Genomic DNA, 108,703 nt, shown 5'->3' on the forward strand with positions numbered 1-108,703 from the left:
CAGCTACTGAAAAGGCAAATTCTATTTTGGAAAGCAACTGCTCCATTGTATTCTCCCTTGATCAGGGCCACTTTAAACACTTTGTTGAGTTCTGGGCACTTAATCTTTTAAAAGTGACAGATTAGAGCAGGTTAAGAGAGAGAACATTTATCAAGTTAGGTGAACTAGAAATCAACATAAAGAGCAGTTAAAAGTTTGGTTTGGCAGAAACAACATTCAGAAGCTTCAAGGATTGTCATGTAATAGACTGGGAGTGGATTTATTCTCTGTTTCCTTAGCAATGGGTTGAAATACAGGGAGGCAGCTTCAGTTTCAATAGTAGGCATCTGTTATTGGTAAGATCTGTTAACCAATGGAATAGATTACATTATGAAGCAGTCTGGGCCTTCAAAAACAGCTATCTAAATGTTTTAGCGCAGCCTAAGGGAGGACAGAGAGATTAGATGACCTCTGATGAGCCTTCCACCTCTATGATTCAATTACAGGAAATCAAAAAGGACACATCCATAAGGTTAAACTTGTGCATCACCAAGAATGAATATAAATTGCTCAAGAGTTATAGAGATGATAATAGGAAAATTTAAGGACAGAAGCTGGGATTAATGCAAACAATAATATAAAACAGGAGTGTTAAACTCAATTTCATTGAGGGCCACATCAGGGTTCTGTTTGACCTCGGGGGGCCGGGGTGGGCCATGGCCAGCTTGACATCACTCATGTCAGGGGCACCTGTGGTGGCCCAAGCACTCTGCCAACAAAAACGGGCTCCCAATCTCTGTTTTTGGCTGGGACAGCCTCCTGCAACCCTCTGCTAGTGAAAATGGAGCTCAGGAGGGCTGGTCCATTTTCGCTGGCACAGACACCTCGGACCAGTTCTTTGCTGTTTCCAGGGCGGCCCTTCGGGCCAGATCTAAACACCCTACAAGCCAGATTTCAGCACCCCACAGGCCAGATTTGGCCCGCAGGCCTTGAGTTTGATACCCCTGATAGCAATAGCAATAGCACTTAGACTTACAGTATATGCCACTTCATAGTGCTTTACAGCGCTTTACAGAGTCAACATATTGCCCCCAGCAATCTGGGTCCGATATAAAAGGCTTCTTTGGTTGTGTTTAAAATAAAAGAAGCTGCTCAATGTAAATGGCAAAATATTAGGTTATCCTTGGCTTTTAGTTTGGAACAATCTTCCACAAAAGGCATGTGCTAAACTAAACAGTTTTAAGGAATTGAAGAGATAAAGAATTTGTATCTACCAAATTCCACAGTAGAGAACTGGATAAATTTCAAGTTAAGCTACTAAAGGAACTTCTCAGTGGTCTAGCTCAGTGGTCCCCAACCCCCGGTCCGCGGACCGGTGCCGGGCCGTGGAGTACCTGGCACCGGGCCGCGCAGCGGCCGGGGGACATGAACGCTGCAGCGCAAAGGCTCCTGGGCCGTGCGCAAAAGCTCATGGGCCGTGCGCAATGGGCCGTGCGCAAAAGCTCCTGGGCCGTGCCCCCACCCCTGCGCGCGCTCAGCGGGCCGCGGCGATAAAAAGGTTGGGGACCACTGGTCTAGCTGAATCTATCCAGTTTGTGAAACTGGAAAACTGGACAAGGGAAGATGTAAGTCGTATAAGTAAAGCAAGGATTTGAACAAATATAAACTACTCAGACAGAATGAATTGGAAATTGATTAGGTTTGAGAGAAGATTGTACTAGCACTTTCACAAATATCTGAAAATCATACAGAAAAGGTCAAGATTCTCTTTTTCCAAAATGTAGGACAAGGAATAGTAGCTTTTTTATAGGTTTAGAAAAGCAGAAACGAAAACAATTATTTAGATGGAAGATGGGCTCACCCTCACTAGCTGTTACATGAAGAAGTGAAGATTGCTTTAATTTGGATTCCTACAGGAAGCAGAGGTTACAAATTCTAGGAAATAATTACAGTTGACTAGAAGTGAAAGAGAAGTTGGATGGACATTTTGTATGAGAGCATTTAACGTATTCACATTTATCTTTACACTTGAAAATTAAGAATTTTAGAGCTGACTTTTTTAAAGGTATCTGCAGTACCTCCCCAAATTCAAAATAAGGAGAGGGGTAGATAGGCAAGAGACAACATGAAAATGAAAATACATTAAAAACAGAAATGTCTCTGTGCTTGTTCCACATCTCAAAAGCTTTTCTAACCCTTCTGCCTTTCGCTAATGATGCCTTGAGGAATTGCTATGCAATGAATTGCAGGCCAGCTGATCTCTGTGGGCTGATGGGGAGCCACCTCCTCACAGGACAGCCTTTGTTCCCACTACACAAAGAACTTGGTTCTTTTCTGTACCTCAATCAAGCTGTTTTCTGCCATGCTTCAAGGATACCGTTTAGAAGAATAGGTCAGTTAGGGATCAGATGACTTGTCCTCATGCTCCACACCACCTTCCCTCACAAAGCCAATACACATTTGGCTGTGCATGGAGCTGGCAGTCCCTGATGCTAGGACTGACCTCAGTGGAACACAAAGCCAAGGTCTCCCTGTTCTTGTTGGAGCTGAGAAGGCCACTCCCAAGTCTCCAAGCACATACAGTGGTAGCCCAGGCAAAGGAAATACTTTTATTTTGGTGCTGGATTTCTTCCTAATCTCAGCAGGTAGATCTGCAGAGTTTTGGAATGAATGGAGTGAACAAGTGATTTCCTCAGACTTGCAAGTCCTTACAATATATGTGCAAGGCTTCTAGGCTAATTTTCACAGAAGTTAGGTTTATAGGGGCATTACAGAATTCCTAGGATCAAGAATGGCTTTTAAAGCAAAAATGAGACCCTTGGAAAAAAATCCATCTATAGGCACAAGAGTACAATTATGGAAAGTTAGTCCTTAACAGAAGGAGAATCCAACATGTAAGAATTAGAAGGAATTTGATAGTTCATCTATTCCAGTCCCCTGCAGAAATCCACTAACTCATTCCAAATAGGATGCCATCCAGCTTCAATTGAAAAGTTCCAGTAAGGGAATTCCAGTGCTTTACTAGTTTTATAGGTAGGAAGATCAGACTTAATCTCCTTTTTAAAAATTTCAATCTATCGTATTGCCTTTCGTTCAAAGAGAGAACAGGTCCTTGTCCTCCACTTTGCAAGCGTTAGCCTCTGTGACACCTGTAGACTGCTATCATATGCCCCCTCATTTTTTTCTTTTCCAAGCTACATGCTCTGCTATTTTAATGGTTCTCCTTAGGATTTGTAGGCGTGATGACCTGGGATGAAGCATGGAAGCAACCACAGCCAGAGAACAGTTCTAACCCCCCTTTATTGCTCCAACTTTTCCCCAAACTACTGCAAGTCCTGGAGCAAAGATCTCACATGCATCTCCAACAGCCTTTGTCTAAGAGTAATCCAGCAAGCAAAATTAGCAGGGCAGCAACCAAGGCAAGAAGTCCAGCAAGCAAAGTTAGCAAGGCAGCAAACAAGGCAAGGCACACAAGATAAAACACAACAACATCCAGATATCGGCAACTGCACTCGAGGCTCCATGGGTTCAATGCTTCTTCCCAACAAACACCCCTCCCAATAGCATCTCCTTAAGTTTCAGTCCCCAAGTGAGCCTTGTGAAGAAGGGTGGGGCACTCTCCTCCCAAGTCATCGGGTTGGCCTGCACTGCTCCCGCCTCCTCTCCACTCTCCTTGCTCAGGGATCAGGAGGGGATGGTCCTTGCTCATCGCCGGAGCTCCGTCGCTCCTCTGCTCCACTGCCTGCCTTCTCTTCCACCCTCTCTTGGTTGGCCTGTGCCCTTTCTTCCTTGCTGGCAATTCTTTCCAAGCCTGAGAGACCTATGGCTGCCTCATTCTGTTCCTCCGGTTGTTCCTTTGGAGTCAACGAGGCCGCACCCTCTTCCTCCATCAGCCCCAGCTCTGGCTCCTCCTCCACAGATTCAGGCTCCGATGGGGCCATGACAGTAGGTCACATATTATTCTGGCAGTTCTCCTGTCATTCCTCTACATAGATAATTCTTTTAGATTGTCCATCTCTGTTTTAAAGATCTGCGATCAGTAAAGAGCTCCAAATGTGGTTGCATTGCTACAGAGTACAAGAGAACTACAGTATTACCTCTCCCAAGCTGCCTTAGCCTGCACATAATTCGGTTTCCTTTGCACCTCCCCTCTATTCTTCAAAGAAATGCCATCTTCTATTTATACAAGCTGCCCACAAACATATCAAGAAAAACCCTGTCAAACTGAGATCAGGTTATGCTAGGTTATTCAACCACAGTCTTCATTGGCCCATCAAACTAATCACTCAATCATAAAAAGTGATCATATTAATCTGACAATCTTATTCTTGAGGAACTCCTGTCAGTTTTTGGTAAAGATGGCTTTCTTTTCTAAGTGATTTTTTAAATTTCATCAGTGAAACCACAGGACAGGAAATCTGCAATAGAGTTCATTCAGGTCTCGTTGCCAAATGACATGCTGTCCCGTCATTCAAATGGCTCATCAGGTCTAAAAAGGCTAGGAGCGAGTCCAGATAGAGTACTTCTAGCACTTCAAAATTGGAGGTATTGTGCAACCTTCCTCCTTCTTTATCTATGGGAGTTGTTCTCTGTTTTTTTTAAAAAGTAGTCAGAATATAGGACACTTGAATATGAAGAAGTAGTCTCTGTTCTACCCATAACACTCAGTATATGAGGCAGAATATTTAGAGTCATCCATTAATTTCTACAGCAACAGAAACATTTTTACAGCAATTAATTGCAGTAAGGACCCAGATCTGCTGTTTGTCAACCAAATTCTTGCAACTCCTATTTGGTAATTCTAGTACAGTCACACTCCTGGGTTGATGATCTGCCCAAAATGAGAGCCTCACAAACTAAAAGTTCATTGAGAAAAGAAAGAGTTTGTGTGTTCACTGAATATTTTTTATAATTTCTGAACTTCACATTTCATGGAATGTTTAGATAATATCATAGAGCAGACATGTCAAACTCAAGACCCATGGGCCAGATCCAGCCCACGATGTGGTTAGATCAGGCCCGTGGGGCCACCCTAGAGACAGTACCTGCACAGGAGGCAGTGAGCATGCAGGGACTGGAGTCCTGGGTGAAAGGGAAGTGCTCAGAACACAGAAAGTCTGCAAGGCAAGATGGTCACCCCAGTGGTGAAATCCAATTTTTTTTCCTACCGGTTATGTGGGTGTGGCTTGGTGGGCAGGGTGTGGCTTGGTGGGTGTGGCAGGAGAAGGATACTGCAAAATCTTCATTTCCACCCCATTCCTGGGGGAAGGATATTGCAAAATCTCGATTTCCACCCCACTCTGGGGCCAGCCAGAGGTGGTATTTGCCGGTTCTCTGAACTGCTCAAAATTTCCACTACCGGTTCTCCAGAACCTGTCAGAAACTGCTGGATTTCACCCCTGGGTCACCCAAGACATCAGCCCCAGTGTGCTTGCCACCTCCTGTGTGCGTGCAAGGGGAGCGCCCAGCTTGACAGATCTCTGGAAAGGAGGAGGGGGTGGGGGGGAGCTGCATGAGGGAAGGCTGCCCGAAGAAGCCAGCATCCTTACCACATACAATTGGAAACAGGGATTCCCTTTTGAGAAATGGGCCAGCCTCGCTCACGCAAGACTGGGGATTGCTGCTCCCCTCCTCTTACTCTCCAGAGATTTCTCAAGACAGAAGTTGGAAACTGCTTCCTGCAAACGTTCTCCTCCACATTTCCACATGCGGCAGTGTTGTTGTCCTCCACCTCCTGCTTTGCTGGGAGGGGGCACCGGATAGGGAAACACCAATGATGTCTGGGATTGGGAGAAGAATGCCTCTTTTGGTGTGCTGTGGACAACACACACAGACACACACACCCACACACCCACACACACACCATTCCAAGCTTGGAGACTTTATCCACATCTGAGCTTCCAAACTGCCAATCATGCCTGCCTAAGTTTGGATAAAAGTCCCCAAATTTAGAATGCAGTGTATGTGCACACACATGCATTTGGCTGCCAGCAGTTTGGGGTGAGGAGCTTGTGTGGCACTGAATTGTCCCCATGTCAAGTTAGTCAGTGCAACTTGTTCCGTCCCAACCCAGCTGTCCCGAATCTGCCGCGCCCAGGGAGTGGCATCAAACCAGCCATACCCACTTAGTTGCAGCGACTCGGATGTGACCACCCAGCCATGCATACATGCAACTGGCTCTTTGAGGGCAACTATAATGCTGATGTGGCCCTCAATGAAATTGAGTTTGACACCCCTGAGTGCGGCAATTCAATATGTGGTTATGCAACATGAATAACAGTTATCTAATTAAGCTTCCAAAGGTATTGTGTGGGTTCCCAGGGTACTCTGAATTATAATTATATATGGCTAATTTTGACATAGCATATTGTGCAAATCTATATCCTGTGGTGCGTAAATGCTTTAATGTGTAATGCAAAGCCAGTTAATTATGGCTTATACAATAAGACATATTTCAACATATCATAATTTGAAATGACATTTGAACTTGAGGATGCCATCAAAGAGAAGGAAGACTCTTGTTTCTAAAACCAATAACTGGGGGGGGATTATACCCTTGCATTAATTATATATTTTCATTGCCATTGGAATGAAAAATAAATTAATAGAATCACTGAGAGATTTCCCCAAAGATGCTTTTTCAGGAGGCAACTTGACTTTTTTGTTTTTCTTTGAGGATGTTTTACTTCTCATCCAAGAAGCTTCTTCAGCTCTGCCTGGATGGTAGGAAATGGAAGGATTTATATTCCTTGTAGACAGCTGGTCATTTGCATCCTTTTTTTCCTTTTTATTAGTTTATAATATGAATTACAAAAATACAAAAGCAAATAATAAGAAAAGTAGGGGAGGGAAAGGGGAAGAGCAAAGTGTAGAGAAGAAGAGAAAAAGAAAGAAAAGGCATTGATTTCCGACTCCCTTTGGTCCAATAGAACAGGGGTGTCAAACTCAAGGCCTGGGGGCTGGATTTGGCCCATGAGGAGCTAGGACCTGGCCCGCAGGGCCACCCTGGAAACAGCGAAGTACCAGCCTGTGGTGCCTCTGCCAGCGACAATGGAGCTCAGGGAGGCTGCGCACCTCTGGGCTCCATTTTTGCTGTGATCTGAGGGCTCAGAGGGCGGGGCCACAACATGCTGGCAGAGGGCTGCAGAACGCTGTCGCAGCTGAAAACAGAGCCTTGATGAGTGATATTGAGCTGCTACGCCCACCCTGACCATACCATCCTGTCTACGACACACACACAGCCCGGCCCCCCATTGTCAAACACAACCCTGATGCGGCCCTCAATGAAATCGAGTTTGACACCCCTGCAATAGAATAAGAAGTAACATCAAACTTACATAATAGTATAAATTAGCCATTTCTGACAGAACTATCTAATCAGTAAAACCCAAAATCAAAGTTTCATTTTTTCCCCACTTCAAACACAAAGTCAGAAGCAGTTTCCAAGTAGAAACAAAACTACTTGTGTTTTTTTCTTTTAACAAAGCATTCAATTTAGCTATTTCTGCTAACTTCACCAGCTTTTGTAATCATTTGTCCATTGTGGGAATCAAAATGTCCTTCCATTTTTGTGCATAAAGTAATGTTACTGCCATCAACATACTGTACTTTTTGGAGTATAAGACACACTCCCCCTCCCCCCAAAAGAAGGTGGAAATGTTGGTGCATCTTATACACTGAATACAGCCATTTTTGGCCTCCAGAAACCCCGCCGCGCACTTCCCGTTTTCGCCAAAAACAGGTCTGTTTTTTGCAAAAATGGGATATGCAGAGGGTTTGGGAGGCCTGCAGAGTGCTCCTGGGGGCTGGGGAGGGCAACAACACGATGCATGGGGGGGTTGGGAGGCCAAAAATGGGCCCATTTTTAACAAAAAATGGGGCATGCAGGGGGTTTGGGAGGTCTGCAGAGTGCTCCTGGAGGCTGGGAAGGGCAAAAATGCAGTGCTTAGGAGGGTTTCGGGAGGCCAAAAATGGGCCCATTTTTTGCAAAAATAGGAGCATTTTTGCCCTCCCCAGCCCCCAGGAGCACTTTGCAAACCTCCCAAACCCTCTGTGCGCCCTGTTTTTGTGAAAAACGGGCCCATTTTCATGAAAAATGACCCGTTTTTGGCCTCCCAAACCCCCATGTGTTATATTTTTGCCCTCCACAGCCCCCAGGAGCACTCTGTAGGCCTCCCAAACCCTCTGCACATCCCGTTTTTGCAAAAAACAGGATGCACAGAGGGTTTGGGAGGGCTGCAGAGTGCTCCTGGGAGCTGGTGAGGACAAAAACGGTTTTTTTTTTTCTTGTTTACCTCTTCAAAGTCTTGGTGCATCTTATACTCCGGTGCGTCTTATAGTCCAAAAAATACGGTAATAACATAAAAATTCAAAAAAAAATATTTCATGTCTTTTTCCATTAAACCCAAGAGAAAATTTTCTGGTTTTATCTTTATATTCACTTTGAGAATCTTCTGTATTAGAATATAAATATACTCCAATATATCTTTAGTTTATCACATGTCCAACATAAATGATAAAAAGTCTTTTACATTTTCATTGCCAACATTCATTTGAAATACCTTTATACATTCTTGATAACTTATCTGGTGTTAAATACCAACGATATATATAAATTATCTTATAAATTTTTTTAAAAAATTTTAATGTAAATTTTAAATCTTTCATCCATATATTTTCCCATTGTTCAAGCTTTACATTATATCCAAAGTTCCTTGCCCACTGAATCATACAATGCTTTACGTATTCACTTTCCAAATTCAAATTCAATAACATTTTGTAGACCTTTGCAATAATACGTTCATCACTACCACACAGTAGGATATCAAATTCAGTTTTAATAGAGTCAGACCTATAGCTCTTTTTGTGAAATTTAAATCTTTCTTTCAGTTGTAAATATGTAAACTAGTGGCAAACATGTCCTTCTGATTCTAGGTCTTCCTTAGGCTTGAGGATAGGATCAGCAAAATTAAAAGATACGATTTTACCATAAGTCCATCAGTCCAGCTTTGCCACAATTTCTTTCTAAAAAAATAAAAGTAACTTAGGTATAAATTGGGGGTTTTCTGGAAATCCATTCATGCTCTTGCACCATTCGAAAGGTATTTATCTCAAAGTGCATAGCTAAATGTCTATGGAAATGCTCAGTCATCCAGGTCATGGATGAGAATCTTCATAGACACTTAGCTATGCAGTTTGGGATGAACACTCTTTGAATGGTGCGGGAGTATGAACGGATTTCCAGAAAACATTGCAGACAACAGGAACCATTTGCGCTTCAATTTGGGATGCAGACAACACAAACTCATCCCCAACAGCCTGCGTCTGTGTTCAACAGTGAAGGGATACAGGACAGAAAACATCCTGTAAAAAGCATAGTTCCACAACACAATCCTTTCAACATTTCCAAGAAGGCTCCACACCCACTAAGGTGACCCTTAGGACACAGACAGATCTCCAAGTGGACTCAATGACTCTCTAAAAGGCAACAATGTACCCAAAACTTTATTTTCAGATTATCCATTACTATAAAAATGGGTTTAACTAAAATCTGACTGTTTTGGATGTAGATTTAAAATTGACAGGATACAAGAATAATATAACCAAAGTCACACAAATAATACATTAGAAGAGTAACTTGCATGTTGTATTTCATCTTGGAAGAGCAAATTTTCTATTTTGGACTTACAAAAGATTCTAGTCAACTAAAGTTCCTGTAAAAAGATAAAGACAGAATGAAAAGAAATCAGCTTCTGGGACGCTATTTAAAAGGAATAAATATCATGACTTCTAAAAGTAAAAAGATTTATAAAGTTGACTTCTCTGACCAAGGTTAACATGTATATGATTTGATTTTTCTAGCAGCTTTTGATGGTTTTTCTTGTTCATGGTTAAGTATGACGCCTTAAAACTTTGTTTGTACATAACATATGGGAATAATAAATTCATGATAAATTTATTTCTACATTTTTAGAGAAATCGGTAAGCTATGGCCTGGCTCAGAGCCAGGTTATCTTCGAGACCGCCTTCTACCACATAGCTCCCAGCGACCGGTAAGATCCCACAGAGTTTATTTATTTATTTATTTATTTATTAGATTTCTATACCGCCCTACTCCCGAAGGACTCAGGGCGGTGCACAGCCAGACAATAAAAACACATACAATACAAAATTTAAAAAATAGAATAAAATCAAATTAAATAATTTTGGCCCCGACAAATTTAAAACCCCAAACTTTTAAAACCAATTTAAAATTGAATATATAAATACTAAAAGATATTTAAAATTTTAAAAATCTTTTATAAAAGAGGGGGAAAATTAGGCCAGGCCGGCCTGGTGAAATAGTAAGGTCTTTAAGGCGCGGCGGAAGGTGCGCAGATCCGGGATCCTCCGTATCTCTGGGGGGAGCTCGTTCCAGATAGTAGGTGCCCCCACAGAGAAGGTCTCCTCCGGGTCCTGTCAGCTAAACAATGCCGGCTGGCGGACCCGTGGGGGAGGTCCTTCTCTGTGGCTGCCCCAGCTCTCTGCAATCAGTTACCTCCTGAGGTCCGGACCACCCCCACCCTATTGGCCTTCTGAAAAGCGGTGAAGACCTGGCTTTTTCGGCAAGCCTGGGGCCGTTGATCTCGCTGTTGCGATCTTGTGAGATCTGGCCATGAATGATGTGAATGGGTTTTAATGTTTTAATTTTTAAATGTTTTTATAATGTTTTTTTAAATGCATTGTAAGCTGCCCTGAGTCTTCGGAGAAAGGCGGCATATAAATTGAACTAATAAATAAATAAATAAATAAAATGAAGCTTAGAGTTATCACGTTGCCACAAATGGTCTAAATCAGGGGTGAGTTCTACTTACCTTTACTACTGGTTTGCAATGGGATCGATTTCACCCCATTCAAAGTTGCTTCTGGTCAGGATTTCGCCCCCATACCAGAACTGCCTCACAAGGAGCCTCTGATTCCCTCCTTTAGAGGAGTGGGTTGAATAATTGCAATGTACTTGGCCAGTCACACGTAAAGCATTGGACGAGGCACATCAAGCCCATAAGAAGCATATCAAAATTGTACTTTGCTTGCTGAAGGGAGAAGTCATATCCCTTTTTTCTCTCTGCAGTTTTTTCTTTTTTGTATTTTTCTTACTTTGTATCATGTTTCCCCCAAAATAAGACCCTGTTTTATATTTTTTTAAACCCTGAAATAAGCACAGCCTTATTTTCGGGGAGGTCTTATTATTTGGGGGCACATGGAGCAAGACGGGCTTCTCTTGCAATCTTATCTCCAGCGCTGTCTCCCTAATCCTAACCAGAGGAAATGGTGGGGACCGGCTGCGCATGCTTTTAAATATTTTTGGGGAGAGCTTATTTTCGGGGGGGGGGGCTTATTTTAGCACATGTGCTCAAAAGCCTAATTGGGCTTATTATCAGGGGATGTCTTATTTTCAGGGAAACAGGGTATTAATTTTTTATCTTTGTATTTTAAAACTTCAATAAAAGTTATTATTAAATGTTATTAAAAAGTATTCTGTAGGATTATAAAGAATCACAACATACATTTTCTGATACTTTTTCACAGGCTGATTCAAGCTGCTGTTGCTGACATCAAAGTGACAGTCTTGAGGGCCTTCTTTCAACTCTGTTATATATCCTCCTGCCTTATAAGAGCAAAATTCTGCTCTGATAGCAAGAAAAGTCAGCAGAAAACAAGGTTGGCAGCTCTCCAAGATGTAGCACAAGCCCAACACTCACTCTCCTTATCTGTCATGTGTGCTGTAAAAAGATATTTGGGCTTCATCCATTCATCATTCATTTAATTTGTATCTACCCAGTCAATTCTTGGCAGAGTATAAACATTCAATGATAAATCCTCCCTGCCCATGGCCTCTACCTGGCTCTGCAGCTATATTTCTGGCCTGCTCTCTTGAGGTAGTACTGTTCCCCTGACAATACCTAAACTGTCAGAGGACCCTGATAAACAGATACTGGTGGTATTGCAGGCCGTCAAGTGATGTAAAAAAAAAAAAAGGAACCAGAATCAGGCCCAGCTCCTATCAAGAGCAACTCATACTGTCTCAATACTGTCTCTGACCATTGTCTCAATAAACAACGCTTTTAGATCTTGGGAGGCCTCCATTGTTATGTGGGGGCTGGGGGGGGCTAGAGATAACTGCCCCTGTTTCCCCCCAATGCTTCTCTACCAAGACTATGCCCATCTTGGATTGTCGGCTAGCTCACTGACTCACCTGACGCCAAGTTTATTCTCATCTGAACTTTCCCTAACTGTGGGGAGGACTATTTAAATCTGAATGGGGGCTGGTACATGGCTCCATCCCATCAGCTGAGAGGGCTGGGCTCAGTTAAGCCACCGTGAGAGGGTGGCTCTGATGTCGGGGCCCCTGGGGGCTGAACTGGGATGATATTGAATTTCTTGCATCTGCCAGCAGAGGGGACCTGATCATCGGACCAACCGCCGTGAGAGGGCGGTTTTTTGGACCTGAGCCCCGGATGCTGTGCTGTCTGCATTGGTTCATCGCTGCCATCTCACCACAAGAGGGGGTCAAATGGTTGATCGGACCTCCGTGAGAGGGTGGTTGGGTCTTCCCCCTTCCCTCCCTTGGACTGTGGTCGACCTGGAACTTGACTTCGTCCTCTGTTGTGAGGGGACAGTGGACCGGTCCTGTTGAAAATGTTCTTGAGACTCCCATTCCATGTCTCTCCCCTGGACCTTCTATATGGACCCCTAGGATATGGTTGCTCCCATCCTCTGTGGTCAAGATGTATTCCGTAGCGGAGCTTCTTGGTCTGCGAGACTCCCCCCTCTCGCAGGCTTGGCCCTCCACTCTATCGAGGGCCTACCTCGATGACGGGCTTTGGAACCCCGAGAGGTGGCATGCCGCAAAGAGGGGGTTGTGGGGTTTTTTAAAATTGTCTTTTTGTAATCTTTTAAGGGGCTTAGGGCGGGGGGTGGGGAGGGAGGGGCATAGGTCAGGCCCGTTACAGGGGCATGGAATGGAAGGCGGGGAGCGGGGTGTGGAGGAGCTCAGTGTGGATAGGGTGGAGGGCAGTTCTATCAGGACCGTGGTTGGGAGGGGCAGATATGGCGGGAGTAGGGGGCCACATCAGGTGGTGGGGGCACACACCTGCTATCTTCAAGTGGTGGCATGCCTCGGCCCCCATGACTCTTCTCGTCTCCCCGGCTGTCCAGAGTCTCAGAGCCCAGGCCTTAGACTGATGTTGTGCAACGCCAGGTCCGTGGTTAATAAGGCCCCCCTCATTTGTGAGCTAATACAGGAGGGGGGTGCGGACCTGGCAGGTATTACAGAGACCTGGTTGGGCCAAGAGGGGGGGGTCCCCCTCGTAGAGATGTGCCCACCAGGTTTCCACGCATTCCATCAGCCAAGGGCCCAGGGCAGGGGTGGGGGGGGTGGCGGTCGTTATAAAGGAAGGTCTTGATCCGAGGGAGGCCACTGTACCTCAGATAGCCGGATGTGAGTCTCTCCTGGTGAAGTGGGGCCATGGGATGCAGGTGGGCCTGCTGATCGCGTACCTGGCTCCCTGCCACGTGACAGCGGCCCTGCCCGAGCTTCTCAACGTTATTGCCGGGGTGGCGGTTGATACCCCCAGACTTTTGGTCATGGGGGATTTCAACCTGCCATCTACCGGTGGGGCGTCTGGGATGGCTCAGGAGTTTATGGCTTCCATGACAGCCACGGACCTGACACAATTAATTCATGGCCCCACTCACGTGGGAGGACACACTCTGGACTTGGTTTTTATCTCTGGTCAGTGGCGGAGTGGACTGGATATAGGGGATATAGTTATTGAACCCCTGTCATGGTCGGACCATTCTCTCCTGAGACTGGACCTTTTGACCGCTGCACCCCACTGCAGGGAGGCGGAACCGACCAGGTGGTTCCGCCCCAGGCGCCTGATGGATCCTGATAGGTTCCAGAGGGAGCTTGGGCCAGTTCCTGAAACTCTGGCTCACGACTCGGCTGAAGATCTGGTGGCTGCCTGGGATAGGACAGCCGCCGGTGCTCTGGACCGAGTCGTGCCTTTGCGGCCTCTGACCCGACGCCGAACCTGCCCGGCCCCTTGGTTTTCCGAGGAGCTGAGGGAGATGAAGCGCCGGAAAAGACGCCTAGAGAGTGGTTGGAGGGCTAGTCGCTCCGAATCCGACCGAACACTAGTTAGGTCTCATATTAAGACCTATCTAGTGGCGATAAAAGCGGCAAAGCGTAACCACTTTTCCGCTCTTATTGCATCGGCAGATAACCGCCCAGCCGCCTTGTTTAGGGTGACCCGCTCCCTCCTATATCAGGGAGCGCGGGAAGACCCCTTGCAAGGGCAGGCTGAGGATTTTGCACAGTATCTGCACGATAAAATCGCTCAGATTCGAGAAGGCTTGGACTCTGACTGGGTAGATCCCGGCGGGGTGACTGAGGCTGGTCTTGAGAATGTTACCTGGGATGAGTTCGACCCTGTGACTCCTGAGGACGTGGACAGGATCCTGGGGAGGTTAAACGCAACCACATGTTTATTGGACCCGTGCCCCTCCTGGCTGGTACTGGCCACCCGGGAGGTAACACGAGGCTGGCTCCAGAGGATCATAAATGCTTCTCTGAGAGAGGGTTTCTTGCCTCCCGCCTTGAAAGAGGCGGTGGTGAGGCCCCTCCTCAAGAAGCCTTCTCTGGACCCGGCCGTTTTGGCAAACTATCGTCCGGTCTCCAACCTTCGCTTTGTTGCGAAGATTGTGGAGAGTGTGGTTGCGCGACAGCTCCCACAGTTCCTGGATGAAACCGTCTATCTAGATCCGTGCCAGTCCGGCTTCAGGCCTGGGTACAGCACGGAGACGGCATTGGTCGCATTGGTGGATGATCTCTGGAGGGCTCGGGACAGGGGTTGTTCCTCTGTTCTGGTCCTGTTAGACCTCTCAGCGGCTTTTGATACCATCGACCATGGTATCATGCTGCGCCGGCTGGAGGGACTGGGGGTGGGAGGCACCGTGTTGCGGTGGTTCTCCTCCTATCTCTCTGACCGGTCGCAGTCTGTGTTGGCAGGGGGGCAGAGGTCGACCTCGAGGCGCCTTGCTTGCGGGGTGCCGCAAGGGTCGGTCCTCTCGCCACTCCTGTTCAACATTTATGTGAAGCCGCTGGGTGAGATCATCCGTGGTTTTGGGGTGCGATGCCATCTGTACGCTGATGACACTCAGCTGTACATTTCCACCCCAGACCACCCCAATGATGCCCTCGAAGTGATGTCCCAGTGTCTGGAGGCCGTGCGGGTCTGGATGGGGAGGAACAGGCTTCGGCTCAACCCTTCCAAGACCGAGTGGCTGTGGATGCCGGCGTCCCGGTATAGCCAGCTGGTGCCATCGCTGGCTATTGGGGGCGAGTCATTGACCCCCACAGAGGGGGCTCGCAACTTGGGCGTCCTCCTGGACACACGGCTGTCTTTAGAAGAGCATATGACGGCCGTGGCCAGGGGGGCTTTTTATCAGGTTCGCCTGATACGCCAGTTGCGCCCCTTTCTGGATCGGGACTCCTTGTGCACAGTCACTCATGCCTTGGTTATGTCACGCCTGGACTACTGTAACGCTCTCTACAAGGGGCTCCCCCTGAGGAGCACCCGGAGGCTCCAGCTGGTGCAGAATGTGGCCGCGCGGGTGATTATGGGAGCGACGTGGCGCTCCTACGTAACACCTCTCCTGCGCGAGCTGCATTGGCTCCCGGTGGTCTTCCGGGTGCGCTTTAAGGTGTTGGTTCTCATCTTTAAAGCGCTCCATGGCTTAGGGCCAGGGTATTTGCGAGACCACCTGCTGCCACCGATAACCTCCCACCGGCCAATACGCTCTCACAGACAGGGCCTCCTAGGGGTGCCGTCGGTCAGGCAATGTCGGCTGGCGGCCCCCAGGGGGTGAGCCTTCTCTGTGGGGGCACCCGCCCTGTGGAATGAGCTGCCTCCTGGAATACGATTGATCCCGGACCTCCGGACCTTCCGTAAAGCCCTGAAGACGTTTTTATTTCATCAAGCCGGCCTAGCCTAAATGGTTTTTTAATTGGGATTTTAAATTTTATGGATTTGGGGTTTTAAATTTGGGTAGCCAATGATTTAATTCTTTTAATTATCTTAACTTTTGCATTTGTATGTTTTTTAATTTTGGCTGTTCACCGCCCTGAGTCCCTTCTGGGAGAAGGGCAGTATACAAATTAAATTAATAAATAAATAAATAAATAAACCCCCACCCCCCAAAGAAAAGGTTAGAGATAGGTAATGGCTGACAATTAGATCTCCTCAGGTGTGAGCATAGCCTCCTCCAAAGATTATGTGAACAACATTTTTGTTACTGATCACTAGAGGGTAATTCAGAGGGTAATTTTGTTCTGTAAAATATTATCAGATAGCTGCAAAAATGCAGGATCTGGCAATGTCCAGTGAGACCATGATGTCAACATTACTTTATAGCCATATAATTGCACAATATCTCATAAAGAACAAGTTATGTCTAGTAAGTCAGAAGATTTGAGCAATCTTAGTGAGCAAAGCTAGGTAGTCATTTGTTACATCAGCTGCCATTACTTAGGCAGAGAATGAGAAGCAAGGATGGCAAAGCATTTGCTATTCAAACTACAAGTAGGTTTTAGCTACTTAACAGCAATCTCACACTTATGTGAAAGTTTTGTTAAATATCAACTTTAAAAAGGTAGTGTGGTTTAGTAATTAAGAATTTTGGACTCCGCCCAAGGAGACCCAGGTTCAAATCGACTCAGCCATGAAGCTTAATGGTTGACCTTTGTCATCCACACTATCTTTCAGCCTAACAACTACACACAGTTCTTTTAATAAAAAATGGAATAATTATGTATGTTTTATTTAAAAAAACTTAGTTCATCTCCATGTGAGCTGTAACAATTAGCAAGGCAAAGGAATGTGTGTTAGAAGGAACGATTGACACCCATGCCTTTCCTGTGCATTGCACTAAAGTTCAAATGATGTGTTATCTATATAGCAACCAAAGGAGGGGGGTTCAAAAAAGTAGAAACAGTGGCTAGGACAATTTGATTCATGCCATGCCCATTTAGATACAAGTGAAAAGATTAGGGTTTCATATAATTTTAATTTTAATTTTAAAGATCCTTATTTTTCTTTTGGATGGTTAGGGAATTGTGAAATATGCACCTTGAAATGGCATACCTTGAAGTCCCATCTTTTTTTCCTGACTTTAACATTTGTTCCACATCAATATTTATCCATTCAATTTAGTTTTAATGCAGTAAGATTGTTTAAACTTTAAAATCAATCACTCTCAGCTATTTTAGAACTTTGATATCGAAATGTAATAAAATGAAGTTATAATGTTTCTCTAGTTGATTTTAAACTTTCAGTACATTCAGTGGAATTAAAAGTTTTAATTCCTTTCTATACAGAAATTTTCTCACCTCTCAACCTTGTTATTCTTGCAAATTTGTACAGCTATACAAGGCATAAGATATTAATGGGCCAAATTAGGAGGCAAGGAGAGGGGAGGAGTATACTGTAAGTTAGCTTTGGAAAGACAACTTTGGCCCTTGTTCCACATAAACATTCAATAATGTACCTTATGATAAGAAAATTGCTATCTACTCAGAATCGTATTCATTTTATTTCCCCATTCATTGCTTTTATGGGTGTCTAATCTGATTAATCGTGCCAAAGTAGTGGCAAAGTACAAGTTGTCCTTAGCAAAGTAACACTGAGTAGACCAAATATGGATTCTTCTTTTGCCTCCAGAAAAGTCACTACCCTCACCTGGGGCCAGCAGAAGGCAATAAATACTTTCCCTGAGCAGATGAATAGGACTTTGGAGAATGAGATTAAGAAGGATGCTTTCTTTTTTCTTTTTTGTGATCATGGACAGAATGAATTAATGAACATTTTATTACAATCCAAGACCCTCAGTTGAAACTAGAACAGATCAAATTAAAACAACCAAATATAATTTTAAAATACAAAAAAATCTCATTAGTTAAGTCAGTCGCCTGTTTATTTTATGGCTTGGGCTCACAATTTAGCTATTGGCTAAATGATTTCAGGATGCTTAACTTTTAGGAAAAATTGTAGCTGCTTTGATCTAAAAGGCCAGGCAGTTTATTTTTTAATTTGGAGTTATGAATTAGTTGGGATGGAATTCTTTATAAAATTTACAACTCAGGAAGTCATCTTTTAAGAACTCAATTTCATCAGAGACATAGGGGTGTGAGAAGTTTTATATCCAAATATATTTTATTCTTTATACTTTTTCCATCTTCCCTTAAAATATTAACAGAATCCACAATGGTCTGAGAATCAATGTCTCCACTAGATAACTGACAGTGAAGGTGAAATTAAATTAATCAACTAAAAATAACAAACAGAGGAAAATCCTTTCATCAAATTTCCTCAAACCTCCAAATAAGTTACTCAGACCTGATTCACATATCGAATGGGCCTGATTTAAGCACCCCACAGGCCAGATCCGGCTCGTGGGCCTTGAGTTTGACACCCCTGGATTAGATAGATAGGAGAGAGGGAGGGAGGGAGGGAGGGAGGGAGGGAGGGAGGGAGGAGAGAGAGAGAGAGAGAGAGAGAGAGAGAGAGAGAGAGAGAGAGACTGAATACTTTTCTCATTGCATCCTTTCATTTGTAAAGTTGCATTTAGAAATAAAATAAAAAATAAAGCTATTTTTTCCTCCATGGATTTGCTCTAATATTAATTGGTGATTTTGATTCATTCTGGAGTAAAAATGGAGTTTGTGTTGAAAATATCTACCTGCTGCCCTTGATAAAGGATATGCTACCCCATTTAACCAAAGAGAGGATTTTCACCAAGCTGAACTTACAAGAGGCATATTATAGGGTTAGGATCAATTGGGTTAGAAGGCAATGAGTGGAAAACGGCTTTTAATTACTCTGTGGGCTCCTAACCCAGGGGCACTACTGAGAAAGGAGGAATAGCCCTTTTGAATTGTGGACTGAACATAAAAATTTAGAAGCCCTGAACACACACGCACCCCAGACATTGTCTTTCAAATAAATTTGTTGAGCTCAATACTTTAACCAATTCAATTTCACGCTGTGATATTTCCCAGGGGATGAAGAATTTCCTAGCAGATGCCTTATCCAGACTGCCACAATATAATAGCTCAAAGCTGGAGATAATTACACCAGTTATCCTATCCAGGCAATTGGCAGCTCCAGTCACCACCACAGCACAAACTAAAATGAAAACCCAAGTAACTGAGGATTTGAGGGGCACCGTGAAAGCGGCATTGGAGAAGGAGAAGTGGTTCCAAACCCATAAGGGTGAATATATGATGCGGGATGGTTTAGCTTGGATGGGAGCCAAATTGTACATCTTGGAAAGCCAATGACTGATGGTTTTACAAAAAAACCATGATTCAAAAGTAGCATGACATGTTGGCTTTGTCAAGATCTTGCATTTAATTAAGCACCAGTTTTGGTGGCTGTTGCTAAAGAAAGGCATAGAGAGCTATGTGGCTAGCTGCACTATCTGTGCCTCTGATAAAAAGTGACAAGGGAAAACACCAGGACTCCTCCATCCTGTAGCAGAGCCTAAAGCCAAATGGAAAGAGATTTCGATGGACTTTATTGCAGAACTGTCCAAAAGCTCAGGAAACATGGTGATTTAGGTGATAACTGACTTATTTTCCAAATAAGTGCACTTTGTGTCCTGTCAAAAAATCCCCTCAACTCACTCTTTAGCCAAGTTGTTTGTGCAGCCCTTTTACAGGCTGCATGAAGCCCCGGAGAGAATAATCTCAGTTCAGAGAGTTCAATTAACTTTGTGGTATTGGCAAGAGTTTTTAAAACTTTTAGGGACCACTCAGGAGCTTAGCTCCTCACATCATTCAGAAATGAATGGAGGCTATGAATGTATGACTGGGGTCTTGGAGCAGTATCTCAGTTGTTACATTAATTATCAAGACAATTCTTCCTTTTGCTGAGATTGCTTACAACAACTCAGTGCACAGTAGTGCTGGCCTCACCCCTTTTAAAGTGGCCACTAGGCATGACTTTGTATCTATTCCTGAATTGCTCCAGGTTACCCCATTGACCACCTCCTTAAAGGAATGGGTCACCCAACTACAAAATACTTGGCCAGTAGTAAGGAAACTTTGGAGGAGGCAGGGGAAATGTATAAAAACAAGCTGACAAAAGGCGCATGAAGCCAAAAGATTTTAGAGTTGGAGATAAGATCTATCTGTCTACCAAGTACTTACAATCTAAATAACTTTCCAAAAAATTGGGCCCCAAGTATGTTGGTCTTTTTCCCATAAAAAGAGTTATTAACACAGTGACTATTGAACTTGAATTACCAAAGACCCTTAGACACATGCATCCAGTATTTCATTGTAGCCTCCTAAAAACAGAAATCACATGTCCCCTATCCCCAGAATCACAAACATCTCCTGATCCCATCATGATTGAGAGGGATCAGCATTTTGAAGTTAAGGACATATTAGACTCTCACACACATCAAGGGAAAACCCAGTATTTAGTGGTGTGGAAAGACATCCCTCCCTCAGAAACTGAATGATTCCAAACATGTTAAAGTGTGCAGACTGCTTAAAAAGTTCCACCAACAATATAAAGATAAACCTTGATGACCATGCAACTAATGGTACCTTATATGTGTGTCTCTTGTCTTCTCTACAGGATTAATGTCTCTGTTGAGGGGAGCAGAATGTCAGGTCTGCCATCTTCAACTTGCTGCCTCACTAGCATCCTGCCATCAAAGGCTAAGAGGAAGGAGGAACATGGAAAGGACAAATGGGCAATAAACTTGAATGTGTATGTGATGGGAAATGGGGAGGGAAGGATGAAGCTCGATGAAGACAGGGAAGCTTGGAACCAGTTTGTGCCAGCACTCCAGGCCATGCATCCTGAGAAAGAATGTGGTTTACCCCAAACATCTCAACATTCTCAAAATACTTAGGTGAATCCTTATTGACTGAACACAAACTGGCCATCGGGGAGTGGGGGGCTGGGGGGTTGGGATGAGGGGAAACATTTTGTATCTTTTCACATGGAAAAGTTAGTTCTAGCTTGACATTATCACTTCAAAAAAATTGAGTCAAGGGTCTTTCTTTCCTAAGGGATCTATCTGGGTAGGTCTGACAATAAAGGAATTAAATCTGGGCAGATTGCCTAAATCTCCTAAACTGTCACTGTTAGATGTAAATAGTTGGCTACTGTACTAGCATAAGTGTTAGCTTACTGATATATTTAATGGTAAATTACAGTTGGGCTTTAGTATTGGGCTCAGGATAAACATTTCTATTGATATTAGAGTTAAATTAGAATTAGGATTAGCACTGAGAAATATGCACAGATGCAACTATTCAGACAGTACTTCAAGGGGGGTTTTCTGCTCCCATCTGCTATTATGTGATAAGACCTACAGAATGTATAGATTCACCAGCTACCTAATTAACCATGACATTGTCTAGCACTCTTGGCATGGCTACGAGGCAATGGCTCCTACATAAGCTGTCTTTTGCTTCTAGGCATGATCTAGATCTATCTCAGTCCTTTAAATTGTTCTCTAGTTTCATTATCATCTCTTGTGACTGCTGCACCAATTCTGATCACTACAAGTCTACAAGTAATTAGATTTAAAGCAAGGATTAGGGTTAAAGATACCATTTGAGATAGTTATTATGTATAGTGTTATTCTTAATGTTAAGTTGGGTGAATGAGGATGCAGCAAGCCAGGCAGTGAGTGACAACAGCTCTTTATTGTTTGGTGAGAACCCAGCAACTAACCTAGGGAAACAGCTCCCTTTATATACCTTGCAGCTGTAGTGGTCAGCCAATCATCTGAGGGTCAGTTAGTTCAAACTTCCTGCCAAGAAAACCTATTTACATAACACTCCTCCCCTCCCAGAAGTCACTTTGGGTTTTATTTACATACAAAGTCTCTCAGGTGACTAAGGCGTGTGCGTATCCTAGTCGACCTGCACAGTTCAGTTGGAGGGGCGGCATCGAGCAGGTCGGAGGGACTCCCTGTCTCTCCCTGCTCCGCCAATGGAACCTCTGAGATCTCTTTGTGGGCAGCGACTTCTCCGGCTGGTGGAAATTCTTCGCTGGGGCGGCTCCGGATGCCAGGATCATCAGATAAGTCCTCCGCTGCACTCGGGCTTGACGTAGTTTGTAGTTCTGGCTGATAGTCAGGGAGCGGTTCGTTGAAGTTTTCCTCGGCGTCTGTGGTGATTCGCCGTCTCAGTTGATCTATGTGCTTGCGCCAAACTCTCCCGTCCCCCATGTCTACTCTGTATGATTTGGGCCCCGTGATTTCTGTGATTGTTCCTGCTTCCCAGAGTGGGCCCTTCCCGTATTCCTAGCGTGGACTGGAGTCCCTATGGTGAACTCCCTGAGTTTCCTCTCCCCCCCCTTGAAAACCTCGGGGGAATAGTTGGGATTTAGCCTATCCAGTACCCCTCGGAGCTTCCTCCCCATTAATAACTCGGCCGGGCTTTGGCCTGTGATTGTACAAGGTGTGGAATGCTGGGCTGTGAGAAAATGGTCTACTCTTCCCTGCCAGTCCCCAGGGCCTAGGCATGAGAGGGCCTCCTTGGCCGTTCTTACAAATCTCTCAGCCTGACCATTACTAGCCAGATGGAATGGGGCCGAGAGGACGTGTCTGACCCCCAAATCTGCTAAATACCCCTCGAACTGTGTGGCCGTGAATTGGGGCCCATTGTCTGACACTAGGATGTCCGGTAACCCATGGGTTGTGAATAACTGCCTCAATTCCCTAATAACCGCATCGGTGGTAATGGCCCTCATGAGCTTAATCCCAAGCCACTTTGAAGGTCTGCCCGTGAAACGGGCCAGCGAAATCTATGTGGATCCTGGACCAGGGCCCCTTGGGTCTTTCCCACTCCCTCACCAGTGCTGTCGGTGGATCTGGCCTAGACTCTTGGCAGGGCTGGCATCTCCCCACCCACTCGGTAATGTCTGCATCCATGTTGGGCCACCAGACGTAGCTCCTGGCTAGTCCCTTCATCCATACAATCCCAGGCTGCCCCTCATGCAACAGCGTTAAGACTTTTTCCCTTAGGCACAAGGGAACAATAACCCGTTCGCCCCATAGCAAACACCCCCCTTGCATGGTTAGTTCATCCCGTTTGCTCGCGTACTGTTTGAATTCCCCACTCCCAGTCTTTTCTGGCCACCCCCTCATCACCCAACTTGTGACCGTCCGGATCATGTGGTCTTTGGTTGAGGCTTTTGCTATTTCTGCTGATGTGATGGGCCCGGAGTCCAAAACGTATATCAGCAGGATGGGGATGCTGGGTGTGGGGTCTTCCAGCTTGTCTGGTAGTGGGCAGCGGCTGAGTGCATCGGCGTTGCCCATGTCAGCCCCTGGTCGATGTACCAGGCTATACGAGTATGCTTCGAGGAAGATGGCCTAGCGTGTCATCCTGGGCGATAGGGCTGCCGGTGTTGGTCGGTCTCCTGCGATGAGACCCAGGAGCGGGCGATGGTCAGTGATTAGGTCAAAGTCCCTCCCAAACAGGTACTCGTGGAACTTTTTTACTCCCAAAATGGCGGCGAGGGCCTCTTTGTCAAACTGACTGTAATTCCTCTCGGCGCTTGACAGAGTTCGGGAGTAGTAGGCGATGGGTGCCTCTAGGCCATTCAGGAGTCTATGGCTCAGGACGGCTCCCACGCCGAAAGGAGATGCATCACAGGCTAACACAAGGGGAAGCGTTGAGTTGTATTGAATCAAGAAACTCTCGGCTGACAGCAATTTTTTAATGTTTGCAAATGCATTGTCCTTGGCCTTCCCCCATTTCCATGTGGACTTCTTGGCTAACAGTCTGTGAAGGGGTTCAGCCACTGTTGCCTTGTCCTTTAAGAAAATTGCGTAAAAATTAAGCAGGCCCAGGAACGCCTGTAGTTCTGCCTTGTCTTTAGGGGTGGGGGCCTCTTGGATTGCCCTGATTTTACTCTCAGTGGGGTGTATGCCAGTGCCGTCTACTCGGTACCCCAGGAACTCTACGGAGGGGACTGCGATCATGCATTTTTGCGTTTGACCCGAAGTCCTGCATTTCTGAATTTTTCTAAAACCATTCTCAGCTTCCCCCCCAGTTGTTGTTCATCTTCCGCTGTGATGAGTACATCATCGAAATAGGGGACCACCCCGGGGATCCCTTGCAGCAGCCGCTCCATGGTACTTTGAAACAGTCCGGGGGCTATGCTAACTACAAACTGTAGGCGGGTGCATTTGAAGGCCCCTCTATGAGTTACGATGGTCTGTGCTTCCGCAGTAGCGCCATCTACCGGCAACTGTTGATATGCCTGCGCAAGATCAAGTTTGGCGAAGATCTTGCCAGGGCCTAGGGAATGCAGCAGATGGAGTACAATTGGGACCGGATAAGCGCTCTGTTGCAGGGCCTTATTAATTGTGCATTTATAATCGGCGCATATGCGCACTGACCTGTCCGATTTCACAGGTGTCACAATTGGGGTCTCCCATTTGGCGTGGTCGATTGGCACAAGCACCCCTTGCTTTATTAATTTGTCCAGCTCGACGTCTATCTTGTATTTCAGGGCGAATGGTACCCTCCTAGGCTTTAAACGGATTGGGGCAATGTTGGGGTCGAGGTTGAACGAGATAGGGGTCCCCACATACTTGCCAAGCCTTTCGTCGAACATGTCCTGGAACTCCTGCATCAGGTCGTCTCTCAGGGTGCTCTGAATGTTCCTCACTCCGGTGAATCCCATGCCCAGGGCTCAAAACCAATTTTCGCGCCCTTCCGGCTTCCACCATCTTTATTGGGCCTCCGGCGTGGTGCCGTCTCGGATTGGCTGGCTTGGCCTTGTGTTCTGTGGCCTTGTGCTTGCTTGGCTCTGGAGACTCTTTTTCTCGCAGAACTGCCAGATCGCATCCCGGAACTTACAGTTGTGTCGGGGGTGGGGGCCTCCGCAGCTGGTGCAGTTGTCTCTGGGTCTTCATCTGTCCGGCCTAGACTGCTCTGTGCGGTAGACTTCTTCCTCGGACTCCCCTTCGCTCTCGGTGCTTACGGCTTCACGGTGCACGGTTGCCAACCTCTACACTGTCCAGCCATGGATGGTCCCTTGCAGTCTCTCGGCGGCCTTTATGGACGACTCTTGTGCTCTTGCTTCATCTAAGGCGATGTGCAGGGTCAGGTTCGATCTCGCAAGTAGTCTCCGTTGTGGCCGGCCGTCCTTCACTCCGCAGATTAGTTGCTCTAGGAGCATCTCATCTCGGTCTCGGTACTCGCACTGGTTCACGGCCTTATGCAGGGCAGCGACGTACTCGCTGATCAATTCGCCATCCTGCTGCAGCCTTTGCCGGAATTCATATCGCTGGATGTATTTGGAAGGCGTTGGGGCATAGTGGTCTCTCAGCAGGGTCTGCAGCGTTGACCATGGAATGGTGTGGACCGAATTCGGCTCCAACAAGGCTTCGGCTGTGTCGAACACCCGTGGTCCGCAGTGGTTCAGGAACAGGGCCTTCTTCCGCACGTCCGGTAGCCCTTGCAGGTCATTGGCCACATGAAGCACCAGGACATGTAGGATCCCCACTTCTCCTCCTTGGGGTTGAAAGGCGCTGGCGGGGATGTAGGCAGACATCGTTTGTGATTCTCCAGTGCTCCGCTCGCTCGCCTGGCTGGATTCTGGCTTCGGGCGTTCCGCTTCTCTCTCGGAACGTGGTTTCAGCTCTTTCCTTGGCTTCTGGACTCAAAATCCCATCCTCGTCACCAATGTTAAGTTGGGTGAATGAGGACGCAGCAAGCCAGGCAGTGAGTGACAACAGCTCTTTATTGTATGGTGAGAACCCAGCAACTGACCTAGGGAAACAGCTCCCTTTATATACCTTGCAGCTGTGGTGGTCAGCCAATCAGCTGAGGGTCAGTTAGTTCAAACTTCCCGCCAAGAAAACCTATTTACATAACACTTAATAAATTACAGTTTCTATTTAGTTTTTAAGTTAGAGTTAATTTATTACATCAGTTTTGGGTTTGTTTCACTATAGGTTACTATATGATTGTACATTATAATTGGCACATAAACAACCAATCAATGAACATTCAGTTAAAATTAGGGTTTTAGTGTTGTGGTTAAGGTTGAGATTCATGTTTGTACTGCTATTAGAATAAAGTCAGAAATAGTGTTAAATTGGGACAAAGTTGGGGTGATTTTAGGGCTTGTAGCTACCATTGTTGTTAATTTTTATGATTACTCTGGTACTAAATAATGATTCACATTTAATGTTGAGTTTAGGTTTAATATTTTATTAATGTTAAACTTAGTTTAAGGGTTACAGTTTTATTTGGGTCGATGTAAGAACTAGATGTAGGGTAACATTATGGTAGCTTTCATAATATTAGTGCTAACTTTATAGTTGGAATTTAAAGTTGTTGAGTTAACATTAAGGAGTAAGTCTATATTGGGGTAGAGCTGAAACTTCCATTTTAATATAGTTCCAATATTTTTAAATCATGCCATATTTTTTATTAAGATATTTTTTATTAAAGACTTCACCGCCAGTATATTTTAACATGCCATTATGACAGAGGCTGTAAATTCAACTGTTCTGTCAAACTCCATTCTGTCCATCCCAAAACATGTAAGAATGTCACTGCTCTAACCTGTATTTGTTACTATTATTGACATAGTGTAATCTAGAAAGAGCTTTAATTTTTAAGAAAGATTTGAGCAGTTTGTCAAATAACTTATGCTACAGACGGTAAAATAACTAATCCAGACTGATCAGATCTTTCTGACCTACACTTCTTTACTTGTTAAGGAAAACTTGCACTCACCTGAAAATACAACATTAAGCCACTAGACCAAAGATATGTCCTTTCTAGCTTTCTGCTAAGTATTAAAAGCTGCCAAGAAATAATGCAATATGGTACTTTTAAAACACCTGAATAAAAGAAAAGTACACCAGAGTGACAGCTTGGCACAAATGTAAATATGCATAGCTTTTCCTGAAATCACTGATACTATGGAATGCTGCACTTCCTGTTCCTTCATTATATACTTTGACCTTTTAACTTAGACTTCTGACTCAGTGTCAAAATGAGCCAATCCATTCAGAGGGAGGGTTGTGAATAATTATCCATGGAACTATTTTCATTTTTTGATGGCAAGAGTTCATTTCACATGAGAAAGCAGAATACTTTACTGTACATTTTGTTTCTTGTCATACTCATCAGATGGGTAAATATTTAACAGTTGGAAGAACATTACTTTTCAAGACAAAACCTGTAACATTAATTTCTTTCCAGAGTACATTAAAATCACAGATACTACACAAGCCTTAGGCTGCGTTTAGCTGCTCTCTCCCTGTTGCTGAAGGAGGAAAATTAATACATTTATTGATTATATTAAGCCAATGTTGACTCTTAGTGATTTTTCTCCAGGATGATTTGTCCATAAGCTGGCTCTTCAGTTCTCCCAAAAATCCACATATCACTATAGTAAATGTCTATGGAGATTCTCAGTCATCCAGATCATGGTTGTCCCAAAGGTGCTTTTTTAAGAGGCAACTGGACTTTCTGATTTTTCTTTGAAGATGTTTTGCTTCTCATCCAAGAAGCTTCTTCAGCTCTGACTGGATGGTGGGGAATGGAAAGATTTATACTCCTTGCAGACAGCTGGTCATTTGTATTCTTTTAGCAAGTCATTAAGGTCACCTGGAGATTTATCCGTATCATCAGGGTCACCTGAGTGGTGCAAATGGATGTGGAGCCTTCTTGGAACTGTTGAAAGGACTGTGTTGTAGATTGAAGATAGATGGCGTTGTATCCCCCCCCCCTCTGTTGAGAGAGGGCTCTTCAATTTTGACATAGATGGCCTCTTTGACCCCTCTTTCAAACCAGTGGTCCTCTTTGTCCAAAATGTGGACTTTGCTGTCTTCAAAAGATTGGCCTGTGTCTTTTAAATGCAGATGGATTGCTGAATCTAGTCCTGATGGGTTTGATGTCAATCTTTCTAGCTAGCCAAGAAGCCTTGCTGAAGGTCACTCATCTTGGTTCCTTGTCATTAAAAGCTTCTTTCCGGCAGCTCTGCTTCATTATTCAATTATTTCTTCAAAGTGTTGATCATTGACTTAGGATCTGGTTACTTACGGGACTGCCTTCTGCCACCAGTAGCCCCTCACTGGCCAGTACACTCACATAGAGAGGGGCTCCTCAGGGTGCCATCGGCCAAACAGAGTCGACTGGCGGCCCCCAGGGGGAGAGCCTTCTCTGTGGGGGCACCTGCCACCTGGAATGAGCTCCCCCCGGAGATACGGACGATCCTGGATTTACGCACCTTCCGCCGTGCCCTCAAGACCTTTTTATTTCAGCAGGCTGGCCTGGCCTAACTTCCCTTTTAAATTGTAAATTTTAAATTTGTTTTAAAATATTAGGGGTGTTTTAATTTGTTTTGGGCCAAATTATCTAATGGGTTTTTATATTGTCTTTTAAATTTTGTAGTTTGTGTGTTTTATCTTTTTGGCTGTTCACCGCCCTGAGTCCTTCGGGAGTAGGGCGGTATATAAATCCAATAAAATAAATTAATAAAATAAAATAAAATAAAATAAAATAAAATAAAATAAAATAAAATAAATAAATAAATAAATTGCATCCCGGCTGGAAGAACTCCAACGGGGGAGTATTTCCTCCCAACAGCAGTGTAAAAAGCTTAAAATAACCCTTCCCCTTTAAGAAAGTCAAGCAAAGAAGAAAAAAACTCAGGAGAAGCTCCTGAGGTGACACTAAGTCTGGACGTACTATCAAGAATATAATAAGGGTTAATGGAGAGGCAGTTTATGTAAGCAGGGCAATAAAGATTAGGCTAGAAACAACACCAGAATGTTGTAATTCCTTACAGGATTAACCCTGTAAAGTGAAAAAAAAAAGGAGATTTCTTCTAAGAATCGATTCCCTGAACTGCTTACCTACTTAACAACAAATTCTAGCGAACCGGTGCAAACTGTAGAATCCCACCCCTGATTGTACTGCATATACCACGTTGCTCAGTTTGTGTCTGGGTGTTTTATCCTTCAGATGGACAAGCTTTTGCCTTAGTGTATTCTTGGGTTTGAAGTGTATACGTATGTTTTGTTGGATGAAGATCTGTCTGAGCTTTTCTGATATTCCTGCAACGTATGGAATGACAACATTTCTTTGTTTATTCTCTTCATTGTATGTTATGGAGGAGCCCCTGTGGGGTCTTTTTTGAGATTTGATGAAGGCCCACTTGTGATAGCCACATGTTCTGAGGGCTTCCTTGATGTATTTTCGTTCTTTTTCTTTCCCATCTTTGCTGGTAGGGCTTTGATTTCTACCTCTTCCAGGTAGAGATTGGCCACAATAGGGAACACAGGTGAACCCATGACACTGCTATGTTTTTGTTTGTAGAAACCTTCATTGTATTTAAAATAGGTAGTAGTTAAGCAGAGGTACAACGTGGCACATATACTGTATGGTCTGGGCTAGGGTTGGTTCTGAAGCTGCCACAGAAAATATCATGAGCACTGACAGTATCATTTTATACTGCACTCGTGAAGCCACACTTGGGATACTGCCCCCAAGTTTGGTCACCATGATACAAAATAGATGTTGAGAGCCTAGAAAGTGTGCTAGAAAAGTGTGCAGAAAAGAGCAATTAAGATGATAAGGGGTCTAGAGGCTAAATCATGTGAAGAACGGTTAAGAAAATTAGGTATGTCTAGCCCAGGGGTCTGCAACCTTAAACACTCAAAGAGCCACTTGGGCCAGTTTTCCACAAAAAAACAAAACACCAGGAGCCACAAAACCTGGGTGGGCATGGCCAACTCAACATCACTCACTCCCACCCAGTCACATGACACCCCCCAGCCACGCCTACCCAGGTTCTGTGGCTCCAGGTACTTTCTTTTAAAAAGCTCTCTCTCCCCCCTCTCTTTCTCCCTCTCCCTTTCTCATCTCTTTCTCCCCCCTCTATCTATCTCCCTCTCTCTCTCTCTCCCTCCCTCTCATCTTTCTCCCTCTCATCTTTCTCCTCTCTTTTTCCTTTTCTCTCTCATCTTTCTCTCTCCCTTTCTCCTCTTTCTCCCTCTCTCTTTCTTTCTCCCTCTCTCTTTCTCCCTCTCTCATCTCTCCCTCTCATCTTTCTCCCTCCCTCCCTCCCTTTCCCTCTTTCTCATCTTTCTCCCCCACCTCTCTTTCTCTTTCTTTCCCAGATAAATGAAGCTCTTTCGTCCCCCTGCTGTGGCTCCCTGTCGGCTGGCAGGCCCTCCCATCCCTCACCCTCCCCTCCTCCTCACTCCTCACCTGCCCTGAGAAGAGAAGGGCGGTGTAGGCGGATGGAGACTCTCTCCATGTTTCAGAGCGGAAGCAAAGCACCCCTGTGCTTGTCTCTTTTTCTGGCCCATGTTGGGAGACGCATGACTTTCTCCACCCTGAGACACCAATTGGGCCGCCCCAGCCAATGCTCCGTATCGTAATGGGCTCCAGGAGGAGGAGGAGGGGACGCTGTCTCACCCATTGTGCAGTGCGCTAAGGAATAAGGAATATGGGGAGATGCATGACTTTCTCCACCCCGAGATACTGGCTGGGGCGCGTCTCCCCATATTCCTCTCTCTACCTCCATGGCTGCTTGCTGCTCTTGCACTTAAACTTAGTGCACTGCACAATGGGGGAGATGGTGTCCCCTCCTCCTCCTCCTCCTGAAGTTCCACGCAGCATTGGCTGCAGCCGGGTGGCCCAGCCAGTGTCTTGGTGCAGAGCAAAGTCACATGTCTCCCCCAGTGGCTAAAGTGTGCACAGCACCAACAAGGGCCGGAAAAAGAGGCAAGTAGAAGGGTGCTTCGCTCTCGCTCTGGAATACGGAGGAAGTCTCCATCCACCGCAGTCACCCTTCTCTTCTCAGGGCAGGCAAGGAGTGAGGGGGAGGGGAGGGTCCACCCAGTGGTGGGATCATCTGACAGGGAGTCGCAGGAGAGGGCCCAAAGAGCCATATAGAGTCTGTAGAGTCGCAGGTTGCCAACCCCCGGTCTAGCCTATTAAAGAGAAGAATTAGGGTGATCAACAGGAAAAGCATTGGTAAGGTTGCAGCCTGTCATTTATACTATTCAACATGTGCACAGAAATAGTTATGAGAAATGCACATTTGGAAGAACCTACCATTGGTGTTAAAACTGATGGTACAGATATCAACAATCTCTGATACACAGATGATACAACATTGCTCACAGAAAGAAAGGAGGATCTGAAGTGGCTAATCCTAGGAATTGAAGATGAAAGTGAAAAATTCGGACTGCACCTTAACATCAAGAAAATAAAGAAAATGATAACTGCAGGGAACACAACAGGTCGGAGTGCAGATTGACAATGAGACCATCAAAATAGTAAAGGAATTCATCTTCCTGAGTTCTAAAATCAATCAAAGTGGGGATCTCAGCTCTGAGGTCAAAAGGCATATAGCACTTGAAATAACAGCAAAGTCTGGCATGAATAACATCTGGAAGTGTAAAGACATTAACCTCACAACCAAATGCTGATTAGTTAAAACAATAATTTTTCCAATTTCTACTAATGACTGTGAAACTTGGACTCTGAAAAAAGCAGATAGAAGAAGAGTGGATGCCTTTAAACTGTGGTGCTGGAGGTGACTATTAGGCATCCCATGATTGCAAAAATAACAAAAAAAGACTGAACCTCACCAAAAATATCACTTGAAGCCAAGATCACCAAATAGAGGCTGTCATACTTTACTCATGACAATGAGAGCCGACTCACTCAAAAAGTCAAATCATGCTGGGAGTGATCAGTGGAAAAAGGAGAAGTGGCCGCCCTAGTACCCACTGACTGGACATTATAAAGGATGACGCCGGGATGATGGTGGCAGATCTGAAGGAGGTGGTGCGAGACAGAGGGGCATGGAGAGTGCTGATCCATAGAATGTCTGAGGATCAGTCACAACTGAATGGCTGGGAAAAGGTCTTCTCCTAATCTTCATGAAAATTGCTGGGATGGGAGAGAAGACTTTAACCTACTAGTTTGGTATCATTATAGTTTCACTGCTAACATCAGTGACAAAACAGCTGTCTTTTGGGTTCTTCCCCATTCCCTTTTCCACTTACCCTTTGGACAATAGAAAGGTAAACCAACCTCAAATTTGCTGCCATCCCCCACCCCCACCTCGTTGCAATCCTTATTATGCCACAATCATATTGCTGCCAAATCTACTCCATGCTATGGAAAAGGCTGAGATCTGACAAATTTTTGAAGAGGGATAAAATGGCTAAAACTAACTCCAGGAAACATTCAAGATGATCCAGAAATAACATAGTAGACCAGGTGCTAATGGGTGTTGCTGTAGTGAAGTAGAAGAAGAGTTCTAAACGTAAGTTTAGCAGTTTTTCAAAAGATGCTAAAATCCACATTTTGATATTGCCTGGCAATAGCTAACAGGCATATTTTATTTATTTATTTTATCCCCAACATTCATAGTTAAGATGAGGAAATTGCCCACTTCCCATTGCTTACTTCTCCATCCAATTTCTGTCCATTCACTGCTAGTTAACTCTCTGCCCTCCACTGTACAATCAACCAGAACCTCTATTATACTCCAAAAGCATGGGTTTACACGAGAGCAACTTCAGGTTCTTTCTGCCATAGGAAAAGATCAGAGGGCAGCAAAGGAAAGTAAAAGATCTCTCCTGTGCATAGGAACTGATTATACCTGCAGGTCACATACTTGCCAAGATGTTTACCCCTAAGTTATTGTGCCACTCACTTGATCCTTGTACCCATCGAATTTCTGCATGCCCTGGGAAAACAGCAAGGGATACTCTACAAGAGGTGGCATTCAAAGATTATCAGCACCAAAAGTGGAGACGTGTCTGCCCATGTCATCTGTCCAATGGTGGGATTCAAAAAAATTTGGCTTGGTGGGCATGGCTTGGTGGGCATGGCAGGGGAAGGATACTGTAAAATTTCCATTCCCACCCTACTCCAGGGGAAGGTTATTGCAAAATCCCCATTTCCTCCCAATCAGTTGGGACTCGGAAGGCAGAAAATAGATGGGGGCGGGGCCAGTCAGAGGTGGTATTTACTGGTTCTCTGAACTACTCAAAATTTCTGTTACCGGTTCTCCAGAACTAGTCAGAACCTGCTGAATACCACCTCTGCATCTGTCCAAATATTCATAAATGTGGCTCACATTTCATTGATGTGATTTGGCTTCCAATTAAACATAAACAAAATAAAATTGTTGGAAAACAAAATATTTCCTACTGCAATAAAATAAATCATGTTAATCATGAATATGATAATTGAGATTTAGTGAACTGAACCTAAAAAATTTCAATCCATTCATATTTTTAACAGAAGATTATTTAGAAAAGCTACCCAAATAGTCTTGATATGTTATAAAGTATGCAAAGATTAATTTCTTAATTACAATAGTTATTATGAAAAAGGAAAAGAATGGGGAGGGAAGGGAGGGATCAATAGGTAGCAGCCTAATTCCTTGCCAGAGGTAGTCTGACTTTGGAGCTAACACCAGTTAGAGGCAGCAATAACTGCCTTGGAGCAGAGACTGAAAGTTTAATAGGCAACCAGCTGACCTGAAGGAGAATAATTAGAAAGGTTAAAGGACTTAATATTACATTAATGTCTGCCTGGAGGAAAAAAGCAGATTCCTTGAAAAAAATAACATTGCAGCAAATCTGTGCTGTGGTCTCACAGTTCCCCCCCCCTCTCTCTCTCTCTCGCTCTCTCTCTGCTCTCAAGGACAAGTTAGCCTCCCCTTCCCCATTTCCCTCCCAAAGGACAAATCTGCCCCTACAGACAATCTCTCCTCAGTCATATGAGCTGTCAGCTCAGCACAGCTTCCAGAAAATGGTATCTAGTCACCTAACAGCTTTCCTTTTTCTATGGGGAAACCCAGACTCATATTGCCTGGAAGCCTGAAAAGAAGGAAAGAAGAGCGTGTGCCCTATTTCCTGGCAATGTGGTAGTCCCCCACACTCCTGTGAGTGAGAGAAGCCAGAGACTAAAGAATCTTAGCATATTAAACTATAGGCAAGTGTGCTCGTGTGTAATCTTGGAGGTACCCTTCCAAAATTGGATTTAAATTAATTAACCTAAATTGGAAATAAATGCAATAAAAACATTTCATAGAAAGTTATTCATTTCATGCATCTGTCATATTAATAACTATAATTCATCAACAGGTGACAGTCCTCAAACTGGGTTTAGTGGCAATTTGAAAACAGAGTATGTTATTGAATGCCCTCACCAAAGGCTCTTGCAGAGGCTTTGGCCAGTCACAGAACAATTATTTCCTATCAGAAAAACCAGTGAGGTTACTTTCCTTGAGTGCAGGTGTTTTCAAACTTTTTGAGGCCATAGAACTTGTTAGTTAAAAACCAAAACCAAACAAAACCCTGAGCCCCTATTCTCTGCCTCTTAGACACAGAGAGAACAAAGAAGCATATGAGCAGAAGAAACTGCCTGAGGAAGTGGAAAAGGCTTCTGAAGATCACCTGGCAAACCCACCCTTTCCATTGGGTGGAAACTAATCAATGAGAGAAGCAACTTAGAACTAAGGAGAAATTTCCTGACAGAAGAATTTCCTGACAGTGGAACAACTTGCCTCCAGAAGTTGTGAATGCTCCAACACTGGAAGTTTTTAAGAAGAGGTTAGATAACCATTTGTCTGAAGTGATGTAGGGTTTCCTGCCTAACCAGGGGGTTGGACTAGAAGACCTCCAAGGTCCCTTCTAACTCTGTTATTCTATTCTATTCTGTCACAAGTAAATGCCTTATTCTCCATTATGTAAATAATATATGAACAGTGTGTCAGGGGTTAACTTATTCTTCACTTCTTAATGTATTCATACTTTACCACTCCCATAATTAGCTCCACCCATTGTATATATAAGGAGCTGCATACGTTCATTCTGTGCTTCTATCTGTGAATATTCAGTGAATATAGAATGCCTTATGTAAATAAAGAGAAATATATTTGAACTCTTAATTCTTAAACAATTTATTGAGTCTGATCCTGAAAATATCGCAACATATTCATTGTACCATAAAAAAGTGGTTAGGGATGCTGCCTCTCATGGAACCTCCAGGCTTCCACAGAACACACCGTCCCTAACCTACCACAAGCTCTTCAGCTGAACTCAACTTATCTTTGGTTCTGATTTGTGGTATTTTTGGATATAAATATAACACTGGAACTTAGTTTTGCAACATGCTGCTTTCAATATATTTTCCTTTAATTAAAGAATTATATTTTAAAAAATCAGTTAGATGGGGAATCTGGCAGGTGCTATGGAAGGAATAGTATTCATTTCTATACATCATTGAAAATCCTGGTTCTAATTCTGAATCTAGTTCTGGAGGCAGAACAGTTTACAGTACAGAAATTATCTGGACAACTTCAAAGTTCTATCAATCAATCAATTAGAATAGAGCTGGAAGGGACCTTGGAGGTCTTCTGGTCCAACCCCTGCTAAAGAAGGAAACCCTATAACCGTGATGGCAAACCTATGGCACACATGCCACAGGTGGCAGGCAGAGCCCTCTCTGCAGGCACGCGAGACATTGCCCCAGCTCAATTCCACCATGCATGCGCACGTGCCTCCTGCCAACCATCTGATTTTCAGGTCTCTGCCACTCATGCGCAGGGGCAGGGCGCATGTGGGAGATGTGCGTGCATGCATGGGGGGAAGGGGTTCACACGTGTATGCACAGGAGTCGCTCATGCATAGGGGACGGGGGAGCATGGGGAGGTCACGCGTGCATGTGCGGCAAGGTGGGGCAGCATGGGAGAGTCTCGAGCACATGTGCCGGGGTGGGGTGGGGAGAAGCATGGGGGTCATGCGCATATGCGCAGGGGGGTGGGGGAACACGGGGTTCACATGCACATGTGCTGGGGGGCATGGTGCATTGTGGGGATCATGCACACAGTGCATTATGGGTGCGGACATGCGCGTGTGCGCTTTTGGCACACAACAAAAAGGTTAGCCATCACTGCCCTATACCATTTCAGGTGGCTGTCCAGTCTTTTCTTAAAAACCTCCAGTGATGAAGCCCCTAGAACTTCTGAAGGCCAAGCTGTTTCACTGGTTAATTGTCCTCACTTTTAGGAAGTTTCTCCTTAATTCCAGGTTGCTTCTCTCCTTGAGTAGTTTCCATCCATTGTTTCTTGTCCTGCCTTCTGGTGCTTTGGAAAATAAGTTGAGCCCCTCTTCTTTGTGGCAGCCCCTCAAATATTGGAACACTGTATCATGTCATCCCTACTCCTTCTTTTCTCTAGTCTGGTCATAACCCATTTCTGCAACCATTCTTTATATGTTTTTGTCTCCAGGCTTTTAATCATCGTACAGTCAGGTCCAGAAATATTGGGACATCGACACAATTCTAACATCTTTGGCTCTATACACCACCACAATGGAGTTGGAATGAAACAAACACAATGTGCTTTAACTGCAGACTGTCAGCTTTAATTTGAGGGTATGTACATCCAACTCAGGTGAACGGTGTAGGACTTACAGCAGTTTGTATATGTGCCTCCCACTTTTTAAGGGACCAAAAGTAATGGGACAATTGGCTTCTCAGCTGTTCCATGGCCAGGTGTGTGATATTTCCTCATTACCCCAATTACAATATGCAGATAAAAGGCCCAGAGTTCATTTCAAGTGTGCTATTTGCATTTGGAATCTGTTGCTGTCAACTCTCAAGATGAGATCCAAAGAGCTGTCACTATCAGTGAAGCAAGCCATCATTAGGCTGAAGAAACAAAACAAACCCATCAGAGAGATAGCAAGAACATTAGGCGTGGCCAAAACAACTTTTTGAAACATTCTCAAAAAGAAGGAATGCACTGGTGAGCTCAGCAACACCAAAAGACCCGGGAGACCATGGAAAACAAGTGTGGTGGATGACCAAAGAATTCTTTCCCTGGTGAAGAAAACATCCTTCACAACAGTTGGCCAGATCAAGAACACTCTCCAGGAGGTAGGTGTATGTGTGTCAAAGTCAACAATCAAGAGAAGACTTCACCAGAGTGAATACAGAGGGTTCACCACAAGATGTAAACCATTGGTGAGCCTCAAAAACAGGAAGGCCAGATTAGAGTTTGCCAAACAACATCTAACAAAGCCTTCACAGTTCTGGAACAAGATCCTATGGACAGATGAGACCAAGATCAACTTGTACCAGAGTGATGGGAAGAGAAGAGTATGGAGAAGGAAAGGAACTGCTCATGATCCTAAGCATACCACCTCATCAGTGAAGCATGATGGTGGTAGTGTCATGGCGTGGGCATGTATGGCTGCCAATGGAACTGGTTCTCTTGTATTTATTGATGATGTGACTGCTGACAAAAGCAGCAGGATGAATTCTGAAGTGTTTCGGGCAATATTATTTGCTCACATTCAGCCAAATGCTGCAGAACTCATTGGACAGTGCTTCACAGTGCAGATGGACAATGACCCAAAGCATACTGCAAAAGCAACCAAAGAGTTTTTGAACGGACAGAAGTGGAATGTTATGCAATGGCCAAGTCAATCACCTGACCTGAATCCCATTGAGCATGCATTTCACTTGCTGAAGACAAAACTGAAGGGAAAATGCCCCAAGAACAAGCAGGAACTGAAGACAGTTGCAGTAGAGGCCTGGCAGAGCATCACCAGGGATGAAACCCAGTGTCTGGTGATGTCTATGCGTTCCAGACTTCAGGCTGTGATTGACTGCAAAGGATTTGCAACCAAGTATTAAGAAGGGAAAGTTTGATTTATGATTATTATTCTGTCCCATTACTTTTGGTCCCTTAACAAGTGGGAGGCACATATGCAAACTGCTGTAAGTCCTACACCGTTCACCTGAGTTGGATGTACATACCCTTAAATTAAAGCTGACAGTCTGCAGTTAAAGCACATTGTGTTTGTTTCATTCCAACTCCATTGTGGTGGTGTATAGAGCCAAAGATGTTAGAATTGTGTCGATGTCCCAATATTTCTGGACCTGACTGTAATTGCTCTTCTCTGCACTCTTTCTATAGTCTCAACATTTTTTTAATAATATGGTGACCAAAACTGGTACTGCAGTATTCGAGGTGTGGTCTTACTAAGGATTTATAAATTGGTACTAATACTTCACATGATTTTGATTCTATGCCTCTGTTTAAACAACCAAAGATAGTATTAGCTGTTTTGGCTACTGCTGCACACTGCTAGCTCACGTTTAAGTGATTGTCAGCTAGGACTCCAAAGTCCCTCTCACAGTTACTGTTTTTGAGCCAGGTTTTGCCTAATCTATACTTGTATGTTTGATTTTTCCTCCCTAGGTGTAAAATCTTTTCTCTACATTAAATTTCATATTTTTGGATAGGGCCCATTGTTCAAGTCTGTCAAGTTCTTTTTGGATCCTAAGCTTGTTTTCTGGGGTGTTGGCTATTCCTGCCAGCTTAGTGTCATCTGCAAATTTGATGAGTTCCCCTTCTATTCCCTCATCTAAGTCATTTATGAAGATATTGAGGAGTACTGGCCCTAAGACCTTGTGGTACTTCACTGCTTATTTCCCTTCATATAGATGTAGTAGCATTAAGGATTACTCGTTGAGTACAGTTTGTCAGCCAGTTATAAATCCATCTGGTAGTGATGCTATCTATCTCACATTTTTCTAGTTTACCAAAAAAAATGTTGTTGTATACTTTGTCAAATGCCTTGTTGAAGTCTAAATATACTATGTCCACAGCATTTTGCTGGTCTACAAATTTAGTGACTTTGTCAAAGAATGAAATAAAATTGGTTTGGTATGATCTGTTTTTAACAAACCCTTGCTGGCTACTAAATATAACTTTATTTGTTTCTAGATATGTTTCTAGATTTGTTTCTAGATATGGTTTTTAAATTATTTTTTCCAGTATTTTCCCAGGTATTGATGTTAGGCTGATTGGTTGATCTCATCTAAAATACTTCTTCTGATTCTCTGCCATGATATAATGTTATGTGCTTCATTCATTCTCTGAGTTCATTTTAGAAGGAACCTCTTCCTTCCAGGACTTGAAAGGGGGGAGGGTGCATTAGCTCAACAACTGGTTTTGCAATTAGAGTGGAAGAGTGAGTATTTATCTCATTTTGACCTGGCTTCATGATAATCTCATAGAAGATCTCTTCACTGAGAAAAAGTTAATACAGTTCAAAAAATAACTGCTGCATTTAGGGTTGCCAGGTCTGCTTCCAAAAAATAGCGGACAAGCGGGGTGGGGTGGGGTGGAGGGTTAAGTAGTAAAAAAATAAAAAAAAATTACAATTAAATTATATATTTTCTTACAAACATTTTAACACGTATTAAAATAATCACTTCAAAACTTTACTTAAAATTCAAAACATCAAATATATTATAATAATATGTAAAATATTAAATTACATTTTACTTTGCTGTCGTGTGTATTTATTATTTGACTGCGCAGCTTTGATCAATTCTTTGTGTTTAAGGAATAATTCTTTAATTTCAGTACAACGTTGAGGAATATTAAAAAATATACAAGTTCACTTCGAACTGATACAAGCAGTCGGTTACGTTTGTCAGTCCACAAATTTCCCATGACGCTGAAAATTCGTTCAACATTTGCATTTGATACTGGAATTGATGCACAATACTGCAACAGATTCAGTAAACTCGGAGCTGGCTCTTTCTTGAAAAAGTGCGTCCACTTATCAAGGGATGAATCACCCTGCAAATGAACATAAATTTCTTCTAAGGCAGAAATTTCATCGAAGAGAGTGTTGGGTGGAAGTTCTTCTTGCCATGGTGATAATAACCAGATGTTCGTCATTTCTTCTAAAGTTGGAGGATTATTGCGATCAATTAGATTGAAACAACTTAGCGTCTCAAATACTGAATCGGTGAAATTATACCACTTTTCTAGGTACGCAATGGCTCTTTGATACGTGTTGATGGCTTCTTTCTTGAACTTTTGCACGGCATTCTCAGGCAAATGTTTTTTACGTAAAGCAAATAAAACTTTCATTCCAAAAAACTGCTCATCGTATTTTTTTTGCAAAGAATCACGCATCTTACACATGATAATGTGAAGATCACATGCAAGAATTTTCTTGCTTTCCAGCTTCAGTAGGGTGTCTTGCATTATTGACATGAAGAAGTGCGTGAAATATAAATACAATTCTGAAATTGTTGGTTTATCGTCCTTTGCAAGTTCATTTTCCTGATCCGAAATAAGGTTCCAAATAACCTTATGGCATTCATCAGATCCAAGAGAAATAAAATACGATTTTAGAGGTATCCAGTTTAAAAGAAGTCTTTCGACCACTTTAAACAAACTTAACCAACGTGTTGGAACATGGCGCAAAACTTCATGGAATTCTGACTTGCAAAACTCAAAAAATGATTTCAACTCTTCTCGTTTCTTCGCAGAATTCGAAAATTCGGCAAAAACCTTCAGCACTACATTTTCGATATCAAAAGATAACTGCTTTAATGCATTTTTTGCACTGTTGTGTAAAATGTGATTATTGCAATGAACATTTGATCTTCGTCTCATTCTAACTTATGAAAAAAAAGACAAAACGCGATTCTCCTATCCTTATTCTCTTAGACTGTACAGCTTTAGATTACGTACCATTTCATCATAAAGCTTTTGAATAAAAAAAATCTCCACTATTTTGTGAAAAAAAATAGTGAACATAATGTGAAAAAAGTAGACTGTCCGCTCAAATAGTGGACACCTGGCAACCCTAGCCCTGCATTATCAGTTTGAAACTCCATTGGTCTTCTAATAATCTCTAATAAGATGCCCTAAATTCTAGATAGCTGTAGCAAGAAACAAATAAATCTATTTTGTTTGTTATGGCATGCTAATGTCCTCTGGTAGGAAATACTAAGAGTTGTAGGACATGTTGAATGTCACTAGACTCTTTTTTTTTTTTTTTTTTTGCAGAATAATACCCTGCTGGTCTGCTTTCATCACATACAATTTTCATAACCCAGCACACCTTATTTCCTATTGTGGCTAAAATGGAAAAAAATGGCATTATCTTTGCAAACAATAGGAAAACAGCTCCACCAACTGACCAAGGCAATTCTTGTTCCAAATGAAGATCTAAATAAATATGACCACCTGGCATCACCACTCTTTGTGCAATCTTTTATGCAATAGGGACCCCTAGTGATCTGCTAAATTGTGAACATCATTCATATTAATCCTAAATATAATCTTCTCACAGCAACTAGCATAGTAAAGAGTGGATTTTATTCAGAAAGTATCTGATTTCCTTTTCCTATATGAATAGCTTCTATTTCTCCTAAATATCTTTGTTTTTACAGCCAACTTTTCTAACCTAACAAGACCATTTTATTTATTTTTATTCGTTTAATTTTACTAATTATAGCAATCCCAGCTGCATTGTGTCACCTATACATTTCTTTTACATATTCTTTTAAACCTTTAATAAAAAATAATACAAGTATCAAGCCCTAGACGGAGTTCTGAAGCATTTTACTCAATACCTTACACATCCCTCACTGCTCTCTCTCAATCCAACTCTCTTCATAGGATGTTGTGAGGCAAATAGAAGGTGGGAATATTAAGTGCATTGCCTTGAGTTGCACTTAATAAAAATGGGGTATAATCTAATACTAAATAAGTAAATAAATAACAGTATGGGCTGTTTCTTCCAGGGCTTGCTTTAAGGAAAAAAAAACCCCCTAAAAATCTATTTCTACATTCAAACCTTCCACCTCCAATAATTTGTTTTTAATATTGTTGTCTTATGTTTGTTGTTCCTTTATTAGTCATTTTGGAAAGATTATTATTTACAGCTTTATAGTTATATTTAGTTTATAATTATATTTCATTATAGGTATTTTTGATTTATACTACAGGTAGTCCTCGACTTACAACAGTTCGCCGAACCGTGACCAAAGTTAAAAAACCTCTGAAAAAAGTGACTTATGACAATTTGTAAACTTATGGCCATCGCAGCATCCCCATGGTCATGTGATTTACATCTGGATGCTTGGTAACTGGTTCATATTTATGATGGTTGCAGTGTCTGGGCTCATGTGATCACCTTTTGTATTCTTCTGACAAGCAAAGTCAATGGGGAAGCCAGATCCACTTAACAACTGTGTTACTAATTTAACAACTACAGTGATTCACTTAACTGAGGCAAGAAAAGTCATAAAATGGGGCAAAACTCACTTAACAAGTTTCTCACTTACCAAAATAAATTTTGGTCTCAATTGTGTCTGTACATTGAGAACTATCTGTATTAATCACTGTGGACTGGTTTGGCCAGGAATATGCAGGTTGCAAAAATTAACAGATTAACAGAGTTGGAAGGAAACTTGTAGATCATCTAGTCCTACCCCCTGCCCAAGCAGGTGACCCTACACCATTTCTGACAGATGGCAGTCCAGTCTCTTTTTGAAAGCTTCCAGTGATGAAGCTCCCACAACTTCTGAAGGCAAGCTGTTCCATTGGTTGATTGCTCTCACTGTTAGAAAATTTCTCCTTATTTCCAGGTTGAATCTCTCCTTGTTCAATTTCCAACCATTATTCCTTGTCTGGCCTTCAGGTGCCTTGGAAAATAGGTTGACCCTCTACTCTCTGTGGCAGCCCCTCAATATTGGAACACTGCTATCATGTCTCCCCGGTCCTTCTCTTCACTAGACTAGCCATGCCCAGTTCCTGCAACCTTTCATCGTATGTTTTAGCCTCCAGTCCTGTAACCATCTTGATTGCTCTTCTCTGCACTCTTTCTAGAGTCTCAACATCTTTTTTATAGTGTGGTGACCAAAACTGGATGCAGTATTCTAGGTGTGGTCTTACTAAGGCTTAATAGAGTGGTACTAGTACCTCACTTGATCTTGATTGTATCCCTCTTTTAATGCAATTTATGATTGCATTGGCTTTATTGGCTGCCGGTGCACACTGTTGGCTCATATCTAATTGGTTGTCCACTAAGACTCCAAGATCCCTCTCACAGTTACTGCTATTAAGCCAGGTTTCACCCAATCTATATGTGTACTTTTGGTTTTTCTTGCCTAAGTATAGGACTTTACTTTTCTCTACATTGAATTTCATTTTGTTAGATAGGGCCCAGTGTTCCAGTCACTCAAGATCCATCTGGATCTTGAGTCTATCTTCTAGGGTGTAAGCTATTCCTGCCAGTTTAGTATCATCTGCAAATTTGGTAAGTTCCTCTTCTATTCCCTCATCTAAGTCGTTTATGAAGATATTGAAGAGTAGTGGGTCTAAGGACTATTTGTTGGGTACGGTTTGTCAGCCAGTTGTGAATCCATCTGATGGTGGTGCTATCTATCCCACTTTTTTCTAGCTTACCAAGAAGTAGATTGTGGTCTACTTTGTTGAATGCCTTGCTAAAGTCTAAGTATATTATGTCCACAGCAGAGGTGGTATTCACTTACCTTCGCTACCAGTTCACAAATGTGAGTGCGTAGGGCCTTCCGTGCATACACAGAGCATCAAAAACGGACCATGATGACATCTGGGTGGGTGGGCAGAGCCTCCCACAGCCACCGCTACCAGTTCATCCGAACAGGATAAAACTGGCTGAATACCTCCACTGGTCCACAGTATTTCGCTGGTCTAGTGATTTAGTCCCTGTGTTGAAGAATGAAATAAGATTGGTTTGGCATGATCTGTTTTTAACAAAACCGTGCTGACTTCTAGTTATTACTTTGCTCATTTCTAGATGTTGGCAGATCTGTTTTTTTATTATCTTTTCCAGGTTAGGCTAATTGATCTGTAGTTTCCTGGGTCTATTTTTTTTTTCCTTTTTAGAAGATCTTTTTAGAAGATCAGCTCTTTTCCAGTCCTCTAGTAGTTCCCAGTGCTCCAGGATTTTTGAAAAATGTGGTACAGTGATTCTGAGATGACATCTGCCAATTCCTTTAGAACTCTGGAATGTAATCTGTCAGGTCCTGGTGATTTGTATTCATCAAGCTCAGACAGGTGTTCTCTTACCATTTTTTTTTTTTTTTTGCTTTGCTTATTTTAACTTTTATTTCTAGTCTGTCATTTATAGTTATGTTTTTGATAGGTTGGACTATGCTTTCTTTTTGCATGAAGACTGATGCAAAGAATGAGTTAAGCAGCTCTACTATCTCTCTGTTGCCTGTTATTTCCTTGCCATCTTCTCTCTTTAGTGGACCAACTATTTACTTATTTTTTTTTCCTTTTTATTTATATGTTGAAAGAAACTTTTTATTACTGTATTTTTCAGAGTATAAGACATACCTTTCCCCCCCAAAAAAGAGAGTGAAAATCTGGATGCATCTTATAGTCTGAATGTAGCCACACTTACCCGCCGGTCCCCATTCTTCGGACAATTTTGGCCGCCATGCGTCGCATTTTCAGGCGGTTCCAGGCGGCGGGATCTGGGTTGGGGCACAGCCTGAGGAACAAACCTCTTTGGGATGGTGGTGGTGGGGAAAATCTGCTCAGTGACTTTGGTGAACAAGGCAGTCCCCATGGTTCATGGCTGGTCCCCCATCTGGCCGCCTAGCGGGCAGCTCAGGGCAGACAATGGCCACGATGACTTCACTCCCCAGCAATGTGATGAGCCGCCGCCACCACCACCTAAGCCTCTCCGCACTGGGGAGCTGAGCCGAGCAGGAGTCCCTAAAGCAAAATATCCCTCCGTTCTAGCCACCGCTGCCCATTGGCCCAATTCCCTGATGCAATTTGCAGAGCTGCGTTTCAGGAGGTAGCCAGTTCCACTGCAATGTGCATTCTATGCTGCTCATTATCAAAATCCGAGTGGAAGTGAGGACACGGCTGATCCTGATGCTGGTAGGCAGAGGCAGAATTCTTTTTTCTTGTTTTCCTCCCCAAAAATTAAGGTGCGTCTTATACTCCGAAAAATATGGTATCTTTGACTTTTGTTGCAAGTCTTTATTCATTCTGAGACTTTGCTTTCCTGACTTCATCTTTGCAGATTCTGGCTATCTGCTGATATACTTACTTATGTGTTCTTTCAATTTTTTGTACTTGTCCTTTTTGTCTTTCAATTTGTCAGAGAGATCTTTGTGCAGCCATGCTGATTTCTTCTTGGATTTCTTGTTTTTCTTTTTCACCGGCATTGTGGTGGTTTGGGCTTTTATGATCATAGTTTCCCAAGCTTTCCCCTTTAGGATTTTCATCCAAGGAATATTTTCCAAGTTCTCTCTGAGTTTGTTAAAATCAGCTCTTTTAAAATCTAGGACTCTAGTATCATTATGTTTTGTGCATTTCTTTAGCAATGTAGTGGTCCTTTACATACAGTGCAACTCCACCTCCTCTTTTATGGGGTCTGGTTTTTTTTAACAATTTGTATCCTCCTATTCATGTAGGGATGAATGATATGAAAAAGGACTTAAAAACAATATTGAGTTGTTTTTTTGATTTACTGAGGGAAAAACCGGAACTCTCAGATTCAGGTTTTCCCAGATGTGCCAGTATAAAAGATAAAGGTTCCCATCGCACATATGCGTTAGTCATTCCTGACTTTAGGGGGTGGTGCTCATCTCTGTTTCAAAGCTGAAGAGCCAGCACTGTCCAAAGACGTCTCTGTGGTCATGTGGCCGGCATGACTAAATGCCAAAGGCACATGGAATGCTGTCATCTTCCCACCAAAGGTGGTCCCTATTTTTCTACTTGCATTTTTTTGTGTTTTCGAACTGCTAGGTTGGCAGAAGCTGTGACAAGTAACGGGAGCTCTTTTCAACAGTTCCAACAAGGCATTATGTGGCGCTAGAGATTCAAACTGCTGAACTGCCGACCTTTTGATCGACAAACTCAGCATATTAGCCACTGAGCCACTGTGTCCCATGCCAGTATACCTACTCTAATAAATGGAACTTTGAGAAAATGTCTGTCTCGGAGTTTTTAACTGGAATTGGGTTCTTCTGGAATGCTGACAACCCATTTCCCACAGAAAACACCTGGAGATTTATCTGTGTCATCAGGGTCATCTGAGTGGTGCAAATGGGTATGGAGCCTTGTTGGAACTGTTGAAAAGACTTTGTTGTAGACTGGAGTTAGATGATGTCATATCCCTCCCCTCGGTTGAGAGAGGACTGTTCAATTTTGACATAGATGGCCCTTTGACCCCTCTTTCAAACCAGTGGTCTGCTCTGACCAAAATATGGAGTTTGCTCTCTTCAAACAAGTGGCCTGTGTTTTTTAAATGCAGATGGACTGCTGAATCTAGTCCTGATGTGTTTGTTCTCCTATGTTGTGCCATGCTCACAGCACCTTTGGGACAACCATGACCTGGATGACTGATAATCACCGTAGACCATACTAGAGTGGGAAGCTCCCCAGACCAGAAGGCAATTACAGAGTTTCTTAGGCTTTGCCAACTTCTACCACCAATTTTTTTTTTTTATTTATATGCCGCCCTTCTCCGGAGACTCAGGGCGGCTTACAATGCGTTAAGCAATAGCCTTCATACTTTTGTATATTTATACAAAGTCAGCTTATTGCCCCCACAATCCGGGTCCTCATTTTACCTACCTTAGAAAGGATGGAAAGCTGAGTCAATCTTCAGCTGGTGAGATTTGAACTTGCAGTAATTGCAGGCAGATGTTAATAACAGTGCTTTAGTCTGCTGCGACACTGGCAGAATTTATCCCCTCATTCGCACAGATAACCCTATCACCAAATTACTAAAAATAGGTGGAGAGAGTGTGTGAAACCTAAGCCTTGCCAGCCACTTAGCTGGACTATGGAATGCTAAGCAGCTTTCAAAAAGCTCAAACGGTTTTTTGCAGGGGAATCAACCCTTAAACACCCGAATCAGAAGGAACTATTTGTAATACAAGCTGATGCTAGTGATGTGGTGGGGGTGGTGGGGGTGTTCTGCTCCAAAGAAATGTGAAGGGGACACTGCAACCCTGTGCCTGCACTTCCCAGAAATACACTGACACTGAAAAACATTGGGCAGTATGGGAAAAGGAGGCGTATGCCGTTCTATGGGTGCTTCTGACTTGGAGGCAATTCCTGGAGGGCAGTAAGATCTCTTTCAAAGTGTGGACCAGCCAAAAGAACTTAGAAGCCCTAAAAAATCCCAAGAAAGCTATCCTCTAAGCAAATATGATGGGCTCAGTACTTTAATTGGTTCAATTTTACCCTTCAATACTTGCCAGGGGAAAAGAATTTTCTCATTGATTCACTCTCTCAGATGCCCCAATACAAAAGTACCTGGGAGGAAATAGTTAACTCCATTATCCCCTCCCGGCAACTGGCGATGCAGATCTCTGCGAGGCAGAAACCACTAGTCACTCCTCAGTTGGCTGATAGTGTGCTGACCCAATGGCTAAAGGATGCCCTGAAAGAAGATGCATGGTTCCAGGACCACAAAAACGAATTGATGGTGAGAGATGACCTGGCATGGAAGGGAGACAAACTTAATGTTCCAGCCAGCCTGAGGATCCAGATCCTACAAAGAAGCCACAATGTAAAGCCAGCAGGCCACTTCAGGTTTGTAAAGACCCTTCATTTGGCTAAGAGGCAGTTCTGGTGGCCCAAGATGAAGAAAGACATAGAAAGCTATGTAACCAGCTGCTCGGTGTGCACATACATGAAGCAATTGCCAGGGAAAACTCCTGGGTTGCTACAGCCAGTGGCCAACCCAGCAAACCATGGGAAGAAATTGCTACGGATTTTATAATGCCTGAAATTAATGGGAATACCATGATTTGGATAGTGGTTGACCTGTTTTCAAAGCAAGCACACTTCATTGCTTGTCCAAAGCTTCCCTCAGCCCGAAGTCTGGCCAAGATGTTTGTGTAGCACGTCTATCAGCTGCATGGAGTCCCAAGGCGCATCATTTCAGACTGGGGTGTGTGTGCATTTTACAGCAAAGTTTTGACAGGTGTTCCTAAACAGATAGGTTCAACCTTAGTTTGAGGTTCCATGTAAGTACTAATGGGATGGCAGAATGAGCTAATGCAATAGTGGAGCAATACCTATATTGTTATGTAAACTATCAGCAAACCCACTGGATGGAGCTCCTACCTTTCACAGAAGTGGCTTATAATACATAACTCAGTGCATAGTAGCACTGGGTTCACACCAGTTGTAGAATTCAATTTTTTTTACTACTGGTTCCGTGGTCGTAGCTTGGTGGGTGTGGTGTGGCTTGGTGGGCATGGCTTAGTGGGCATGGCAGGAGAAGGATACTGCAAAATCTCCATTCTCACCCCACTCTGGGGCCAGCCAGAGATGGCATTTGCCGGTTCTCCAAACTACTCAAAATTTCCGCTACCAGTTCTTCAGAACCTATCAGAACCTGCTGAATAGCACACCTGGTTCACACCCTTTAAAGAAACCATGGGAGGGGTTCTGAGGAAACCCCCTTCCTCAGTATTGTTAGCTGAATGGATGGACACTCTAAAAACTGCCGGGGGAAATGTCCAGAAAGCACATCTGAATAAAGCCAGGGAGTCACAAAAGAAACAGGCAGATTGGAAGACAGTTGACCAGAAGTAGTTCATGATTTGGAAGAAAGTATACCTGTCTACTACTAAGTACCTGAAGATGAACCAAAATTGTAAGAGACTGGGTCCCAAGTACATAGGTCCATTCCCAAATTATGGTTACCAAAGGTGCTCAGGAGAGTCAACTGGGTGTTCCACTGTGGCTTATTGAAACCCTTCCAACGAGGCTCTAAGTTAAGACCAGTTGAAGGGAAGCCTCCCTTTGTAGTGTTGGGGGGAGGGAGGAACACTATGAGATCAAGGAGATACTGGATTCAAGATATTTTAAGGGGATATATTACAATACTTAGTGCAGTGGAAAGGATATCCCACAGCTGATGTTGAGTGAGTGGGGGCCCACAATGCTAGCACTGACAAGTTAGTAAGAAAGTGCCATGCAAAATCCCTCAATGACCGAGGAGATTATAGAAGGTGAAGACAACCTATCGTGTTTCCCCAAAAATAAGACCCTGTTTTATATTTTTTGAACCCAAAAATAAGTGCTTGGCCTTATTTTCAGGGAGGTCTTATTATTTTGGGGCACATGGAGCAAGATGGGGCTCCTCTTGCCATCTTACCTGATTTCCAGCTCTGCATTTAAATATTTTCAGGGAGGCCTTATTTTCGGGGGGAGGCTTATTTTAGCGCATGCGCTTTAAAAGCCCGATTGAGCTTATTATCAGGGAATGTCTTAATTTCAGGGAAACAGGGTAGATAATGGAATTAATCTATGCTTAATATTTTCCAGCTGTCCTTTTCATTCAGGGAGTCATCATGTCAAGATTGAACCACTTTGCTTCTTTCAAACTTTAATGCTTTTCAGCTTGCCAATGAACTGGGGGGAGGGAAGGGGGAAATAGAATGCTGATAATGTGCGCATGGACTGTGAGAGCTTGACAACCACCACTGCAGGTGCTTAAGAAAGAGATGGACTGTTCCCATAACAAAATGATGTATCATAATTGGACATGTGATCACCCAGGGGTGGGGAGAAAGGGGAGTTATTATTTAACTAAGCAAACATTTGCATAGGAAAACCAGAGTTGGTTTTGATTCTTTAGTATCAAAATGGTGTATCCAATAAAGTTTTACTTTTGAGAATTCAAAGCTCCCAAGAGTTTCCTTATTTTGGGTTCACTAGTATCACCATAACTCTGGGAGGAACCAGTGGGTATTCTACCTCTGCTGCCTTCCCCATACTGCTTGCCCACTGCCCAGCAGTATTTTTCCAGGGCAAGGGGCTCCTGATGCTGCTGTCCTCCGCACATGGATTGCTGCTCCAGCTTCTCAGTCCCCTGTTTAGAGCGTGCTTCTCCCTGTTTTGCCCCCCTTCCATCTTCTTGTCGGCTGCTGACAGCTCAATATCACAGTCTCCTGGAGGGATCCAGGTAGGCTGCAGTAGATAGGCTGAGAGCTGGTTTAATGTCAGCTGCCCAACAAATGAATCCAAAAAGATAATTCCTGGAACATTGTTCTTCCCACTAAGTGATGATGTTTGTCCATCGTATTCAAAGAGGACCTTAACATCTAACAGGTTTTGGGCTATTCACGATGTGTCTGCAGGTGGCTGGTGAGGTCTATACAGGCACAAAATGTTCATGCTACATGTCGGGCAGACATGTATGGGCACCTTTGTTGCAGCATTTGCGGCTCTGGCTTTGGGGAGTGCTCGCTTCTCTCGTGCTATGGTTGTTCTTCCATCCTCAGATGTATGGCAGCTTTGGTGGATCAGCGTGCACCATGTTGATCTTGTGCCAGGGTTTCCCAGGAAGTGGTGTTGATATGCAGGGACTTGAAGGAGGCTTTCAATGTGTCTTTGTATTGCTTCATTGTCACAAAAAGTAAAACTTTATTGAATACACCACATTGGCACAGAAGAAGTGAAACCAACTCTGAGTTTCCCATGTGAAAGCTCACATAGTTGAACTTGCATTTCCCTTTTCGCCAACCCCCTCAATTCATTGTGTTAACCAATTAAATCTATTTTTTTGTTATGAGAACAGCCCACATCATTCAAATACCTGCACGGTGTGATCTTGAGGTGACAGCAGGGTCTCACGATCTGCAGACAGACTCTTGGCATTCCATTCCCACCCCAGACATTCCAACCATCCGACTCCCGAATGTTGTTAAGCTGAGTCCAAAGAAGTAACTAGGTAAAAGAGTGAATCACTCTTGGCATAAACAACAAAAAAAAGTCATGGAAATAGAGATTGACAGTATAGTGACTTGCAAAGTGTGTCATATTTTTCAGCTTATGCCTACAGAAGATCCAAACTATGTATGTATCAAATGTAAACTATCTGAATTACTAGAAGAAAAAGTAAAGAATCTAGAGGCAATTCTAGCTACTCTGAAATTCAATGAACGAAGCAAGAAATCCCAACCTAAACAAGAAGACTACACCAAATAAAACACAATAGGGAAAAACAGCTTCTGAAAGAATGACCCTATATATCAGGGGTGTCAAACTCTATTTCATTGAGGACCACATCAGGGTTGTGGTTGATTTTGGGGGGGCTGGAGGGTATTGCCAGAGTGGATGTGGCCAGGGTGGGCATGATCAAGTTCATATGTATGCTCCAAAACCATCATTTCCTTTATATGTAAAGACAATGGGAGTGTTTTTATTTATTGAAAATTTGAAGGAAATATTGTGGATAAAAGAACAACATATTAGTAAATAAATAGAAAGTTTATAGTTTTCATGAAATTTTAATTTTATTATTTCCTTACTTGATTGAATTATTATATAGAAGTAGGCTCATTGCATCATTTTAAAAAAAATAAAAGCTCTATAAAATTCAGAACATATTACTATCATCATTATTTATCATTTTTTGACAAATTAATCCATGTAATCATATAAGAAGAAATAAAGTAAAACCAGTAAAAAGAATATTGATCGCCCTTAAATTATTTCTTGAAATTGCAGTTGGTAGAAATGTGGTAGCTAGGATGCTAAGGCATAAGGATCCACATGATGTCTGAACTGAAAAATCTGAGTCACTGTCAGTTATAACTTCAGAGTTGGAATTCTGAAAATAAAGATGTTCTATACAGTTTACTATCCTGCAAGTGTGTAGGTGATGCAGTATTCCTGTGTCATCAATATACTATATACCCGTGATGGCGAATCTGTTAGGAAATGATAATTACCTAACTTGTTGGGTTGGCAATATATAAACCAGCATTAGCTTTAAGACTGTATTGCTGTATTGCATCATACTGTGTCCTGATTGGCTTGCTCTGTAGCCAATGTCCTTAAGAGGGAGCTTGAAACAGGGTTTGTTTCTCTTTGATACTCCTTGTTGATCGTTACTGCTCTTTACTGCTCTGTGCTGTGTTTGCTACTGTTTGCAACTGTTTATGTTATTGTGTATGACTACGATGACTAGTAAGAAGACTTTGTTATTGGAATATCCTTGGACTATTGTTTTACTATCTACTGCTTTATCTGTGTATGACCTGGACTGTTTATTGGACTGTGCCTTATTGCTATTTCCTAAAAGTAAACACAACTCAGTGTATCTATGTGTTGGCTGTGATTATTTGTAACTGCTCTCAATCGCTTTCATGTGCACACCCTTGCTACTCTAGGGTTGCTCTGCAAATTCCTTAACAGAACCTATGGCACGTGTGCCAGAGGAGGCACGCAGCACCCTCTCTGTGTGCACATGAGCCATTGCCCCATCTTAGCTCAACCTCCTGCCGGCCAGCTGGTCTTCCGGTCTCTGCCACGCATGTGTGTGGGTGTAGGATGCATGCATGGGGCGCATGTGGGGGGGGCATGCACACATGCGGAGGGTGCAGGGTGCATGCGTGGGGGCCACACTTGCATTGCATTTTGAAGGTTCAGGTGTGCACACATTGGGCACTCGGTCCGGAAAAGGTTAGCCATCACTGCTATATACTGTAATATCATGAAATTGTTTTCCAATAAAACTAGGGAGATCCTGGTTAAGATCCACCCACAGCTGTGAAAACTTCCTTGGTAACTTTGCTCCAATCACTCTCCCTCATCCCAACCTTCTTCACAGGACTGTTGCTGAAAAGAAGACATTGGAGGGCTGTATAAGTTGATTTTTGAAGAAAAATGGGATATTGAACACACAAAATAACATGATGCAGCCATGTTACTTTAGGACAGTAGAGGGGGAAACATGTGTTTTATCTAATTAAGAAGACTACAGGAAAGGTTTCTGGTAGGAGCAGAATAGATCTCTGCAAGATACTTATTATGCCGTGCAATGGACTTGGCAACATCCAACATATTCCTTCTAGTAGGAAGATTGGAAGATCAAAAACTGAGCACTTTAAAAAAACGGAAGTACACAAAAGTAAGGCAGTTGAGGTTTTATTCATTTCATCAATATTTACATGTATATAGGCATGCACTTAATGGCCCCAGGATCTACAAAACAATGAGGCCATAAATAGCAGAGTGATGTCAGGATAGATAGAATGTTAGCCACCCATGAAACAACATACAGCAGCTATTTTTAACTTTAGCTTTTTTGGAATGGAATGCCCACAGGCACGCATAATTGGCAGTTTGTAATTACAGAACATGGATTTATAGTAATTCTTAATGGAGATATATACAGGTGAGGCACAGGCCTAAATGAAGAGATTCCCAACTGTAGCATATTTTAGGGGCACCTGTCCTGTGGTATTAAGAATGAACCAATACTCTTCAATATATTTTGAGACTATGACCACATAAGCAAACAGCATAGTATTTTGAGAGGGCTGATTGTCAGATGGATAATCTATGCCAAGCCTATCTTACCCTATTCTTCTATGTGCTAAGAACTAGAAGTCAAGGATTGTCAGTATGTTATCAGTCTAGAGTTCAAGCTATCATATAGAGAGAGGCACTCAACTTTACAAAGTGGTAACAGTTCAGTGTCACACATGCTCATATCTTGATCCTAAAATATTGGTGGAAACAAGCAGGAAAAATGTGCTCTCCCTCTTGCTAGGCTGATGGTGTAAGATTATTTCTTGGGCCTATCCCTTCTAAGTCAGTTATCTCCCTCTGCCTGTTTCCTTTCAATTTTATTCTAGGAACCAGACATGTAGTTTCTATGGGAACAAGTCTACAAACTGCCTTTCAGCTAACTGTGGAGGTTTATTTTTTTCAATTCAGTGCAAAAATAATTTAAGACAATTTTCCTGACCATAAAGGATGCAGTTGACCCTCTAACCCCTGCTTGTTCCCTGCAGTGGGCTATGAGAATAACCTTTGGACAATGGTGTGATTCAAATAATTTAACAACCAGTTCTCTGCCCTAATGACCAGCTGAGTGGGCATGGTCAGGGGTGTGACAGGCAGCACTTGGGCTCCTGCACCCCTTGGGAACAAAAACAGGCTGCGGGGGGGGGAGAGAGACACCGCCCCACCCCACGGCCCAGTAGGCCTCCCTGCAGCCTCCTGGGAGCAAAAACAGGCCGCAGGGGGACTTCTGGAAGGGGCGGGGCGGAGCCAGCCAGCAATTTAACAACCAGTTCCGCCGTGAACTGCTTGAATCCCACCACTGCCTTTGGAGAATGGAGGAAGAATCACACTCTGGACAATTATCAGATAAAACATATCTCAGCCCACAGAAGGATAAGGTAAAGGTTTCCCTGTCCAGTCATGTCTGACTCTCCTTTTCTTGGCCGAAGAAGCCAACATTGTCCAAAGATACTTTCTGTGGTCATGTGGCTGTCATGACAATATACCAAAGGTGCATGGAATGCTGTTACCTTCCCTCTAAATTGGTACCTATTGATCTACACACATTTGCATACTTTTAAGTGCTGGGTGGGCAGGAGCTGGAGCAGGAATGGAAGCTGACCCTGTTGTGTGGTGTTCAGGTCTCAAACATGGGTTGCCAGCTTTCCAGCTGACAAGCTCAGCTTTTTTAATCGCTGAGCCATTGCACCCCCACAAAAGGAATAGGAGTGCCTTAGAAGGGACTCTCTCTAGTTATTTGGAAAGTAAAGGCAATAGAGGGGACAAGTGCTTTCAGACTTGCAGGAGGTTGTAGCTGCAATCTTACAATAAAGATAGTACTTGTGGTTTCTTGTTTGTATCTCAAAGGACTGACATTACCCTATTTTATGAGCAAAATTGGTGAGCAGTTTTCAAGTGCCCTTCTCAACAACTAGCGTTCCAGCCCAATCTCAACTAACTCACTGAATCCGAACAAAGAAATTGAGATTTCATACATCAGACAAGATACAATCAAACAGTTCCACATTCTAAGAATTGAAAAAAATAGGGACTCATATACTACCAGACACAAAAAGAGCTGGCACCATGCTAGAGTGAGATAGCGCAGGCATTTCTACAATATTTGAAGAGGTTTGTTCTTAAGTTAAGAGGTTGTATCACTTTGCCAGTAGCAGAAAAAACATGATTTTTTCCATGATTTTTTTCTTCTACAAAATCAGCCAGCTGTGGCTATACTTTTATTTCTAGCAGGTTACATAAAATAATACTCTGGTAGTTACATTCTGAAGATGCAACTTCAAGGATATAGTCAGAAATGTGTGACTGGAGTAAGTAACTACGAAAGAAGTATTTCGCAACATGGAAAGGCGTCAACTGTAATAATGCCACCAAATGACCAACATCTGATACTACCTAAATTGTGGCATTTACATGATAACTTCATTATTTGCCTCCAACAACAAGACCGCAGTCTCAGGTATATTGACAGTGAAATGGACATCCACTGTGTTTTTATTGTTGCTTTTACATTTATTTATACCAGTATTTACTTTTACATTTATTTCAATTTAGTAGAAACAAACCCCAATTTACAGTACAGTCAGAATTAACATTTTACTGTCCTGCTTGTGTAACTTCTTTGAAAAGAAATACGACATTTAGGAATCATTGCACCATTTTCTTTCCATTAGTGCAGATAAAAAATGAGTGCTCAGTTTGCCCAGAGCAATCACCGATTTCCTTCTATTCAAAAGGAAGAGATCATTTCTGGAAGAAATCTACAACAGGTTTGATATCTCTGATATCTGCTATGTTTTTGTTTGCATCTATGCATGTATGCAGAAACACACTTGTTTGTTCCTTTACTCTTTCTATCACTCATACTCCCAGAGTTAAGGGGGTGGAAGGGAGATTTATAGAATTTCTGTGAATTTATTACTATCCAAGCACCAGCATTCCTGAATAAAAACCTAAAGTGCAATTTTAATTTTAGTTGCTGTAATAAAATTTGAAAGTCATTTCTTTAATTATTTTTTATCCCTTTCTTTTCTTTTAACTGTATTGTTTTCTGCACAAAGCTATGGAGAGGTATGATGCCATATAATGAGATTTGGCTATATTTCCCTTTCTTATGCCATGTCTTTTATCTTATGGAATCATATTGTTGAAAGTGATTTTAAAGATCTAATCTCATCTTTCTCTTCTTTGAAATAGCTCCAATTTTGGGCTGTTCTTTCATATCACAGATGCAAAAACCTGTTCCCCTTCAGAACAATGGATGTTTCCCATTTTCTCTTGTCATTTTGACTTCAGACTCAGAGTTAATTATTGCAATAGCTATACAATAAGTGAAGAAATAAAACGTTTTCTACTGAATTATTAAACAATACAGTAGTCAAACGTTGAGTGATCATTTAAACTGGTGGAGGATAAAGATAGTAAAGTCAATCAGCACACTGCCATGTCAAATTGGCAATTGGCATCCATGAGCATGGGCATCCTGTTCCCTAACACTATAGCAACACAGTGGAGGAAAAGGGTAACTGCTGCCCAATTCATCATGGCACCTCAGCAGCAGAAATCTAGATTTGAGATTTTTCCCATAATTATGAGAACTAGGAACCAGCTTTACAAACATTTTAAATTCCAAAGCTATCAGTGCTAACCAGTGCAGTGTTTATAAAATTTTATATATATATATATATATATATATATATATATATATATATATATATATATATATATATATATATATATATATATATATCTGAAAAACCATATGAGCTTCAGTAAAAAAATAATACAAATATTTCATTTCTGGCACACTTTATAATTCTTGAAAAAGTCACACCTTTATGAATATTAGTGCAAACATATTTGAAGGAGGCATTAAATATGAAAAAAGTGTATTTAAAAGAATTTAGTCTTCAAAGCCTCATATACAAATTGGTGCAAAAGAGTGAGAAACTGTTCAGGACTATTAAAAATAGGCAGAAAAAAATTATGGTAAGAATTATGGCTTTTGTAAAGTTTTATCAAAACCAAGAAACAGGCAGGGTATTGTCATGTGCAATTCTTAACATCAGAAGATTTCTGTCTCCTGGATCCTTCCCATGTTCAATTTTGATTTGTTTGAATGATTTTGATTAGCTCTTTCAAAGATTTTTTAATTGTTCTTAATGTTTGTATTCTATGTTTTTATCTGGCTGTACACCGCCCTGAGTCCCTTGGGAGAAGGTGCGGTATATAAATTTGAAATAAAATAAAAAATAAAATAAATTTCCCCCCCCCCAAAGTATCCACGTTATTATTTATTTATTGTTGACAATAGCTCAAAAATAGAAATGACCGTCTGTGCAGTTAGAAGGCATTGTCTTGTTATGAGACTTATTCATTTCTTAAATATTCAAGTTGATCTGCTTTAGAAAAAGATGAAGAGGGTGGCAAGGGGTGTGTCGGCCTCAGACTGAGGCTCTGCTGTTAAATCATTCAGTTGGTAATAATTCTTCCCAGAGAGGAAGAAAGATCAAGCAGTTGCTGGTGCTCAGTCTCAGTTTTTAAGTCCCATTCCAGAATAACACAGCCAATAAAAACATCATCTTCTTGGTTTTACTTTATTACCTACTGTACTCACTCTTTGTTTTGTTTTGTTTTGTTTTGTTTTGTTTTGCTCTTTGTTGCTAAATATTCAGCAGTTTTAGGCTGATTCAATGGTTTTGAAGGAGCCACCAATTCTGAGTTTATTCTTTCTTTTGTCCATTTTTTTACTGTCTCTTGATTGATTGCTTCCATAGGTTGTTTCCATAGAAGTACACAAAAGAGCTCATGAAATAAATAAAGCAGTCCACAACTATTTAAAATTCCACAGTAAATTAGAATTTGATACACATAAAAAATAATAGTTGAAAAGCAAAATAAAACCAATTACAATTCAGCAAAATTGATAAAAGGAGATAATGCATGAATTGGACTGAAGAGAGTCTGCAGAGGTACTTTTACTTTTTCATCCTTGAAAAAGTCACATCTGACTCCTGTCAAGATTCAAGCATAGAAGTTTCTGAAACAAAGAATAGCAAGTAGGAATTGTTTAATCTGGTTCTGATGTATGGTAATTAAACTTAAATCATGAAGGCAAAATACATTGGCTATACTAATATACTTACCTCAGCGCTACAGGGAATGGGTTGAAAGAAATTATTCCCACAAGATGATGTTTCTACTGTTTTCTGTTGTAACATGCTCAGGAGCTACGCGCAGGCATGAGAGAATCATGCTGTACCGCGTATGCGAAAAACTAGATAAAGGTTGCAACAACTCATAGATAAGGGCTGCAACAATTCACTAGCAGCTAGGATTGTAGATCTTCCCAAATTTGGGCATTGCTTCCATGTATTACTTGTACTTACGTATGCATTACATGAGACATGCTGTAATATATTATTGGCTTAAGCTAACAAACCCCTCCTGCCTTTGTTTGTGTACAATAAAAGAGGCTCCCGGAGTCAGATCTGGGTCGTCTCATCCCGAGAAAACTCGTGTCCGTGTCTTTTCTCAATATTGACCTCATGGGCGGCCCGCGGAAAACTCACATTTTCAAAATTGAATTCAATTAAACTAAATAAAATTACATTTTTTTTATTTTTTAAGTCACCAGATTTTAATAATTTTTAAAAAAATTAAAAGAAAAAAATTAAAAGACTAAACTTAGACCAATTTATTTTATATATATATATACTTTATTAATTTTATAATTACAAAAAGCATCAAATCTCTACTAAAATCAGAGGTGCAGTGTTTGTACATATTTACAAAATATACATCAGGTATACTTCAAACTTAGATTGCAAGAAATAGACATACCCTGAAATCATGATTTTATCCTGTTGTTTAACCATTCGTACCACTTTTCCCATACTATCTTGTGTCTTGATTTCGCATCGTTATTTAGCTCATTTGTTAATTTTGACATTTCTGCGCACTCTAAAATTTTGTTTATTAATATTTCCTCTGGTGGTATAGTTTTATCTTTCCAAAATTTGGCATAAACTAGTCTGGCCGCTGTTGTAATATGAATTATAAATTGGATTTTATCTTTGGTAAACCCGTCCCTGATTATTCCCAAAAGAAATATTTCAGGGGATAAATCTAATTCCTCTTCAATTATTTCAATTAGCCAATTCCTCTTCAATTAGCCAATTTCGAATCCTAGACCAATACCTTTTTGCCTTTTGGCAGGTCCACCACATATGATAGAAGGTGCCGACATCCTTACCACACTTCCAACAAATTGCTGAAGCGTTAGGAAACATTTTCGCTAATCTGGCTGGCGCTAGGTGCCACCTGTGGAGCATCTTATAATGATTTTCCCTATATGTTGCTGTTTTAGTCATTTTATAATTCCTGTTCCAGGCCTCTTCCCAATCATTAAAATTTAATCTATATCCAATGTTTTTTTCCCAAATGTTTAACTGGTTTCTGGCTATATCCTCTGCCCTGTCCTCATCTAACAGAAGATTATATATTTTTGTCAACGTTTTCTTTTCCACCCCAGCATAATTTTGTCTAAATTTCTATACTTTGCTTCTATGCCATATTGATCCCTATCCTTCTGGTACCTTGAATTTATCTGTAAATAGTTCCACCAATCTAGGTTAAAGCCTTGGTCTCTCAGTGTGTCCAGGGATTTAAGATTCCCGTTTTCATCTAAAATATCCTTGTATGTGCCAAATTTAAAAATATCTCTTCTATTCGGAGAGGTCAGGGCCTCCATAATAGAAAGCCAATTTGGTACTTTAATGTAGAACCGCTGCCTAATTTCCTCCCACGTTTGTATAAGAGTCACCCTTACTTTATGTTTGTGGAAATAGGATTTTTTCTTATTTCTTCGGTCCCACAGATGAGCATGCCATCCTTCTTGTAAATTGTGACCTTCTAAGGTCAGGATTCTCCTATTTTGCAATGTGACCCACTCCTTAATCCAAACTAATTTAGCTGCCTTTTGGTATGCTTCCCAATCAGGGAGTCCAAAGCCGCCCATATTTCTTTTCCCTTGCAGTACCGAATATGAGATCCTCGCCTTCTTTCCCTTCCATAGAAAATTTCTAATACTTTTGTTCAAATCTAAAAAGAATTTTTTGTCTAAACTCACCGGTATATTTTGGTATAAAAATAAAATTTTGGGGAGGATATTCATCTTGATTGCTGCTATTTTGCCTGTAAAAGACAATTTTAGCTTTTTCCATCTATCTAGATCCTGGTGTATTTTCTGTAATAGTGGGGTATAATTATCTTCTTTTAATGATGAATACCTCGAAGTTATCCATATTCCTAAGTATTTTGTTTTCTTTACTACCTGGAGACCTAACGATTCTTCCAACTCTTTCTTGTATGCTTCTGTTACATTTTTCACTATTATTTTGGTTTTTGTTTTATTAAATTTAAAGCCGGCAACTTCTCCATACTTCTGTATTTCCTGTAGTAATTTTGGGCCAGTTTCTAATGGGTCTTCTATTATTAGAGCCACATCATCTGCAAAGGCTTGCGTTTTGAAAATTTCTTTCCTAATCTTTAATCCTTTGATTTCTTTATTAGATCTAATCTTCCTAAGTAGCACCTCTAACGCCAAGATAAAAAGTAAAGGTGATAGGGGGCATCCCTGCCTTACTCCCTTTCGAATCTGGAATATTCGGGTCTTGTCCCCATTTATGAGTATACTCGCCCTCTGTTCGTGATAAATATTCTCAATCATTTTCCTAAAATTGGCCCCAAATCCCATTAAATTAATTTGATTAACCATAAAGCTCCAATTCAGGTTATCAAACACCTTTTGGGTGTCCACAAACACTAGCGCCAACTGCTTTTCGGGATGTTGCTCGTAATACTCAATAACGTTTATTACTGTTCTCAGATTGTCCCTAATTTGTCTCCCTGGAAGGAATCCGTTCTGGTCTTTGTGGATCCAAAAATTTAGAATTTTTTTCACCCTTTCCGCTATTATACTCATAAACAGTTTATAATCTGAATTTAGTAAGGAGATGGGTCTATAATTTGCAATTTGTTTCGGATCGGCACCTTCTTTCAATATGAGTGTGAGATACATTTCCCTCCATGTGTCCGGGATTCTTGTACCAACCAAGACCTCATTAAAGATTCCTAATAGTTCTAATTGCAATGCTTCGTCAAATTTTATATAAATTTCCCCTGGAAGTCCGTCTGGACCTGGGATTTTATTCTTTTTAATTTTGGTAAGAGCAATTTTGAGTTCCTCTATTGTAATTTTGTTATTCAACATTTTCCTCTCTTCATCTGTTATGTGAGGTAGCCTAGCTTCCATCAAATATTGTTCCACCTTATCTGGCTCAATCTCTTCATCTTTATATAGGGCTTCGTAAAATTCTCTTGTCCTTTCTAATTTATCCTCTTCCTTCGTCAGGAGGTTACCTTTAGGATCTTCTAAAACAAGAATTTGACTTTTTTCATTTTCTTTTTTTAATTTATATGCAAGCCACCTTCCGGACTTATTAGCGTTCTCAAAGTAGTAATGCTTTGTTCTTTTTATTTTTTCCGCTATCTCCTCTTGGTCCAAAATATTCAGCCTATGCCTCGCCATCATCCACTTTTGTTTAGCCACCTCATCTCCTGGGTTTTGCTGTAGTTTATTTTCCGCTTCTTCTAACCTTTCGTTGTGGGCCTCCCTAGCCTTCTTTTTTTTTTTTTAAACGCCATATACGATATAGCAACTCCTCTCACATAAGCCTTCATAGTATCCCAAACAATTTCTCTCGCCGTATCTTGATTTCCATTTTCTATAAAAAAGCGCTTTACTTCTTCATTCAATTTAAATATAAACTCTTTTTCATTCAATAGATCCGTCTTTAATCTCCATCTCTGTTGTTTTCTCTTATTCATATAATGCCAATTTATTTCGAGGAGCTTGTGATCTGCCCAAGCGTTTGTGCTCATATCAACCTTCTTAATTTCCAGTCCTAATTTCCTGGTGGCCCATACCATATCTATTCTAGACCAGGAATTCTGTGGGTTCGAATAAAAGGTATATTGTCTATCAGAAGGATGCAATGTTCGCCACATATCAATTAGGTTTAATTCATCCACCAAATCAAAGAAGGTTTTTGGCAAGGGTGTCCTTTTATTTTTTTTTTTAATTTTTCCACTTTTATAATCTCTGTCTGGGTCTACAATACCGTTGAAGTCGCCTAACATACATATTTCACTATGTGCCCATTTTCCTGTAGTTTTCGGTAGAATTGTCCCTGCTTTTTTTTTTTATTGAAAAAGTTTTTCAAATACAAATTTCCCCCCCCCTTTCCCCCCCTCCCTAACCCCCCTCCCCCTCCCCTCCCCCCATGGCTTCTCCAAGATGAAATCCAAATTAATATCACATTATATAATACTTTACCACCCTTATACACCACCCCCTATGTGCTATACATTTCTTCCTAAATTATTATTATATCCCCTGTATACTATACATTTAACAGCATTCAGCTAAAAACTATATAATAGATCCTAATTTGGCATTTATTCTACTCATAATCTACCCATTTCCTCCACCTGGATACTTATATTTCTTTTAAATATATTAATATCTAAACATAACATCCCTTTTCCTAAACTAAGCAATCAGTAACCTAACCTATCCCCTTGTACCATATCAATTTTATATCACCCACTTTCCTACAGGTCTACCATACATAATATATTTAATATCTTTATTCTTCTGCCCATATCACTAAAAGATATTTCCATAAAACCCTCAAATGACTTTAAATTTGTATTCCATATAGTATCTTCTGTAATGTCTTTCAACTAGATTATTAATTCCATCGACCATGTTAGGGTAACATCAAGTCCTGCTTCCAACAGTGTATTCAGTATCTTCAATTACCATCTGCCCCCATCATTAATAAGTATTTCTGTATATAAAAAAAAAACCCCGAGTGACTTTATATTTATATTCCATATGGTATCTTCTGTAATGTCTTTTGTCTAGATTATTAATTCCAACAACCACGTTAGGATAACAGCCAGATCATCTGCATGCCCCAATTCCATAGTTCTCTTGCCTTATAGCTCAACATATACGTAATCCATTTTTCAGAGAGTCCAAAATAGAAAGTTCCAGTCCGCTCAATCACAGGCCATCTTCCACATCCCAAAAACACCAGCACTGCAGAGATCTGTTATTCTTCTCAAAATAGTATAAGTCTGTAATTTGCCTCAGTTATATTTTCATGTATCAGCCTTCTATAAATCCCGCTTATTATATTTAATCGTCTCTTAAATAACTGGCATTAATCTGTTGGCTAAAAAAGAATTGTTTAGTTTAAAATTTTTTAGTTTTGTAGAATCTGCTTCTTCTTTTCTTAACTTGTTGTGGTTTAGCTTTCCACCCTGGTTGCCTTTCTAGGACTTGTATATCAGCTGATTGAATTACATGCTGGTCTTTAACTTGATAAGACATCAAATCGAGATCCAAAGCCACCTCTCTTATATTTATAGGTGATCCAGCTATAGCCTCTGAAGGAGAATCCAAAAGCGGCTCATCCAAAAAGCCCTCTATAACTTGTTGTTTTTCCATTACCTCCATCTCCATCTGCTTAGCCTGAGTTTCAATCTCTTGTTCATTTTGCTTTTCTTTATCCCCCTCCTGTATTCCTGACACTGATGACATACATGGAGATGTTGGGCCCATTTTAAAAACCTTGTAGTAAAATTCTTCTGCTTTTTCAACAGTGTTTAATTGATATCTTTCTCCTTGATATCTCAATATTATACCAACTGGAGCATCCCACCTAAATGGGATGTTTTGTTTCTTTAGCTCAGTCACCAAAAATCCAAAGTCCTTTCTATCTTTTAACATCTTGGACGGCAGTTCTTTATATATCCAGATCTTCATTCCATTCATTTCTAGAGTGGAGTTAAAAGACTTTTGCACAATATCATTTCTTTATCAGTAAAATAAATCACCACTTCTCTAGGCAATTGTCTTTGCTTTGCCACCCAAGAATTTACTCTGTAGACCTTATCAATCTTACAGAATACCTCTTCAAAACTAAGCTTTAAAATCACAGCCAGAACTTCAGCAGACATCTTTTTCAAGTCTTCTCTGTTATTTTCCTGTATTCCCCTCATTCTGATCGCAAATTCCATGGCTCTGAATTGCATCATTGTAACTTCATTTTCAATCCTTTGCTTTATATTATCTACATTGTAAGTCTTGTGATCAGCTTCCTTCATTTTAGACTCTACTTCTGAGCTATTTTCTTGAATCATTGTCAAATCATTTTCAATTCTTTGTATTTTATTATCCAGATTATGAATCTTATAATCAGCTTCCTTCATTTTAGACTCTATTTCTAAATTGATATCTTTATCCATCTTTAGAATTACTTCTGAAAAGCTTTTCAAAGCTGTTACAATATAGCGCTTCAGGTTATCATACTTTTGTTGAACCAACTCTTTAATTTCGTGTCTAAATTTTTCAAGATTCTGGTTCATAATCTCATCATGTCTTGCCAACTCCTCCACAACAAATTCCTTTAAATCTTTAAAACCATTCTTCTGCATCTGCGAGCTCAAAAATTGCTCTTGTGATTTATAAATGGGGGAGCCCCCCACCACAGCTTGGTTGTCTGGCTTTGTCAGTTTTAACGCCATCCTGCCACGCAAACAGACTCTTTTTAAAGAAAAAGTCTTCTCTCCACACAATATCAATATCAAGTCTCTAAGAAGGAAGAAGCATGAAACAGAAATTTTTCTCTTCTCTTGTAGCCAGCACTATTGCTTCAAATACTTTGTAACATATTAAGCCATTCAAATGGAAAGACTTTCGCTTTCAGCTTTCTTCTCAAGCCTCAGCCAGCCGCCATTTTAAACCTTTTTTTTCCCTTTTCACTCTCTCTTCATTCTTAAAATCAATCATAGGGTTGTTACAAATACTTGCAATTTAAAGTCCCAAATCCGGATTTCATCCTGCTTATTCAAGCAATCTGTTAGTTTTTGCTGATTAGGTTGGTCACATCGTCTAGCTCTGCAAAGCGCAGAGTTCTCCCAAAGCCCAGAGCAGCGGTGAGCTGGATAGGGAGCCTCATCCTGCTTCCTCCCCAAGAGTAAAAAAAAAAAACTCTGGGGACTTCGCAGAGGGCTCTACCTGCTCTCGCCGGCTCTCCTCACATTTCCTTAAGGAAATGGAGTTTTTCGAGCCGCCTCCCAGCTGTAAAGGCGGCTCTTTACGGGCGGCGGGGGTGGCGGTCCCAAAAGACCGTCTAGCGATGACGGAAGCCAAACCGGAAGCCAATTGTCCCTGCTTTTTATTCGGAGCATATATCCACACCAACATCATTTTAGAGTTACCACTCGTTACCTCTATCATTAGGATTCTCCCATTAGCATCTTTATATTTTAATTCTGCCTCTATTCCTTTTCTGACATACATAGCTACCCCCCTTTTTCTTTTCTCTGTTAAGGACACGAATACTTTGCCATATTTAGTATATTCTAGAGAATTGGCCTCTTCTTTTTTTATGTGGACCTCCTGTATGCATATTATATCCAGATTTTGTTTTACCAATTTTGACAGAATTATCTTCCTCTTTTTATGATCATTTAAGCCATTGACATTTAGAGATAGGATTTTAATACCATTCATTCCTAATGTTTGTATCTAAATCCTAGTTCTTATTTGTTTTTAAAGTTACTGCTCTTACCGGTCTAGTTTTTTTCTTTGTCCCTTTTTCTTCTTCTTCTTCTCTTTTATTCTCCTCTTCTATATCTTCCTTTGTGCTTTGTTCTTGGGAAGTTTCTTCTTCTGTGTTTGCCATTTCGATTTCCTCCTTGCTGTTTTGCTCCTCTTCCCCTCCCCTTAGCTGGTCTAGGAAATCCTGTGCTGCACTTAAGCTGTCAATTTTAATTTTCCTTCCCTGCCATGAGATTAACATCCCCTCTGGCAGGAGCCATCTAAATAATATGTTTCTTCTATTCAACTGACTCGTCAGAAATCTATAATTCTTCCTCCCTTCCCTCACTCTTCTTGGTACTTGTTTTAAGATATTCACCTCTTTCCCTCTGAATGTGATTTGTTCCTCTCGCACTATATTGTATAAGATGTCCCTCACTTTTTCCTCGCAAACCTTACATGGACCTCCCTAGGGAGCCTGTTCCTTCTTGTGTAATTTGTTTGCACTCTGCAGACCTCATCAAGCTCTCTAATGATTTCCTGTTTATCTTGCTGAAGTGCATCCGCTATCAACTCAGCCATCTTGTCACCCAGGTCTTCTTCTTTATCTTCAAAAATATTTTGAAAATGGAGGTAAAATGAGGCCTTGTCCATTTCGAGTTGTATCAATGAATCTTCAATTTCCTTATTCTGCATTGAAAGGGTTTGATCTACCATATCCAGTTTCTTTTCATTTTGCTCAATCCTTACTTCTGCTTTTTGGATTCTTCTCTCGTTATTAGCAATTGAAGCTTGGATCTCATTCATCTTGGAGTCTAACACATGAATATCCAACTTTAATTCAGAGTGGTTATTTAGCAGTTTCTCTTGCATCGCTAACATAGTTTCTTGAATTGCAATTGTCACTGTTTTCCACTATTAGTTACTTCTTGGAATCCTAATTAAGTTACTTGGTTTTTAGGTATGAGAGGTCTGTTTATTTAAAGTCTCTTCCTTAGGTTCCTATCCTTGACCTTCTTTAACTGACCCCAATGACTTCTTCACTTGATTAATAACACCATAAAACAATTGTCTCTTGACTCTTGTCTAATGTTTTAAAAACTTACTAAAGCCTATCTTAGATCGATTGAATAATTAATTAGATACAGCACTTATTAGTGGATTATTAAAAAAAAAACACAGTTCAATTAATATTATCAAACTTGTATAAATAATTACCTACGATTAGAATTAATAAATAATTAATTGATTAGCAAGATAAACACCTAAAGAATGATTAAGAATAATAGATTTAGAAAGATCTGTGCCTACTTATAGATATCAATACTGTACTATCTAATAAAAGCAATATATATGAGTAGCTTAAATATAAATAGATAAATATGAATAAATACTATGCTACCTGATAGATACTATAAATGTGGATATATTAGACCAATTTATTCCCCCCCCCCCCAAAAAAAATTCATAAAACAATTTTTAAAAAACCTGAACTTTTGTAATGGAACTTTTAAATTTTTTAAAAATGTAAATCTTTAAAGCTTTTAAAATTTTAAAAGAAAGAAGGGACCCAAAGTGAGCAATTGAGAATTCACAACTTTTCTATATCTTTTCACAATTACTAAGTGCTGAGAGGTTTTTTTTCTCCTTTTATTCCTTTTGCTTCTTTCCTCTATGGATTACAAACTATATCTTGAGGGCAATTAGATTTGCATTTGATGTGTTACATTTCAAGTTCACTTCAACATTATAGGTTGCCAAACATTAACATTGAAATTAAAACCAAAGGATGCAGTATTGAAAAAAATGTTTTAAAAAATAAAACCCTGCATTAAACCAAATTTTAAAAGAAGGAAGTACCTGCATTGGAACTACTTGGAGCATTTGTAAACATATTTATAAGAAGAAAAACATAATCATGGGGAAAAAACCACTGTTGTGAAGTCTAGCCACCCTGAGACTCAAACAACAAAATGAGAAACTAAAAGACTGCAACCAAATTGAATACAATAAGGAACAACTATAAAAAAACAAGAAGAACCCCAGAGGTCGCCCAATGGCAATATGACGCTCATAGGAAAAATAAAATCAACAACAATGTCCATGCAGCCCAACCCAGGCCAGGCCAACTCTATTGGAGCTAAGCAATCCATTTTATATCCTCCTCCTGTAAGCAAGCGTGCAGAAGAAAGACATCATCAACTGTACCAGTGACAGGAATAAAAGTAAACAAGACTTCCCCAAGGGGGAAAAAAAACCATGTAAATCTTTTGAATTTCCCAAAGCACCAAGGAACTACCAGAGAACTAGAAAAGAGCTGATGTGGTTCCAACTTCAAAAAAAAAAAAGAGGTGGGGAGGGGGATAGATTCAGGAAACTACAGACTAATCAGGCTGACATCAATACCTGAGGAAATCCTGGAAAAGATAATTAAGCAATGGATTTGCAGACACCTAGAACAAGTAAGGCTATTACTAAAAGCCAACATGGGTTTCTTAAAAACAGATCATGCCAGACAACTCTAATTGCATTCTTTGATAAAGTAATTAAATTAGTGGACCAGCGAAATGCTATAGACATAGTATACTCAGTAAGGCATTTGACAAATTAGACCACACTTGGTAAGATAAAACAATGTGGGATAGATAGCATCACCACCAGATGGATTTGTAGCTGGGTGACCAACCGCACCCAATGTGTAGTCCTCAATGAAACAGCATCTACATGAAGGGAAGCATGCAGTGAAGTTCTCCAAGGTTCTATTGTAGGGCGAGAACTCTTCAACATGATTTGGATGAGGGGATAAAATGAGAACTCATCAAATTTGCAGACAACATTAAGTTAGCAGGAACAGGCAATACCCCAGACGATAGGCTCAAGATCCAGAAAGATCTTTACAGATTTGAACACTGGGGCCTATCCAACAAAATGCAATTCAGCGGCAAGAAAAATAAAGTTTTACACTTAGGCAAGAAAGACCAAATGCATAGGTATAGAATAGTTAGCACTTGGCTCAACAGCAGCAACTATGAAAGGGATCTAGGAGTCAAAGTGGACAACCACTTAAGTATGAATTAGCATTATGCTGCAACTGTCAATAAAGCCAGTGCACTCCTAGATGGCATCAACAGAGGAATAGTACAATGATCACTTGAAGTATTAGTACTACAACAGACTGCCTTGGTGAGGCCACACTTGAAATAATGCATCCAGTTCTGATCACCACAATACAAAAAACATGTTGAGACTCTAGAAAGAGTACAGAGAAGAGCAACAAAGAGGATTAGGGGTCTGGAGCCCAAAATATATCATGAATGGTTGCAATAACTGAGAATGTCTACTCTAATGAAAAGAAGGACTGGGGTGACATAAAAACAGTTTCCCAATATTTGGGAAGCTGTCACAAAGAAGAGAGGAATAACCTTTTCTCCAAAGCACCTGAGGGCAAGACAAGAAATAATGGATGGAACCTAATCAGGGAGAGATCCAACCTAGAACTAAGAAGAAATTTCCTGTTAGGGAGAACAATTAATCAGTGCAATGGCTTGCCTCCAGTAGTTGTGGGTACTCCATCACCAGAGGTTTTTAAGAAGAGCCTGGACAGTCATTTGTCTGGAATGATATAGGGTCTCCTGCTTGGATTAGATGACCTCCAATATCCCTTCCAACTCTGTCATTCTGTATTCATTCTCTTTTCTGTTGTGCTTTATTGGACAGTGATGCAACATTCCTCACCTTCACTTTTTTCTTTTTTCCCCACACTCTTCAATTCAAATTTAAGTGCTTTTCTTTCTTCTTCTGGCAACTCAGAACTCTCTGTCAAATAGGAAAAGCAAAAGCAAAAAGGCAACCATTTGAAACTCTAATCATACTTATTAATCACCTGTCCTTTGGATCGTCTTATTCCCTGAGGTGAGATCTGCCCCCACCCTTCTGACTTTCCATAAAGGCCTGAAGACCTGGCTCTGCCAGACATCTTGGAGATAGAAATGGGGAGCATCACACTGAAGGTGGTTGATGAATTAAGGGGCAAGTCCATCTCCCCCGCCCCGCCCTTGTGTATCCTGCTCCTTCCCTCCCCATCTTTTAACTATAATTTTATTTTACAGTGTAATTTCCATTTTTATTGTTTTAGATATATTTATCTTTAATGATTTTAATGTAAACTGCCTGCAGTCACTTCGAATGAGATGGGTGACAAATTTAATAAATAAAAATACATTTATCTTTATGTAGCAGTTTATGAAACAGAACCAATGTCATTGTTCAGGAATATATAAACACAAAATAGAAAAGGCAAATTAGAAACAACTATCCTTTACATTATTTACTGCATACTTGGAAAATTGAAGTGTAAAAAAAGGCTCTTCGGGTTAACAGAGCCACACATTGTACCTGCAGAAAACCAGATATAAACTCTTATTTGTGAGGTTGGGCTTAAGCGTCATGTTGAATTGATGATATTTCTGGTGCTGAACTATATGTAGAAAATAAGAAAAACTTTGGCAGAAAAATGCAAGAACTATTACCTAGTCAAAGAGGGCTGAAATCGTATTTAAGTTCCCAGAAGCAAACTCAGGCACATACCTCACTGATCACTGGCATGAAAAAAGATTGGGAGGCAGAACAGAAAGAGATCTTAAGATTCTGTTATTATAGCCAATATCAATAAAAGTAGTTCTAGTTTTCGTGTAGAGTTGATTTTCTGGACTGGTTTACCTAGTAGAGCTGATAGTATATCTCTACTTGAGTTGCTGGATTTCACCACTCCCTACTGGACTGATTATAGATTTCATGTGCTAGGAGACTTGAACTTACAGTTGCAAGAAAAAGTACCGTATTTTCCGGTGTATAAGACGACTTTTTAACACATGAAAATCTTCTCAAAAGTCGGGGGTCGTCTTATACGCCGGGTGTCGTTCTCCTGTAACCAAGCAGACCAGCCCGAAAGGCTCTGACAAGCCTTAAATGGCTCTGGCGATCCAAGCTCTGACGATCCCAGCTTTGCCTGCTAATCAGGCAACTCAGCTGGGATCACCAGAGCCATGTAAAAGGAAAAATCTTTTACATGGCTCTGGCGATCCAAGCTCTGGCGATCCCAGCTGAGTTGCCTGCTAATCAGTTCCCTGAGTTGGATCGCCAGAGCCATGTAAAAGGAAAAAAGTTTTCCCCCTCCAGCTTGCTTACCTTAGCTGCTAGTCGCAACGCTTGCCTTGCTTCACTTGCCTGAATCCATTTCATCAGCAAGCCACTCCCTGCCTGCAATCAAGCAGGCAGGGAGTTGTTGACTTCAACTCCCAGAATTCCTCAGCCAGCAAAACAAAGCTGGCTGAGGAATTCTGGGAGTTGAAGTCTACAAGTCTTAAAGTTGCCAAGGTTGGAGACCCCTGTTCTATTGGGTAAGTTTTTTTCCCCTTTGGGAGCTTTAAAAAAAATAGTTAATTGAGGGTTTTTTTAGTTGTTCTTTTTTAGACCTAGCCATTTAAAGTTTAGGAAGTTTTAAATTTAGTTTTCATATAAAAATAAAAATAAAATAAAATAAAATAAAATAAAATAATATTTGTGCAGCTTTCTGAGATTTAGTGTGTTTCTGTAGTGTTTCACTCTAACTACACAAACACACAAAATCTCACAAAGCTGTATGTGGAATTTTGTGTGTGTAAAGTGTGAAAGTTGTTTTTTTGGGCTTTTTATGGCTGTGTGAGGTTCCTGCTTGTTGCAGGGGCCATTTTGGGTCTAGCACAGCTACTTTTACATTGAGGGTGAGCCAGTTGTGTTGTGTTGTGTGTGTGTAAAGTGTGAAAGTTGTTTTTTGGGGCTTTTTGGGGCTGTGTGGGGTTCCTGCTTGTTGCAGGGGCCATTTTGGGTCTAGCACAACTGCTTTTACATTGTGGGTGAGCCAGTTGATGTTTTTTAATTTTTATTTGGTGTGCGTTGGAAGAGGGGTAGTCTTATACGACAAGTATAGCCCAAACCCTATATTTTAACAGGAAAAGTCAGGGGTCATCTTATACGCCCAGTCGTCTTATACGCCGGAAAATATGGTATGTGAACCCCTTGGGATTACGTGGAGTTTTGCATGAATTGGTCATAAAATGTGCTCTGAACTTCATCTAAGTCACAACAATAGAAAAACACAGTCTGCTTAAAATAATACTACACAAACATTAGATGTTGCCATGGTTTAATTGAACATAATATGTAAACATTCACAGTGCAGGGAGGAAAAAATATGTGAGCCCCTAGCCTAATGACTTCTCCAAGAGCTAATTGGAACCAGGAGTGAGCCAACCTTGACTCCAATCAGTGTGATGATATTGGATGTGTTGCTGACAGCTGTCCTGCTCTTTAAAAACACACACCTGTTTTGGGTTTACTGGTTTCAAGAAGCACTGTCTGATGTGAACCATGCCTCGCAGAAAAGAGCTCTCAGAAGACCTACGATCAAGAATTGTTGACTTGCATGAAGCTGGAAAGGGTTACAAAAGTATCTCCAAAAGCCTTGATGTTCATGTGTCCACGGTAAGACAGACTGTCTACAAATGGAGAAAGTTTAGCACTGTTGCTACTCTCCCTAGGCGTGGTCGTCCTGTAAAAATGACTGCAAGAGCACAGCGCAGAATGCTTCATGAGGTAAAGAAGAATCCTAGAGTATCAGCTAAAGACCTACAGAAATCTCTGGCACATGCTAACATTTTTGTTGACACATCTACAATAAGGAAAACATTTAACAAGAATGGAGTACATGGGAGGACACCACGGAGGAAGCCATTGCTGTCCCAAAAAAATATTGCAGCACGTTTGAAGTTTGCAAAAGAGCACCTGGATGTTCCACAGCACTACTGGCAAAATATACTGTGGACAGATGAAACCAAAATTGAGTTGTTTGGGAAGAACACACAACACTATGCGTGGAGAAAAAAAGGCACAGCACACCAACATCAAAACCTCATCCCCACTGTAAAACATGGCGGAGGGAGCATCATGGTTTGGGGCTGCTTTGCTGCCTCAGGGCCTGGATGGATTATTGTCATTGATGGAAAAATGAATTCCAGAGTTTATCAAGACATTTTGCAGGAAAACGTACGACCATCTGTCCGCCAACTGAAGCTCCGCAGAGGATGGGTGATGCAACAGGACAATGACCCAAAGCATACAAGTAATTCAACAAAAAAATGGCTTCAACAGCACAGAATACGCCTTCTGGAGTGGCCCAGTCAGAGTCCTGACCTCAACCCGATTGAAATGCTGTGGCATGAGAGCGATTCACACCAGACATCCCAAGAATATTGCTACACTGAAACATTTTTGTGAAGAGGAGTGATCCAAAATTACTCCAGATCGTTGTGCAGGTCTGATCTGCAACTACAGGAAACGTTTGGTTGAGGTTATTGCTGCCAAAGGAGGGTCAACCAGTTATTAAGTCCAAAGGTTCACATACTTTTTCCTCCCTGCACTGTGAATGTTTATATGTTATGTTCAATTAAACCATGGCAACATCTAATGTTTGTGTAGTATTATTTTAAGCAGATTGTGTTTTTTTATTGTTGTGACTTAGATGAAGTTCAAAGCACATTTTATGACCAATTCATGCAAAACTCCACGTAATCCCAAGGGGTTCACATACTTTTTCTTGCAACTGTATGCTGAGGTAGAGGCATGATGTGAAGCCACATGTTACATCTGGTTTCAGTCTTTAAGCAGATGAGATCCAAAAGTGAGGATTACTGATGTCAGTCTTTGTTAGATAATTATCTGTAACCTATACAGGGATCCACTGAGTTAATCTGCCTCAGATATCTTATGGAATTGCTCAGTTTCTAGAGGATGCTTGAGATTTTCCCAAGGATTTGAATCTGGGCAGTTGTGTCTATCTCCTAATTAAGTAGTCTTTCCCTATACAGGTAGTCCTTGCTTAGCAACCACAATTGGGACTAGCATTTTGGTTAAATAAAGCAGTCACTAAGTGAAATCACAACTATGCATATGACCTTACTTTAGTGGTCTGCAAAAGTTGTAAATGCAAGAATTGGTCACAAAGTTACTTTTTCATCACCTGATAGTCACTAAATAAGGACTACATATGCAGCAATTGGGGGTGGGGAACTGCCTCAGTATACTGAGGAGTTCTTGAAGGTGATGATGACCTGGACTTTTTAAAGAAAAGTTGGAACAGAATTGGTTATTCTGATAAAATTGCAAATCATCTACAGGATAAAATCCTTTACTTTCACTAGGAGCTGGACATTGGCTGAGCCAATACTAATGCAGAGACAATGTTTTGTGGGGTTATGAGGGATCAGTCTGAATGTAGTGATTCTGAAGCCAAAAAGGGTCTCTTTGACATCTATGAACTGGAATTTGTGGAAACGACAAGATTGCCTGGGAAAAATGGTTAATAGATTCTTGGGAAACACAGTGGTACATCATCCTTGAAGAAGACAAGTCCCCCTTCTCCAAAAAAAAAAAAAAAAAAAAGATATGCGTAGTTCTCACTTAATGACTAGTTCCTTAGTGACTAGTCAAAGTTACAACAGATCCCCCAAAATGACCCAATTACAATGTTCTGATGGTCACACTTCCCCTGTAGTCATATGGTCACATTTTGGGCACTTGACAACTTTATGGCCATTTGCAGCATCCTGCAATCATGTGACTGTGATTTTTGCCATTTTGTACTGGTTTCCAGTGTACCTTCCCATTTCCAGCAAAAAATGCTCATAGGATAAAATGGATTTGCTTAATGACTGCCACCAAAAAGGTCTTAAAATTGGCCATGGTTATATTGGTGACCCACTTAATGACCACAATGACTTATCACCATAATTTTGAGCACAATTATGGTTGAAAGTCAAAAACTACCTGTACTTGACCCAAAAATTTTGGACCCTGGTCTCCCTCCAATCTTTCATTTTTAGGAGAGGTTATTCAGAGGATAGTGGCATGCAATTTGATTCATAAAGATTCAATCGTTCTAGAAGATGCTTAGAACCCTCCAATACACTAACAAATGAAAGTAAAAAAGCAAACATTTCAAAAGAAACTCAAAGGCATATTTATGCAAGAGGAGGTTATTATGCAAATGCAACAACAGATACAATCTTATTACCTTCCTTACAATTTCCTCTTGCATTCTTTGCTCCAGATTCTGACTCATTAAGGATCTTACTTTCTTTCTTTTTTTTCAGATACTTCTCTAATAAAAAACAAATTAGAATAAACCATTAAATAGTATTTATTAAAGAGAATTCTGATGATAAAATACAGTAAATGTTTGCTCTTTAATTTTCTTTTAATGTTGATGTTCACATGTTTCAAAAATCAGTATGTTTCAATTGTAATGTCTCATACTCATCCCAAGTCATAAACACAGGGTTGGGGCCAGCCTAATGTTTTGGGGAATGATGTCCCCAAAAGCAGGTGCTGCTGCAGAAAAGGCTCTCCTGTGTTCTGTCAGATGACATTCCTTGGTGGATGGGAGCCATAACATGCCTCTCCTGCAAAACCTGATGGACAGATGTAATCCCCAGCCCATGTATGGCTTTATAGGGTATTGCCAACACCTTAAATTGAACTCAAAAGCAAACTGGCAGTCAGCGCAGCTCACAAAGCAGAGATGTAATGTGTACTGATCAAGGACTGTACACAACTGTCCACGCCACTATATTTTGCACTGGCTATAGCTTCAGGATGCCCTTAAAGGCCAGCCCCATATAGCATGCATTTCAATAATCTATTCTGGAGGTGAACAGGGCATGAGTGCCTTAGAAACTTTTGATCTAGGAATGGGTGCAACTGACACTCATTTATGACACCCATAAAGTAAAGGAAACAATCAGTCCACCAATGGGAGAAGATGGCAAAGAAGTGGTGGGCAGCAAGGAGAAAGTTGAGCTGCTTAGTTCATTCTTTGCATCTATCTTTACACACACACACAAATAGCCCAACCTACCAAAAACAGAACCGTAAAAGATAGATTAGGAATACAACTTAAAATAGGGAAGAGAATTGTAAGAGAACACATGTCCACCCTAGATGAGTTCAAAGCATCAGGACCTGATGGGTTATATTATATCCCAAAGTTCTGAAGGAGCTGGCAGACATTATCTTGGAACCATTAAACCATATCTTTCAAAGATAAAGCACTAGAGGACTGGAAAAGAGCTGATGTAGTTCCCATCTTCAAAAAATTGAAAAAATGGATCCAGGAAACTACAAACCAATCAGCCTGACATCAATACCTGGGAAGACACTGGAAAAAATAATCAAGCAACAGATCTGTAAACACCTAGAGGAAAGTAAAGTTATAAACTACAACTAGAAGCTAAGAGATTATGTCAAACAAATCTTATTTCATTCTTTGACTAAATACTGTAACTAAATAAGTGGACCAGCAAAATACTGTGGACATAGTATACTTAGATTTAAGTAAGGCATCTGGCAAAGTAGACCACAACCTACTTCTTGGTAAACTAGAAAAATGTGGAATAGACAGCATCACCATCTTATGGATTTGTAACTGGCTGACAAACCACACTCAACATGTAGTCGTTAAGGGAAATACATTTACATGGAGGGAAGTAAGCAGTGGAGTACCTGCTACTTTAGGCCCAGTACTCTTCAATATCTTCATAATTTAGAGGGAACAGAAGGGGAACTCATCAAATTTGCAGATGACACCAAGCTAGAAGGAATAGCCAATACCCCAGAAAATAGGCTCAAGATCCATAAGGATCTCAATAGACTTGAACACTGAGCCCTATCTAATAAAATGAAATTCAATGGAGAGAAAAGTAAGGTTTTACACTTAGGCAAGAAAAATCAAATGTACAGGTATAGAATTGGTGGAACCTGGCAACTGTGAGAGAGATCTTGGAGTCCTAGTGATAAAAGTCATGTCCAACTCTAGGGCATAGTGCTCATCTCCATTTCTTGGCAGAGAGAACCAGAATTGTCCAAAGATATTTCTATGCTCATGTGTCCAGCATGGCTATACACCAAAGGAACATGGAATCTTCCTGCTGAACTGGTACCTATTAATCTACTTGCATTTGAATGCTTTTTAACTGCTAGGTGGGCAGGAACTGGAGCAGGAATGGGAACTCCTTGCATGGTGCTTGGGGCTTGAACCCAGGCTATCAGCTTAGCAACTGATAAGCTCAGTGTCATTAACCACTGAGCCATAGACAATCACTGAGCCAGCAGTGTGCTGCAGCCACCAAAAAAGCCAATGCAATCCTAAACTGCATTAACAGATGGGTAGAATCAAGATCATGTGAAATAATAATACCAGTTTATAATGCCTTGTTAAGACCATACTTAGAATACTGCATCCAGTTTTGGTCCCCACAAAATGAAAAAGATGTTGAAAGCCTGGAAAGAGTGCAGAGAAGAACAATAAAGATGTTTAGAGGGCCAGAGGCTAAAACATATGAAGAACGGTTGCAGGAATTGGGTTTGTCTAATCTAGTGAAAAGAAGGACCAGGGTGACATGATAGCAATGTTCTGATATTTGAGGGGCTGCCACAGAGAAGAGCGGGTCAACCAAAGCATTAGAAGACAAGACAAGAAGCAATGGTTGGAACTAATAAAGGAGAGACGCAACCTAGAACCAAGGAGAGATTTCCTGATGGTGAGAACAATCAAATAGTGGAATGGCTTGCTTCCAGAAGATGCTCCATCACTGGAGGTTTTTAAGAAGAGACTGGACAGACATTTGTCTGAAATGGTATAGTGTCTATTACTTGTGCAGGCGGTTGGATTAAAAGACCTACAAGGTCCCTTCCAACTCTGTTATTCCGACACACAATCTGAAGTTGTGTAAAAGGCCTCTTAGTAATGGTGGGTTGCTCCTGGTTTGGTCCGGTTCTTGCAAACTGTAGTAATAGCTGCGGGAGGCTCCGCCCACATGCCCAGATGTCATCGTGAATGATCTGCGCATGCGTGCACGCGCTTCCATTGCGAACCGGTAGTGGAGGTAAATAGAACCCACCCCTGCCTCTTAGCTACAACTACCACCTGCTCATCGAACAGAAGGATCTCCCCAGTTGTGTACTGGGTCTGTTTGCAGCAGACCGTATCAAAGAAGGCAAGTTCTCGGAACCTGATAACCCCCAAACACAAGCACTCCAGGGGTGGATTCTACTTACCTTTACTACCGGTTTGCAATGGGGCCACACGTGTGCTCTTCTGCGCATACGCGGGAACATTTTGATGACATTGGGGTCAGTGGGTGGAGCCTCGCTCGTTTTACTACCGGTTTTATAGAACCAGTGCGAACCGGGGGCAACCCACCATTGAAGCACTTGGTCTTGCCAAGGTTGTCTGTTGTTCCCCATCCAAAACCCCACAAGCCTCCAGCAACAGAATAGGACATTAACTCCCCTCTGTGGTGGAGGATTCCACCAGAAAAACTCATGGTTACCAAGGAGTGGTCTGACCACAACAGGGGAACCACAGAATGTTTCCCCAATTTAGAAATATATGGAGGTAAAATTCTTATTGTAAACATTGGAAGGGTTACTTAATTAACCCTTAATTAATTAATTAATAATTAATTAGTTAGTTAGTTAATGCCTGGAATGCACTACCAGACTCTGTGGTCTTATCCCAAAACCCCCAAAACGTTAACCTAAAACTGTCTACTGTTGACCTCACCCCATTCCTAAGAGGTCTGTAAGGGGCACCAGCCTGTCCTAATGTTCCCTTTAATTGTATTCATTTTATATATTCAATTCATGCTTATACTTATATATATTATCTAATATGTACTCAACAAAATTAAAAAAATAATTAAATAGAAATATTTCCAAAAAATATGGGAACTCAGAAGCTTGTTTCCAATTCTTATGGTTAGTATACCATTCTTAAACATTTCAGGTTCTTTTTCATTGGAGCATGATGTACATGGAAAGATGAACTGCCTTGAATCAGAAAAAATGCTATGTGAGACTGTCAAGATTTTTTCTCTGCAGTTGTCTGTCACCTGCCCAGTTTAAACTCGTGGGTACTTGCCGAGAAGGGGAGGGCGAATTTAAACGTCATAGAATTACTTTCAAGCTGTTCATACAGTAGGTTTCCAAAGAAAGAACTAAAAGCAACAATTACAGCAGGTAGACAGAAGGAAGGGTGATTTCTTTTAAGCTTGACAGAAGATGTTGCTGTGAGGAGAGCTGATCGTATGGGACATGTAGCAAAGGAAGCAGGAACCAGACACACCATAGTCAAAGAGAAGAACCAGGAGGGAGCCTGAGGCAGCTGAAGCCAAAGAAGAATCTGCAGAAAAGATCCAGCAGAGAGAAAATGCAGTTCTGAACTCTAGGTAGTGGCAGAGCTAAGTGGGGAAGGAAGTGAAACAGTGAAAGATTTTTGTAGTATAAGCAAAGTAGCAGAAATTTAAATCATTTAGTTAAGTTTTAAGAATTAAGGCATACTTTACATAATTTACATTTGGTTACTCTATATAAATATGTTTACAAAATGTATAGAGATAGTCTTGTAAGTATAGTATTTTGTCCTATGTTTACACAGTATTAAGCAGCTTTTCTCTGCTTGTTAGCTGTCTGTGTGTGCCTGGGTCTGTGAACTCAGAATAAAATTCAGAATTCCATGTTTATTTCCAGAAAAAGAGTAGTAAAAGAAAAATTAACTGCAAAAATTTCACTTACTTATGCAGAAGAAAAGTACCAGTATTAGAACTAGAATTATTGGTATTGCGATTAAATGTATTCTACTTCTTGATTGATGATCAGGTTCTTAAAAAACAAAATTGAAAATATTATGTTGAAAGTCATCTGAAATCAGAAAACATCCTTATGTGCATGTGCCCAAAATGTTAAATTTAGCTTTTTTTGCTGATTCTTTCAAGTTTTCCAGACAACATACATAAGTATTAATTATATTGCAACAAAATACAACTTGTACTAAAAAATTAAATTAACAATTATTTAGGTATGAACACAATAATGTATACATATATAAATATATATGTAATATAAATATATAAAACATATACATATATAAAAGGAGGGAAATATATTGAGATTATATAATAATAGAAGAAACAGACATAACAATTGAAATGAGATAATTCAAACAAAGATAAGGAATCTGTCTCCTACAATCATAGAATTAGAAGGGGCTAATTAGGTTCTGAGCCCTCCTTCTGTCTTCCTGGGAATCTAAATTGTTGTCTTGTAGTCCTCGACTTACGGTCAGAATTGAATTGTAAACATTTCTGTTGTTAAGCGAGAATTGTTGTTAAGTGAATTTTGCTCCATTTTATGATCTTCCTTGCCACAGTTGTGAAGTGAATCACTGTAGTTGCTAAGTTAGTAACATAGTTGTTGAGTGAATCTGGCTTCCACATTGAATTTGCTTGTCAAAAATTCACAAAAAGATCATATGATTCTGGGACACTGCATATGATTCTGGGACAAATACATGCCAGTTGCCAAGTGGCCAAATTTTGATACAGTGACCACGGGGATGCTGAAATGGTTGTAAGTGTGAAAAACAGTCATAAGTTACTCTTTTCAGTATCCTTGTAACTTCGAACAGTTACTAAACGAACTATTGTAATTTGAGGACTTCCTGTGCTGCAGTTTTATTAAGACATCTGTAATGAGTTACTAACCCCACTTCTGAGCCTATTTCTGTTATTCTTTTATTGGACAGAAAAATTCTATACACAGCTTCTTTTGGATGGCAAACATCATAAGACAGCTTTTTCTGTTGTAAAATTTACATTAATAGTGTGTAGAATTCATGCATTGTTGATAGCAAAGTTAACTATGCACATCTACAGGACTTTGTATCACTGTTGTGTGTATTCTATCCTTTCTTTCAATGAATCTGAATGAGTGACTCATATAAAGTTTAACTTCGACTTTAATACAAATGATATCATTTCAGTGATTTGTGTAGTAATGCCTAATGTTCTGCATGACATTTTGTGTAAATGTTAAAAGGTGATAAGATAAATCTATGGTGTCACAATTCAAACTCAGCATCTTTTATATAATAACTCTGATGCACTTAAGGAAGGAGCTAGGTTTGTCTTGTGATGCTACATCTCTTGTCATGTTTGTTTTGGCTTTTCCCATGGATGCCACTGCTTCTTGGCTGTGCATTAAGACTATTTTAATTTACTGACAAATCAAGAGTTATGAATGTGAAGAGTGTCTGAAAGAACAACCAAACAGCCATGGAAGGATAGAGCTATATAACACCTGCTGCAAAAGACTGTCAATGTATATCATTTTCAATATTACAGAACTAATACCTCAATAGAAGAATAAAACAAAATTGGTCATATTTCTGTTGATTTCTTTGTGCAGGAATATAAATTTCAAGTATTGCTCATATTTAATTTTTACCTTTGTCAGCCTCTGACTTACTGCTTTGGCTGCCATAAGAAATGGGTGGGAGAGAATAGACTGCGTGGGGGGGGGGAAGCGTGCTGGAGGATTTTTGAAGAAACGAAACTCAATCCCAGAAGTGGCTATCGGGTGAACCGTCATCGCGTTCCTGATTGATGACGATGCCAGACGTGCTTCCACCTGACCTCTGGGAGACCTTTGGATTGGGTGATTGATGATGAACAGTGGGAGGGGATGCTTTCTATATGCAACTTTCGCGCCTATTGCTTTAGTTTCAGCTTTTCTTTGGTAGTGTTCATTTCATTTTCCAGTAAAAGTACATTACTCTATAAATAATGGAGTTTGGCTCATTCTTTCCTGGATTTTGAAGGAAGCACACCTGACATTAAACTGAAACTCACTCCAGTCATCCCGGATAACCACCGAGGGGACTGAGATCCAGATCATGTCGGACCAGGAAACTGAAGAAGGAAAGATGGGAGCATCGGGTTCTACGATACCTTCACTTCAAGCAGAGAAAGAAGCTGCTGAATGGTTGGAAAAACTCCAGCTGAGAGAGGAGTCTGAGGAAGCCAGATGGTCGAAAGGAGTAGGAAGGCTGCCGGACTGGGGGGAGAACCCCCCAGGGAGTAACCAGCTCCAGACCCCATAAGAGAGAGGCGGTGTGGCTGCAAGAGCAAAAGGAAAGCCTCATGTTGGCACAGGCATTGCAACTCCTCCGTGATGTTGAAGACAGCCGGAAAAGCCGTGAGTCTTATGGGTTCCCTGTGGAGAAGGGAGGAGAAGGCCCCAGGGGGGAGCCGGAAGAAACAGCCTGTGGGGGAGAGAATGAGGAAGCTGAGGAAAGAACATCTCAGGCTTCTGGAGCTCAAGTGAGGGATGCAGCAGGTCAGGGACCCCCAGCCTTGCAGCCCCCCCCCAGACGTAAAAAGCCAAAGATCCCCCCCCAACCGGGAAATATGATGGGAATCCAAAGACCTTAGGGGTTTTTTTGACTCAAGTGTGGAACCACATGCAGGACTGGGGGGAGGACTACTTATCAGATGCCGCTCAAGTGAGATGCGTCACGAACGTATTAGAGGGAGCAGCAGCTGACTGGATGGTGGTCCTCCACAATAATAACTCCCCCTTGCTGAGAAACTACAACCAGTTCATGGGGGCTCTTAGGAGACGGTTTGAAGACCACCTAGCTGAACGGAAGGCGAGACTTAGAATGAAAGGCATCCAGCAAGGCCGGAGATCAGTGGCAGAATATACCCAAGAATTCCGTGAGCTGGCACCCTACATGACAGGGTGGTCAGAAGCGGCTCTACTGGAGAGTTTCAAAGATGGGCTGAATGAAGAGATATACAAGGACTGTAGAGGCCGGGGGGTCCCCGAAGACTTGCAGAGTTGGTATATAGCAGCTGAGGATGTGGAGATCGAGCTGGCCTGAAGCCGACTCCGAGGGGGGCGTGCTGGAGACCCGTCATCCTCCTTTCACCATAAAGGAGCACCTAAGAGGGGAAGGCAGAATTCAGACCGAGGTCGAAGCCTTTCACCTGTTTCAAATGTGGGAAGGAAGGACATCGGGCTGCCGAATGTTTCTCCAAACCAGTATCAAAGACCACCGCCTTGGGACCAAAGAAGGCCGACAAACCACCCGCAAAAACCCGTGGCACCGCCCTGAAAGGAGAAGTCGTTGAGTTCGCTCCCCGAAACAAGGGTGAGCTGAGAACTCCGACCACCGCCGACAACAGCGGGACAGACTCCGACTCCGACTCCGATGATCTGGTGAGTCACACAGAGGACCCCATGCTCATCCCTGTAGAAATAAGGGTGCCATCCACAGGGACACAAGCACAGATGTTAGCTCTACTAGACTCTGGGTGCACCAGGTGCATAATCAGCCCGAAAGTGGTGGAAAAGATGGGCCTGAGACTAAAAACATTAAAAAGGCCCATTGCGTTCTGTCAGTTGGATGGATCGATTGCAGGAGGGGGCCCAGCCAGTTTTGTGACCGAACTCATTGAAATGCAATTGGGGGATCACGTAGAGAGTCTCAGATTTATTGTGGCCCCTGGCATGGAACGACCCCTCATACTTGGGCTGCCTTGGCTCCGTAGATGGAACCCACAGGTTAATTGGAAAACGGGGGTCTTGCATATTCGCATCGGAAAACCGAGACTAGAGAGGGAACCCCCCCCCCAGAGGACAGGACAGGACCTGAAACAGCGGAAGTGGCAGTAGGCCACATTGAAGGGGAGGAGAAGATTCCAAAAGAGTATTGGGATCTCTATGAAGTTTTTAGTGAAAAGGCCTCGGATGTACTGCCTCCCCACAGAACTACAGACTGTACCATTGAAATATTCCCAGGTGTGAAGCTCCCTAAGCCGAAAATTTACCCCATGACCCCTCAAAAATTAGGGGAATTGTGAAACTTTATTGATAAAAATCTAGAACGGGGGTTTATCCGACCTGCCAAACCAAAGGTGGCGGCACCGGTATTTTTCCGAGAAAAGAAGGATGGCTCCTTTCACTTGGTAGTTGATTATAGAAATCTGAATGCGATTTGCATGGAAAACATTTACCCCCTACCACTTATGAAGGACATGCTATCTCACCTAGGGAAGGGGAAAATTTTCACCAAACTTGACTTACGGGAGGCTTACTACTGAGTGAGAATTAAAAGGGGGGATGAATGGAAGACAGCATTTAGTTGCCCACTTGGATGTTTCCAGTTTAGAATGCTCCCATTTGGACTACAGGGAGCCCCTGCTGTGTTCATGCAATTGATTAACGAAGTACTGCATGAGCACCTGTTTAAGGGGGTCCTGGTCTACTTGGACGACATTCTTATCTACTCAGAGAACATGGACGACCATGTGAAGTTGGTGCGAACGGTCCTGAAAAAACTCAGGGCTGCTGAACTATATGCCAAACTTTCTAAATGCGAGTTCCATCAAAGCAAAATTGACTATCTTGGATATCGCATATTGCATGAGGGGATTGAGATGGACCCTGGAAAGGTTCAGGCCATATTGGAATGGGCCGCCCCACGCACCCGCAAACAACTACAGAGTTTCCTGGGATTTGCAAATTTCTATAGACAGTTTATCCCCTCATTTGCAAAAATTGCTTTGCCTATAACAAATCTTCTAAAAACTAAAGGTGAGGCAAAACCAAGACCCTCACGACCTCTTGAATGGACTATGGACTGTCAAGCAGCTTTCGAAAAGTTGAAACGACTGTTTGCTGCTGAACCAGTCCTCAAACATCCAGACATGGAAGAGCCTTTTGTAGTACAGGCTGACACGAGCGACGTGGCTGTGGGAGCAGTACTTCTGCAAAAGAACGCAGAAGGGGAATTACAACCCTGTGCTTACACGTCTCATAAATTATCAGAAACCGAGAGGAGATGGGCCATATGGGAAAAAGAGGCTTTTGCGGTGTGATGGGCATTGTTAATGTGGAGACAATTTCTGGAAGGAGCAAAGCACCCTTTTGAAGTTTGGACTGATCACAAAAATCTGGAGGCACTGAAAACACCACGTAAACTGTCACCAAAGCAAGCTCATTGGGCCCAGCATTTCAACCGCTTTAATTTCACTCTATGCTACATTCCTGGTGGAAAGAATTTCATGGCGGATGCACTCTCCAGATTGCCTCAATACAACAGTACCAAGAAAGAAGTAGTTCAACCCATCATCCCTTCGACACAACTGGCAGCGCCAATGACTACCAGAGCGCAGGTGAGGGCCGATCCAGCCCTTTCGGGCGACCTACTCCAGAAACTGCAAGAAGCCCTAAAAACTGACGAATGGTTTAAAACCCATTCAAATGAATGTACACTCCGTGATGGTCTAGCTTGGATAGGGGCTAAATTGTATGTCCCAGATAGTTTAAGACTAACAGTATTACAGTACGCTCATGATGCCAAGGCAGCGGGACACTTTGGGTTTGTTAAAACTCTACATTTTGTTAAAAGACAATTTTGGTGGCCTGGCCTCAAAAAGGACATAGAGGCATATGTGGCTAGCTGTCCGGTGTGTGCCTCAGCTAAAAGCCCTCCAGTGAAGCCACCCAGTTTGCTGCAGAGTGTGGCAAGGCTGGATGCCCCTTGGAAGGAAATATCCATGGATTTTATTGTTGACTTACCAGAAAGTGAAGGGTGCACAGTCATTTGGGCAGTAACGGATTTGTTTTCCAAACAAGTGCATTTCATCCCCTGCTCTAAAATCCCTTCAGCTAAAACTCTTGCAAAACTGTTTATTCGTCATATTTACAGATTACATGGAGCTCCAAAATGTATAATTTTGGACAGGGGTGTACAATTTACTTCCAACTTTTGGAAGGAGTTTTTAAGATTAATAGGCTCCGCCCAAGGGCTAAGCTCCACCCACCACCCCCAGACTAATGGGGCTTGTGAGAGAACCAATGCTGTGTTAGAACAGTACCTGAGATGTTATGTAAATTACCAGCAAGACAACTGGGTGGACCTATTGCCATTTGCGGAGGTGGCATATAACAACTCTATCCATAGCAGCACCGGATTCACTCCGTTTAAGGTAGCATCTGGTCAGGAATTTGTGCCAATCCCCGAGCTACCACAAGACACCCCACAAAACCCATCTTTGATTGAGTGGATCGAACAATTACGGCGCACTTGGGCTGTAACTCGAAAAGCCCTGGATGATGACACCGAGCGCATAAGACCCAAGCAGATAAAAAGCGGTCCCCGGCACATGTGTATAAAGTGGGTGACAGGGTTTATCTTTCCACCAAATACTTACAGACTTCACAGAAATCAAAAAAGCTTGGACCCAAGTATGTGGGTCCTTTCCTGGTCACTAGACTTATTAATCCACTAACAGTTGAATTGGATTTGCCAAAAACTTTGAGACGAATCCACCCTGTGTTTCATGTTAGCTTGTTGAAACCAGAACACTCGTCCCCTTTACGACCGGACCAAGATTCCCCTCCGGTCCCCATACTGATAGAAGGGGAACAACATTTTGAAGTCAAAGAAATTTTAGACTCTAGGAAGCACCACGGTAAGGTGCAATATCTGGTGGCCTGGAAACATTTTCCTCTGTCTCAAGCTGAGTGGGTGAACAAATGTGATGTCCGAGCACCAAAGAAAGTACAGTTGTTTCATACCAAATATCCTGATAAACCTTAATGCCTGTATTGCAATTTTTCTTTTCTTCCTTTTCTTTCCCTGTTTAGGACTAACGTCTTTTTCCAGAGGGGCCGAATGTCAGCCTCTGACTTACTGCTTTGGCTGCCATAAGAAATGGGTGGGAGAGAATAGACTGCGTGGGGGGGGGGAAGCGTGCTGGAGGATTTTTGAAGAAAGGAAACTCAATCCCAGAAGTGGCTATCGGGTGAACCGTCATTGCGTTCCTGATTGATGACGATGCCAGACGTGCTTCCACCTGACCTCTGGGAGACCTTTGGATTGGGTGATTGATGATGGACAGTGGGAGGGGATGCTTTCTATATGCAACTTTCACGCCTATTGCTTTAGTTTCAGTTTTTCTTTGGTAGCGTTCATTTCATTTTCCAGTAAAAGTACATTACTCTATAAATAATGGAGTTTGGCTCATTCTTTCCTGGATTTTGAAGGAAGCACACCTGACAACCTTTTAAAAATGTAGTAGTTGCATAATACTCCATCCAGTCACCCAACTCTACCCCAAATTAAGGGATAATGGTTGTAAAAAAGGATCTTTTGTAAATGGATATTAGTATAGCCCAGAGTTTTAGTTGAAAATTTGCTCCGGAAAAAAGAAAAAAGTAACATAACTTTTACATGAAGATAGGGACTTAGAGAAATATTTTGCATGTTCCGAATATGTATGTTTTCAAGGATATTTGTATGTTTTATCATGTGTCTGCACATAACAATGTTGATGTGTATATTCTGAGTATTACCTACTCAGGTAATGATATTCAGAATATCATCAGTTCCCTTTCTGTGAAAGCAGCTTTTTATTTGTTAGCTCTGAAAATATTCTGTTGATTTCATTGCTAATTTGTCTTTTTCAACTTTATTAATTTTTATACTTTAAAATATGACTGGAAAAGAAAATCACAGGTTGAAGAAATATTTTTTTTCTATTGAATCTTAGATCTTCAATTCTACAGCATCCATGTGAAAGGGGGAGGCAAACAGGTCAAGATGGCAGCTTCAATTATTTGATGAAGCCCCTCTCCTTTTAATGTGCCCTTTCACTTTAGATTCTTACATTCTTCATTTATTTATTTTCTTTTAGCCTAAATAGCAGCTTGTCTTTCTATTGTGGGAAATGAATATTTAGTGACTGAACATTTCCACAATGTCAGTCATTTCATAAATCTGAAAAAAAACCATAGACAACAGATAGTCCTTGGCTTACGACCATTTGTTTACAACAAACAACATTCAATGACATTCAGTTACAACAGCACTGAAAAAAGTGACTCAAGACCAGTCCTCACACTTAAATCCATTACAATATTTCTTGGTCATATGCTGAAAATTTGGGTGCTTAGCAACCAGCATATATTTATGCTGATTGCAATGTCCCAGGGTCATGTAATCACCATTTGTGACCTTCCCTGCCAGCTTCCAACGAGCAATGTCAATGGGAAAAGCCAGATTCACATAACAACCTTGTGATTAACTGAACAACCGCAGTGGCTTGCTTAACAACTGTTAAACTGTCATGTTTAACAATGGAAATTCTGACCCCAATTGTGGTCATAAGTTGAGGACTACCTAACCTGACCATTACAACAGTGCTGAAAACAATGACTTATGACTGGTTCTCGCACATACAACTGTCATAGCATCTCTGCAGTAATGCTATTGTGATTTGGGTCTGTGGCAATCATCACACATTTACAACAGTTTCAGCATCACACAGTCATTTGTGACTGTGCTAGCTTCCAACAAGGAAAGGCAATGGGGGAAGCTAACAGAGAAAGTCACAAATCATGGTCACATGATGTGTTGTTTAACAACTGTGGTGATTTGCTTAATGACTGCAGCAAAAAAGGTCATAAAATTGGGTACAGTCACATGACTTAATGACCATACTGTTCAACAATGAATTTTCCAGTATTTATTACAGTTTTAAAGCAAAGACTATCCATAAATAATCCCAAAGCCTACCTTCTACTGGTATACAGTCACTCAGATTGATGGAAGTGCTGGCATTTGAACCGAAAGCTATAACATAACATGTAATTTTCTGAAAATGGCTTGGGTTCCTCTGAAGCAGAACAACTGAACCCTTCTCAGAGATTTCTTCATTTCTGATGTTCTCCCAAGAGTATGTCAGAGGTAGGTCCTGACTTGGTGATGTACAGCTTAATTGAATGGTACCATTGTTAATAGTGCAGTTTATATCAGGCCATACTAAAGATGCAAGAGAAAAACAAAGTGATAAATAAAATAGACGTTTGAGTTACATGTATTTCTATGGCTTTGTTTAAATTAGTTTATAGCCAAGCACACACACACACACACACACACACACACACGTGCACTTCTTGGAATAGGTACTCATTTTTCTACTCAAAATAAAAATATGTCTTTTGCCTCTCTCCTCATCAAAGTGTTTTCAAACTCTAAATTGTCGGATTGTGTGGACAAAGACTTTGATCATCAGGTAAATAAAACTGTTCATTGCGTATGATTTTGTTTTTTAATGAACTATTGGGATAGCACTAAGACCTAAATGTTCACAAGTAGCTTAATTTAGCTGCACGACTATCTGCCGGGCATTAAAAAAACAATCATTAGTGAAGGAAACAATTAAGACTTATATGTAAAAAATGTATTCAATAGACTCCTGGCATGTGATGTAATACCAAAAGAAAATACATTTATTCAAGTATGCATCATAATTTTTTAAGACTTATTTTTTAATAACATTAATTTTATAGCATCAAATTACAGAATGTAATATTGATGTTTGCTATTTATCAGACCATAGTGTAATTACCTTGAAATGCGTATTTCAAAAACCAGGTAAGGCCAATACCTGGTAGAAACTGGTATTTCAAAGGCAAAATGCATTTCATTTTAATTCTGTTTTTAATTATGCCTCTTTTATATGGTTTTATGGTTTTATCTGTACTGCCCTGAGTCATTTGGATAGTGAGATGGGCAGTGTCTAAATCTGATAAATACACAACTTTGGATATGTTCTGTACAAGGGTGCTTCTGTTGCAATCCAAACCCATAAAAATGACATGAAACTGCCAGCCAATCATTGATTTCAGACCTAATGAATAAGTTAGGAATGGAGATGAGAACAGTTTTTTCTGCAGTGGTTTTCTGTCTTGTTGCTCTTGATGGGATGCACTAGAACCTGGCTGTTTAGCACAGCAGACAGATGGAAGCAATGCTGGGAACAACATGTTCATTTCCTAGCAGCATGTTTCCTGGTCGTTGCGATTCCTGCCTTGCTTTGGATTGTGCCTTATGGACTCTGGAATCTTCTTACCTCCTGAATCCTATTGCAGGTTTAATTTGCCTGGTGTACTTATCTTCTTTGGGAACTTTGGGAACAATGAGCCTTGTGGACCTATTGACCATTGCTCTGTAGACTACCGTTGGTTTGCTTTTGGCTGGACAGTTCTGGGTTTTCGGTGAAGGGAATTGCTGGGGAATAAAACCACTAAACCACCGTCATGTGAATGGGTAGTATAAAAAGACTTGACCAAAGTGAATAATTTCTATTTTAATTATTTTGGGTTTTACAATTATGTCAAATATACATTTCTATAGTTATAAAGTCTATTAATACCTTTATATTACACCAATACAGAATATGGCATGTTACTTTACAATGTGATAATGTAAGCATTCATGTAATGTTAATTTAAAATGAAAATAGAACTTTTATGCCTCTTTAGTAAATGATCTAGCATACTGCTGCTTACCTAGTATTTTCAGATCAAAACACGTTTCTTCGATTTTCTCATTAATGAAAACTTCTGCTGTGTAATTTCCAGTATCCTCTTTTGAAAGGTTTTTGAGAATCAACTTGCCAGAGGAAGAATCAAGACTCAGTCTTTGTTTTTTCTTTCCAGGAGGAAAACTGAACCAGGAGTTAGCCACTATATTTTCTCCTTTCTTCCAATAAATTCTTGTTAGGTTGCCACTGCCTGCAACTGATGGTGACAAAACAATATCTTCTCCTTCAACACCAACTATATGATTACTGCAATCTACAATCAAAGAAATAGAAAAATAGAAAATAAGCTGCCTGTGATAATCAGCTTTATCATATCCATCACATTTTATGCTTTTAGGTTAAACATATTGAAAAAATACAGAAAGGGAGTAAGATGTTGTGCATTGACATGTGTGAGTCTATGCGCCTATATATAAGAGACCAGCAGTCCAGAAATTGTAATATGTAGCAGATGAGGTACTAAGAAGAGTCAGGTCTGCATACAGAACTTCAGAAGAGCAGGGTAGGTCAGTTCCAATGGCTTTAAATCCTGAAGATGGGAAGGTACCCAAAAGACAATAGCTGCTTAATTTTGACAAGAGGTAAAAATGGGAGGAATATACAAAGGCCATCATGGATACACAGAGAACTCTGAAACACTGAACATAAAAAGGACCAAAAATAAGAAATAGGAGAAGGAGTACATAGTCTCTTACCAATTAAATATGAGCCAACAGTGTGCAGCAGCAGCCAAAAAAGCCAATGCAATCCTAAATTGCATTAACAGAGGGATACAATCAAGATCAAGGGAGGTACTAATACCACTCTGTAAAGCCTTAGTAAGACCACACCTAGAATACTGCATCCAGTTTTGGCTACCACACTATAAAAAAGATGTTGAGACTCTAGAAAGAGTTCAGAGAAGAGCAACCAAGATGAGTAGGGTCTGGAGGCTAAAACATATGATGAATGATTGTAGGAACTGGGCATGGCTAGTCTAGTGAAGAGAAGGACCAGGGGGAGACATGATAGCAGTGTTGATAGACAGAGAGAATGGTGGCAAGCTATTTTCCAAAGCACCTGAAGATCAGACAAGGAATAATGGATGGAAACTGAACAAGGAATTATTCAACCTGGAAATAAGGAGAAATTTTCTGATAGTGAGAGCAAGCAACCAATTGAACAGCTTGCTTTCAGAAGTTGTGGGAGCTTCGTCACTGGAAGCTTTCAAGAAGAGACTGGACTGCCATCTGTCAAAAATGGTGTAGGGTCTGCTTGGGTGGAGGGTTGGACTAGATGACCTACAAGTCCCTTTCAACTCTGTTAATCTTTATATTGACCAGTATACTATAGAAAGACAGTATTCAGGGTGCAAAAAAAGTGTTGTGTGAGCTCAATAGGAAGAAAGGGCCACATAGGGGGGATGTCAGGAAGCTGTGAGGATGAGAAGGCAGAACTTCGTAAATCCTGTTTTGCATAGGTTCCCTTATAGAAGGGAAACAGAACTTTAACTGTGGGAACAGACAACTGCGGTGTTGTCAGGTATGCTTCCTTCAATATCCAGGAAAGAATGACCCAAACTCCATATTTTAAAGAGATTAGTACTTTTACTGAATATGAAATGATCTCAACCCAGGTAAAGCTGGAAGTGAGCAAAACGCACAAAATAGCATCTAGTAAGCTTCTCCCCCCCCCATGTCCATTGATCATCATCCAATCCAAAGGTCCCTTAACTGGTCCCTCCCCTCCCGTTTCTTATGGCAGCTGAAGCAGGCAAAGCGGAGGCTGACAGGTGTCCTGAGTTCTCAGAACTCAAGTAAAACACAGCACCGAAAGTCCTTCTTGTGAATTGGATCTACTTGATTTCTTTATTCTTTGTGTAGAAAAATATTTGTCTATAAATTTGATTCTTTTAGGTAGATAATAATGCGAACTATGATCAACTAATGATTACAAACAGAGCTTCAGCTACCCCAATTCTATTATCAGCATTCAAAGGATAGAGCGGCCGCTGACGCTTTGGACCGAGTCGTGCCTTTGTGGCCTCTGACCCGTCGCCGAGTTTACCTGGCTCCTTGGTTCTCCGAGGAGCTGAGGGAGATGAAGCACCGGAAAGACGCCTAGAGAGCAGTTGGAGGTCTAGTTGCTCCGAATCCAACCGAACACGGGTGAGGTCTCATATTAAGACCTACCTTGTGGTGATAAAAGTGGCAAAATCTAACTATTTTTCCGCTCTTATTGCATCGGCAGATAACCGCCCGGCCACCCTGTTTAGGGTGGCCCACTCCCTCCTCCATCTGGGAGTGCAGGAGGATCCCTTGCAGGGTCGCACCGAAGATTTTGTTCAGTATCTGCACAATAAAATCAGATTCGAGAAGGCTTGGTCTCTGACTGGGTAGGTACAGACGGGATGACGGAGGCCGGTATTGAGAATGTCATTTGGGAGGAGTTCGACCCTGTTGCTCCCAAGGACGTGGATAGGATACTGGGGCGGCTGAACGCGACCACATGTTTATTGGACCCGTGTCCCTCCTGGTTGGTGCTGGCCTCCCGAGAGGTTACGCGAGGCTGGCTCCAGGGAATTATCAACGCTTCCTTGAGTGAGGGTGTCTTGCCACCCGCCTTGAAAGAGGCAGTGGTGAGGCCCCTCCTCAAGAAGCCCGCTCTGGATCCGGCTGTTTTGGCTAACTACCGTCTGGTCTCCAACCTTCCCTTCGTGGCAAAGGTTGTTGAGAGTGTTGTGGCACGACAGCTTCCTGGGTACCTGGATGAAGCTTGTCTATCTGGATCTGCTCCAGTCCAGCTTCAGGCCTGGGCACAGCACGGAAATGGCATTGGTCGCGTTGGTGGATGATCTCTGGAGGGCTCGGGATAGGGGTTGTTCCTCTATCCTGGTCCTGTTAGATTTCTCAGCGGCTTTTGATACCATCAACCATGGTATCATGCTGCGCCGGTTGGAGGGGTTGGGAGTGGGGGGCACCGTTCTGTGGTGGTTCTCCTCCTATCTCTCCGACCGGACGCAGTCGGTGTTGGCAGGAGGGCAGAGGTCAACCCCGAGGTGCCTTGTTTGTGGGGTGCCGCAGGGGTCGGTCCTCTCGCCCCTTCTGTTCAACATTTATGTGAAGACGCAGGGCGAGATCATCCATGGCTTTGGGGTGGAGTTCCATCAGTACACTGACGATACTCAGCTGTACATCTCCACCCCAGGCCATCCCAACGATGCCCTTGAAGTAATGTCCCGGCCCCCTTTCTAGATCGGGACTCCTTACGCACAGTCACTCAGGCACTCGTCACTTCCCGCCTGGACTACTGCAATGCTCTCTACATGGGGCTCCCCTTGAGGAGCACCCGGAGGCTCCAATTGGTGCAGAATGCGGCTGCACGGGGGATTATGGGAGCGAGGGGGCGCTCCCATGTGACGCCTCTCCTGCGTGAGTTGCATTGGCTTCTGGTGGTCTTCCGGGTGCGCTTCAAGGTGTTGGTTACCACCTTTAAAGCGCTCCATGGCATAGGGCCTGGGTATTTGCGGGACCGCCTTCTGCCGCCAATAGCCTCCGACCGGCCAGTATGCTCCCACAGAGAGGGACTCCTCAGGGTGCCGTCAGCCAGGCAGTGTCGGCTGGCAACCCCCAGGGGGAGGGCCTTCTCTGTGGCAGCACCTGCCCTCTGGAACGATTTGCCCCTGGAGATACGCATGATACCAGATCTCCGGGCTTTTTGCCGTGCCCTAAAAACTTTTCTTTTCCACCAAGCAGGACTGTCGTAACACCCCCCCCCCTTTTGAGATGTTAGATGTTTAATTGTCTATGGGTTTTAGTTGTGATGTTTTAAATTTTGGGCCAAAGTTGTGTAATTCTTTTAAAAATTTTAAATTTTGTATTGGGATGTTTTTATTTTGGCTGTGCACCGCCCTGAGTCCAGCAGGAGAAGGGCGGTATACAAATTTAATAAAAATAAAAAAAAATAAAAAAAATAGTTTAAAGCAGTTTAAATGTAGATATTAGGAAGTTTGTTATAATAAAAAAAAACCTCTCTAAGAAACACAGGGAAGATGACAATAATCTCTTTGCTGGTGGTCCCAATTTTCCATTTCTCAAAAGAGCCCTTGCATTAACTGTTGCTAAATTCTCCAAATCAAGGCCTTCAGATAAGACTTAGCTGACAACCTCTACCAGCTAGCACAATTTTAATCTTCTTTCTGATGTCTTTAGATGATCTCCCTACCTCTCCTTCTCTCTGCATGGGAAACAAATTGCAGGCCATATCATTCTCTACATGGGGCTCCCCTTGGGGTGCACCCGGAGGCTCCAGTTGGTCCAGAATGCGGCCGCACGGGGGATTATGGGAGTGACGGGGCGCTCCCATGTGACACCTCTCCTGCGCGAGCTGCACTGGCTTCCAGTGGTCTTCCGGGTGCGCTTCAAGGTGTTGGTAACCACCTTTAAAGCGCTCCATGGTTTAGGGCTGGGGTATCTATGAGACCGCCTTCTGTTGCCAATAGCCTCCCACCGGCCAGTTTGCTCGCACAGAGAGGGCCTCCTCAGGGTGCCGTCATCCAGACAATGTCGGCTGGTGACCCCCAGGGGGAAAGCCTTCTCTGTGGCAGCACCTGCCCTCTGGAACGACCTACCCCCAGAGATACGCACGATACCAGACCTCCGGATTTTCCGTCGGGCCCTGAAAACACATCTATTGCATCTGGCCGGGCTGGCTTGATCCCATCCTTTCGGTTTTAATTTGAATTTGGTTTTAACTGGGTTGTTTTAAATTGAGGGCCGAAATTATTTAATGTCTTTTAAACTGTTTTTTAAATTTTATATGTTATGTTTTATCTCGGCTGTTCACCGCCCTGAGTCCTATTGGAGAAGGGTGGTATAAAAATAAAATAATAAAATAAAATAAAATAAAATAAAATAAAATAAAATAAAATAAAATAAAATAAAATAAAATAAAATAAAATAAAATAAAATAAATAATTCTTCTCTTTGTGTACCAGTTACTATGTGAACTCCTCTACATTTGAGTGTGAATCATCATCGCTTCAGCAGCCCAAGACTGCTTAATTTAGTCTCATTTGGATAGCTGTTTTTCTTCTCTCTAGTCTAGCCCCTCGCCCATTTCAAAATACATTTTGTAACTTCTCTCTTCATATGAGAGGTTCTCTGTTTGTAAAACTCTGTCAGCTATTTCTCAAACTCAAATTATCAGCAAGAAAATACAGTTTGTAAGTATTGGTGGTTACATAACAGGATAGCAGGTATTAGTTTTCCATTTTCTCAGATAACTCTTCTTTTAGGAAGGGTGGGGTTTGCTTCCCAAGCCACTAAATTCATTGATTCATTGTTTTGCAGATAGCATTTTCTGAATCAGTTTCATACCTAAATAGATAACCATCAATTGTTGTTATCCCCTGACTGATTTGGATTACAAACCTGTATGGCTAGAGTGTGAGATATCAGCTAGTAAGTCTTCAATTAGTGTCTTTAATTTTTTCAATCTAAAGTAATACCGTATTTTTTTTACTATAAGACACACCGGTGTATAAGACGCACCAAGATTTCGAAGAGGTAAGCAAGAAAAAAAGTTTTTGCCCTCTCCAGCCCCGAGGAGGACTCTGCAGGCCTCCCAAACCGTCTGTGCGCCCCATTTTTGCAAAAAACGAGCCTGTTTTTCACAAAAACAGGGTCATTTTTGCCTTTCCCAGCCCACAGGAGCACTCTGCAGGCCTCCCAAAGCCTCTGCATGCTCTGTTTTTCTGAAAAACAGGCCTGGTTTTCGCAAAAACGGGACGCACGGGGCGGGGCTTCAGGAGGCCAAAAATAAGATGCACCAACATTTCCACCCTCTTTTAGAGGGGAAAAAGTCAGTCTTAAACTCCTAAAAGTACGGTAGTTGGTATTCTACGACTATAGTAATTTACAATTCCATCAGTTTTTTAATAGATACACATGAATCAAAATTCACTTTAAAACTTTCCACTTCCTGCTCCATAGGAAGGCATAGGCCTTCTTTTCTGAATACTTTTTTTTATTTAAGTAAGAGCTTTTTAAAAAATAATAATAATACAAAATGGAATACTTGTCATTTCAAAGTGTGGCAACTAGTTTTATCCCAGTTCCAAATCAGATACATAAAAAAGAAATCAAATATTAAAGTCTGGAGCTCTTAACTGACTACACAAAACAATTTTTAAACTCTTAGAAGGCTTTTTGGCATTCAGGAATCCAATGAAGCTTCAGAGCTTACTCTTCTTAATTAAGAATTTGAAAACTTTTTCTTTACTGGAAAAATTAGATATATACTATCCACAATAATCTAAGAATAATTTTACATCTTTCTTAGTCATTAGAGTTGAATCTATTGATTAGTTTGCACCCTTTTCTCTTCTAGTTAAATTACTTGTTGACCAATTACATAGCCGAAATACTGCAGTTCAGAATAATATAGATCACGTTTGGCTGAACTGATAGTAAAGTCAGCTTCTTTGAGTCTGGACATGAGATGACATTATTTACCGTATGTTTTCAGAGTATAAGATGGTCCGGAGTATAAGATGCACATTACTTTTTGGGGAGGAAAACAAGAAAAAAAATTTCTGCCTCTGCCTACCAGTATCTTATTTAACCAGGGAGCAGGGGGGTGACAGGAAGGGCAGTGCAATTGAAATAATGAGTGGGAGGGGCAGGTATGACGGGTGCAGGGGGCCATATCATGTGTCGGGTGCGCACACACTGTTTACGAGCAATTACGCACTCCGGCCCCCAATGCACGACTCGTGTCCTGGGTTGCGCAGAGTCTCAGGCCCAGGGTCCGTGGCTGATGTTGTGTAATGCCAGGTCGGTTGTTAATAAAGCCCCCCTCATTTGTGATCTTATTTTGGAGGGGGTGTGGACCTGGCAGGTATTATGGAGACCTGGTTGGGCCAAGAGGGGGGGTCCCCCTCGTTGAAATGTGCCCACCAGGTTTCTGTGCATTTCATCAGCCAAGGGCCCAGGGGAGGGGTAGAGGAGTGGCGGTGATTATTAGGGAAAGTCTTTGTCCGAGGGAGACCACTGTTCCTCAGATAGCCAGATGCGAGTCCCTTTTTGTGTAGTGGGGCCGTGAGGTGCAGATGGGTTTGCTGACTACGTACCTGGCTCCCTGCCACGTGGCAGCGACCCTGCTTGAGCTACTCGACGTCATTGCCAGGGTGGCAGTTGATACCCCCAGACTTATTGTCTGGACTTTCCTACCACTTTCCCCTGCCGCAGGGAGACGGAACCGATCAGATGGTTCCATCCCAGGCGCCTGATGGACCCCAAAAGGTTCCTGATGGAGCTTGGGCCGTTTCCTGAGACTCTGGCACACGACTCGACTGAAGAGCTGGTGGCCGCCTGGGAGAGTGCGGCCGCCAGAGCTTTGCACCGCGTCGTGCCGTTGCGGCCTCTGACCCGATGCCAATCTCAATTGGCTCCTTGGTTCTCTGAGGAGCTGAGAGGGATGAAGCATCGGAAAAGACGCCTAGAGAGCATTTGGAGGGCTAGTCAATCTGATTCTGACCGGACACAGGTGAGGTCTTATATCAAGACCTACCTAGTGGTGATAAAAGCGGCAAAATCTAACCATTTTTCCGCTCTTATCGCATCTGCAGAGAACCGTCCAGCTGCCCTGTTCAGGGTGACCCACTCCCTTCTTTGGGGGGGAGTACGGGAAGATCCCTTGCAGGGTTGTGCTGAGGATTTTGTGCAATTCCTGCATGATAAAGTCGCTCGGATTCGGGATGGCTTGGACTCCGATTGGGAGGGGAGGAGACGAGTCCAGGGGAGGAGACGAGGGTAGGTCTTGAGAATGTTATCTGGGAGGAGTTTGATCCTGTGGCTCCCGAGGATGTGGACAGGGTACTGGGTAAGATTAGTGCCGCCACATGTTTATTGGACCCGTGTCCCTCCTGGTTGGTACTGGCCTCCCGGGAGGTTACACGAGGCTGGCTCCAGGGAATTATAAGTGCATCTCTGAGTGAGGGTGCCTTTCCTGCCACCTTGAGGACCTTCAGGACCCGCCTGAATTAGCCAACTACCGTCCGGTCTCCAACCTTCGTTTTGTGGCGAAGGTTGTTGAGAGCATGGTGGCACGACAGCTTCCCCGGCACCTGGATGAAGCTATCTATCTGGACCCGTACCAGTCGGGCTTCAGGCAGGGGTACAGCACAGAAACGGCATTGGTTGCGTGGGTGGATGATCTCTGGAGGGCTCGGGACAGGGGTTGCTCCTCTGTCCTGGTCCTATTAGATCTCTCAATGGCTTCTGATACCATCGACCATGGTATCATGCTGCAGCGGTTGAGGGGGTTAGGAATAGGAGGCACCGTTCTGCGGTGGTTCTCCTCCTTCCTCTCTGACCGCTCGCAGTTTGTGTTGGCAGGGGGGCAGAGTTCGACCTCGAGGTGCCTCACATGGGGAGTGCCGTAAGGGTCGGTCCTCTCACCCCTTCTGTTCAACATTTATGTGAAGCCGCTGGGTGAGATCATCTGTGGTTTTGGGGTGGAGTGTCATCTGTACGCTGACGATACTCAGCTGTACATCTCCACCCCAGACCACCCCAACGATGCCCTTGATGTGATGTCTCGCTGCCTGGAGGCCGTGCGGGTCTGGATGGGGAGGAACAGGCTCAGACTCAACCCTTCCAAGACCGAGTGGCTGTGGCTTCCGGCGTCCCGATATAGTCAGCAAGTGCCATCGCTGACTATTGGGGGTGAATCTTTGCCCCCCACAGAGAGGGCTCGCAATCTGGGTGTCTTCCTGGACGCACGGCTGTCTTTTGAAGAGCATATGACGGCCGTGGCCAGGGGGGCCTTTTATCAGGTTCGCCTGATTCGCCAGTTGCAGCCCTTTCTGGACTGGGACGCCTTGCGCACGGTCACTCATGCCCTTGTCACCTCCCGGCTGGACTATTGTAATGCTTTCTACATGGGGCTCCCCTTGAAGAGCACTCGGAGGCTCCAACTGGTCCAGAATGCGGCCGCGCGAATGGTTATGGGCGCAACTCGTTGTGCCCACGTAACACCCCTCCTGCGCGAGCTGCACTGGCTCCCAGTGGTCTTCCGGGTGTGATTCAAGGTGTTGGGCACCACCTTTAAAGCGCTCCATGGCATAGGACCCGGGTACCTTCAAGACCAACTTCTGCCACCAATAGCCTCCCACCAGCCAGTTCGCTCTCACAGAGAGGGTCTCCTCAGGGTGCCATCGGCCAAGTTATGTCGGCTGGCGACACCCAGGGGAAGGGCCTTCTCTGTGGGACCCCAGCCCTGTGGAATGAACTGCCCCCGGAAGTGCGTAAGATCTCCGACCTCCGGGTATTTCGCTGTGCACTCAAGACCCTGTTGTTCCACCAGGCCGGGCTATCAACATAATAATTTTAAATTGGGTGTTTTAAATTTCTGGGGTTTTAAATTGAGCCGAATTATTTAATAATTTTAAATTATTTTAATTGATGTTTGTCTTGTGCTTTTAATAGGCTGTACCCCGCCTGAGTCCTTCGGGAGAAGGGCGGTATAGAAATAAAATTATTCTATTCTATTCTATTCTATTCTATTCTATTCTATTCTATTCTATTCTATTCTATTCTATTCTATTCTATTCTATCCTATCCTAGCCTATCCTATCCTATCCTATCCTATCCTATCCTATCCATCGGTATTCATCTGGCTAGCGTCCTTGCAGCAAACAGCAATCAACCTGGTCAGCTTCAGCACGTTATCACAGCTTGATTCAGCATGAGCAGTTGATTGGCTGGTTCCAGGTGGTGGGAAATTGGCAGCAGCGGCGGGGATCCCTGCTGCCTGGAACCGGCCAAACCCGCGATACATGGAGGCCAAAACCAAGGCATGTGGAGGCCAAAAATGCAATGTGCAGAGGCCGAAAACCTGACGCGTAAAGGCGGCGATTGGGGGCAATGCGCTGTGGTGACCTCTGCAGCCTAGAACGGATCTAAAATGGAGTCTGCAGAGGCTGAAAACAAGACGCATGGAGAGTGGGCAGCGAGCAGGTGGTAGCTCTGGGGCAAGGCCACGTTCAAGGAGGGGAGCAGCTCCGATAACTTTTGCTTTCAAGATACCTGCAGCCGCTGCATTTTTTGGCGCAGGAAGCACCTCCAGGTGCACCAAAAAAAAGTGGCTATGGCTGCAGGCATCTCGTGAAAAGAGAAAAGGCAGAATAGAAATTATTTTTTTTTCTACCAAATTCTGTGGGTATGGCTTGGTGGTGGTGGGGTCATGTGACTGAGTGGGCATGGCTGTGAGTGATGTTGAGTTGACCATACCCACCCAGTCACAGGACACACCCCCACCAAGCCATGCCCACAGAACCAGTAGGGAAAATTTTTAGATTTCACCACTGCCCTAGTCCTTCTTTTCACTAGACTAGACATATCCAATTCCTCAACCGTTCTTCATATGTTTTAGCCTTCAGCCCCCTAATCATCTTTACTGTTCTTTTCTGCACTCTTTCCACTGCTTCAACACTTTTTTATAATGTGGTGACCAAAACCAGATCCAGTATTCCAAGTGTGGTCTTACTAAAAATTTGTAAAGTGGTACTAATACTACATGTGATCTTGATTCTGTCCCTTTGTTAATGCAACCTAGAATTGCATTGGCTTTTTTGACTGCTGCTGCACATTGCTGCAATTCTGCCTAAAATAATTTTGTCCATTGGTTTCTAAAAGGCTCTTGGTGCACCATGACAATCAAGTAATTTTTGTAGATGACTACTTGAGTTGTTGCATGGACTGCCTTCTCCTCTGAATTCCTTTCCAGAGATACTTGGTATCCCATATTTGCATTTAGTTATGCCACTCAATAGATATTTAACTCCAAATACCTACAGTAGATCGTCTACTATAGACATCAGGAAACTGCTGTATTGTATTACTACTGTAATGCAATAGACTATAATAAAAAAAAATTCAAACTGTTTTGAAGTTTTGTTACCTGAGACATCTCAGATCTATACAATGTCACACTGTTCCATAAATATACCAAACATGTTTGTACCAATAGAAGAGAATATTTGTTACTCAGAGTTGAATTGTGGGGTCCTTGGTGCTCTCTGAGCTTGGTTGTTTTCTTGCAGATGATTTATTACCTACTGTATTTTTTGGAGTATAAGATGCACCTACCTTTTTTGAGGAGGAAAACAAGAAACAAAATCTGCCTCTGCCTCCCAGCAATTTGCCTCCTTGCAGCAAACAACAAACAGCGGAGGCCCGCGGAGGCAGCAATAGGCAATGGCAATCCCTGCAGACTGAAACAGCTGATAGTTGGGAGGCTGATCCAACCAACAATCAGCTGCTTGTGCTAATCAGGCTGTGCTGAAGCTGAAATGGGCTGTTTGCTGTTTGCTGCAAGGAGGCAAATTGCTGGGAGACAGAGGCCAAAGGGTGGGGGCCAGCGGGTAGGCAGGGCTATATTCGGTGTATAAGACACACCCAAATTTTCACCCTCTTTTAGGGGGGGGAAAGCGTGTCTTATACTCTGAAAAATACAGTAAATAGGTAGCATCATCACTGTTAGATGATTTCATTGATGATGTTACTTAGTTGGGAAATGAAATATCTGCAACAAAACAACCAAGCTCAGAGAGCACTAAGGATCCCACACACACAGGTTTGTCTACTATGGCTTTTAACTCCCCTGTTCTCTTTCAGGAATTTCTCACTCCCTTAAGAGTTTTTTGCTGTAAGCCTCTCTCTGCTTCTTCCTTGAAGTTTCACTTCCTCTTCTGGGACTTCTACCACACTTGGAAACTCCCAGCATACTACTTCTGCTTTCCAAGAAGGTGTTCTATTTTCCTCCTTTGCTGACTTAGGAATCCTTATATGGCAAGAAACTTCACTAGGGACTGGACTAGCATCTGAAGAAGATGGCCCACCCACACATACACTTTCACTTCCCCATTTTCCAAATTTTACATCTTGGACTAATTCTTGTAACAACTTTCTACCCTCTTTCCTCTTTCTGCTGACCCAGGAACATTATTCTGATTCATTCCTAACCTACTAATACTAGTGGGAATACTAGTTTAGTATAGTACTAGTATATCCCATATAATCCATGTATTGAACTGAAAAGATATGTTGTAGACGTTTACTTTCTCTCTTTTGGAAAACCTTTTTCTTCATATTACAGCAATACCTGTACTACTAAACCAATTAAAAGCATCTGAAATAATCTCCAAACTTTCCAGTTTAAAGAATTGTCATAACAGGTTAAATAAATCAGAAAAACCAGCCTGTAGTTACAACACATAAACATTATTCTAGCAGTAGCTTGAAACCAAGGCAGCAATTTGGAGCAGTTTGGGGAAGTCCCACCTCTCAAATGCTGTAAATGCAAATCTTGTAAATGATGAATTCTGGGTGAGGAAGAAAATGGAGAATGTGCTAGAAAAGCCTGAACTCAATTCATCTAAACCAATTGGCACCAGTGTTAAAGTCTTAGGAAGTGTTCTGCTTAGTGAGTCAAGTCCTTGCTTCTAAGTTCTAGTTGGGTTCTGCAAAGTGGTCAGTACTGACCATCAAAAGCCATTGGGGTTATCCAAAGGTGCGAATTGACAGATGGTTGGGGATCAAAAGGGTGTTGATCAGTGGTGGGTTGCTACTTGTTCACCCTGGATCAAGCGGTGGCGAGAGGCTCCATCCACCCACCTGGACAGCGTTGCACAAGCACGCAAGCGCCCACAAGTGAACCGGTAACGGCCAAAATTGAAACCCACTACTGGTGTTGATGAATGATGGAAGGTCAACTGGGCTCAATTATCCTTTTGAGATCTCTATAGAATTCCATACCAGTCCCTAATCCTGAAGGTGAAATTTATCTATTTTCTATTAGTACTGTTTTCTTATTATTAATAATACTATTAGTTAAACTAATGTTAATTAAATTATTTTCATATAATCAGTATTTGGGGGCTTATAAACAACCTGAAACTTCAGAAAGGAAGTGTTGATTCCCCTCACCTAGGCAATTAATTTTCAAGCAAGTAATCTAATTTAGTGTTTTAAAGCAGAAATTATCAGATATTCTTAATTTACAATTTACCTTTGATAATAGTTAAAACATATGGAAGTCAACTTTTTAATTATGTCCTTTAAGCATAATAGTTATAGTTAACTGCAGTCTTATATTTGGATTATTATTTATAAAAATAATAAAGGCAGGATATAAATAAATAAGCAATAAATTAACAAAATTATAAATGCCACTTGACATGCATCAGAAAACGGAACTTTTTTTTGTTATTTGATTATGTTACACATCAGTTAAGTTACTTCGATTTAAATAAATCCAACCATTGTATACCAGCAACTGAACAAAGTTTCTATCATAAAATTTTTTAAAATCATTTTTATTGCAGCTAAAATGTGAAGTTCTTCTTAATGAAAGCCAATTTGGAAGGGACGTTCCCATTTTCCCTTCAGTAAAAATGCACTTTATAAGTGTATACTCGCCCAGACCATTTTCTTTCAGTTGATTTTTAAACATAAAATGGCATTAAACATAAAATGGCAGAGCTAGTGTGAGGGATTTTGTGTTTGCCACTGTCTCTTACCCCAACCTACCTGACTGAGTGGCTGTAGGGAAAGATAGGAGTAGGGAGTGCTATGAATATTTCTGAGTGAAAGGCAGAATATAAATATGAAAATAATGTCAAATCATCCAAAATAGTATGCCTTAAACTTCAGTTATTGGAGAGGGACAATAGGAGAAAGAGGAATATTGTAAGTTTAGGCTTTCAGAGTTAGTAAGTATGTATTGGGCAGGGTTGAGTTTCAAGGTTTAGTGACTTTGCTCTAGAGCCTAGACACAGATTTTCTGATGTTTCACTGCCAACTCACTGTTTCACTGCAGGTCTGGATGGGGAGAAACAGGCTTCGACTCAACCCTTCCAAGACCTAGTGGCTGTGGCTGCCGGCGTCCCGGTATAGCCAGCTGGTGCCATCACTGGTGATTGGGGGTGAATCATTGGCCCCCATGGAGAGGGCCCGCAACTTGGGCATCCTCCTGGATGCACGGCTGTCTTTGGAAGAGCATACGACAGCCATGGCCAGGGGGGCTTTCTATCAGGTTTGCCTGATACGCCAGTTGCGCCCCTTTCTAGATCGGGACTCCTTACGCACGGTCACTCAAGCACTCGTCACTTCTCGTCTGGACTATTGTAACACTCTCTACATGGGGCTCCCTTTGGGGTGCACCTGGAGGCTCCAACTGGTGCAAAATGCAGCTGCGTGGGGGATTATGGGAGCGACGGGGCGCTCCCACGTGACACCTCTCCTGCGCGAGCTGCATTGGCTTCCAGTGGACTTCCAGGTGCACGTCAAGGTGTTGGTGACCACCTTTAAAGCGCTCCATGGCTTAGGGCCAGGGTACTTACGGGGCCGCCTTTTGCCACCAATTGCCTCCCACTGGCCGGTTCGCTCCCACAGAGAGGGCCTCCTCAGGGTGCCGTCAGCCAGACAATGTCGGCTGGCGACCCCCAGGGGGAGAGCCTTCTTTGTGGTGGCATCTACCCTCTGGAACGATCTACCTCCAGAGATACAAGTGATCTCAGACCTCTGGACTTTTCGTCGGGCACTAAAAACTTATTTTTTTCAGCTAGTCAGGCTGGCCTGATTCCATGTTGGTTTTAATGTTTGATATTGATTTTAATTGATATGTTTTAAATTATGGGCCAAATTTCATTTAATTAGTTTTAATAATTATTTTAACTTTTGTGTACAAATGTTTTTATTTTGGCTGTTCACCGCCCTGAGTCCGAAAGGAGAAGGGCGGTATACAAATTTAATTAATTAATTAATTAATTAATTAATTAATTAATTAATAAACTCTGTTGTTTAGATTAAGGTCACTAAACCCTGAAACCCTTTACCCAATGATGGGAAGAGGGTTATTGCTTTCTGGAGCTTACCAAATGCATTTGGTTGGACATGGTGTGATCCAGCGTGGTTTCTGTTATCTAAATTGCCCAGAGAAAGTCCATTATGCTTGCTCTAAATCCTCCAGTCCCGAAGGGTACTGGGTAGCCTTCAATCAATAACTTATTTCTGCCGCCACGCTATGGCTGCGGCTGTTATTCCGATAAGATCGGGAAAAGAAAGCAGGACCAGGGCAGCTAAGGATAAAGTGGATTTCTACCCGTCTCACAAACTAGCCTTTTAACCTGAAGGATGGGGTGAATCAAGACAATGTGGATAGTTTAGGGTACAAATGTCATGAAAAGTAAATAAACGATAACTACTTTAACGGTGAGTGCTATTAACACCACCCAGAAGCGTTTCCAGCGGAAGTTTCAACAAATAAAAAACAAGCCACTCGCAGCGAAGTCGCAACCCTGAACTCTCGCCGTTTCCTTCTTTGCCTGTCCCCTCCCTTGCTCGGAGGGTCATGAGGGGAAAATGGACGCTTGGTTTTTCAATATTTTTTTTACGGCACAGACCAAAATTAAAAATTAAAACACTGAAATAAAATAAATCAAAGCAGAACAAGCAGAACAAGTAAGGTGTAGTTAGTGCTGAGATAATAAAATAACGGAATAACAGTGGCCAAGTCTGCCTAATTTTACAGACAATAAAGCAGAATTCAGCTACATTCAAAGAAACTGTATCCTATTGATCTGATAGTAACCGCTGTACATAAAAGAGATCAGAATTTCCCGGATATTTTACCAGGTAACAATGTAAAAGAACATGAGCTGTGGTTTCAATGGCCTCTTGTCATTCTTAGCTCATATGGGACTTTTTTTTTGTTATCGGCCCACCCGAACTGCTGTGGGGAGAGCGTTATAAGTGGTAGAGTTAGGGCCCTCCGGATTTGATCTTTGGAAACTTTTTAGTCCTCGGGAAACGGAAGGACTCAAAAGTTTGCCCTGTCGCCAATGGTAGCCGTAGAGTGGCAGAGAGCGACTTGGCGTCTCAGGTGCATCATAAAATCCCAACAACACATTTGTCGTCTTTTTGCTTAAAAGTTTGCCTGGCATCCGAGGAGGCGACCTAGATCGTCTATATGGACGGGACCCTTATCAAACAACCGCTTCGGTAATGGAGTGGCTCGTTTGTAAGAAGGCCAGCCAAGCCAAGATCGGAGCCCGGAGGCGGAGAATAACGGCGCGGAAGGGGGGAGGGGGCGAGAAAAGGGGGGCCTCTCCTTACCTTTCGCAACACAGAGCGTGGCTGCTGCCCACAGGAGAGGCCACAGGAGACGTTTCCAGATGGTCATATTCGGAATTGAATTCTGAATGTCGAAAGCGAAAATGGGTGAAGTGACGAAAGAAGTTAGTCATCTATTCCTCTTTGCCCGATCGTCCAGGAATTTTTTCAGATTAATCCTTTATACTTTCTTCTGTGACGGCGCCTCTTTCAACCTTGCCAGTCCTCTATACCAGAGTAGAGAGCGAAGATTAGCGGAGAGCAGCCCCAACCTGCTCGAAAAGCGATCTGTCCGGTCTGTCATCTCGTCTCAATCTGCCGGATGGTATGACGTTTTCAAAAACCCGCAGCAATGAGCCGCGTACCAGCCGTTGCTCCTCTCCTCTCCCCTTGCTTACTCAGTCAATGTATAATGAATGATTAATTTAACAACATTAAGTGCATGCAAAGAAGACCTCAGTAGTACCAATCCAACAAACCAGTAGAAACAAAACCTATCATTATAACACCTATAGCTCCAAGTACAATAATGCATAGAACCCACACTGATCGAGCCCAGGGTTCAGAGTCTTTTTAAAGCCCAGCAGGATCAAGACTAACCCAATTGCAGATCAGACACAGTGACAGAGAAGGCACATTTCCTGGGTCCCACAAGGTGGCAGTTTAATAGGAAGGACTCAGAACCTATATGGTCTTGTTGGGTGGGCAGAGACCATTGGAGACAGGGGCCTTCAAATATCTTGGCTCTGTGCCATGAGGAGAGATAGCCAGTAAATATACAGTTGTGGTGATCACTAAATAAAAGAGGTAGTGATCACCACTACTGAGTTTTACTGAAAAGGAAGAAAGCTTTCCTCCCTTACTTCTGTTTCTCCAATTCTACATGACACATCTTCCTATTTTCATGTTAGTTCCTAACAAAGAAGACAAAATGGGAAAATCCCAACACGGACAATGCAAACTGGTCAGCCAAGTGAGTATTATTTTGAATGTGACATATTCTGAGGAATAGCTTTCTTTTCCACAGAAGATGAAGCAGCTTTAGATAAATTTGCCCTGCCCCTGCAGTAGATGAAGAAGACCAGGGTGATAGAAGAAGTTTTCTCCCAAACTGCAGCAGGACAACCTTCACTCCTCTTGTTGTGAATACAGTAGGCCACAGGCCACTTGAAATAATTAAAGCACAGACTCATAGGGCTCAAAGGGATCACAGAGGTCTTCAAGGCAGGAGACCTTATACTACCAGTGTTGGTGAACCTTTTCGGCACTGAGTGCTGAAACGGGAAACATGCCAGAAACCAGAAGAGCAGGCACCCAGTGTACATGTGTGCACAGGGAAGATTATCTTCTGGTTTCTGGTGTGTGCATGCGCACTGGCCAGCTGGTCTTCATGCCCGCATGCACACCAGAAACTGGAAGATCAAGTGGCCGGTGCGCATGCATATGCAGGAAAACCAGCTGGCTGGCATGCCTGAACACAGAAGAGCAACGGGCAATGGCTCACATACCCAGAGAAATGGTTCTGCGTGCCACTTCCGGCACATGTGCCATAGGTTCGCCATCACGGCCTTATACCATCTTGGTCAAATGGTTGTCTGGTGTATTCTTGAAAACCTCTAGTGAATGGAGCACCCACAACCCAGTAGCCAAACTAATTGACTGATGAATTGTTCTCACTCAGAAAATTTCTCCTTACTTCTTTGAGCTCTCTTTAATGAGCTTCCACCCATTGCTTCTTCTCCTGCTCTCAAGTGCTTTGGAGAATAACTCAACCCTCTTTTCTCTGTGACAGCCCTTCAAGTATTGGAAGACACCTATCATGTCCTCTCTAATCATCTTTGGTAGGCAAGACACATCTAGTTCCACAATCATTCATCATACAATGTAGCCTCTCGACCCCTCATCATCTTTGTTGCACTTCTCTGCACTCTTTCTAGGGGCTCATCTTTTTTGTATTGTGGTGATCAAAAGCAGTATTCCAAGTCTGACCTCACTAGTGAGGTCAGACTATAAAGCAGTATTATCACTATAAAGCAGTATTATCACTTCTTGTGATCTTGATGCTGTTTATTTGTTTGTTTTAAATGATTTATAAAGCCACCTACTCGCTCACAGCAACTTTAAGCGACTTACAGATAATAAACCTGTTGATGCAGCCTAGGATTGCTCTGGCCTTTTTGGCAGTTGCAGCACACTGCTAGCTCATACTGTAATTACGCTGCGGTCTGTTAGAACACCTAGATCCCTCTCACAGTTAGTACTGTTGAGCCAGCCTGAACCACCTTGACATGACTTTGAAGGCACCGTTTTATTATTTTTATTTCAATTTTTAGGCGATCCTATGGATATAAAGGTGGGATATAAATCATAATAATCAATGAAGGAACAAATAATGTCCTATTGAAATGGGTGATGAATGTACAGTAATTATCTGTATCAATTGTTAATTATACCCACCATTCAAAGCATCCAAGACCTACAAGGCTTAAAATACCTATTTTGTGTCTTAACCTTCCCCCAAACTCCAAAAAACAAATTCCCCTTCCCCATTGGTCTCTTCTACTCTAGCAGCTACAAAGGGAATGCAGTAGAACTGTGTACTCCAGACAACATTCTTTACACCAACTGACCTAAATCCATAACCTTGGTTTCAGATCTCCAATCAGTTGCCAGATATCCCTGTCTTTGAAGAGGAGATGGTAAATAGTACTTTGATACTTTGCCCAGATGGTTATGAGGCTTGGATTCATCAGTGTTTGTCCAGCAAACTAAACAGAGAGCTATTGAAAAGAAGCGATTTTTGAA

At 42.1% G+C, this 108,703-nt stretch overlaps 1 protein-coding gene across 4 annotated transcripts; it reads right to left on the reverse strand.

Annotated features, from left to right (window-relative positions):
* Positions 1-9,448: 9,448 nt before the first annotated feature.
* On the reverse strand, positions 9,449-106,463 carry CD58 (CD58 molecule). Of its 4 annotated transcripts, XR_011599913.1 has the most exons (8): positions 105,902-106,463; positions 89,707-89,994; positions 87,929-88,174; positions 79,078-79,164; positions 74,519-74,605; positions 69,145-69,225; positions 43,439-43,634; positions 9,449-9,692 (listed from the first exon to the last, which is right to left on the reverse strand). XR_011599913.1 is itself a non-coding variant. In XM_070935300.1 (7 exons), the coding sequence occupies exons 1-7, from the start codon at positions 105,966-105,968 to the stop codon at positions 43,561-43,563; spliced, it is 930 nt and encodes a 309-aa protein (XP_070791401.1). In that variant the 5' UTR covers positions 105,969-106,463; the 3' UTR covers positions 43,384-43,560. The 4 variants fall into 4 exon arrangements, 2 of the variants coding, with proteins under 2 accessions (XP_070791401.1, XP_070791403.1); XM_070935300.1 differs by lacking the exon at positions 9,449-9,692 and having other exon boundaries at positions 43,384-43,634; XM_070935302.1 differs by lacking the exons at positions 9,449-9,692; positions 43,439-43,634 and adding an exon at positions 56,577-57,771.
* Positions 106,464-108,703: the final 2,240 nt, after the last annotated feature.

Source organism: Pituophis catenifer, unplaced genomic scaffold (assembly GCF_029215685.1).
Source record: "Pituophis catenifer annectens isolate HBS135680 unplaced genomic scaffold, rPitCat1.0.hap2 SCAF_2, whole genome shotgun sequence".
Taxonomy (NCBI): domain Eukaryota; kingdom Metazoa; phylum Chordata; class Lepidosauria; order Squamata; family Colubridae; genus Pituophis; species Pituophis catenifer.

Excerpts from the sequence above, each read along its gene's own strand:
- CD58 (XM_070935300.1), bottom strand. The coding sequence starts at position 105,968 with ATGACCATCTGGAAACGTCTCCTGTGGCCTCTCCTGTGGGCAGCAGCC. Across the intron at positions 89,995-105,901 it reads CACGCTCTGTGTTGCGAAAG|ATTGCAGTAATCATATAGTT; the intron begins GTAAGGAGAGGC and ends CTTTGATTGTAG. Across the intron at positions 88,175-89,706 it reads TTTTGATCTGAAAATACTAG|TATGGCCTGATATAAACTGC; the intron begins GTAAGCAGCAGT and ends TTGCATCTTTAG.